The following is a 144,179-nucleotide window of genomic DNA, read 5'->3' on the forward strand; positions in this document are numbered from 1 at the left end:
TTCAAATCTATCATTCGTGAAAAATTTTCAATTGTCAAATTATCAAATGCATCTTTCGTGAGAAGGTTTTAACTTTCCAATTTTCAAATTCATCTTTTGTGAAAAAGTTTCAAAACTCAAATTTTCAAATCTATTTTTCGTTAGAAACTTTCAATTGTCAAATTTTCAAATCTATCTTTCGTGAAAAATTTTCAATTGTCAAATTCTCAAATGCATCTTTCGTGAGAAGGTTTTAACTTTCAAATTTTCACATTCATCTTTTGTGAAAAAGTTTCAATACTCAAATTTTCAAATCTATTTTTCGTGAGAAAGTTACAATTGTCAAATTTTCGAATCTATCTTTCGTGAAAATGTTTCAATTGTCAAGTTCTCAAATTCATCTTTTGTGAAAAAGTTCCAACTGTCAAATTTCCAAATTCATCTTTCGTGAGAAAGTTTCAATTGTCAAATTCTCAAATTTATCTTTCGTGAGAAAGTTTCAAATGTCAAATTCTCAAATTCATCTTTCGTGAGAAAGTTTTACCTGCTAAATTCTCAAATTCATATTTCGTGAAAAAGTTTTAACTGTTAAATTCTCAAATGCATCTTTCGTGAGAAAGTTTTTACTTTCAAATTTTCAAATTCATCTTTTGTGAAAAAGTTTCAACCGTCAAATTTTCAAATTCATGTTTCGTGAGAAAGTTTCAACTGTCAAATTTTTAAATTCATCTTTCGTGAGAAAGTTTCAATTGTCAAATTCTCAAATGCATCTTTCGTGAAAAAGTTTTAACTGTTAAATTCTCAAATTCATCTTTCGTGAAAACGTTTCAATTGTCAAATTTTCAAATCTATCTTTCGTGAAAGAGTTTGAATTGTCAAATTCTCAAATGCATCTTTCGTGACAAAGTTTTAACTTTCAAATTTTCAAATTCATCTTTTGTGAAAAAGTTTCACTACTCAAATTTTCAAATCTATTTTTCGTTAGAAACTTTCAATTGTCAAATTTTCAAATCTAGCTTTCGTGAAAAATTTTCAATTGTCAAATTCTCAAATGCATCTTTCGTGAGAAGGTTTTAACTTTCAAATTTTCACATTCATCTTCTGTGAAAAAGTTTCAATACTCAAATTTTCAAATCTATTTTTCGTGAGAAAGTTTCAACTGTCAAATTTTTAAATTCATCCTTCGTGAGAAAGTTTCAATTGTCAAATTCTCAAATTTATCTTTCGTGAAAAAGTTTTAACTGTTAAATTCTCAAATTCATCTTTCGTGAAAAAGTTTCAATTCTCAAATTTTCAAATTTATTTTTCGTGAGAAAGTTTCAATTGTCAAATTTTCAAATCTATCTTTCGTGAAAAAGTTTCAATTGTTAAATTCTCAAATGCATCTTTCGTGAAATTTTTAACTTTCAAATTTTCAAATTCATCTTTTGTGAAAAAGTTTCAATACTCAAATATTCAAATCTATTTTTCGTGAGAACGTTTCAACGGTCAAATTTTCAAATTCATCTTTCGTGAGAAAGTTTCAACTATTAAATTCTCAAATTTATCTTTCCTGAAAAAGTTTTAATTGTTAAATTCTCAAATTCATATTTCGTGAGAAAGTTTTAACTGTTAAATTCTCAAATTCATCTTTCGTGAAAAAGTTTCAATTCTCAAATTTTCAAATCTATTTTTCGTGAGAAAGTTTCAATTGTCAAATTTTCAAATCTAATTTTCGTTAGAAACTTTCAATTGTCAAATTTTCAAATCTATCTTTCGTGAACAAGTTTCAATTGTCAAATTCTCAAATGCATCTTTCGTGAGAAGGTTTTAACTTTCAAATTTTCACATTCATCTTTGGTGAAAAAGTTTCAATACTCAAATTTTCAAATCTATTTTTCGTGAGAAAGTTATAACTGTCAAATTTTCAAATTCATCTTTTGTGAAAAAGTTTCAATACTCAAATTTTCAAATCTATTTTTCGTGAGAAAGTTACAATGGTCAAATTTTCGAATCTATCTTTCGTGAAAAAGTTTCAATTGTCAAGTTTTCAAATTCATCTTTTGTGAAAAAGTTCCAACTGTCAAATTTCCAAATTCATGTTTCGTGAGAAAGTTTCAACTGTCAAATTTTTAAATTCATCTTTCGAGAGAAAGTTTCAATTGTCAAATTCTCAAATTTATCTTTCGTGAAAAAGTTTTAACTGTTAAATTCTCAAATTCATCTTTTTTGAAAAAGTTTCAATTCTTAAATTTACAAATCTATTTTTCGGGAGAAAGTTTCAATTGCCAAATTTTCAAATCTATCTTTCGTGAAAAAGTTTCAATTGTCAAATTCTCAAATGCATCTTTCGTGAGAAAGTTTTAACTTTCAAATTTTCAAATTCGTCTTTTGTGAAAAAGTTTAAACTGGCAAATTTTCAAATTCATGTTTCGTGAGAAAGTTTCAACTGTCAAATTTTTAAATTCATCTTTCGTGAGAAAGTTTCAATTGTCAAATTTTCAAATTCATCCTTCGTGAGAAAGTTTCAATTGGCAAATTCTCAAATTTATCTTTCGTGAAAAAGTTTTAACTGTTAAATTCACAAATTCATCTTTCGTGAAAAAGTTTCAATTCTCAAATTTTCAAATCTATTTTTCGTGAGAAAGTTTCAATTGTCAAATTCTCAAATGCATCTTTCGTGAGAAAGTTTTAACTTTCAAATTTCAAAATTCATCTTTTGTGTCAAAGTTTCAATACTCAAATATTCAAATCTATTTTTCGTGAGAACGTTTCAACTGTCAAATTTTCAAATTCATCTTTCGTGAGAAAGTTTCAACTATTAAATTCTCAAATTTATCTTTCGTGAAAAAGTTTTAATTGTTAATTTCTCAAATTCATCTTTCGTGCGAAAGTTTCAATTGTCAAATTCTCAAATGCATCTTTTGTGAGAAAGTTTTAACTGTCAAATTTTCAAATTCATCTTTTGTTAAAAAGTTTCAACCGTCAAATTTTCAAATTCATGTTTCGTGAGAAAGTTTCAACTGTCAAATTTTCAAATTCATCCTTCGTGAGATTTCGTGAAAAAGTTTTAACTGTTAAATTCTCAAATTCATCTTCAGTGAAAAAGTTTCAATTTTCAAATTTTCAAATCTATTTTTCGTGAGAAAGTTTCAATTGTCAAATTCTCAAATGCATCTTTCGTGAGAAAGTTTTAACTTTCCAATTTTCAAATTCATCTTTTGTGAAAAAGTTTCAATACTCAAATTTTCAAATCTATTTTTCGTTAGAAACTTTCAATAGTCAAATTTTCAAATCTATCTTTCGTGAAAAATTTTCAATTGTCAAATTCTCAAATGCATCTTTCATGAGAAGGTTTTAACTTTCAAATTTTCACATTCATCTTTTGTGAAAAAGTTTCAATACTCAAATTTTCAAATCTATTTTTCGTGAGAAAGTTACAATTGTCAAATTTTCGAATCTATCTTTCGTGAAAAAGTTTCAATTGTCAAGTTCTCAAATTCATCTTTTGTGAAAAAGTTTCAATACTCAAATTTTCAAATCTATTTTTGGTTAGAAAGTTACAATTGTCAAATTTTCGAATCTATCTTTCGTGAAAAAGTTTCAATTGTCAAGTTCTCAAATTCATCTTTTGTGAAAAAGTTCCAACTGGCAAATTTTCAAATTCATGTTTCGTGAGAAAGTTTCAACTGTCAAATTTTCAAATTCATCCTTCGTGAGATTTCGTGAAAAAGTTTTAACTGTTAAATTCTCAAATTCATCTTTAGTGAAAAAGTTTCAATTCTCAAATTTTCAAATCTATTTTTCGTGAGAAAGTTTCAATTGTCAAATTCTCAAATGCATCTTTCGTGAGAAAGTTTTAACTTTCCAATTTTCAAATTCATCTTTTGTGAAAAAGTTTCAATACTCAAATTTTCAAATCTATTTTTCGTTAGAAACTTTCAATTGTCAAATTTTCAAATCTATCTTTCGTGAACAAGTTTCAATTGTCAAATTCTCAAATGCATCTTTCGTGAGAAGGTTTTAACTTTCAAATTTTCACATTCATCTTTTGTGAAAAAGTTTCAATACTCAAATTTTCAAATCTATTTTTCGTGAGAAAGTTACAATTGTCAAATTTTCGGATCTATCTTTCGTGAAAAAGTTTCAATTGTCAAGTTCTCAAATTCATCTTTTGTGAAAAAGTTCCAACTGTCAAATTTTCCAATTCATGTTTCGTGAGAAAATTTCAAATGTCAAATTTTTAAATTCATCTTTCGAGAGAAAGTTTCAATTGTCAAATTCTCAAATTTATCTTTCGTGAAAAAGTTTTAACTGTTAAATTCTCAAATTCATCTTTTTTGAAAAAGCTTCATTTCTTAAATTTACAAATCTATTTTTCGGGAGAAAGTTTCAATTGCCAAATTTTCAAATCTATCTTTCGTGAAAAAGTTTCAATTGTCAAATTCTCAAATGCATCTTTCGTGAGAAAGTTTTAACCTTCAAATTTTCAAATTCGTCTTTTGTGAAAAAGTTTTAACTGTTAAATTCTCAAATTCATCTTTCGTGAGAAAGTTTCAACTATTAAATTCTCAAATTTATCTATCGTGAAAAAGTTTTAACTGTTAAATTCTCAAATTCATCTTTCGTGAAAAAGTTTTAATTCTCAAATTTTCAAATCTATTTTTCGTGAGAAAGTTACAATTGTCAAATTTTCGAATCTATCTTTCGTGAAAAAGTTTCAATTGTCAAATTCTCAAATGCATCTTTCGTGAGAAAGTTTTAACTTTCAAATTTTCAAATTCGTCTTTTGTGAAAAAGTTTCAACTGGCAAATTTTCAAATTCATGTTTCGTGAGAAAGTTTCAACTGTCAAATTTTCAAATTCATCCTTCGTGAGATTTCGTGAAAAAGTTTTAACTGTTAAATTCTCAAATTCATCTTCAGTGAAAAAGTTTCAATTCTCAAATTTTCAAATCTATTTTTCGTGAGAAAGTTTCAATTGTCAAATTCTCAAATGCATCTTTCGTGAGAAAGTTTTAACTTTTCAATTTTCAAATTCATCTTTTGTGAAAAAGTTTCAATACTCAAATTTTCAAATCTATTTTTCGTAAGAAACTTTCAATTGTCAAATTTTCAAATCTATCTTTCGTGAAAAATTTTCAATTGTCAAATTCTCAAATGCATCTTTCGTGAGAAGGTTTTAACTTTCCAATTTTCAAATTCATCTTTTGTGAAAAAGTTTCAATACTCAAATTTCCAAATCTATTTTTCGTTAGAAACTTTCAATTGTCAAATTTTCGAATCTATCTTTCGTGAAAAAGTTTCAATTGTCAAGTTCTCAAATTCATCTTTTGTGAAAAAGTTTCAATACTCAAATTTTCAAATCTATTTTTGGTGAGAAAGTTACAATTGTCAAATTTTCGAATCTATCTTTCGTGAAAAAGTTTCAATTGTCAAGTTCTCAAATTCATCTTTTGTGAAAAAGTTCCAACTGTCAAATTTCCAAATTCATCTTTCGTGAGAAAGTTTCAATTGTCAAATTCTCAAATTTATCTTTCGTGAGAAAGTTTCAAATGTCAAATTCTCAAATTCGTCTTTCGTGAGAAAGTTTTACCTGCTAAATTCTCAAATTCATATTTCGTGAAAAAGTTTAAACTGATAAATTCTCAAATGCATCTTTCGTGAGAAAGTTTTTACTTTCAAATTTTCAAATTCATCTTTTGTGAAAAAGTTTCAATACTCAAATATTCAAATCTATTTTTCTCGAGAACGTTTCAACTGTCAAATTTTCAAATTCATCTTTCGTGAAAAAGTTTCTATTCTCAAATTTTCAAATCTATTTTTCGTAAGAAAGTTACAATTGTCAAATTTTCGAATCTAACTTTCGTGAAAAAGTTTCAATTGTCAAATTCTCAAATGCATCTTTCGTGAGAAAGTTTTAACTTTCAAATTTTCAAATTCGTCTTTTGTGAAAAAGTTTCAACTGGCAAATTTTCAAATTCATGTTTCGTGAGAAAGTTTCAACTGTCAAATTTTCAAATTCATCGTTCGTGAGATTTCGTGAAAAAGTTTTGACTGTTAAATTCTCAAATTCATCTTTAGTGAAAAAGTTTCAATTCTCAAATTTTCAAATCTATTTTTCGTGAGAAAGTTTCAATTGTCAAATTCTCAAATGCATCTTTCGTGAGAAAGTTTTAACTTTCCAATTTTCAAATTCATCTTTTGTGAAAAAGTTTCAATACTCAAATTTTCAAATCTATTTTTCGTTAGAAACTTTCAATTGTCAAATTTTCAAATCTATCTTTCGTGAACAAGTTTCAATTGTCAAATTCTCAAATGCATCTTTCGTGAGAAGGTTTTAACTTTCAAATTTTCACATTCATCTTTTGTGAAAAAGTTTCAATACTCAAATTTTCAAATCTATTTTTCGTGAGAAAGTTACAATTGTCAAATTTTCGAATCTATCTTTCGTGAAAAAGTTTCAATTGTCAAGTTCTCAAATTCATCTTTTGTGAAAAAGTTCCAACTGTCAAATTTTCAAATTCATGTTTCGTGAGAAAATTTCAAATGTCAAATTTTTAAATTCATCTTTCGAGAGAAAGTTTCAATTGTCAAATTCTCAAATTTATCTTTCGTGAAAAAGTTTTAACTGTTAAATTCTCAAATTCATCTTTTTTGAAAAAGCTTCATTTCTTAAATTTACAAATCTATTTTTCGGGAGAAAGTTTCAATTGCCAAATTTTCAAATCTATCTTTCGTGAAAAAGTTTCAATTGTCAAATTCTCAAATGCATCTTTCGTGAGAAAGTTTTAACCTTCAAATTTTCAAATTCGGCTTTTGTGAAAAAGTTTCAACTGGCAAATTTTCAAATTCATGTTTCGTGAGAAAGTTTCAACTGTCAAATTTTCAAATTCATCCTTCGTGAGAAAGTTTCAATTGTCAAATTCTCAAATTTATCTTTCGTGAAAAAGTTTTAACTGTTAAATTCTCAAATTCATCTTTCGTGAGAAAGTTTCAACTATTAAATTCTCAAATTTATCTTTCGTGAAAAAGTTTTAACTGTTAAATTCTCAAATTCATCTTTCGTGAAAAAGTTTTAATTCTCAAATTTTCAAATCTATTTTTCGTGAGAAAGTTACAATTGTCAAATTTTCGAATCTATCTTTCGTGAAAAAGTTTCAATTGTCAAATTCTCAAATGCATCTTTCGTGAGAAAGTTTTAACTTTCAAATTTTCAAATTCGTCTTTTGTGAAAAAGTTTCAATACTCAAATATTCAAATCTATTTTTCTCGAGAACGTTTCAACTGTCAAATTTTCAAATTCATGTTTCGTGAGAAAGTTTCAACTGTCAAATTTTCAAATTCATCCTTCGTGAGATTTCGTGAAAAAGTTTTAACTGTTAAATTCTCAAATTCATCTTCAGTGAAAAAGTTTCAATTCTCAAATTTTCAAATCTATTTTTCGTGAGAAAGTTTCAATTGTCAAATTCTCAAATTTATCTTTCGTGAGAAAGTTTCAAATGTCAAATTCTCAAATTCATCTTTCGTGAGAAAGTTTTACCTGCTAAATTCTCAAATTCATATTTCGTGAAAAAGTTTTAACTGTTAAATTCTCAAATGCATCTTTCGTGAGAAAGTTTTTACTTTCAAATTTTCAAATTCATCTTTTGTGAAAAAGTTTCAATACTCAAATATTCAAATCTATTTTTCTCGAGAACGTTTCAACTGTCAAATTTTCAAATTCATCTTTCGTGAGAAAGTTTCAACTATTAAATTCTCAAATTTATCTTTCCTGAAAAAGTTTTAACTGTTAAATTCTCAAATTCATCTTTAGTGAAAAAGTTTCAATTCTCAAATTTTCAAATCTATTTTTCGTGAGAAAGTTTCAATTGTCAAATTCTCAAATGCATCTTTCGTGAGAAAGTTTTAACTTTCCAATTTTCAAATTCATCTTTTGTGAAAAAGTTTCAACTGTCAAATTTTCAAATTCATGTTTCGTGAGAAAATTTCAACTGTCAAATTTTTAAATTCATCGTTCGAGAGAAAGTTTCAATTGTCAAATTCTCAAATTTATCTTTCGTGAAAAAGTTTTAACTGTTAAATTCTCAAATTCATCTTTCGTGAAAAAGTTTCTATTCTCAAATTTTCAAATCTATTTTTCGTGAGAAAGTTACAATTGTCAAATTTTCGAATCTATCTTTCGTGAAAAAGTTTCAATTGTCAAATTCTCAAATGCATCTTTCGTGAGAAAGTTTTAACTTTCAAATTTTCAAATTCGTCTTTTGTGAAAAAGTTTCAACTGGCAAATTTTCAAATTCATGTTTCGTGAGAAAGTTTCAACTGTCAAATTTTCAAATTCATCGTTCGTGAGATTTCGTGAAAAAGTTTTAACTGTTAAATTCTCAAATTCATCTTTAGTGAAAAAGTTTCAATTCTCAAATTTTCAAATCTATTTTTCGTGAGAAAGTTTCAATTGTCAAATTCTCAAATGCATCTTTCGTGAGAAAGTTTTAACTTTCCAATTTTCAAATTCATCTTTTGTGAAAAAGTTTCAATACTCAAATTTTCAAATCTATTTTTCGTTAGAAACTTTCAATTGTCAAATTTTCAAATCTATCTTTCGTGCAAAAGTTTCACCTGTCAAATTTTCAAATTCATCTTTCGTGAGAAAGTTTCAATTGTCAAATTCTCAAATTTATCTTTCGTGAGAAAGTTTCAAATGTCAAATTCTCAAATTCATCTTTCGTGAGAAAGTTTTACCTGCTAAATTCTCAAATTCATATTTCGTGAAAAAGTTTTAACTGTTAAATTCTCAAATGCATCTTTCGTGAGAAAGTTTTAACTTTCAAATTTTCAAATTCATCTTTTGTGAAAAAGTTTCAATACTCAAATATTCAAATCTATTTTTCGTGAGAACGTTTCAACTGTCAAATTTTCAAATTCATCTTTCGTGAGAAAGTTTCAACTATTAAATTCTCAAATTTATCTTTCGTGAAAAAGTTTTAACTGTTAAATTCTCAAATTCATCTTTCGTGAAAAAGTTTTAATTCTCAAATTTTCAAATCTATTTTTCGTGAGAAAGTTACAATTGTCAAATTTTCGAATCTATCTTTCGTGAAAAAGTTTCAATTGTCAAATTCTCAAATGCATCTTTCGTGAGAAAGTTTTAACTTTCAAATTTTCAAATTCGTCTTTTGTGAAAAAGTTTTAACTGTTAAATTCTCAAATTCATCTTTCGTGAGAAAGTTTCAACTATTAAATTCTCAAATTTATCTTTCGTGAAAAAGTTTTAACTGTTAAATTCTCAAATTCATCTTTCGTGAAAAAGTTTTAATTCTCAAATTTTCAAATCTATTTTTCGTGAGAAAGTTACAATTGTCAAATTTTCGAATCTATCTTTCGTGAAAAAGTTTCAATTGTCAAATTCTCAAATGCATCTTTCGTGAGAAAGTTTTAACTTTCAAATTTTCAAATTCGTCTTTTGTGAAAAAGTTTCAACTGGCAAATTTTCAAATTCATGTTTCGTGAGAAAGTTTCAACTGTCAAATTTTCAAATTCATCCTTCGTGAGATTTCGTGAAAAAGTTTTAACTGTTAAATTCTCAAATTCATCTTCAGTGAAAAAGTTTCAATTCTCAAATTTTCAAATCTATTTTTCGTGAGAAAGTTTCAATTGTCAAATTCTCAAATGCATCTTTCGTGAGAAAGTTTTAACTTTTCAATTTTCAAATTCATCTTTTGTGAAAAAGTTTCAATACTCAAATTTTCAAATCTATTTTTCGTAAGAAACTTTCAATTGTCAAATTTTCAAATCTATCTTTCGTGAAAAATTTTCAATTGTCAAATTCTCAAATGCATCTTTCGTGAGAAGGTTTTAACTTTCCAATTTTCAAATTCATCTTTTGTGAAAAAGTTTCAATACTCAAATTTTCAAATCTATTTTTCGTTAGAAACTTTCAATTGTCAAATTTTCGAATCTATCTTTCGTGAAAAAGTTTCAATTGTCAAGTTCTCAAATTCATCTTTTGTGAAAAAGTTTCAATACTCAAATTTTCAAATCTATTTTTGGTGAGAAAGTTACAATTGTCAAATTTTCGAATCTATCTTTCGTGAAAAAGTTTCAATTGTCAAGTTCTCAAATTCATCTTTTGTGAAAAAGTTCCAACTGTCAAATTTCCAAATTCATCTTTCGTGAGAAAGTTTCAATTGTCAAATTCTCAAATTTATCTTTCGTGAGAAAGTTTCAAATGTCAAATTCTCAAATTCGTCTTTCGTGAGAAAGTTTTACCTGCTAAATTCTCAAATTCATATTTCGTGAAAAAGTTTTAACTGATAAATTCTCAAATGCATCTTTCGTGAGAAAGTTTTTACTTTCAAATTTTCAAATTCATCTTTTGTGAAAAAGTTTCAATACTCAAATATTCAAATCTATTTTTCTCGAGAACGTTTCAACTGTCAAATTTTCAAATTCATCTTTCGTGAAAAAGTTTCTATTCTCAAATTTTCAAATCTATTTTTCGTAAGAAAGTTACAATTGTCAAATTTTCGAATCTAACTTTCGTGAAAAAGTTTCAATTGTCAAATTCTCAAATGCATCTTTCGTGAGAAAGTTTTAACTTTCAAATTTTCAAATTCGTCTTTTGTGAAAAAGTTTCAACTGGCAAATTTTCAAATTCATGTTTCGTGAGAAAGTTTCAACTGTCAAATTTTCAAATTCATCGTTCGTGAGATTTCGTGAAAAAGTTTTAACTGTTAAATTCTCAAATTCATCTTTAGTGAAAAAGTTTCATTTCTCAAATTTTCAAATCTATTTTTCGTGAGAAAGTTTCAATTGTCAAATTCTCAAATGCATCTTTCGTGAGAAAGTTTTAACTTTCCAATTTTCAAATTCATCTTTTGTGAAAAAGTTTCAATACTCAAATTTTCAAATCTATTTTTCGTTAGAAACTTTCAATTGTCAAATTTTCAAATCTATCTTTCGTGAACAAGTTTCAATTGTCAAATTCTCAAATGCATCTTTCGTGAGAAGGTTTTAACTTTCAAATTTTCACATTCATCTTTTGTGAAAAAGTTTCAATACTCAAATTTTCAAATCTATTTTTCGTGAGAAAGTTACAATTGTCAAATTTTCGAATCTATCTTTCGTGAAAAAGTTTCAATTGTCAAGTTCTCAAATTCATCTTTTGTGAAAAAGTTCCAACTGTCAAATTTTCAAATTCATGTTTCGTGAGAAAATTTCAAATGTCAAATTTTTAAATTCATCTTTCGAGAGAAAGTTTCAATTGTCAAATTCTCAAATTTATCTTTCGTGAAAAAGTTTTAACTGTTAAATTCTCAAATTCATCTTTTTTGAAAAAGCTTCATTTCTTAAATTTACAAATCTATTTTTCGGGAGAAAGTTTCAATTGCCAAATTTTCAAATCTATCTTTCGTGAAAAAGTTTCAATTGTCAAATTCTCAAATGCATCTTTCGTGAGAAAGTTTTAACCTTCAAATTTTCAAATTCGGCTTTTGTGAAAAAGTTTCAACTGGCAAATTTTCAAATTCATGTTTCGTGAGAAAGTTTCAACTGTCAAATTTTCAAATTCATCCTTCGTGAGAAAGTTTCAATTGTCAAATTCTCAAATTTATCTTTCGTGAAAAAGTTTTAACTGTTAAATTCTCAAATTCATCTTTCGTGAGAAAGTTTCAACTATTAAATTCTCAAATTTATCTTTCGTGAAAAAGTTTTAACTGTTAAATTCTCAAATTCATCTTTCGTGAAAAAGTTTTAATTCTCAAATTTTCAAATCTATTTTTCGTGAGAAAGTTACAATTGTCAAATTTTCGAATCTATCTTTCGTGAAAAAGTTTCAATTGTCAAATTCTCAAATGCATCTTTCGTGAGAAAGTTTTAACTTTCAAATTTTCAAATTCGTCTTTTGTGAAAAAGTTTCAACTGGCAAATTTTCAAATTCATGTTTCGTGAGAAAGTTTCAACTGTCAAATTTTCAAATTCATCCTTCGTGAGATTTCGTGAAAAAGTTTTAACTGTTAAATTCTCAAATTCATCTTCAGTGAAAAAGTTTCAATTCTCAAATTTTCAAATCTATTTTTCGTGAGAAAGTTTCAATTGTCAAATTCTCAAATTTATCTTTCGTGAGAAAGTTTCAAATGTCAAATTCTCAAATTCATCTTTCGTGAGAAAGTTTTACCTGCTAAATTCTCAAATTCATATTTCGTGAAAAAGTTTTAACTGTTAAATTCTCAAATGCATCTTTCGTGAGAAAGTTTTTACTTTCAAATTTTCAAATTCATCTTTTGTGAAAAAGTTTCAATACTCAAATATTCAAATCTATTTTTCTCGAGAACGTTTCAACTGTCAAATTTTCAAATTCATCTTTCGTGAGAAAGTTTCAACTATTAAATTCTCAAATTTATCTTTCCTGAAAAAGTTTTAATTGTTAAATTCTCAAATTCATCTTTAGTGAAAAAGTTTCAATTCTCAAATTTTCAAATCTATTTTTCGTGAGAAAGTTTCAATTGTCAAATTCTCAAATGCATCTTTCGTGAGAAAGTTTTAACTTTCCAATTTTCAAATTCATCTTTTGTGAAAAAGTTTCAACTGTCAAATTTTCAAATTCATGTTTCGTGAGAAAATTTCAACTGTCAAATTTTTAAATTCATCGTTCGAGAGAAAGTTTCAATTGTCAAATTCTCAAATTTATCTTTCGTGAAAAAGTTTTAACTGTTAAATTCTCAAATTCATCTTTCGTGAAAAAGTTTCTATTCTCAAATTTTCAAATCTATTTTTCGTGAGAAAGTTACAATTGTCAAATTTTCGAATCTATCTTTCGTGAAAAAGTTTCAATTGTCAAATTCTCAAATGCATCTTTCGTGAGAAAGTTTTAACTTTCAAATTTTCAAATTCGTCTTTTGTGAAAAAGTTTCAACTGGCAAATTTTCAAATTCATGTTTCGTGAGAAAGTTTCAACTGTCAAATTTTCAAATTCATCGTTCGTGAGATTTCGTGAAAAAGTTTTAACTGTTAAATTCTCAAATTCATCTTTAGTGAAAAAGTTTCAATTCTCAAATTTTCAAATCTATTTTTCGTGAGAAAGTTTCAATTGTCAAATTCTCAAATGCATCTTTCGTGAGAAAGTTTTAACTTTCCAATTTTCAAATTCATCTTTTGTGAAAAAGTTTCAATACTCAAATTTTCAAATCTATTTTTCGTTAGAAACTTTCAATTGTCAAATTTTCAAATCTATCTTTCGTGCAAAAGTTTCACCTGTCAAATTTTCAAATTCATCTTTCGTGAGAAAGTTTCAATTGTCAAATTCTCAAATTTATCTTTCGTGAGAAAGTTTCAAATGTCAAATTCTCAAATTCATCTTTCGTGAGAAAGTTTTACCTGCTAAATTCTCAAATTCATATTTCGTGAAAAAGTTTTAACTGTTAAATTCTCAAATGCATCTTTCGTGAGAAAGTTTTAACTTTCAAATTTTCAAATTCATCTTTTGTGAAAAAGTTTCAATACTCAAATATTCAAATCTATTTTTCGTGAGAACGTTTCAACTGTCAAATTTTCAAATTCATCTTTCGTGAGAAAGTTTCAACTATTAAATTCTCAAATTTATCTTTCGTGAAAAAGTTTTAACTGTTAAATTCTCAAATTCATCTTTCGTGAAAAAGTTTTAATTCTCAAATTTTCAAATCTATTTTTCGTGAGAAAGTTACAATTGTCAAATTTTCGAATCTATCTTTCGTGAAAAAGTTTCAATTGTCAAATTCTCAAATGCATCTTTCGTGAGAAAGTTTTAACTTTCAAATTTTCAAATTCGTCTTTTGTGAAAAAGTTTTAACTGTTAAATTCTCAAATTCATCTTTCGTGAGAAAGTTTCAACTATTAAATTCTCAAATTTATCTTTCGTGAAAAAGTTTTAACTGTTAAATTCTCAAATTCATCTTTCGTGAAAAAGTTTTAATTCTCAAATTTTCAAATCTATTTTTCGTGAGAAAGTTACAATTGTCAAATTTTCGAATCTATCTTTCGTGAAAAAGTTTCAATTGTCAAATTCTCAAATGCATCTTTCGTGAGAAAGTTTTAACTTTCAAATTTTCAAATTCGTCTTTTGTGAAAAAGTTTCAACTGGCAAATTTTCAAATTCATGTTTCGTGAGAAAGTTTCAACTGTCAAATTTTCAAATTCATCCTTCGTGAGATTTCGTGAAAAAGTTTTAACTGTTAAATTCTCAAATTCATCTTCAGTGAAAAAGTTTCAATTCTCAAATTTTCAAATCTATTTTTCGTGAGAAAGTTTCAATTGTCAAATTCTCAAATGCATCTTTCGTGAGAAAGTTTTAACTTTTCAATTTTCAAATTCATCTTTTGTGAAAAAGTTTCAATACTCAAATTTTCAAATCTATTTTTCGTAAGAAACTTTCAATTGTCAAATTTTCAAATCTATCATTCGTGAAAAATTTTCAATTGTCAAATTCTCAAATGCATCTTTCGTGAGAAGGTTTTAACTTTCCAATTTTCAAATTCATCTTTTGTGAAAAAGTTTCAATACTCAAATTTTCAAATCTATTTTTCGTTAGAAACTTTCAATTGTCAAATTTTCGAATCTATCTTTCGTGAAAAAGTTTCAATTGTCAAGTTCTCAAATTCATCTTTTGTGAAAAAGTTTCAATACTCAAATTTTCAAATCTATTTTTGGTGAGAAAGTTACAATTGTCAAATTTTCGAATCTATCTTTCGTGAAAAAGTTTCAATTGTCAAGTTCTCAAATTCATCTTTTGTGAAAAAGTTCCAACTGTCAAATTTCCAAATTCATCTTTCGTGAGAAAGTTTCAATTGTCAAATTCTCAAATTTATCTTTCGTGAGAAAGTTTCAAATGTCAAATTCTCAAATTCGTCTTTCGTGAGAAAGTTTTACCTGCTAAATTCTCAAATTCATATTTCGTGAAAAAGTTTTAACTGATAAATTCTCAAATGCATCTTTCGTGAGAAAGTTTTTACTTTCAAATTTTCAAATTCATCTTTTGTGAAAAAGTTTCAATACTCAAATATTCAAATCTATTTTTCTCGAGAACGTTTCAACTGTCAAATTTTCAAATTCATCTTTCGTGAAAAAGTTTCTATTCTCAAATTTTCAAATCTATTTTTCGTAAGAAAGTTACAATTGTCAAATTTTCGAATCTAACTTTCGTGAAAAAGTTTCAATTGTCAAATTCTCAAATGCATCTTTCGTGAGAAAGTTTTAACTTTCAAATTTTCAAATTCGTCTTTTGTGAAAAAGTTTCAACTGGCAAATTTTCAAATTCATGTTTCGTGAGAAAGTTTCAACTGTCAAATTTTCAAATTCATCGTTCGTGAGATTTCGTGAAAAAGTTTTAACTGTTAAATTCTCAAATTCATCTTTAGTGAAAAAGTTTCAATTCTCAAATTTTCAAATCTATTTTTCGTGAGAAAGTTTCAATTGTCAAATTCTCAAATGCATCTTTCGTGAGAAAGTTTTAACTTTCCAATTTTCAAATTCATCTTTTGTGAAAAAGTTTCAATACTCAAATTTTCAAATCTATTTTTCGTTAGAAACTTTCAATTGTCAAATTTTCAAATCTATCTTTCGTGAACAAGTTTCAATTGTCAAATTCTCAAATGCATCTTTCGTGAGAAGGTTTTAACTTTCAAATTTTCACATTCATCTTTTGTGAAAAAGTTTCAATACTCAAATTTTCAAATCTATTTTTCGTGAGAAAGTTACAATTGTCAAATTTTCGAATCTATCTTTCGTGAAAAAGTTTCAATTGTCAAGTTCTCAAATTCATCTTTTGTGAAAAAGTTCCAACTGTCAAATTTTCAAATTCATGTTTCGTGAGAAAATTTCAAATGTCAAATTTTTAAATTCATCTTTCGAGAGAAAGTTTCAATTGTCAAATTCTCAAATTTATCTTTCGTGAAAAAGTTTTAACTGTTAAATTCTCAAATTCATCTTTTTTGAAAAAGCTTCATTTCTTAAATTTACAAATCTATTTTTCGGGAGAAAGTTTCAATTGCCAAATTTTCAAATCTATCTTTCGTGAAAAAGTTTCAATTGTCAAATTCTCAAATGCATCTTTCGTGAGAAAGTTTTAACCTTCAAATTTTCAAATTCGGCTTTTGTGAAAAAGTTTCAACTGGCAAATTTTCAAATTCATGTTTCGTGAGAAAGTTTCAACTGTCAAATTTTCAAATTCATCCTTCCTGAGAAAGTTTCAATTGTCAAATTCTCAAATTTATCTTTCGTGAAAAAGTTTTAACTGTTAAATTCTCAAATTCATCTTTCGTGAAAAAGTTTTAATTCTCAAATTTTCAAATCTATTTTTCGTGAGAAAGTTACAATTGTCAAATTTTCGAATCTATCTTTCGTGAAAAAGTTTCAATTGTCAAATTCTCAAATGCATCTTTCGTGAGAAAGTTTTAACTTTCAAATTTTCAAATTCGTCTTTTGTGAAAAAGTTTCAATACTCAAATATTCAAATCTATTTTTCTCGAGAACGTTTCAACTGTCAAATTTTCAAATTCATGTTTCGTGAGAAAGTTTCAACTGTCAAATTTTCAAATTCATCCTTCGTGAGATTTCGTGAAAAAGTTTTAACTGTTAAATTCTCAAATTCATCTTCAGTGAAAAAGTTTCAATTCTCAAATTTTCAAATCTATTTTTCGTGAGAAAGTTTCAATTGTCAAATTCTCAAATTTATCTTTCGTGAGAAAGTTTCAAATGTCAAATTCTCAAATTCATCTTTCGTGAGAAAGTTTTACCTGCTAAATTCTCAAATTCATATTTCGTGAAAAAGTTTTAACTGTTAAATTCTCAAATGCATCTTTCGTGAGAAAGTTTTTACTTTCAAATTTTCAAATTCATCTTTTGTGAAAAAGTTTCAATACTCAAATATTCAAATCTATTTTTCTCGAGAACGTTTCAACTGTCAAATTTTCAAATTCATCTTTCGTGAGAAAGTTTCAACTATTAAATTCTCAAATTTATCTTTCCTGAAAAAGTTTTAACTGTTAAATTCTCAAATTCATCTTTAGTGAAAAAGTTTCAATTCTCAAATTTTCAAATCTATTTTTCGTGAGAAAGTTTCAATTGTCAAATTCTCAAATGCATCTTTCGTGAGAAAGTTTTAACTTTCCAATTTTCAAATTCATCTTTTGTGAAAAAGTTTCAACTGTCAAATTTTCAAATTCATGTTTCGTGAGAAAATTTCAACTGTCAAATTTTTAAATTCATCGTTCGAGAGAAAGTTTCAATTGTCAAATTCTCAAATTTATCTTTCGTGAAAAAGTTTTAACTGTTAAATTCTCAAATTCATCTTTCGTGAAAAAGTTTCTATTCTCAAATTTTCAAATCTATTTTTCGTGAGAAAGTTACAATTGTCAAATTTTCGAATCTATCTTTCGTGAAAAAGTTTCAATTGTCAAATTCTCAAATGCATCTTTCGTGAGAAAGTTTTAACTTTCAAATTTTCAAATTCGTCTTTTGTGAAAAAGTTTCAACTGGCAAATTTTCAAATTCATGTTTCGTGAGAAAGTTTCAACTGTCAAATTTTCAAATTCATCGTTCGTGAGATTTCGTGAAAAAGTTTTAACTGTTAAATTCTCAAATTCATCTTTAGTGAAAAAGTTTCAATTCTCAAATTTTCAAATCTATTTTTCGTGAGAAAGTTTCAATTGTCAAATTCTCAAATGCATCTTTCGTGAGAAAGTTTTAACTTTCCAATTTTCAAATTCATCTTTTGTGAAAAAGTTTCAATACTCAAATTTTCAAATCTATTTTTCGTTAGAAACTTTCAATTGTCAAATTTTCAAATCTATCTTTCGTGCAAAAGTTTCACCTGTCAAATTTTCAAATTCATCTTTCGTGAGAAAGTTTCAATTGTCAAATTCTCAAATTTATCTTTCGTGAGAAAGTTTCAAATGTCAAATTCTCAAATTCATCTTTCGTGAGAAAGTTTTACCTGCTAAATTCTCAAATTCATATTTCGTGAAAAAGTTTTAACTGTTAAATTCTCAAATGCATCTTTCGTGAGAAAGTTTTAACTTTCAAATTTTCAAATTCATCTTTTGTGAAAAAGTTTCAATACTCAAATATTCAAATCTATTTTTCGTGAGAACGTTTCAACTGTCAAATTTTCAAATTCATCTTTCGTGAGAAAGTTTCAACTATTAAATTCTCAAATTTATCTTTCGTGAAAAAGTTTTAACTGTTAAATTCTCAAATTCATCTTTCGTGAAAAAGTTTTAATTCTCAAATTTTCAAATCTATTTTTCGTGAGAAAGTTACAATTGTCAAATTTTCGAATCTATCTTTCGTGAAAAAGTTTCAATTGTCAAATTCTCAAATGCATCTTTCGTGAGAAAGTTTTAACTTTCAAATTTTCAAATTCGTCTTTTGTGAAAAAGTTTTAACTGTTAAATTCTCAAATTCATCTTTCGTGAGAAAGTTTCAACTATTAAATTCTCAAATTTATCTTTCGTGAAAAAGTTTTAACTGTTAAATTCTCAAATTCATCTTTCGTGAAAAAGTTTTAATTCTCAAATTTTCAAATCTATTTTTCGTGAGAAAGTTACAATTGTCAAATTTTCGAATCTATCTTTCGTGAAAAAGTTTCAATTGTCAAATTCTCAAATGCATCTTTCGTGAGAAAGTTTTAACTTTCAAATTTTCAAATTCGTCTTTTGTGAAAAAGTTTCAACTGGCAAATTTTCAAATTCATGTTTCGTGAGAAAGTTTCAACTGTCAAATTTTCAAATTCATCCTTCGTGAGATTTCGTGAAAAAGTTTTAACTGTTAAATTCTCAAATTCATCTTCAGTGAAAAAGTTTCAATTCTCAAATTTTCAAATCTATTTTTCGTGAGAAAGTTTCAATTGTCAAATTCTCAAATGCATCTTTCGTGAGAAAGTTTTAACTTTTCAATTTTCAAATTCATCTTTTGTGAAAAAGTTTCAATACTCAAATTTTCAAATCTATTTTTCGTAAGAAACTTTCAATTGTCAAATTTTCAAATCTATCTTTCGTGAAAAATTTTCAATTGTCAAATTCTCAAATGCATCTTTCGTGAGAAGGTTTTAACTTTCCAATTTTCAAATTCATCTTTTGTGAAAAAGTTTCAATACTCAAATTTTCAAATCTATTTTTCGTTAGAAACTTTCAATTGTCAAATTTTCGAATCTATCTTTCGTGAAAAAGTTTCAATTGTCAAGTTCTCAAATTCATCTTTTGTGAAAAAGTTTCAATACTCAAATTTTCAAATCTATTTTTGGTGAGAAAGTTACAATTGTCAAATTTTCGAATCTATCTTTCGTGAAAAAGTTTCAATTGTCAAGTTCTCAAATTCATCTTTTGTGAAAAAGTTCCAACTGTCAAATTTCCAAATTCATCTTTCGTGAGAAAGTTTCAATTGTCAAATTCTCAAATTTATCTTTCGTGAGAAAGTTTCAAATGTCAAATTCTCAAATTCGTCTTTCGTGAGAAAGTTTTACCTGCTAAATTCTCAAATTCATATTTCGTGAAAAAGTTTTAACTGATAAATTCTCAAATGCATCTTTCGTGAGAAAGTTTTTACTTTCAAATTTTCAAATTCATCTTTTGTGAAAAAGTTTCAATACTCAAATATTCAAATCTATTTTTCTCGAGAACGTTTCAACTGTCAAATTTTCAAATTCATCTTTCGTGAAAAAGTTTCTATTCTCAAATTTTCAAATCTATTTTTCGTAAGAAAGTTACAATTGTCAAATTTTCGAATCTAACTTTCGTGAAAAAGTTTCAATTGTCAAATTCTCAAATGCATCTTTCGTGAGAAAGTTTTAACTTTCAAATTTTCAAATTCGTCTTTTGTGAAAAAGTTTCAACTGGCAAATTTTCAAATTCATGTTTCGTGAGAAAGTTTCAACTGTCAAATTTTCAAATTCATCGTTCGTGAGATTTCGTGAAAAAGTTTTAACTGTTAAATTCTCAAATTCATCTTTAGTGAAAAAGTTTCATTTCTCAAATTTTCAAATCTATTTTTCGTGAGAAAGTTTCAATTGTCAAATTCTCAAATGCATCTTTCGTGAGAAAGTTTTAACTTTCCAATTTTCAAATTCATCTTTTGTGAAAAAGTTTCAATACTCAAATTTTCAAATCTATTTTTCGTTAGAAACTTTCAATTGTCAAATTTTCAAATCTATCTTTCGTGAACAAGTTTCAATTGTCAAATTCTCAAATGCATCTTTCGTGAGAAGGTTTTAACTTTCAAATTTTCACATTCATCTTTTGTGAAAAAGTTTCAATACTCAAATTTTCAAATCTATTTTTCGTGAGAAAGTTACAATTGTCAAATTTTCGAATCTATCTTTCGTGAAAAAGTTTCAATTGTCAAGTTCTCAAATTCATCTTTTGTGAAAAAGTTCCAACTGTCAAATTTTCAAATTCATGTTTCGTGAGAAAATTTCAAATGTCAAATTTTTAAATTCATCTTTCGAGAGAAAGTTTCAATTGTCAAATTCTCAAATTTATCTTTCGTGAAAAAGTTTTAACTGTTAAATTCTCAAATTCATCTTTTTTGAAAAAGCTTCATTTCTTAAATTTACAAATCTATTTTTCGGGAGAAAGTTTCAATTGCCAAATTTTCAAATCTATCTTTCGTGAAAAAGTTTCAATTGTCAAATTCTCAAATGCATCTTTCGTGAGAAAGTTTTAACCTTCAAATTTTCAAATTCGGCTTTTGTGAAAAAGTTTCAACTGGCAAATTTTCAAATTCATGTTTCGTGAGAAAGTTTCAACTGTCAAATTTTCAAATTCATCCTTCGTGAGAAAGTTTCAATTGTCAAATTCTCAAATTTATCTTTCGTGAAAAAGTTTTAACTGTTAAATTCTCAAATTCATCTTTCGTGAGAAAGTTTCAACTATTAAATTCTCAAATTTATCTTTCGTGAAAAAGTTTTAACTGTTAAATTCTCAAATTCATCTTTCGTGAAAAAGTTTTAATTCTCAAATTTTCAAATCTATTTTTCGTGAGAAAGTTACAATTGTCAAATTTTCGAATCTATCTTTCGTGAAAAAGTTTCAATTGTCAAATTCTCAAATGCATCTTTCGTGAGAAAGTTTTAACTTTCAAATTTTCAAATTCGTCTTTTGTGAAAAAGTTTCAACTGGCAAATTTTCAAATTCATGTTTCGTGAGAAAGTTTCAACTGTCAAATTTTCAAATTCATCCTTCGTGAGATTTCGTGAAAAAGTTTTAACTGTTAAATTCTCAAATTCATCTTCAGTGAAAAAGTTTCAATTCTCAAATTTTCAAATCTATTTTTCGTGAGAAAGTTTCAATTGTCAAATTCTCAAATTTATCTTTCGTGAGAAAGTTTCAAATGTCAAATTCTCAAATTCATCTTTCGTGAGAAAGTTTTACCTGCTAAATTCTCAAATTCATATTTCGTGAAAAAGTTTTAACTGTTAAATTCTCAAATGCATCTTTCGTGAGAAAGTTTTTACTTTCAAATTTTCAAATTCATCTTTTGTGAAAAAGTTTCAATACTCAAATATTCAAATCTATTTTTCTCGAGAACGTTTCAACTGTCAAATTTTCAAATTCATCTTTCGTGAGAAAGTTTCAACTATTAAATTCTCAAATTTATCTTTCCTGAAAAAGTTTTAACTGTTAAATTCTCAAATTCATCTTTAGTGAAAAAGTTTCAATTCTCAAATTTTCAAATCTATTTTTCGTGAGAAAGTTTCAATTGTCAAATTCTCAAATGCATCTTTCGTGAGAAAGTTTTAACTTTCCAATTTTCAAATTCATCTTTTGTGAAAAAGTTTCAACTGTCAAATTTTCAAATTCATGTTTCGTGAGAAAATTTCAACTGTCAAATTTTTAAATTCATCGTTCGAGAGAAAGTTTCAATTGTCAAATTCTCAAATTTATCTTTCGTGAAAAAGTTTTAACTGTTAAATTCTCAAATTCATCTTTCGTGAAAAAGTTTCTATTCTCAAATTTTCAAATCTATTTTTCGTGAGAAAGTTACAATTGTCAAATTTTCGAATCTATCTTTCGTGAAAAAGTTTCAATTGTCAAATTCTCAAATGCATCTTTCGTGAGAAAGTTTTAACTTTCAAATTTTCAAATTCGTCTTTTGTGAAAAAGTTTCAACTGGCAAATTTTCAAATTCATGTTTCGTGAGAAAGTTTCAACTGTCAAATTTTCAAATTCATCGTTCGTGAGATTTCGTGAAAAAGTTTTAACTGTTAAATTCTCAAATTCATCTTTAGTGAAAAAGTTTCAATTCTCAAATTTTCAAATCTATCTTTCGTGAAAAATTTTCAATTGTCAAATTCTCAAATGCATCTTTCGTGAGAAAGTTTTAACTTTCCAATTTTCAAATTCATCTTTTGTGAAAAAGTTTCAATACTCAAATTTTCAAATCTATTTTTCGTTAGAAACTTTCAATTGTCAAATTTTCAAATCTATCTTTCGTGCAAAAGTTTCACCTGTCAAATTTTCAAATTCATCTTTCGTGAGAAAGTTTCAATTGTCAAATTCTCAAATTTATCTTTCGTGAGAAAGTTTCAAATGTCAAATTCTCAAATTCATCTTTCGTGAGAAAGTTTTACCTGCTAAATTCTCAAATTCATATTTCGTGAAAAAGTTTTAACTGTTAAATTCTCAAATGCATCTTTCGTGAGAAAGTTTTAACTTTCAAATTTTCAAATTCATCTTTTGTGAAAAAGTTTCAATACTCAAATATTCAAATCTATTTTTCGTGAGAACGTTTCAACTGTCAAATTTTCAAATTCATCTTTCGTGAGAAAGTTTCAACTATTAAATTCTCAAATTTATCTTTCGTGAAAAAGTTTTAACTGTTAAATTCTCAAATTCATCTTTCGTGAAAAAGTTTTAATTCTCAAATTTTCAAATCTATTTTTCGTGAGAAAGTTACAATTGTCAAATTTTCGAATCTATCTTTCGTGAAAAAGTTTCAATTGTCAAATTCTCAAATGCATCTTTCGTGAGAAAGTTTTAACTTTCAAATTTTCAAATTCGTCTTTTGTGAAAAAGTTTTAACTGTTAAATTCTCAAATTCATCTTTCGTGAGAAAGTTTCAACTATTAAATTCTCAAATTTATCTTTCGTGAAAAAGTTTTAACTGTTAAATTCTCAAATTCATCTTTCGTGAAAAAGTTTTAATTCTCAAATTTTCAAATCTATTTTTCGTGAGAAAGTTACAATTGTCAAATTTTCGAATCTATCTTTCGTGAAAAAGTTTCAATTGTCAAATTCTCAAATGCATCTTTCGTGAGAAAGTTTTAACTTTCAAATTTTCAAATTCGTCTTTTGTGAAAAAGTTTCAACTGGCAAATTTTCAAATTCATGTTTCGTGAGAAAGTTTCAACTGTCAAATTTTCAAATTCATCCTTCGTGAGATTTCGTGAAAAAGTTTTAACTGTTAAATTCTCAAATTCATCTTCAGTGAAAAAGTTTCAATTCTCAAATTTTCAAATCTATTTTTCGTGAGAAAGTTTCAATTGTCAAATTCTCAAATGCATCTTTCGTGAGAAAGTTTTAACTTTTCAATTTTCAAATTCATCTTTTGTGAAAAAGTTTCAATACTCAAATTTTCAAATCTATTTTTCGTAAGAAACTTTCAATTGTCAAATTTTCAAATCTATCTTTCGTGAAAAATTTTCAATTGTCAAATTCTCAAATGCATCTTTCGTGAGAAGGTTTTAACTTTCCAATTTTCAAATTCATCTTTTGTGAAAAAGTTTCAATACTCAAATTTTCAAATCTATTTTTCGTTAGAAACTTTCAATTGTCAAATTTTCGAATCTATCTTTCGTGAAAAAGTTTCAATTGTCAAGTTCTCAAATTCATCTTTTGTGAAAAAGTTTCAATACTCAAATTTTCAAATCTATTTTTGGTGAGAAAGTTACAATTGTCAAATTTTCGAATCTATCTTTCGTGAAAAAGTTTCAATTGTCAAGTTCTCAAATTCATCTTTTGTGAAAAAGTTCCAACTGTCAAATTTCCAAATTCATCTTTCGTGAGAAAGTTTCAATTGTCAAATTCTCAAATTTATCTTTCGTGAGAAAGTTTCAAATGTCAAATTCTCAAATTCGTCTTTCGTGAGAAAGTTTTACCTGCTAAATTCTCAAATTCATATTTCGTGAAAAAGTTTTAACTGATAAATTCTCAAATGCATCTTTCGTGAGAAAGTTTTTACTTTCAAATTTTCAAATTCATCTTTTGTGAAAAAGTTTCAATACTCAAATATTCAAATCTATTTTTCTCGAGAACGTTTCAACTGTCAAATTTTCAAATTCATCTTTCGTGAAAAAGTTTCTATTCTCAAATTTTCAAATCTATTTTTCGTAAGAAAGTTACAATTGTCAAATTTTCGAATCTAACTTTCGTGAAAAAGTTTCAATTGTCAAATTCTCAAATGCATCTTTCGTGAGAAAGTTTTAACTTTCAAATTTTCAAATTCGTCTTTTGTGAAAAAGTTTCAACTGGCAAATTTTCAAATTCATGTTTCGTGAGAAAGTTTCAACTGTCAAATTTTCAAATTCATCGTTCGTGAGATTTCGTGAAAAAGTTTTAACTGTTAAATTCTCAAATTCATCTTTAGTGAAAAAGTTTCAATTCTCAAATTTTCAAATCTATTTTTCGTGAGAAAGTTTCAATTGTCAAATTCTCAAATGCATCTTTCGTGAGAAAGTTTTAACTTTCCAATTTTCAAATTCATCTTTTGTGAAAAAGTTTCAATACTCAAATTTTCAAATCTATTTTTCGTTAGAAACTTTCAATTGTCAAATTTTCAAATCTATCTTTCGTGAACAAGTTTCAATTGTCAAATTCTCAAATGCATCTTTCGTGAGAAGGTTTTAACTTTCAAATTTTCACATTCATCTTTTGTGAAAAAGTTTCAATACTCAAATTTTCAAATCTATTTTTCGTGAGAAAGTTACAATTGTCAAATTTTCGAATCTATCTTTCGTGAAAAAGTTTCAATTGTCAAGTTCTCAAATTCATCTTTTGTGAAAAAGTTCCAACTGTCAAATTTTCAAATTCATGTTTCGTGAGAAAATTTCAAATGTCAAATTTTTAAATTCATCTTTCGAGAGAAAGTTTCAATTGTCAAATTCTCAAATTTATCTTTCGTGAAAAAGTTTTAACTGTTAAATTCTCAAATTCATCTTTTTTGAAAAAGCTTCATTTCTTAAATTTACAAATCTATTTTTCGGGAGAAAGTTTCAATTGCCAAATTTTCAAATCTATCTTTCGTGAAAAAGTTTCAATTGTCAAATTCTCAAATGCATCTTTCGTGAGAAAGTTTTAACCTTCAAATTTTCAAATTCGGCTTTTGTGAAAAAGTTTCAACTGGCAAATTTTCAAATTCATGTTTCGTGAGAAAGTTTCAACTGTCAAATTTTCAAATTCATCCTTCGTGAGAAAGTTTCAATTGTCAAATTCTCAAATTTATCTTTCGTGAAAAAGTTTTAACTGTTAAATTCTCAAATTCATCTTTCGTGAGAAAGTTTCAACTATTAAATTCTCAAATTTATCTTTCGTGAAAAAGTTTTAACTGTTAAATTCTCAAATTCATCTTTCGTGAAAAAGTTTTAATTCTCAAATTTTCAAATCTATTTTTCGTGAGAAAGTTACAATTGTCAAATTTTCGAATCTATCTTTCGTGAAAAAGTTTCAATTGTCAAATTCTCAAATGCATCTTTCGTGAGAAAGTTTTAACTTTCAAATTTTCAAATTCGTCTTTTGTGAAAAAGTTTCAACTGGCAAATTTTCAAATTCATGTTTCGTGAGAAAGTTTCAACTGTCAAATTTTCAAATTCATCCTTCGTGAGATTTCGTGAAAAAGTTTTAACTGTTAAATTCTCAAATTCATCTTCAGTGAAAAAGTTTCAATTCTCAAATTTTCAAATCTATTTTTCGTGAGAAAGTTTCAATTGTCAAATTCTCAAATGCATCTTTCGTGAGAAAGTTTTAACTTTCCAATTTTCAAATTCATCTTTTGTGAAAAAGTTTCAATACTCAAATTTTCAAATCTATTTTTCGTTAGAAACTTTCAATAGTCAAATTTTCAAATCTATCTTTCGTGAAAAATTTTCAATTGTCAAATTCTCAAATGCATCTTTCGTGAGAAGGTTTTAACTTTCAAATTTTCACATTCATCTTTTGTGAAAAAGTTTCAATACTCAAATTTTCAAATCTATTTTTCGTGAGAAAGTTACAATTGTCAAATTTTCGAATCTATCTTTCGTGAAAAAGTTTCAATTGTCAAGTTCTCAAATTCATCTTTTGTGAAAAAGTTTCAATACTCAAATTTTCAAATCTATTTTTGGTGAGAAAGTTACAATTGTCAAATTTTCGAATCTATCTTTCGTGAAAAAGTTTCAATTGTCAAGTTCTCAAATTCATCTTTTGTGAAAAAGTTCCAACTGTCAAATTTCCAAATTCATCTTTCGTGAGAAAGTTTCAATTGTCAAATTCTCAAATTTATCATTCGTGAGAAAGTTTCAAATGTCAAATTCTCAAATTCATCTTTCGTGAGAAAGTTTTACCTGCTAAATTCTCAAATTCATATTTCGTGAAAAAGTTTTAACTGTTAAATTCTCAAATGCATCTTTCGTGAGAAAGTTTTTACTTTCAAATTTTCAAATTCATCTTTTGTGAAAAAGTTTCAATACTCAAATATTCAAATCTATTTTTCTCGAGAACGTTTCAACTGTCAAATTTTCAAATTCATCTTTCGTGAGAAAGTTTCAACTATTAAATTCTCAAATTTATCTTTCCTGAAAAAGTTTTAACTGTTAAATTCTCAAATTCATCTTTAGTGAAAAAGTTTCAATTCTCAAATTTTCAAATCTATTTTTCGTGAGAAAGTTTCAATGGTCAAATTCTCAAATGCATCTTTCGTGAGAAAGTTTTAACTTTCCAATTTTCAAATTCATCTTTTGTGAAAAAGTTCCAACTGTCAAATTTTCAAATTCATGTTTCGTGAGAAAATTTCAACTGTCAAATTTTTAAATTCATCGTTCGAGAGAAAGTTTCAATTGTCAAATTCTCAAATTTATCTTTCGTGAAAAAGTTTTAACTGTTAAATTCTCAAATTCATCTTTCGTGAAAAAGTTTCTATTCTCAAATTTTCAAATCTATTTTTCGTGAGAAAGTTACAATTGTCAAATTTTCGAATCTATCTTTCGTGAAAAAGTTTCAATTGTCAAATTCTCAAATGCATCTTTCGTGAGAAAGTTTTAACTTTCAAATTTTCAAATTCGTCTTTTGTGAAAAAGTTTCAACTGGCAAATTTTCAAATTCATGTTTCGTGAGAAAGTTTCAACTGTCAAATTTTCAAATTCATCGTTCGTGAGATTTCGTGAAAAAGTTTTAACTGTTAAATTCTCAAATTCATCTTTAGTGAAAAAGTTTCAATTCTCAAATTTTCAAATCTATTTTTCGTGAGAAAGTTCCAACTGTCAAATTTTCAAATTCATCTTTCGTGAGAAAGTTTCAACTGTCTAATTCTCAAATTCATCTTTCGTGAGAAAGTTTCAACTGTCAAATTTTAAAATTCATCTTTCATGAGAAAGTTTTAATTGTGAAATTCTCAAATTTATCTTTCCAGGAAAAGTTTGAATTGTTAAATTCTTAAATTCATCTTTCGTGAGAAAGTTTTAACTGTTAAATTCTCAAATTCATCTTTCGTGAAAAACTTTTAACTGTTAAATTCTCAAATTAATCTATCGTGAAAAAGTTTCAATTGTAAAATTTCCAAATCTATCTTTCGTGAAATGGTTTCAACTGTCAAATTTTAAAATTCATTATTCGAGATAAAGTTTTAACTGTTAAATTCTCAAATTCATCTTTCGTGAAAAAGTTTCAATTGTCAAATATTCAAATTCATCTTTCGTGAGAAAGTTTCAATTGTGAAATTCTCAAATTTATGTTTCGTAAAAAAGTTTTAATTGTTAAATTCTCAAAGTCATCTTTCGTGAGAAAGTTTCAATTGTCAAATTCTCAAATTCATCTTTCGTGAAAAAGTTTCAATCGTAAAATTTTCAAATCTATCTTTAGTGAAATAGTTTCAACTGTCAAATTTTAAAATTCATTATTCGAGATAAAGTTTTAACTGTCAAATTTTCAAATTCGCCTTTTGTGAAAAAGTTTCAATTCTCAAATTTTTAAATTCATGTTTCGTAAGAAACTTTCAATTGTCAAATTTTCAAATCTATCTTTCGTGAAAAAGTTTCAATTTTCAAATTCTCAAATGAATCTTTCGTGAGAAAGTTTTAACTTTCAAATTTTCAAATTCATCTTTTGTGAAAAAGTTTCAATACTCAAATTTTCAAATCTATTTTTCGTGAGAAAGTTTCAACTGTCAAATTTTCAAAATCATCTTTCGTGAGAAAGTTTCAACTGTCTAATTCTCAAATTCATCTTTCGTGAGATAGTTTCAACCGTCAAATTTTGAAATTCATCTTTCATGAGAAAGTTTCAATTGTGAAATTCTCAAATTTATCTTTCCAGGAAAAGTTTGAATTGTTAAATTCTCAAATTCATCTTTCGTGAGAAAGTTTTAACTGTTAAATTCTCAAATTCATCTTTCGTGAAAAACTTTTAAACTGTTAAATTCTCAAATTCATCTATCGTGAAAAAGTTTCAATTGTAAAATTTTCGAATCTATCTTTCGTGAAATAGTTTCAACTGTCAAACTTTAAAATTCATTATTCGAGATAAAGTTTTAACTGTTAAATACTCAAATTCATCTTTCGTGAAAAAGTTTCAATTCTCAAATTTTCAAATCTATTTTTCGTGAGAAAGTTTCAATTGTCAAATTTCGAATCTATCTTTCGTGAAAAAGTTTCAATTGTCAAATTCTCAAATTCATATTTCGTGAGAAAGTTCCAACTGTCAAATTCTCAAATTCATGTTTCGTGAGAAAGTTTTAACTGTCAAATTTTCAAATTCATCTTTTGTGAAAAGTTTCAACTGTCAAACTTTCAAATTCATCTTTCGTGAGAAAGTAACAACTGTCAAATTTTAAAATTCATCTTTCGCGAGAAGGTTTCAATTGGGAAATTCTCAAATTTATCTTTCGTAAAAAAGTTTCAATTGTAAAATTTTCAAATCTATTTTTCGTCAGAAAATTTCTATTATCATATTTTCAAATCTATCTTTCGTGAAAAAGTTTCAATAGTCAATGTTTAAAATTCATCTTTCGTGAGAAAGTTTCAATTGTCAAATTTTCGAATCTATCTTTCGTGAAAAAGTTTCAATTGTCAAATTCTCAAATTCATATTTCGTGAGAAAGTTCCAACTGTCCAATTCTCATATTCATGTTTCGTGAGAAAGTTTTAACTGTCAAATTTTCAAATTCATCTTTTGTGAGAAAGTTTCAACTGTCAAATTTTCAAATTCATCTTTCGTGAGAAAGTTTCAATTGTCAAATTCTCAAATTCATCTTTCGTGAGAAAGTTTTACCTGCTAAATTCTCAAATTCATATTTCGTGAAAAAGTTTTAACTGTTAAATTCTCAAATGCATCTTTCGTGAGAAAGTTTTTACTTTCAAATTTTCAAATTCATCTTTTGTGAAAAAGTTTCAATACTCAAATATTCAAATCTATTTTTCTCGAGAACGTTTCAACTGTCAAATTTTCAAATTCATCTTTCGTGAGAAAGTTTCAACTATTAAATTCTCAAATTTATCTTTCCTGAAAAAGTTTTAACTGTTAAATTCTCAAATTCATCTTTAGTGAAAAAGTTTCAATTCTCAAATTTTCAAATCTATTTTTCGTGAGAAAGTTTCAATTGTCAAATTCTCAAATGCATCTTTCGTGAGAAAGTTTTAACTTTCCAATTTTCAAATTCATCTTTTGTGAAAAAGTTTCAACTGTCAAATTTTCAAATTCATGTTTCGTGAGAAAATTTCAACTGTCAAATTTTTAAATTCATCGTTCGAGAGAAAGTTTCAATTGTCAAATTCTCAAATTTATCTTTCGTGAAAAAGTTTTAACTGTTAAATTCTCAAATTCATCTTTCGTGAAAAAGTTTCTATTCTCAAATTTTCAAATCTATTTTTCGTGAGAAAGTTACAATTGTCAAATTTTCGAATCTATCTTTCGTGAAAAAGTTTCAATTGTCAAATTCTCAAATGCATCTTTCGTGAGAAAGTTTTAACTTTCAAATTTTCAAATTCGTCTTTTGTGAAAAAGTTTCAACTGGCAAATTTTCAAATTCATGTTTCGTGAGAAAGTTTCAACTGTCAAATTTTCAAATTCATCGTTCGTGAGATTTCGTGAAAAAGTTTTAACTGTTAAATTCTCAAATTCATCTTTAGTGAAAAAGTTTCAATTCTCAAATTTTCAAATCTATTTTTCGTGAGAAAGTTTCAATTGTCAAATTCTCAAATGCATCTTTCGTGAGAAAGTTTTAACTTTCCAATTTTCAAATTCATCTTTTGTGAAAAAGTTTCAATACTCAAATTTTCAAATCTATTTTTCGTTAGAAACTTTCAATTGTCAAATTTTCAAATCTATCTTTCGTGCAAAAGTTTCACCTGTCAAATTTTCAAATTCATCTTTCGTGAGAAAGTTTCAATTGTCAAATTCTCAAATTTATCTTTCGTGAGAAAGTTTCAAATGTCAAATTCTCAAATTCATCTTTCGTGAGAAAGTTTTACCTGCTAAATTCTCAAATTCATATTTCGTGAAAAAGTTTTAACTGTTAAATTCTCAAATGCATCTTTCGTGAGAAAGTTTTAACTTTCAAATTTTCAAATTCATCTTTTGTGAAAAAGTTTCAATACTCAAATATTCAAATCTATTTTTCGTGAGAACGTTTCAACTGTCAAATTTTCAAATTCATCTTTCGTGAGAAAGTTTCAACTATTAAATTCTCAAATTTATCTTTCGTGAAAAAGTTTTAACTGTTAAATTCTCAAATTCATCTTTCGTGAAAAAGTTTTAATTCTCAAATTTTCAAATCTATTTTTCGTGAGAAAGTTACAATTGTCAAATTTTCGAATCTATCTTTCGTGAAAAAGTTTCAATTGTCAAATTCTCAAATGCATCTTTCGTGAGAAAGTTTTAACTTTCAAATTTTCAAATTCGTCTTTTGTGAAAAAGTTTTAACTGTTAAATTCTCAAATTCATCTTTCGTGAGAAAGTTTCAACTATTAAATTCTCAAATTTATCTTTCGTGAAAAAGTTTTAACTGTTAAATTCTCAAATTCATCTTTCGTGAAAAAGTTTTAATTCTCAAATTTTCAAATCTATTTTTCGTGAGAAAGTTACAATTGTCAAATTTTCGAATCTATCTTTCGTGAAAAAGTTTCAATTGTCAAATTCTCAAATGCATCTTTCGTGAGAAAGTTTTAACTTTCAAATTTTCAAATTCGTCTTTTGTGAAAAAGTTTCAACTGGCAAATTTTCAAATTCATGTTTCGTGAGAAAGTTTCAACTGTCAAATTTTCAAATTCATCCTTCGTGAGATTTCGTGAAAAAGTTTTAACTGTTAAATTCTCAAATTCATCTTCAGTGAAAAAGTTTCAATTCTCAAATTTTCAAATCTATTTTTCGTGAGAAAGTTTCAATTGTCAAATTCTCAAATGCATCTTTCGTGAGAAAGTTTTAACTTTTCAATTTTCAAATTCATCTTTTGTGAAAAAGTTTCAATACTCAAATTTTCAAATCTATTTTTCGTAAGAAACTTTCAATTGTCAAATTTTCAAATCTATCTTTCGTGAAAAATTTTCAATTGTCAAATTCTCAAATGCATCTTTCGTGAGAAGGTTTTAACTTTCCAATTTTCAAATTCATCTTTTGTGAAAAAGTTTCAATACTCAAATTTTCAAATCTATTTTTCGTTAGAAACTTTCAATTGTCAAATTTTCGAATCTATCTTTCGTGAAAAAGTTTCAATTGTCAAGTTCTCAAATTCATCTTTTGTGAAAAAGTTTCAATACTCAAATTTTCAAATCTATTTTTGGTGAGAAAGTTACAATTGTCAAATTTTCGAATCTATCTTTCGTGAAAAAGTTTCAATTGTCAAGTTCTCAAATTCATCTTTTGTGAAAAAGTTCCAACTGTCAAATTTCCAAATTCATCTTTCGTGAGAAAGTTTCAATTGTCAAATTCTCAAATTTATCTTTCGTGAGAAAGTTTCAAATGTCAAATTCTCAAATTCGTCTTTCGTGAGAAAGTTTTACCTGCTAAATTCTCAAATTCATATTTCGTGAAAAAGTTTTAACTGATAAATTCTCAAATGCATCTTTCGTGAGAAAGTTTTTACTTTCAAATTTTCAAATTCATCTTTTGTGAAAAAGTTTCAATACTCAAATATTCAAATCTATTTTTCTCGAGAACGTTTCAACTGTCAAATTTTCAAATTCATCTTTCGTGAAAAAGTTTCTATTCTCAAATTTTCAAATCTATTTTTCGTAAGAAAGTTACAATTGTCAAATTTTCGAATCTAACTTTCGTGAAAAAGTTTCAATTGTCAAATTCTCAAATGCATCTTTCGTGAGAAAGTTTTAACTTTCAAATTTTCAAATTCGTCTTTTGTGAAAAAGTTTCAACTGGCAAATTTTCAAATTCATGTTTCGTGAGAAAGTTTCAACTGTCAAATTTTCAAATTCATCGTTCGTGAGATTTCGTGAAAAAGTTTTAACTGTTAAATTCTCAAATTCATCTTTAGTGAAAAAGTTTCATTTCTCAAATTTTCAAATCTATTTTTCGTGAGAAAGTTTCAATTGTCAAATTCTCAAATGCATCTTTCGTGAGAAAGTTTTAACTTTCCAATTTTCAAATTCATCTTTTGTGAAAAAGTTTCAATACTCAAATTTTCAAATCTATTTTTCGTTAGAAACTTTCAATTGTCAAATTTTCAAATCTATCTTTCGTGAACAAGTTTCAATTGTCAAATTCTCAAATGCATCTTTCGTGAGAAGGTTTTAACTTTCAAATTTTCACATTCATCTTTTGTGAAAAAGTTTCAATACTCAAATTTTCAAATCTATTTTTCGTGAGAAAGTTACAATTGTCAAATTTTCGAATCTATCTTTCGTGAAAAAGTTTCAATTGTCAAGTTCTCAAATTCATCTTTTGTGAAAAAGTTCCAACTGTCAAATTTTCAAATTCATGTTTCGTGAGAAAATTTCAAATGTCAAATTTTTAAATTCATCTTTCGAGAGAAAGTTTCAATTGTCAAATTCTCAAATTTATCTTTCGTGAAAAAGTTTTAACTGTTAAATTCTCAAATTCATCTTTTTTGAAAAAGCTTCATTTCTTAAATTTACAAATCTATTTTTCGGGAGAAAGTTTCAATTGCCAAATTTTCAAATCTATCTTTCGTGAAAAAGTTTCAATTGTCAAATTCTCAAATGCATCTTTCGTGAGAAAGTTTTAACCTTCAAATTTTCAAATTCGGCTTTTGTGAAAAAGTTTCAACTGGCAAATTTTCAAATTCATGTTTCGTGAGAAAGTTTCAACTGTCAAATTTTCAAATTCATCCTTCGTGAGAAAGTTTCAATTGTCAAATTCTCAAATTTATCTTTCGTGAAAAAGTTTTAACTGTTAAATTCTCAAATTCATCTTTCGTGAGAAAGTTTCAACTATTAAATTCTCAAATTTATCTTTCGTGAAAAAGTTTTAACTGTTAAATTCTCAAATTCATCTTTCGTGAAAAAGTTTTAATTCTCAAATTTTCAAATCTATTTTTCGTGAGAAAGTTACAATTGTCAAATTTTCGAATCTATCTTTCGTGAAAAAGTTTCAATTGTCAAATTCTCAAATGCATCTTTCGTGAGAAAGTTTTAACTTTCAAATTTTCAAATTCGTCTTTTGTGAAAAAGTTTCAACTGGCAAATTTTCAAATTCATGTTTCGTGAGAAAGTTTCAACTGTCAAATTTTCAAATTCATCCTTCGTGAGATTTCGTGAAAAAGTTTTAACTGTTAAATTCTCAAATTCATCTTCAGTGAAAAAGTTTCAATTCTCAAATTTTCAAATCTATTTTTCGTGAGAAAGTTTCAATTGTCAAATTCTCAAATTTATCTTTCGTGAGAAAGTTTCAAATGTCAAATTCTCAAATTCATCTTTCGTGAGAAAGTTTTACCTGCTAAATTCTCAAATTCATATTTCGTGAAAAAGTTTTAACTGTTAAATTCTCAAATGCATCTTTCGTGAGAAAGTTTTTACTTTCAAATTTTCAAATTCATCTTTTGTGAAAAAGTTTCAATACTCAAATATTCAAATCTATTTTTCTCGAGAACGTTTCAACTGTCAAATTTTCAAATTCATCTTTCGTGAGAAAGTTTCAACTATTAAATTCTCAAATTTATCTTTCCTGAAAAAGTTTTAACTGTTAAATTCTCAAATTCATCTTTAGTGAAAAAGTTTCAATTCTCAAATTTTCAAATCTATTTTTCGTGAGAAAGTTTCAATTGTCAAATTCTCAAATGCATCTTTCGTGAGAAAGTTTTAACTTTCCAATTTTCAAATTCATCTTTTGTGAAAAAGTTTCAACTGTCAAATTTTCAAATTCATGTTTCGTGAGAAAATTTCAACTGTCAAATTTTTAAATTCATCGTTCGAGAGAAAGTTTCAATTGTCAAATTCTCAAATTTATCTTTCGTGAAAAAGTTTTAACTGTTAAATTCTCAAATTCATCTTTCGTGAAAAAGTTTCTATTCTCAAATTTTCAAATCTATTTTTCGTGAGAAAGTTACAATTGTCAAATTTTCGAATCTATCTTTCGTGAAAAAGTTTCAATTGTCAAATTCTCAAATGCATCTTTCGTGAGAAAGTTTTAACTTTCAAATTTTCAAATTCGTCTTTTGTGAAAAAGTTTCAACTGGCAAATTTTCAAATTCATGTTTCGTGAGAAAGTTTCAACTGTCAAATTTTCAAATTCATCGTTCGTGAGATTTCGTGAAAAAGTTTTAACTGTTAAATTCTCAAATTCATCTTTAGTGAAAAAGTTTCAATTCTCAAATTTTCAAATCTATCTTTCGTGAAAAATTTTCAATTGTCAAATTCTCAAATGCATCTTTCGTGAGAAAGTTTTAACTTTCCAATTTTCAAATTCATCTTTTGTGAAAAAGTTTCAATACTCAAATTTTCAAATCTATTTTTCGTTAGAAACTTTCAATTGTCAAATTTTCAAATCTATCTTTCGTGCAAAAGTTTCACCTGTCAAATTTTCAAATTCATCTTTCGTGAGAAAGTTTCAATTGTCAAATTCTCAAATTTATCTTTCGTGAGAAAGTTTCAAATGTCAAATTCTCAAATTCATCTTTCGTGAGAAAGTTTTACCTGCTAAATTCTCAAATTCATATTTCGTGAAAAAGTTTTAACTGTTAAATTCTCAAATGCATCTTTCGTGAGAAAGTTTTAACTTTCAAATTTTCAAATTCATCTTTTGTGAAAAAGTTTCAATACTCAAATATTCAAATCTATTTTTCGTGAGAACGTTTCAACTGTCAAATTTTCAAATTCATCTTTCGTGAGAAAGTTTCAACTATTAAATTCTCAAATTTATCTTTCGTGAAAAAGTTTTAACTGTTAAATTCTCAAATTCATCTTTCGTGAAAAAGTTTTAATTCTCAAATTTTCAAATCTATTTTTCGTGAGAAAGTTACAATTGTCAAATTTTCGAATCTATCTTTCGTGAAAAAGTTTCAATTGTCAAATTCTCAAATGCATCTTTCGTGAGAAAGTTTTAACTTTCAAATTTTCAAATTCGTCTTTTGTGAAAAAGTTTTAACTGTTAAATTCTCAAATTCATCTTTCGTGAGAAAGTTTCAACTATTAAATTCTCAAATTTATCTTTCGTGAAAAAGTTTTAACTGTTAAATTCTCAAATTCATCTTTCGTGAAAAAGTTTTAATTCTCAAATTTTCAAATCTATTTTTCGTGAGAAAGTTACAATTGTCAAATTTTCGAATCTATCTTTCGTGAAAAAGTTTCAATTGTCAAATTCTCAAATGCATCTTTCGTGAGAAAGTTTTAACTTTCAAATTTTCAAATTCGTCTTTTGTGAAAAAGTTTCAACTGGCAAATTTTCAAATTCATGTTTCGTGAGAAAGTTTCAACTGTCAAATTTTCAAATTCATCCTTCGTGAGATTTCGTGAAAAAGTTTTAACTGTTAAATTCTCAAATTCATCTTCAGTGAAAAAGTTTCAATTCTCAAATTTTCAAATCTATTTTTCGTGAGAAAGTTTCAATTGTCAAATTCTCAAATGCATCTTTCGTGAGAAAGTTTTAACTTTTCAATTTTCAAATTCATCTTTTGTGAAAAAGTTTCAATACTCAAATTTTCAAATCTATTTTTCGTAAGAAACTTTCAATTGTCAAATTTTCAAATCTATCTTTCGTGAAAAATTTTCAATTGTCAAATTCTCAAATGCATCTTTCGTGAGAAGGTTTTAACTTTCCAATTTTCAAATTCATCTTTTGTGAAAAAGTTTCAATACTCAAATTTTCAAATCTATTTTTCGTTAGAAACTTTCAATTGTCAAATTTTCGAATCTATCTTTCGTGAAAAAGTTTCAATTGTCAAGTTCTCAAATTCATCTTTTGTGAAAAAGTTTCAATACTCAAATTTTCAAATCTATTTTTGGTGAGAAAGTTACAATTGTCAAATTTTCGAATCTATCTTTCGTGAAAAAGTTTCAATTGTCAAGTTCTCAAATTCATCTTTTGTGAAAAAGTTCCAACTGTCAAATTTCCAAATTCATCTTTCGTGAGAAAGTTTCAATTGTCAAATTCTCAAATTTATCTTTCGTGAGAAAGTTTCAAATGTCAAATTCTCAAATTCGTCTTTCGTGAGAAAGTTTTACCTGCTAAATTCTCAAATTCATATTTCGTGAAAAAGTTTTAACTGATAAATTCTCAAATGCATCTTTCGTGAGAAAGTTTTTACTTTCAAATTTTCAAATTCATCTTTTGTGAAAAAGTTTCAATACTCAAATATTCAAATCTATTTTTCTCGAGAACGTTTCAACTGTCAAATTTTCAAATTCATCTTTCGTGAAAAAGTTTCTATTCTCAAATTTTCAAATCTATTTTTCGTAAGAAAGTTACAATTGTCAAATTTTCGAATCTAACTTTCGTGAAAAAGTTTCAATTGTCAAATTCTCAAATGCATCTTTCGTGAGAAAGTTTTAACTTTCAAATTTTCAAATTCGTCTTTTGTGAAAAAGTTTCAACTGGCAAATTTTCAAATTCATGTTTCGTGAGAAAGTTTCAACTGTCAAATTTTCAAATTCATCGTTCGTGAGATTTCGTGAAAAAGTTTTAACTGTTAAATTCTCAAATTCATCTTTAGTGAAAAAGTTTCAATTCTCAAATTTTCAAATCTATTTTTCGTGAGAAAGTTTCAATTGTCAAATTCTCAAATGCATCTTTCGTGAGAAAGTTTTAACTTTCCAATTTTCAAATTCATCTTTTGTGAAAAAGTTTCAATACTCAAATTTTCAAATCTATTTTTCGTTAGAAACTTTCAATTGTCAAATTTTCAAATCTATCTTTCGTGAACAAGTTTCAATTGTCAAATTCTCAAATGCATCTTTCGTGAGAAGGTTTTAACTTTCAAATTTTCACATTCATCTTTTGTGAAAAAGTTTCAATACTCAAATTTTCAAATCTATTTTTCGTGAGAAAGTTACAATTGTCAAATTTTCGAATCTATCTTTCGTGAAAAAGTTTCAATTGTCAAGTTCTCAAATTCATCTTTTGTGAAAAAGTTCCAACTGTCAAATTTTCAAATTCATGTTTCGTGAGAAAATTTCAAATGTCAAATTTTTAAATTCATCTTTCGAGAGAAAGTTTCAATTGTCAAATTCTCAAATTTATCTTTCGTGAAAAAGTTTTAACTGTTAAATTCTCAAATTCATCTTTTTTGAAAAAGCTTCATTTCTTAAATTTACAAATCTATTTTTCGGGAGAAAGTTTCAATTGCCAAATTTTCAAATCTATCTTTCGTGAAAAAGTTTCAATTGTCAAATTCTCAAATGCATCTTTCGTGAGAAAGTTTTAACCTTCAAATTTTCAAATTCGGCTTTTGTGAAAAAGTTTCAACTGGCAAATTTTCAAATTCATGTTTCGTGAGAAAGTTTCAACTGTCAAATTTTCAAATTCATCCTTCGTGAGAAAGTTTCAATTGTCAAATTCTCAAATTTATCTTTCGTGAAAAAGTTTTAACTGTTAAATTCTCAAATTCATCTTTCGTGAGAAAGTTTCAACTATTAAATTCTCAAATTTATCTTTCGTGAAAAAGTTTTAACTGTTAAATTCTCAAATTCATCTTTCGTGAAAAAGTTTTAATTCTCAAATTTTCAAATCTATTTTTCGTGAGAAAGTTACAATTGTCAAATTTTCGAATCTATCTTTCGTGAAAAAGTTTCAATTGTCAAATTCTCAAATGCATCTTTCGTGAGAAAGTTTTAACTTTCAAATTTTCAAATTCGTCTTTTGTGAAAAAGTTTCAACTGGCAAATTTTCAAATTCATGTTTCGTGAGAAAGTTTCAACTGTCAAATTTTCAAATTCATCCTTCGTGAGATTTCGTGAAAAAGTTTTAACTGTTAAATTCTCAAATTCATCTTCAGTGAAAAAGTTTCAATTCTCAAATTTTCAAATCTATTTTTCGTGAGAAAGTTTCAATTGTCAAATTCTCAAATGCATCTTTCGTGAGAAAGTTTTAACTTTCCAATTTTCAAATTCATCTTTTGTGAAAAAGTTTCAATACTCAAATTTTCAAATCTATTTTTCGTTAGAAACTTTCAATAGTCAAATTTTCAAATCTATCTTTCGTGAAAAATTTTCAATTGTCAAATTCTCAAATGCATCTTTCGTGAGAAGGTTTTAACTTTCAAATTTTCACATTCATCTTTTGTGAAAAAGTTTCAATACTCAAATTTTCAAATCTATTTTTCGTGAGAAAGTTACAATTGTCAAATTTTCGAATCTATCTTTCGTGAAAAAGTTTCAATTGTCAAGTTCTCAAATTCATCTTTTGTGAAAAAGTTTCAATACTCAAATTTTCAAATCTATTTTTGGTGAGAAAGTTACAATTGTCAAATTTTCGAATCTATCTTTCGTGAAAAAGTTTCAATTGTCAAGTTCTCAAATTCATCTTTTGTGAAAAAGTTCCAACTGTCAAATTTCCAAATTCATCTTTCGTGAGAAAGTTTCAATTGTCAAATTCTCAAATTTATCATTCGTGAGAAAGTTTCAAATGTCAAATTCTCAAATTCATCTTTCGTGAGAAAGTTTTACCTGCTAAATTCTCAAATTCATATTTCGTGAAAAAGTTTTAACTGTTAAATTCTCAAATGCATCTTTCGTGAGAAAGTTTTTACTTTCAAATTTTCAAATTCATCTTTTGTGAAAAAGTTTCAATACTCAAATATTCAAATCTATTTTTCTCGAGAACGTTTCAACTGTCAAATTTTCAAATTCATCTTTCGTGAGAAAGTTTCAACTATTAAATTCTCAAATTTATCTTTCCTGAAAAAGTTTTAACTGTTAAATTCTCAAATTCATCTTTAGTGAAAAAGTTTCAATTCTCAAATTTTCAAATCTATTTTTCGTGAGAAAGTTTCAATGGTCAAATTCTCAAATGCATCTTTCGTGAGAAAGTTTTAACTTTCCAATTTTCAAATTCATCTTTTGTGAAAAAGTTCCAACTGTCAAATTTTCAAATTCATGTTTCGTGAGAAAATTTCAACTGTCAAATTTTTAAATTCATCGTTCGAGAGAAAGTTTCAATTGTCAAATTCTCAAATTTATCTTTCGTGAAAAAGTTTTAACTGTTAAATTCTCAAATTCATCTTTCGTGAAAAAGTTTCTATTCTCAAATTTTCAAATCTATTTTTCGTGAGAAAGTTACAATTGTCAAATTTTCGAATCTATCTTTCGTGAAAAAGTTTCAATTGTCAAATTCTCAAATGCATCTTTCGTGAGAAAGTTTTAACTTTCAAATTTTCAAATTCGTCTTTTGTGAAAAAGTTTCAACTGGCAAATTTTCAAATTCATGTTTCGTGAGAAAGTTTCAACTGTCAAATTTTCAAATTCATCGTTCGTGAGATTTCGTGAAAAAGTTTTAACTGTTAAATTCTCAAATTCATCTTTAGTGAAAAAGTTTCAATTCTCAAATTTTCAAATCTATTTTTCGTGAGAAAGTTCCAACTGTCAAATTTTCAAATTCATCTTTCGTGAGAAAGTTTCAACTGTCTAATTCTCAAATTCATCTTTCGTGAGAAAGTTTCAACTGTCAAATTTTAAAATTCATCTTTCATGAGAAAGTTTTAATTGTGAAATTCTCAAATTTATCTTTCCAGGAAAAGTTTGAATTGTTAAATTCTTAAATTCATCTTTCGTGAGAAAGTTTTAACTGTTAAATTCTCAAATTCATCTTTCGTGAAAAACTTTTAACTGTTAAATTCTCAAATTAATCTATCGTGAAAAAGTTTCAATTGTAAAATTTCCAAATCTATCTTTCGTGAAATGGTTTCAACTGTCAAATTTTAAAATTCATTATTCGAGATAAAGTTTTAACTGTTAAATTCTCAAATTCATCTTTCGTGAAAAAGTTTCAATTGTCAAATATTCAAATTCATCTTTCGTGAGAAAGTTTCAATTGTGAAATTCTCAAATTTATGTTTCGTAAAAAAGTTTTAATTGTTAAATTCTCAAAGTCATCTTTCGTGAGAAAGTTTCAATTGTCAAATTCTCAAATTCATCTTTCGTGAAAAAGTTTCAATCGTAAAATTTTCAAATCTATCTTTAGTGAAATAGTTTCAACTGTCAAATTTTAAAATTCATTATTCGAGATAAAGTTTTAACTGTCAAATTTTCAAATTCGCCTTTTGTGAAAAAGTTTCAATTCTCAAATTTTTAAATTCATGTTTCGTAAGAAACTTTCAATTGTCAAATTTTCAAATCTATCTTTCGTGAAAAAGTTTCAATTTTCAAATTCTCAAATGAATCTTTCGTGAGAAAGTTTTAACTTTCAAATTTTCAAATTCATCTTTTGTGAAAAAGTTTCAATACTCAAATTTTCAAATCTATTTTTCGTGAGAAAGTTTCAACTGTCAAATTTTCAAAATCATCTTTCGTGAGAAAGTTTCAACTGTCTAATTCTCAAATTCATCTTTCGTGAGATAGTTTCAACCGTCAAATTTTGAAATTCATCTTTCATGAGAAAGTTTCAATTGTGAAATTCTCAAATTTATCTTTCCAGGAAAAGTTTGAATTGTTAAATTCTCAAATTCATCTTTCGTGAGAAAGTTTTAACTGTTAAATTCTCAAATTCATCTTTCGTGAAAAACTTTTAAACTGTTAAATTCTCAAATTCATCTATCGTGAAAAAGTTTCAATTGTAAAATTTTCGAATCTATCTTTCGTGAAATAGTTTCAACTGTCAAACTTTAAAATTCATTATTCGAGATAAAGTTTTAACTGTTAAATACTCAAATTCATCTTTCGTGAAAAAGTTTCAATTCTCAAATTTTCAAATCTATTTTTCGTGAGAAAGTTTCAATTGTCAAATTTCGAATCTATCTTTCGTGAAAAAGTTTCAATTGTCAAATTCTCAAATTCATATTTCGTGAGAAAGTTCCAACTGTCAAATTCTCAAATTCATGTTTCGTGAGAAAGTTTTAACTGTCAAATTTTCAAATTCATCTTTTGTGAAAAGTTTCAACTGTCAAACTTTCAAATTCATCTTTCGTGAGAAAGTAACAACTGTCAAATTTTAAAATTCATCTTTCGCGAGAAGGTTTCAATTGGGAAATTCTCAAATTTATCTTTCGTAAAAAAGTTTCAATTGTAAAATTTTCAAATCTATTTTTCGTCAGAAAATTTCTATTATCATATTTTCAAATCTATCTTTCGTGAAAAAGTTTCAATAGTCAATGTTTAAAATTCATCTTTCGTGAGAAAGTTTCAATTGTCAAATTTTCGAATCTATCTTTCGTGAAAAAGTTTCAATTGTCAAATTCTCAAATTCATATTTCGTGAGAAAGTTCCAACTGTCCAATTCTCATATTCATGTTTCGTGAGAAAGTTTTAACTGTCAAATTTTCAAATTCATCTTTTGTGAGAAAGTTTCAACTGTCAAATTTTCAAATTCATCTTTCGTGAGAAAGTTTCAATTGTCAAATTCTCAAATTTATCTTTCGTGAAATAGATTTAACTGCTAAATTCTCAAATTCATCTTTCGTAAAAAAGTTTTAATTGTTAAATTCTCAAATTCTTCTTTCGTGAGAAAGTTTTAATTGTTGAATTCTCAAATTCATCTTTCGTGAAAAAGTTGCAATTGTAAATTTTTCAAATCTATTTTTCGTGAGAAAGTTTCTATTATCAAATTTTCAAATGTATTTTTCGTCAGAAAGTTTCTATTATCATATTTTCAAATCTATCTTTCGTGAAAAAGTTTCAACAGTCATTGTTTAAAATTCAACTTTCGTGAAAAAGTTTTAATTGTGAAATTCTCAAATTAATCGTTCGTATAAAAGTTTTAATTGTTAATTTCTCAAATCTATTTTTCGTGAAAAAGTTTCAACTGTCAAATTTTCAAATTCATCTTTCGTGAGAAAGTTTCAATTGTCAAATTCTCAAATTTATCTTTCGTGAAAAAATTTTAACTGCTAAATTCTCAAATTCGTCTTTCGTGAAAAAGTTTTAACTCTTAAATTCTCAAATTCATCTTACGTGAAAAAGTTTCAATTGTAAAATTTTCAAATCTATTTTTCGTGAGAAAGTTTCTATTATCAAATTTTCAAATCTATCTTTCGTGAAAAAGATTCAACTGTCAAATTTTCAAATTCATCTTTCGTGAGAAAGTTTCAATTGTCAAATTCTCAAATTTATCTTTCGTGGAAAAGTTTTAACTGCTAAATTCTCAAATTCATCTTTCTTAAAAAAGTTTTAATTGTTAAATTCTCAAGTTCATGTTTTGTGAAAAAGCTTCAATACTCAAATTTTCAAATCTATATTTCGTGAGAAAGTTTCAACTGTTAAATTCTCAAATTCATCTTTCGTGAAAAAGTTTTAATTCTGAAATTTTCAAATCTATCTTTCGTGAAACAGTTTCAATTGTCAAATTCTCAAATGCATCTTGCGTGAGAAAGTTTTAACTTTCAAATTTTCAAATTCATCTTTTGTGGAAAAGTTTCAATACTCAAATTTTCAAATCTATTTTTCGTGAGAAAGTTCCAACTGTCAAATTTTCAAATTCATCTTTCGTGAGAAAGTTTCAACTGTCTAATTCTCAAATTCATCTTTCGTGAGAAAGTTTCAACTGTCAAATTTTAAAATTCATCTTTCATGAGAAAGCTTTAATTGTGAAATTCTCAAATTTATCTTTCCAGGAAAAGTTTGAATTGTTAAATTCTTAAATTCATCTTTCGTGAGAAAGTTTTAACTGTTAAATTCTCAAATTCATCTTGCGTGAAAAACTTTTAACTGTTAAATTCTCAAATTCATCTATCGTGAAAAAGTTTCAATTGTAAAATTTCCAAATCTATCTTTCGTGAAATAGTTTCAACTGTCAAATTTTAAAATTCATTATTCGAGATAAAGTTTTAACTGTTAAATTCTCAAATTCATCTTTCGTGAAAAAGTTTCAATTGTCAAATATTCAAATTCATCTTTCGTGAGAAAGTTTCAATTGTGAAATTCTCAAATTTATCTTTCGTAAAAAAGTTTTAATTGTTAAATTCTCAAAGTCATCTTTCGTGAGAAAGTTTCAATTGTCAAATTGTCAAATTCATCTTTCGTGAAAAAGTTTCAATCGTAAAATTTTCAAATCTATCTTTCGTGAAATAGTTTCAACTGTCAAATTTTAAAATTCATTATTCGAGATAAAGTTTTAACTGTCAAATTTTCAAATTCGCCTTTTGTGAAAAAGTTTCAATTCTCAAATTTTTAAATTCATGTTTCGTAAGAAACTTTCAATTGTCAAATTTTCAAATCTATCTTTCGTGAAAAAGTTTCAATTTTCAAATTCTCAAATGAATCTTTCGTGAGAAAGTTTTAACTTTCAAATTTTCAAATTCATCTTTTGTGAAAAATTTTCAATACTCAAATTTTCAAATCTATTTTTCGTGAGAAAGTTTCAACTGTCAAATTTTCAAAATCATCTTTCGTGAGAAAGTTTCAACTGTCTAATTTTCAAATTCATCTTTCGTGAGATAGTTTCAACCGTCAAATTTTGAAATTCATCTTTCATGAGAAAGTTTCAATTGTGAAATTCTCAAATTTATCTTTCCAGGAAAAGTTTGAATTGTTAAATTCTAAAATTCATCTTTCGTGAGAAAGTTTTAACTGTTAAATTCTCAAATTCATCTTTCGTGAAAAACTTTTAAACTGTTAAATTCTCAAATTCATCTATCGTGAAAAAGTTTCAATTGTAAAATTTTCGAATCTATCTTTCGTGAAATAGTTTCAACTGTCAAATTTTAAAATTCATTATTCGAGATAAAGTTTTAACTGTTAAATTCTCAAATTCATCTTTCGTGAAAAAGTTTCAATTCTCAAATTTTCAAATCTATTTTTCGTGAGAAAGTTTCAATTGTCAAATTTTCGAATCTATCTTTCGTGAAAAAGTTTCAATTGTCAAATTCTCAAATTCATATTTCGTGAGCAAGTTCCAACTGTCAAATTCTCAAATTCATGTTTCGTGAGAAAGTTTTAACTGTCAAATTTTCAAATTCATCTTTTGTGAAAAGTTTCAACTGTCAAACTTTCAAATTCATCTTTCGTGAGAAAGTTTTAATTGTGAAATTCTCAAATTAATCGTTCGTAAAAAAGTTTTAATTGTTAAATTCTCAAATCTATTTTTCGTGAGAAAGTTTCTATTATCAAATTTTCAAATCTATCTTTCGTGAAAAAGTTTCAACTGTCAAATTTTCAAATTCATCTTTCGTGAGAAAGTTTCAATTGTCAAATTCTCAAACTTATCTTTCGTGAAAAAATTTTAACTGCTAAATTCTCAAATTCGTCTTTCGTGAAAAAGTTTTAACTCTTAAATTCTCAAATTCATCTTACGTGAAAAAGTTTCAATTGTAAAATTTTCAAATCTATTTTTCGTGAGAAAGTTTCTATTATCAAATTTTCAAATCTATCTTTCGTGAAAAAGTTTCAACTGTCAAATTTTCAAATTCATCCTTCGTGAGATTTCGTGAAAAAGTTTTAACTGTTAAATTCTCAAATTCATCTTTAGTGAAAAAGTTTCAATTCTCAAATTTTCAAATCTATTTTTCGTGAGAAAGTTTCAATTGTCAAATTCTCAAATGCATCTTTCGTGAGAAAGTTTTAACTTTCCAATTTTCAATTTCATCTTTTGTGAAAAAGTTTCAATACTCAAATTTTCAAATCTATTTTTCGTTAGAAACTTTCAATTGTCAAATTTTCAAATCTATCTTTCGTGAAAAATTTTCAATTGTCAAATTATCAAATGCATCTTTCGTGAGAAGGTTTTAACTTTCCAATTTTCAAATTCATCTTTTGTGAAAAAGTTTCAATACTCAAATTTTCAAATCTATTTTTCGTTAGAAACTTTCAATTGTCAAATTTTCAAATCTATCTTTCGTGAAAAATTTTCAATTGTCAAATTCTCAAATGCATCTTTCGTGAGAAGGTTTTAACTTTCAAATTTTCACATTCATCTTTTGTGAAAAAGTTTCAATACTCAAATTTTCAAATCTATTTTTCGTGAGAAAGTTACAATTGTCAAATTTTCGAATCTATCTTTCGTGAAAAAGTTTCAATTGTCAAGTTCTCAAATTCATCTTTTGTGAAAAAGTTCCAACTGTCAAATTTCCAAATTCATCTTTCGTGAGAAAGTTTCAATTGTCAAATTCTCAAATTTATCTTTCGTGAGAAAGTTTCAAATGTCAAATTCTCAAATTCATCTTTCGTGAGAAAGTTTTACCTGCTAAATTCTCAAATTCATATTTCGTGAAAAAGTTTTAACTGTTAAATTCTCAAATGCATCTTTCGTGAGAAAGTTTTTACTTTCAAATTTTCAAATTCATCTTTTGTGAAAAAGTTTCAATACTCAAATATTCAAATCTATTTTTCTCGAGAACGTTTCAACTGTCAAATTTTCAAATTCATCTTTCGTGAGAAAGTTTCAACTATTAAATTCTCAAATTTATATTTCGTTAAAAACGTTTTAACTGTTAAATTCTCAAATTCGTCTTTCGTGAAAAAGTTTCTATTCTCAAATTTTCAAATCTATTTTTCGTGAGAAAGTTACAATTGTCAAATTTTCGAATCTATCTTTCGTGAAAAAGTTTCAATTGTCAAATTCTCAAATGCATCTTTCGTGAGAAAGTTTTAACTTTCAAATTTTCAAATTCGTCTTTTGTGAAAAAGTTTCAACTGGCAAATTTTCAAATTCATGTTTCGTGAGAAAGTTTCAACTGTCAAATTTTCAAATTCATCCTTCGTGAGATTTCGTGAAAAAGTTTTAACTGTTAAATTCTCAAATTCATCTTTAGTGAAAAAGTTTCAATTCTCAAATTTTCAAATCTATTTTTCGTGAGAAAGTTTCAATTGTCAAATTGTCAAATGCATCTTTCGTGAGAAAGTTTTAACTTTCCAATTTTCAATTTCATCTTTTGTGAAAAAGTTTGAATACTCAAATTTTCAAATCTATTTTTCGTTAGAAACTTTCAATTGTCAAATTTTCAGATCTATCTTTCGTGAAAAATTTCAATTGTCAAATTCTCAAATGCATCTTTCGTGTGAAGGTTTTAACTTTCAAATTTTCACATTCATCTTTTGTGAAAAAGTTTCAATACTCAAATTTTCAAATCTATTTTTCGGGAGAAGGTTTCAATTGTCAAATTTCCAAATCTATCTTTCGTGAAAAAGTTTCAATAGTCAATGTTTAAAATTCATCTTTCGTGAGAAAGTTTCAATTGTCAAATTTTCGAATCTATCTTTCGTGAAAAAGTTTCAATTGTCAAATTCTCAAATTCATATTTCGTGAGAAAGTTCCAACTGTCCAATTCTCATATTCATCTTTCGTGAGAAAGTTTTAACTTTCAAATTTTCAAATTCGTCTTTTGTGAAAAAGTTTCAACTGGCAAATTTTCAAATTCATGTTTCGTGAGAAAGTTTCAACTGTCAAATTTTCAAATTCATCCTTCGTGAGATTTCGTGAAAAAGTTTTAACTGTTAAATTCTCAAATTCATCTTTAGTGAAAAAGTTTCAATTGTCAAATTTTCAAATCTATCTTTCGTGAAAGAGTTTGAATTGTCAAATTCTCAAATGCATCTTTCGTGACAAAGTTTTAACTTTCAAATTTTCAAATTCATCTTTTGTGAAAAAGTTTCACTACTCAAATTTTCAAATCTATTTTTCGTGAGAAAGTTTCAATTGTCAAATTTTCAAATCTATCTTTCGTGAAAAATTTTCAATTGTCAAATTCTCAAATGCATCTTTCGTGAGAAGGTTTTAACTTTCAAATTTTCACATTCATCTTTTGTGAAAAAGTTTCAATACTCAAATTTTCAAATCTATTTTTCGTGAGAAAGTTACAATTGTCAAATTTTCGAATCTATCTTTCGTGAAAAAGTTTCAATTGTCAAGTTCTCAAATTCATCTTTTGTGAAAAAGTTTCAATACTCAAATTTTCAAATCTATTTTTCGTGAGAATGTTACAATTGTCAAATTTTCGAATCTATCTTTCGTGAAAAAGTTTCAATTGTCAAGTTCTCAAATTCATCTTTTGTGAAAAAGTTCCAACTGTCAAATTTCCAAATTCATCTTTAGTGAGAAAGTTTCAATTGTCAAATTCTCAAATTTATCTTTCGTGAGAAAGTTTCAAATGTCAAATTCTCAAATTCATCTTTCGTGAGAAAGTTTCACCTGCTAAATTCTCAAATTCATATTTCGTGAAAAAGTTTTAACTGTTAAATTCTCAAATGCATCTTTCGTGAGAAAGTTTTTACTTTCAAATTTTCAAATTCATCTTTTGTGAAAAAGTTTCAATACTCAAATATTCAAATCTATTTTTCTCGAGAACGTTTCAACTGTCAAATTTTCAAATTCATCTTTCGTGAGAAAGTTTCAACTATTAAATTCTCAAATTTATCTTTCGTGAAAAAGTTTTAACTGTTAAATTCTCAAATTCGTCTTTCGTGAAAAAGTTTCTATTCTCAAATTTTCAAATCTATTTTTCGTGAGAAAGTTACAATTGTCAAATTTTCGAATCTATCTTTCGTGAAAAAGTTTCAATTGTCAAATTCTCAAATGCATCTTTCGTGAGAAAGTTTTAACTTTCAAATTTTCAAATTCGTCTTTTGTGAAAAAGTTTCAACTGGCAAATTTTCAAATTCATGTTTCGTGAGAAAGTTTCAACTGTCAAATTTTCAAATTCATCCTTCGTGAGATTTCGTGAAAAAGTTTTAACTGTTAAATTCTCAAATTCATCTTTAGTGAAAAAGTTTCAATTCTCAAATTTTCAAATCTATTTTTCGTGAGAAAGTTTCAATTGTCAAATTCTCAAATGCATCTTTCGTGAGAAAGTTTTAACTTTCCAATTTTCAATTTCATCTTTTGTGAAAAAGTTTCAATACTCAAATTTTCAAATCTATTTTTCGTTAGAAACTTTCAATTGTCAAATTTTCAAATCTATCTTTCGTGAAAAATTTTCAATTGTCAAATTATCAAATGCATCTTTCGTGAGAAGGTTTTAACTTTCCAATTTTCAAATTCATCTTTTGTGAAAAAGTTTCAATACTCAAATTTTCAAATCTATTTTTCGTTAGAAACTTTCAATTGTCAAATTTTCAAATCTATCTTTCGTGAAAAATTTTCAATTGTCAAATTCTCAAATGCATCTTTCGTGAGAAGGTTTTAACTTTCAAATTTTCACATTCATCTTTTGTGAAAAAGTTTCAATACTCAAATTTTCAAATCTATTTTTCGTGAGAAAGTTACAATTGTCAAATTTTCGAATCTATCTTTCGTGAAAAAGTTTCAATTGTCAAGTTCTCAAATTCATCTTTTGTGAAAAAGTTCCAACTGTCAAATTTCCAAATTCATCTTTCGTGAGAAAGTTTCAATTGTCAAATTCTCAAATTTATCTTTCGTGAGAAAGTTTCAAATGTCAAATTCTCAAATTCATCTTTCGTGAGAAAGTTTTACCTGCTAAATTCTCAAATTCATATTTCGTGAAAAAGTTTTAACTGTTAAATTCTCAAATGCATCTTTCGTGAGAAAGTTTTTACTTTCAAATTTTCAAATTCATCTTTTGTGAAAAAGTTTCAATACTCAAATATTCAAATCTATTTTTCTCGAGAACGTTTCAACTGTCAAATTTTCAAATTCATCTTTCGTGAGAAAGTTTCAACTATTAAATTCTCAAATTTATATTTCGTGAAAAAGTTTTAACTGTTAAATTCTCAAATTCGTCTTTCGTGAAAAAGTTTCTAATCTCAAATTTTCAAATCTATTTTTCGTGAGAAAGTTACAATTGTCAAATTTTCGAATCTATCTTTCGTGAAAAAGTTTCAATTGTCAAATTCTCAAATGCATCTTTCGTGAGAAAGTTTTAACTTTCAAATTTTCAAATTCGTCTTTTGTGAAAAAGTTTCAACTGGCAAATTTTCAAATTCATGTTTCGTGAGAAAGTTTCAACTGTCAAATTTTCAAATTCATCCTTCGTGAGATTTCGTGAAAAAGTTTTAACTGTTAAATTCTCAAATTCATCTTTAGTGAAAAAGTTTCAATTCTCAAATTTTCAAATCTGTTTTTCGTGAGAAAGTTTCAATTGTCAAATTGTCAAATGCATCTTTCGTGAGAAAGTTTTAACTTTCCAATTTTCAATTTCATCTTTTGTGAAAAAGTTTGAATACTCAAATTTTCAAATCTATTTTTCGTTAGAAACTTTCAATTGTCAAATTTTCAGATCTATCTTTCGTGAAAAATTTCAATTGTCAAATTCTCAAATGCATCTTTCGTGTGAAGGTTTTAACTTTCAAATTTTCACATTCATCTTTTGTGAAAAAGTTTCAATACTCAAATTTTCAAATCTATTTTTCGTGAGAAAGTTTCAATTGTCAAATTTTCAAATCTAATTTTCGTTAGAAACTTTCAATTGTCAAATTTTCAAATCTATCTTTCGTGAACAAGTTTCAATTGTCAAATTCTCAAATGCATCTTTCGTGAGAAGGTTTTAACTTTCAAATTTTCACATTCATCTTTGGTGAAAAAGTTTCAATACTCAAATTTTCAAATCTATTTTTCGTGAGAAAGTTATAACTGTCAAATTTTCAAATTCATCTTTTGTGAAAAAGTTTCAATACTCAAATTTTCAAATCTATTTTTCGTGAGAAAGTTACAATTGTCAAATTTTCGAATCTATCTTTCGTGAAAAAGTTTCAATTGTCAAGTTCTCAAATTCATCTTTTGTGAAAAAGTTCCAACTGTCAAATTTCCAAATTCATGTTTCGTGAGAAAGTTTCAACTGTCAAATTTTTAAATTCATCTTTCGAGAGAAAGTTTCAATTGTCAAATTCTCAAATTTATCTTTCGTGAAAAAGTTTTAACTGTTAAATTCTCAAATTCATCTTTTTTGAAAAAGTTTCAATTCTTAAATTTACAAATCTATTTTTCGGGAGAAAGTTTCAATTGCCAAATTTTCAAATCTATTTTTCGTGAGAAAGTTACAATTGTCAAATTTTCGAATCTATCTTTCGTGAAAAAGTTTCAATTGTCAAGTTCTCAAATTCATCTTTTGTGAAAAAGTTCCAACTGTCAAATTTCCAAATTCATCTTTCGTGAGAAAGTTTCAATGGTCAAATTCTCAAATTTATCTTTCGTGAGAAAGTTTCAAATGTCAAATTCTCAAATTCATCTTTCGTGAGAAAGTTTTACCTGCTAAATTCTCAAATTCATATTTCGTGAAAAAGTTTTAACTGTTAAATTCTCAAATGCATCTTTCGTGAGAAAGTTTTTACTTTCAAATTTTCAAATTCATCTTTTGTGAAAAAGTTTCTATACTCAAATATTCAAATCTATTTTTCTCGAGAACGTTTCAACTGTCAAATTTTCAAATTCATCTTTCGTGAGAAAGTTTCAACTATTAAATTCTCAAATTTATCTTTCGTGAAAAAGTTTTAACTGTTAAATTCTCAAATTCATCTTTCGTGAAAAAGTTTCTATTCTCAAATTTTCAAATCTATTTTTCGTGAGAAAGTTACAATTGTCAAATTTTCGAATCTATCTTTCGTGAAAAAGTTTCAATTGTCAAATTCTCAAATGCATCTTTCGTGAGAAAGTTTTAACTTTCAAATTTTCAAATTCGTCTTTTGTGAAAAAGTTTCAACTGGCAAATTTTCAAATTCATGTTTCGTGAGAAAGTTTCAACTGTCAAATTTTCAAATTCATCCTTCGTGAGATTTCGTGAAAAAGTTTTAACTGTTAAATTCTCAAATTCATCTTTAGTGAAAAAGTTTCAATTGTCAAATTTTCAAATCTATCTTTCGTGAAAGAGTTTGAATTGTCAAATTCTCAAATGCATCTTTCGTGACAAAGTTTTAACTTTCAAATTTTCAAATTCATCTTTTGTGAAAAAGTTTCACTACTCAAATTTTCAAATCTATTTTTCGTGAGAAAGTTTCAATTGTCAAATTTTCAAATCTATCTTTCGTGAAAAATTTTCAATTGTCAAATTCTCAAATGCATCTTTCGTGAGAAAGTTTTTACTTTCAAATTTTCAAATTCATCTTTTGTGAAAAAGTTTCAATACTCAAATATTCAAATCTATTTTTCTCGAGAACGTTTCAACTGTCAAATTTTCAAATTCATCTTTCGTGAGAAAGTTTCAACTATTAAATTCTCAAATTTATATTTCGTGAAAAAGTTTTAACTGTTAAATTCTCAAATTCGTCTTTCGTGAAAAAGTTTCTATTCTCAAATTTTCAAATCTATTTTTCGTGAGAAAGTTACAATTGTCAAATTTTCGAATCTATCTTTCGTGAAAAAGTTTCAATTGTCAAATTCTCAAATGCATCTTTCGTGAGAAAGTTTTAACTTTCAAATTTTCAAATTCGTCTTTTGTGAAAAAGTTTCAACTGGCAAATTTTCAAATTCATGTTTCGTGAGAAAGTTTCAACTGTCAAATTTTCAAATTCATCCTTCGTGAGATTTCGTGAAAAAGTTTTAACTGTTAAATTCTCAAATTCATCTTTAGTGAAAAAGTTTCAATTCTCAAATTTTCAAATCTATTTTTCGTGAGAAAGTTTCAATTGTCAAATTGTCAAATGCATCTTTCGTGAGAAAGTTTTAACTTTCCAATTTTCAATTTCATCTTTTGTGAAAAAGTTTCAATACTCAAATTTTCAAATCTATTTTTCGTTAGAAACTTTCAATTGTCAAATTTTCAAATCTATCTTTCGTGAAAAATTTCAATTGTCAAATTCTCAAATGCATCTTTCGTGTGAAGGTTTTAACTTTCAAATTTTCACATTCATCTTTTGTGAAAAAGTTTCAATACTCAAATTTTCAAATCTATTTTTCGGGAGAAAGTTTCAATTGTCAAATTTCCAAATCTATCTTTCGTGAAAAAGTTTCAATTGTCAAATTCTCAAATGCATCTTTCGTGAGAAAGTTTTAACTTTCAAATTTTAAAATTCATCTTTTGTGAAAAAGTTTCAATACTCAAATATTCAAATCTATTTTTCGTGAGAACGTTTCAACTGTCAAATTTTCAAATTCATCTTTCGTGAGAAAGTTTCAACTATTAAATTCTCAAATTTATCTTTCGTGAAAAAGTTTTAATTGTTAATTTCTCAAATTCATCTTTCGTGCGAAAGTTTCAATTGTCAAATTCTCAAATGCATCTTTCGTGAGAAAGTTTTAACTGTCAAATTTTCAAATTCATCTTTTGTTATAAAGTTTCAACCGTCAAATTTTCAAATTCATGTTTCGTGAGAAAGTTTCAACTGTCAAATTTTTAAATTCATCTTTCGTGAGAAAGTTTCAATTGTCAAATTCTCAAATGCATCTTTCGTGAAAAAGTTTTAACTGTTAAATTCTCAAATTCATCTTTCGTGAAAACGTTTCAATTGTCAAATTTTCAAATCTATCTTTCGTGAAAGAGTTTGAATTGTCAAATTCTCAAATGCATCTTTCGTGACAAAGTTTTAACTTTCAAATTTTCAAATTCATCTTTTGTGAAAAAGTTTCACTACTCAAATTTTCAAATCTATTTTTCGTTAGAAACTTTCAATTGTCAAATTTTCAAATCTAGCTTTCGTGAAAAATTTTCAATTGTCAAATTCTCAAATGCATCTTTCGTGAGAAGGTTTTAACTTTCAAATTTTCACATTCATCTTTTGTGAAAAAGTTTCAATACTCAAATTTTCAAATCTATTTTTCGTGAGAAAGTTTCAACTGTCAAATTTTTAAATTCATCCTTCGTGAGAAAGTTTCAATTGTCAAATTCTCAAATTTATCTTTCGTGAAAAAGTTTTAACTGTTAAATTCTCAAATTCATCTTTCGTGAAAAAGTTTCAATTCTCAAATTTTCAAATTTATTTTTCGTGAGAAAGTTTCAATTGTCAAATTTTCAAATCTATCTTTCGTGAAAAAGTTTCAATTGTTAAATTCTCAAATGCATCTTTCGTGAAATTTTTAACTTTCAAATTTTCAAATTCATCTTTTGTGAAAAAGTTTCAATACTCAAATATTCAAATCTATTTTTCGTGAGAACGTTTCAACGGTCAAATTTTCAAATTCATCTTTCGTGAGAAAGTTTCAACTATTAAATTCTCAAATTTATCTTTCCTGAAAAAGTTTTAATTGTTAAATTCTCAAATTCATATTTCGTGAGAAAGTTTTAACTGTTAAATTCTCAAATTCATCTTTCGTGAAAAAGTTTCAATTCTCAAATTTTCAAATCTATTTTTCGTGAGAAAGTTTCAATTGTCAAATTTTCAAATCTAATTTTCGTTAGAAACTTTCAATTGTCAAATTTTCAAATCTATCTTTCGTGAACAAGTTTCAATTGTCAAATTCTCAAATGCATCTTTCGTGAGAAGGTTTTAACTTTCAAATTTTCACATTCATCTTTGGTGAAAAAGTTTCAATACTCAAATTTTCAAATCTATTTTTCGTGAGAAAGTTATAACTGTCAAATTTTCAAATTCATCTTTTGTGAAAAAGTTTCAATACTCAAATTTTCAAATCTATTTTTCGTGAGAAAGTTACAATGGTCAAATTTTCGAATCTATCTTTCGTGAAAAAGTTTCAATTGTCAAGTTTTCAAATTCATCTTTTGTGAAAAAGTTCCAACTGTCAAATTTCCAAATTCATGTTTCGTGAGAAAGTTTCAACTGTCAAATTTTTAAATTCATCTTTCGAGAGAAAGTTTCAATTGTCAAATTCTCAAATTTATCTTTCGTGAAAAAGTTTTAACTGTTAAATTCTCAAATTCATCTTTTTTGAAAAAGTTTCAATTCTTAAATTTACAAATCTATTTTTCGGGAGAAAGTTTCAATTGCCAAATTTTCAAATCTATCTTTCGTGAAAAAGTTTCAATTGTCAAATTCTCAAATGCATCTTTCGTGAGAAAGTTTTAACTTTCAAATTTTCAAATTCGTCTTTTGTGAAAAAGTTTAAACTGGCAAATTTTCAAATTCATGTTTCGTGAGAAAGTTTCAACTGTCAAATTTTTAAATTCATCTTTCGTGAGAAAGTTTCAATTGTCAAATTCTCAAATTCATCCTTCGTGAGAAAGTTTCAATTGGCAAATTCTCAAATTTATCTTTCGTGAAAAAGTTTTAACTGTTAAATTAACAAATTCATCTTTCGTGAAAAAGTTTCAATTCTCAAATTTTCAAATCTATTTTTCGTGAGAAAGTTTCAATTGTCAAATTCTCAAATGCATCTTTCGTGAGAAAGTTTTAACTTTCAAATTTCAAAATTCATCTTTTGTGTCAAAGTTTCAATACTCAAATATTCAAATCTATTTTTCGTGAGAACGTTTCAACTGTCAAATTTTCAAATTCATCTTTCGTGAGAAAGTTTCAACTATTAAATTCTCAAATTTATCTTTCGTGAAAAAGTTTTAATTGTTAATTTCTCAAATTCATCTTTCGTGCGAAAGTTTCAATTGTCAAATTCTCAAATGCATCTTTTGTGAGAAAGTTTTAACTGTCAAATTTTCAAATTCATCTTTTGTTAAAAAGTTTCAACCGTCAAATTTTCAAATTCATGTTTCGTGAGAAAGTTTCAACTGTCAAATTTTCAAATTCATCCTTCGTGAGATTTCGTGAAAAAGTTTTAACTGTTAAATTCTCAAATTCATCTTCAGTGAAAAAGTTTCAATTTTCAAATTTTCAAATCTATTTTTCGTGAGAAAGTTTCAATTGTCAAATTCTCAAATGCATCTTTCGTGAGAAAGTTTTAACTTTCCAATTTTCAAATTCATCTTTTGTGAAAAAGTTTCAATACTCAAATTTTCAAATCTATTTTTCGTTAGAAACTTTCAATAGTCAAATTTTCAAATCTATCTTTCGTGAAAAATTTTCAATTGTCAAATTCTCAAATGCATCTTTCATGAGAAGGTTTTAACTTTCAAATTTTCACATTCATCTTTTGTGAAAAAGTTTCAATACTCAAATTTTCAAATCTATTTTTCGTGAGAAAGTTACAATTGTCAAATTTTCGAATCTATCTTTCGTGAAAAAGTTTCAATTGTCAAGTTCTCAAATTCATCTTTTGTGAAAAAGTTTCAATACTCAAATTTTCAAATCTATTTTTGGTGAGAAAGTTACAATTGTCAAATTTTCGAATCTATCTTTCGTGAAAAAGTTTCAATTGTCAAGTTCTCAAATTCATCTTTTGTGAAAAAGTTCCAACTGTCAAATTTCCAAATTCATCTTTCGTGAGAAAGTTTCAATTGTCAAATTCTCAAATTTATCATTCGTGAGAAAGTTTCAAATGTCAAATTCTCAAATTCATCTTTCGTGAGAAAGTTTTACCTGCTAAATTCTCAAATTCATATTTCGTGAAAAAGTTTTAACTGTTAAATTCTCAAATGCATCTTTCGTGAGAAAGTTTTTACTTTCAAATTTTCAAATTCATCTTTTGTGAAAAAGTTTCAATACTCAAATATTCAAATCTATTTTTCTCGAGAACGTTTCAACTGTCAAATTTTCAAATTCATCTTTCGTGAGAAAGTTTCAACTATTAAATTCTCAAATTTATCTTTCCTGAAAAAGTTTTAACTGTTAAATTCTCAAATTCATCTTTAGTGAAAAAGTTTCAATTCTCAAATTTTCAAATCTATTTTTCGTGAGAAAGTTTCAATGGTCAAATTCTCAAATGCATCTTTCGTGAGAAAGTTTTAACTTTCCAATTTTCAAATTCATCTTTTGTGAAAAAGTTCCAACTGTCAAATTTTCAAATTCATGTTTCGTGAGAAAATTTCAACTGTCAAATTTTTAAATTCATCGTTCGAGAGAAAGTTTCAATTGTCAAATTCTCAAATTTATCTTTCGTGAAAAAGTTTTAACTGTTAAATTCTCAAATTCATCTTTCGTGAAAAAGTTTCTATTCTCAAATTTTCAAATCTATTTTTCGTGAGAAAGTTACAATTGTCAAATTTTCGAATCTATCTTTCGTGAAAAAGTTTCAATTGTCAAATTCTCAAATGCATCTTTCGTGAGAAAGTTTTAACTTTCAAATTTTCAAATTCGTCTTTTGTGAAAAAGTTTCAACTGGCAAATTTTCAAATTCATGTTTCGTGAGAAAGTTTCAACTGTCAAATTTTCAAATTCATCGTTCGTGAGATTTCGTGAAAAAGTTTTAACTGTTAAATTCTCAAATTCATCTTTAGTGAAAAAGTTTCAATTCTCAAATTTTCAAATCTATTTTTCGTGAGAAAGTTCCAACTGTCAAATTTTCAAATTCATCTTTCGTGAGAAAGTTTCAACTGTCTAATTCTCAAATTCATCTTTCGTGAGAAAGTTTCAACTGTCAAATTTTAAAATTCATCTTTCATGAGAAAGTTTTAATTGTGAAATTCTCAAATTTATCTTTCCAGGAAAAGTTTGAATTGTTAAATTCTTAAATTCATCTTTCGTGAGAAAGTTTTAACTGTTAAATTCTCAAATTCATCTTTCGTGAAAAACTTTTAACTGTTAAATTCTCAAATTAATCTATCGTGAAAAAGTTTCAATTGTAAAATTTCCAAATCTATCTTTCGTGAAATGGTTTCAACTGTCAAATTTTAAAATTCATTATTCGAGATAAAGTTTTAACTGTTAAATTCTCAAATTCATCTTTCGTGAAAAAGTTTCAATTGTCAAATATTCAAATTCATCTTTCGTGAGAAAGTTTCAATTGTGAAATTCTCAAATTTATGTTTCGTAAAAAAGTTTTAATTGTTAAATTCTCAAAGTCATCTTTCGTGAGAAAGTTTCAATTGTCAAATTCTCAAATTCATCTTTCGTGAAAAAGTTTCAATCGTAAAATTTTCAAATCTATCTTTAGTGAAATAGTTTCAACTGTCAAATTTTAAAATTCATTATTCGAGATAAAGTTTTAACTGTCAAATTTTCAAATTCGCCTTTTGTGAAAAAGTTTCAATTCTCAAATTTTTAAATTCATGTTTCGTAAGAAACTTTCAATTGTCAAATTTTCAAATCTATCTTTCGTGAAAAAGTTTCAATTTTCAAATTCTCAAATGAATCTTTCGTGAGAAAGTTTTAACTTTCAAATTTTCAAATTCATCTTTTGTGAAAAAGTTTCAATACTCAAATTTTCAAATCTATTTTTCGTGAGAAAGTTTCAACTGTCAAATTTTCAAAATCATCTTTCGTGAGAAAGTTTCAACTGTCTAATTCTCAAATTCATCTTTCGTGAGATAGTTTCAACCGTCAAATTTTGAAATTCATCTTTCATGAGAAAGTTTCAATTGTGAAATTCTCAAATTTATCTTTCCAGGAAAAGTTTGAATTGTTAAATTCTCAAATTCATCTTTCGTGAGAAAGTTTTAACTGTTAAATTCTCAAATTCATCTTTCGTGAAAAACTTTTAAACTGTTAAATTCTCAAATTCATCTATCGTGAAAAAGTTTCAATTGTAAAATTTTCGAATCTATCTTTCGTGAAATAGTTTCAACTGTCAAACTTTAAAATTCATTATTCGAGATAAAGTTTTAACTGTTAAATTCTCAAATTCATCTTTCGTGAAAAAGTTTCAATTCTCAAATTTTCAAATCTATTTTTCGTGAGAAAGTTTCAATTGTCAAATTTCGAATCTATCTTTCGTGAAAAAGTTTCAATTGTCAAATTCTCAAATTCATATTTCGTGAGAAAGTTCCAACTGTCAAATTCTCAAATTCATGTTTCGTGAGAAAGTTTTAACTGTCAAATTTTCAAATTCATCTTTTGTGAAAAGTTTCAACTGTCAAACTTTCAAATTCATCTTTCGTGAGAAAGTAACAACTGTCAAATTTTAAAATTCATCTTTCGCGAGAAGGTTTCAATTGGGAAATTCTCAAATTTATCTTTCGTAAAAAAGTTTCAATTGTAAAATTTTCAAATCTATTTTTCGTCAGAAAATTTCTATTATCATATTTTCAAATCTATCTTTCGTGAAAAAGTTTCAATAGTCAATGTTTAAAATTCATCTTTCGTGAGAAAGTTTCAATTGTCAAATTTTCGAATCTATCTTTCGTGAAAAAGTTTCAATTGTCAAATTCTCAAATTCATATTTCGTGAGAAAGTTCCAACTGTCCAATTCTCATATTCATGTTTCGTGAGAAAGTTTTAACTGTCAAATTTTCAAATTCATCTTTTGTGAGAAAGTTTCAACTGTCAAATTTTCAAATTCATCTTTCGTGAGAAAGTTTCAATTGTCAAATTCTCAAATTTATCTTTCGTGAAATAGATTTAACTGCTAAATTCTCAAATTCATCTTTCGTAAAAAAGTTTTAATTGTTAAATTCTCAAATTCTTCTTTCGTGAGAAAGTTTTAATTGTTGAATTCTCAAATTCATCTTTCGTGAAAAAGTTGCAATTGTAAATTTTTCAAATCTATTTTTCGTGAGAAAGTTTCTATTATCAAATTTTCAAATGTATTTTTCGTCAGAAAGTTTCTATTATCATATTTTCAAATCTATCTTTCGTGAAAAAGTTTCAACAGTCATTGTTTAAAATTCAACTTTCGTGAAAAAGTTTTAATTGTGAAATTCTCAAATTAATCGTTCGTATAAAAGTTTTAATTGTTAATTTCTCAAATCTATTTTTCGTGAAAAAGTTTCAACTGTCAAATTTTCAAATTCATCTTTCGTGAGAAAGTTTCAATTGTCAAATTCTCAAATTTATCTTTCGTGAAAAAATTTTAACTGCTAAATTCTCAAATTCGTCTTTCGTGAAAAAGTTTTAACTCTTAAATTCTCAAATTCATCTTACGTGAAAAAGTTTCAATTGTAAAATTTTCAAATCTATTTTTCGTGAGAAAGTTTCTATTATCAAATTTTCAAATCTATCTTTCGTGAAAAAGTTTCAACTGTCAAATTTTCAAATTCATCTTTCGTGAGAAAGTTTCAATTGTCAAATTCTCAAATTTATCTTTCGTGGAAAAGTTTTAACTGCTAAATTCTCAAATTCATCTTTCTTAAAAAAGTTTTAATTGTTAAATTCTCAAGTTCATGTTTTGTGAAAAAGCTTCAATACTCAAATTTTCAAATCTATATTTCGTGAGAAAGTTTCAACTGTTAAATTCTCAAATTCATCTTTCGTGAAAAAGTTTTAATTCTGAAATTTTCAAATCTATCTTTCGTGAAACAGTTTCAATTGTCAAATTCTCAAATGCATCTTGCGTGAGAAAGTTTTAACTTTCAAATTTTCAAATTCATCTTTTGTGGAAAAGTTTCAATACTCAAATTTTCAAATCTATTTTTCGTGAGAAAGTTCCAACTGTCAAATTTTCAAATTCATCTTTCGTGAGAAAGTTTCAACTGTCTAATTCTCAAATTCATCTTTCGTGAGAAAGTTTCAACTGTCAAATTTTAAAATTCATCTTTCATGAGAAAGCTTTAATTGTGAAATTCTCAAATTTATCTTTCCAGGAAAAGTTTGAATTGTTAAATTCTTAAATTCATCTTTCGTGAGAAAGTTTTAACTGTTAAATTCTCAAATTCATCTTGCGTGAAAAACTTTTAACTGTTAAATTCTCAAATTCATCTATCGTGAAAAAGTTTCAATTGTAAAATTTCCAAATCTATCTTTCGTGAAATAGTTTCAACTGTCAAATTTTAAAATTCATTATTCGAGATAAAGTTTTAACTGTTAAATTCTCAAATTCATCTTTCGTGAAAAAGTTTCAATTGTCAAATATTCAAATTCATCTTTCGTGAGAAAGTTTCAATTGTGAAATTCTCAAATTTATCTTTCGTAAAAAAGTTTTAATTGTTAAATTCTCAAAGTCATCTTTCGTGAGAAAGTTTCAATTGTCAAATTGTCAAATTCATCTTTCGTGAAAAAGTTTCAATCGTAAAATTTTCAAATCTATCTTTCGTGAAATAGTTTCAACTGTCAAATTTTAAAATTCATTATTCGAGATAAAGTTTTAACTGTCAAATTTTCAAATTCGCCTTTTGTGAAAAAGTTTCAATTCTCAAATTTTTAAATTCATGTTTCGTAAGAAACTTTCAATTGTCAAATTTTCAAATCTATCTTTCGTGAAAAAGTTTCAATTTTCAAATTCTCAAATGAATCTTTCGTGAGAAAGTTTTAACTTTCAAATTTTCAAATTCATCTTTTGTGAAAAATTTTCAATACTCAAATTTTCAAATCTATTTTTCGTGAGAAAGTTTCAACTGTCAAATTTTCAAAATCATCTTTCGTGAGAAAGTTTCAACTGTCTAATTTTCAAATTCATCTTTCGTGAGATAGTTTCAACCGTCAAATTTTGAAATTCATCTTTCATGAGAAAGTTTCAATTGTGAAATTCTCAAATTTATCTTTCCAGGAAAAGTTTGAATTGTTAAATTCTAAAATTCATCTTTCGTGAGAAAGTTTTAACTGTTAAATTCTCAAATTCATCTTTCGTGAAAAACTTTTAAACTGTTAAATTCTCAAATTCATCTATCGTGAAAAAGTTTCAATTGTAAAATTTTCGAATCTATCTTTCGTGAAATAGTTTCAACTGTCAAATTTTAAAATTCATTATTCGAGATAAAGTTTTAACTGTTAAATTCTCAAATTCATCTTTCGTGAAAAAGTTTCAATTCTCAAATTTTCAAATCTATTTTTCGTGAGAAAGTTTCAATTGTCAAATTTTCGAATCTATCTTTCGTGAAAAAGTTTCAATTGTCAAATTCTCAAATTCATATTTCGTGAGCAAGTTCCAACTGTCAAATTCTCAAATTCATGTTTCGTGAGAAAGTTTTAACTGTCAAATTTTCAAATTCATCTTTTGTGAAAAGTTTCAACTGTCAAACTTTCAAATTCATCTTTCGTGAGAAAGTTTTAATTGTGAAATTCTCAAATTAATCGTTCGTAAAAAAGTTTTAATTGTTAAATTCTCAAATCTATTTTTCGTGAGAAAGTTTCTATTATCAAATTTTCAAATCTATCTTTCGTGAAAAAGTTTCAACTGTCAAATTTTCAAATTCATCTTTCGTGAGAAAGTTTCAATTGTCAAATTCTCAAATTTATCTTTCGTGAAAAAATTTTAACTGCTAAATTCTCAAATTCGTCTTTCGTGAAAAAGTTTTAACTCTTAAATTCTCAAATTCATCTTACGTGAAAAAGTTTCAATTGTAAAATTTTCAAATCTATTTTTCGTGAGAAAGTTTCTATTATCAAATTTTCAAATCTATCTTTCGTGAAAAAGTTTCAACTGTCAAATTTTCAAATTCATCCTTCGTGAGATTTCGTGAAAAAGTTTTAACTGTTAAATTCTCAAATTCATCTTTAGTGAAAAAGTTTCAATTCTCAAATTTTCAAATCTATTTTTCGTGAGAAAGTTTCAATTGTCAAATTCTCAAATGCATCTTTCGTGAGAAAGTTTTAACTTTCCAATTTTCAATTTCATCTTTTGTGAAAAAGTTTCAATACTCAAATTTTCAAATCTATTTTTCGTTAGAAACTTTCAATTGTCAAATTTTCAAATCTATCTTTCGTGAAAAATTTTCAATTGTCAAATTATCAAATGCATCTTTCGTGAGAAGGTTTTAACTTTCCAATTTTCAAATTCATCTTTTGTGAAAAAGTTTCAATACTCAAATTTTCAAATCTATTTTTCGTTAGAAACTTTCAATTGTCAAATTTTCAAATCTATCTTTCGTGAAAAATTTTCAATTGTCAAATTCTCAAATGCATCTTTCGTGAGAAGGTTTTAACTTTCAAATTTTCACATTCATCTTTTGTGAAAAAGTTTCAATACTCAAATTTTCAAATCTATTTTTCGTGAGAAAGTTACAATTGTCAAATTTTCGAATCTATCTTTCGTGAAAAAGTTTCAATTGTCAAGTTCTCAAATTCATCTTTTGTGAAAAAGTTCCAACTGTCAAATTTCCAAATTCATCTTTCGTGAGAAAGTTTCAATTGTCAAATTCTCAAATTTATCTTTCGTGAGAAAGTTTCAAATGTCAAATTCTCAAATTCATCTTTCGTGAGAAAGTTTTACCTGCTAAATTCTCAAATTCATATTTCGTGAAAAAGTTTTAACTGTTAAATTCTCAAATGCATCTTTCGTGAGAAAGTTTTTACTTTCAAATTTTCAAATTCATCTTTTGTGAAAAAGTTTCAATACTCAAATATTCAAATCTATTTTTCTCGAGAACGTTTCAACTGTCAAATTTTCAAATTCATCTTTCGTGAGAAAGTTTCAACTATTAAATTCTCAAATTTATATTTCGTTAAAAACGTTTTAACTGTTAAATTCTCAAATTCGTCTTTCGTGAAAAAGTTTCTATTCTCAAATTTTCAAATCTATTTTTCGTGAGAAAGTTACAATTGTCAAATTTTCGAATCTATCTTTCGTGAAAAAGTTTCAATTGTCAAATTCTCAAATGCATCTTTCGTGAGAAAGTTTTAACTTTCAAATTTTCAAATTCGTCTTTTGTGAAAAAGTTTCAACTGGCAAATTTTCAAATTCATGTTTCGTGAGAAAGTTTCAACTGTCAAATTTTCAAATTCATCCTTCGTGAGATTTCGTGAAAAAGTTTTAACTGTTAAATTCTCAAATTCATCTTTAGTGAAAAAGTTTCAATTCTCAAATTTTCAAATCTATTTTTCGTGAGAAAGTTTCAATTGTCAAATTGTCAAATGCATCTTTCGTGAGAAAGTTTTAACTTTCCAATTTTCAATTTCATCTTTTGTGAAAAAGTTTGAATACTCAAATTTTCAAATCTATTTTTCGTTAGAAACTTTCAATTGTCAAATTTTCAGATCTATCTTTCGTGAAAAATTTCAATTGTCAAATTCTCAAATGCATCTTTCGTGTGAAGGTTTTAACTTTCAAATTTTCACATTCATCTTTTGTGAAAAAGTTTCAATACTCAAATTTTCAAATCTATTTTTCGGGAGAAGGTTTCAATTGTCAAATTTCCAAATCTATCTTTCGTGAAAAAGTTTCAATAGTCAATGTTTAAAATTCATCTTTCGTGAGAAAGTTTCAATTGTCAAATTTTCGAATCTATCTTTCGTGAAAAAGTTTCAATTGTCAAATTCTCAAATTCATATTTCGTGAGAAAGTTCCAACTGTCCAATTCTCATATTCATCTTTCGTGAGAAAGTTTTAACTTTCAAATTTTCAAATTCGTCTTTTGTGAAAAAGTTTCAACTGGCAAATTTTCAAATTCATGTTTCGTGAGAAAGTTTCAACTGTCAAATTTTCAAATTCATCCTTCGTGAGATTTCGTGAAAAAGTTTTAACTGTTAAATTCTCAAATTCATCTTTAGTGAAAAAGTTTCAATTGTCAAATTTTCAAATCTATCTTTCGTGAAAGAGTTTGAATTGTCAAATTCTCAAATGCATCTTTCGTGACAAAGTTTTAACTTTCAAATTTTCAAATTCATCTTTTGTGAAAAAGTTTCACTACTCAAATTTTCAAATCTATTTTTCGTGAGAAAGTTTCAATTGTCAAATTTTCAAATCTATCTTTCGTGAAAAATTTTCAATTGTCAAATTCTCAAATGCATCTTTCGTGAGAAGGTTTTAACTTTCAAATTTTCACATTCATCTTTTGTGAAAAAGTTTCAATACTCAAATTTTCAAATCTATTTTTCGTGAGAAAGTTACAATTGTCAAATTTTCGAATCTATCTTTCGTGAAAAAGTTTCAATTGTCAAGTTCTCAAATTCATCTTTTGTGAAAAAGTTTCAATACTCAAATTTTCAAATCTATTTTTCGTGAGAATGTTACAATTGTCAAATTTTCGAATCTATCTTTCGTGAAAAAGTTTCAATTGTCAAGTTCTCAAATTCATCTTTTGTGAAAAAGTTCCAACTGTCAAATTTCCAAATTCATCTTTAGTGAGAAAGTTTCAATTGTCAAATTCTCAAATTTATCTTTCGTGAGAAAGTTTCAAATGTCAAATTCTCAAATTCATCTTTCGTGAGAAAGTTTCACCTGCTAAATTCTCAAATTCATATTTCGTGAAAAAGTTTTAACTGTTAAATTCTCAAATGCATCTTTCGTGAGAAAGTTTTTACTTTCAAATTTTCAAATTCATCTTTTGTGAAAAAGTTTCAATACTCAAATATTCAAATCTATTTTTCTCGAGAACGTTTCAACTGTCAAATTTTCAAATTCATCTTTCGTGAGAAAGTTTCAACTATTAAATTCTCAAATTTATCTTTCGTGAAAAAGTTTTAACTGTTAAATTCTCAAATTCGTCTTTCGTGAAAAAGTTTCTATTCTCAAATTTTCAAATCTATTTTTCGTGAGAAAGTTACAATTGTCAAATTTTCGAATCTATCTTTCGTGAAAAAGTTTCAATTGTCAAATTCTCAAATGCATCTTTCGTGAGAAAGTTTTAACTTTCAAATTTTCAAATTCGTCTTTTGTGAAAAAGTTTCAACTGGCAAATTTTCAAATTCATGTTTCGTGAGAAAGTTTCAACTGTCAAATTTTCAAATTCATCCTTCGTGAGATTTCGTGAAAAAGTTTTAACTGTTAAATTCTCAAATTCATCTTTAGTGAAAAAGTTTCAATTCTCAAATTTTCAAATCTATTTTTCGTGAGAAAGTTTCAATTGTCAAATTCTCAAATGCATCTTTCGTGAGAAAGTTTTAACTTTCCAATTTTCAATTTCATCTTTTGTGAAAAAGTTTCAATACTCAAATTTTCAAATCTATTTTTCGTTAGAAACTTTCAATTGTCAAATTTTCAAATCTATCTTTCGTGAAAAATTTTCAATTGTCAAATTATCAAATGCATCTTTCGTGAGAAGGTTTTAACTTTCCAATTTTCAAATTCATCTTTTGTGAAAAAGTTTCAATACTCAAATTTTCAAATCTATTTTTCGTTAGAAACTTTCAATTGTCAAATTTTCAAATCTATCTTTCGTGAAAAATTTTCAATTGTCAAATTCTCAAATGCATCTTTCGTGAGAAGGTTTTAACTTTCAAATTTTCACATTCATCTTTTGTGAAAAAGTTTCAATACTCAAATTTTCAAATCTATTTTTCGTGAGAAAGTTACAATTGTCAAATTTTCGAATCTATCTTTCGTGAAAAAGTTTCAATTGTCAAGTTCTCAAATTCATCTTTTGTGAAAAAGTTCCAACTGTCAAATTTCCAAATTCATCTTTCGTGAGAAAGTTTCAATTGTCAAATTCTCAAATTTATCTTTCGTGAGAAAGTTTCAAATGTCAAATTCTCAAATTCATCTTTCGTGAGAAAGTTTTACCTGCTAAATTCTCAAATTCATATTTCGTGAAAAAGTTTTAACTGTTAAATTCTCAAATGCATCTTTCGTGAGAAAGTTTTTACTTTCAAATTTTCAAATTCATCTTTTGTGAAAAAGTTTCAATACTCAAATATTCAAATCTATTTTTCTCGAGAACGTTTCAACTGTCAAATTTTCAAATTCATCTTTCGTGAGAAAGTTTCAACTATTAAATTCTCAAATTTATATTTCGTGAAAAAGTTTTAACTGTTAAATTCTCAAATTCGTCTTTCGTGAAAAAGTTTCTAATCTCAAATTTTCAAATCTATTTTTCGTGAGAAAGTTACAATTGTCAAATTTTCGAATCTATCTTTCGTGAAAAAGTTTCAATTGTCAAATTCTCAAATGCATCTTTCGTGAGAAAGTTTTAACTTTCAAATTTTCAAATTCGTCTTTTGTGAAAAAGTTTCAACTGGCAAATTTTCAAATTCATGTTTCGTGAGAAAGTTTCAACTGTCAAATTTTCAAATTCATCCTTCGTGAGATTTCGTGAAAAAGTTTTAACTGTTAAATTCTCAAATTCATCTTTAGTGAAAAAGTTTCAATTCTCAAATTTTCAAATCTGTTTTTCGTGAGAAAGTTTCAATTGTCAAATTGTCAAATGCATCTTTCGTGAGAAAGTTTTAACTTTCCAATTTTCAATTTCATCTTTTGTGAAAAAGTTTGAATACTCAAATTTTCAAATCTATTTTTCGTTAGAAACTTTCAATTGTCAAATTTTCAGATCTATCTTTCGTGAAAAATTTCAATTGTCAAATTCTCAAATGCATCTTTCGTGTGAAGGTTTTAACTTTCAAATTTTCACATTCATCTTTTGTGAAAAAGTTTCAATACTCAAATTTTCAAATCTATTTTTCGTGAGAAAGTTTCAATTGTCAAATTTTCAAATCTAATTTTCGTTAGAAACTTTCAATTGTCAAATTTTCAAATCTATCTTTCGTGAACAAGTTTCAATTGTCAAATTCTCAAATGCATCTTTCGTGAGAAGGTTTTAACTTTCAAATTTTCACATTCATCTTTGGTGAAAAAGTTTCAATACTCAAATTTTCAAATCTATTTTTCGTGAGAAAGTTATAACTGTCAAATTTTCAAATTCATCTTTTGTGAAAAAGTTTCAATACTCAAATTTTCAAATCTATTTTTCGTGAGAAAGTTACAATTGTCAAATTTTCGAATCTATCTTTCGTGAAAAAGTTTCAATTGTCAAGTTCTCAAATTCATCTTTTGTGAAAAAGTTCCAACTGTCAAATTTCCAAATTCATGTTTCGTGAGAAAGTTTCAACTGTCAAATTTTTAAATTCATCTTTCGAGAGAAAGTTTCAATTGTCAAATTCTCAAATTTATCTTTCGTGAAAAAGTTTTAACTGTTAAATTCTCAAATTCATCTTTTTTGAAAAAGTTTCAATTCTTAAATTTACAAATCTATTTTTCGGGAGAAAGTTTCAATTGCCAAATTTTCAAATCTATTTTTCGTGAGAAAGTTACAATTGTCAAATTTTCGAATCTATCTTTCGTGAAAAAGTTTCAATTGTCAAGTTCTCAAATTCATCTTTTGTGAAAAAGTTCCAACTGTCAAATTTCCAAATTCATCTTTCGTGAGAAAGTTTCAATGGTCAAATTCTCAAATTTATCTTTCGTGAGAAAGTTTCAAATGTCAAATTCTCAAATTCATCTTTCGTGAGAAAGTTTTACCTGCTAAATTCTCAAATTCATATTTCGTGAAAAAGTTTTAACTGTTAAATTCTCAAATGCATCTTTCGTGAGAAAGTTTTTACTTTCAAATTTTCAAATTCATCTTTTGTGAAAAAGTTTCTATACTCAAATATTCAAATCTATTTTTCTCGAGAACGTTTCAACTGTCAAATTTTCAAATTCATCTTTCGTGAGAAAGTTTCAACTATTAAATTCTCAAATTTATCTTTCGTGAAAAAGTTTTAACTGTTAAATTCTCAAATTCATCTTTCGTGAAAAAGTTTCTATTCTCAAATTTTCAAATCTATTTTTCGTGAGAAAGTTACAATTGTCAAATTTTCGAATCTATCTTTCGTGAAAAAGTTTCAATTGTCAAATTCTCAAATGCATCTTTCGTGAGAAAGTTTTAACTTTCAAATTTTCAAATTCGTCTTTTGTGAAAAAGTTTCAACTGGCAAATTTTCAAATTCATGTTTCGTGAGAAAGTTTCAACTGTCAAATTTTCAAATTCATCCTTCGTGAGATTTCGTGAAAAAGTTTTAACTGTTAAATTCTCAAATTCATCTTTAGTGAAAAAGTTTCAATTGTCAAATTTTCAAATCTATCTTTCGTGAAAGAGTTTGAATTGTCAAATTCTCAAATGCATCTTTCGTGACAAAGTTTTAACTTTCAAATTTTCAAATTCATCTTTTGTGAAAAAGTTTCACTACTCAAATTTTCAAATCTATTTTTCGTGAGAAAGTTTCAATTGTCAAATTTTCAAATCTATCTTTCGTGAAAAATTTTCAATTGTCAAATTCTCAAATGCATCTTTCGTGAGAAAGTTTTTACTTTCAAATTTTCAAATTCATCTTTTGTGAAAAAGTTTCAATACTCAAATATTCAAATCTATTTTTCTCGAGAACGTTTCAACTGTCAAATTTTCAAATTCATCTTTCGTGAGAAAGTTTCAACTATTAAATTCTCAAATTTATATTTCGTGAAAAAGTTTTAACTGTTAAATTCTCAAATTCGTCTTTCGTGAAAAAGTTTCTATTCTCAAATTTTCAAATCTATTTTTCGTGAGAAAGTTACAATTGTCAAATTTTCGAATCTATCTTTCGTGAAAAAGTTTCAATTGTCAAATTCTCAAATGCATCTTTCGTGAGAAAGTTTTAACTTTCAAATTTTCAAATTCGTCTTTTGTGAAAAAGTTTCAACTGGCAAATTTTCAAATTCATGTTTCGTGAGAAAGTTTCAACTGTCAAATTTTCAAATTCATCCTTCGTGAGATTTCGTGAAAAAGTTTTAACTGTTAAATTCTCAAATTCATCTTTAGTGAAAAAGTTTCAATTCTCAAATTTTCAAATCTATTTTTCGTGAGAAAGTTTCAATTGTCAAATTCTCAAATGCATCTTTCGTGAGAAAGTTTTAACTTTCCAATTTTCAATTTCATCTTTTGTGAAAAAGTTTCAATACTCAAATTTTCAAATCTATTTTTCGTTAGAAACTTTCAATTGTCAAATTTTCAAATCTATCTTTCGTGAAAAATTTTCAATTGTCAAATTATCAAATGCATCTTTCGTGAGAAGGTTTTAACTTTCCAATTTTCAAATTCATCTTTTGTGAAAAAGTTTCAATACTCAAATTTTCAAATCTATTTTTCGTTAGAAACTTTCAATTGTCAAATTTTCAAATCTATCTTTCGTGAAAAATTTTCAATTGTCAAATTCTCAAATGCATCTTTCGTGAGAAGGTTTTAACTTTCAAATTTTCACATTCATCTTTTGTGAAAAAGTTTCAATACTCAAATTTTCAAATCTATTTTTCGTGAGAAAGTTACAATTGTCAAATTTTCGAATCTATCTTTCGTGAAAAAGTTTCAATTGTCAAGTTCTCAAATTCATCTTTTGTGAAAAAGTTCCAACTGTCAAATTTCCAAATTCATCTTTCGTGAGAAAGTTTCAATTGTCAAATTCTCAAATTTATCTTTCGTGAGAAAGTTTCAAATGTCAAATTCTCAAATTCATCTTTCGTGAGAAAGTTTTACCTGCTAAATTCTCAAATTCATATTTCGTGAAAAAGTTTTAACTGTTAAATTCTCAAATGCATCTTTCGTGAGAAAGTTTTTACTTTCAAATTTTCAAATTCATCTTTTGTGAAAAAGTTTCAATACTCAAATATTCAAATCTATTTTTCTCGAGAACGTTTCAACTGTCAAATTTTCAAATTCATCTTTCGTGAGAAAGTTTCAACTATTAAATTCTCAAATTTATATTTCGTGAAAAAGTTTTAACTGTTAAATTCTCAAATTCGTCTTTCGTGAAAAAGTTTCTAATCTCAAATTTTCAAATCTATTTTTCGTGAGAAAGTTACAATTGTCAAATTTTCGAATCTATCTTTCGTGAAAAAGTTTCAATTGTCAAATTCTCAAATGCATCTTTCGTGAGAAAGTTTTAACTTTCAAATTTTCAAATTCGTCTTTTGTGAAAAAGTTTCAACTGGCAAATTTTCAAATTCATGTTTCGTGAGAAAGTTTCAACTGTCAAATTTTCAAATTCATCCTTCGTGAGATTTCGTGAAAAAGTTTTAACTGTTAAATTCTCAAATTCATCTTTAGTGAAAAAGTTTCAATTCTCAAATTTTCAAATCTGTTTTTCGTGAGAAAGTTTCAATTGTCAAATTGTCAAATGCATCTTTCGTGAGAAAGTTTTAACTTTCCAATTTTCAATTTCATCTTTTGTGAAAAAGTTTGAATACTCAAATTTTCAAATCTATTTTTCGTTAGAAACTTTCAATTGTCAAATTTTCAGATCTATCTTTCGTGAAAAATTTCAATTGTCAAATTCTCAAATGCATCTTTCGTGTGAAGGTTTTAACTTTCAAATTTTCACATTCATCTTTTGTGAAAAAGTTTCAATACTCAAATTTTCAAATCTATTTTTCGTGAGAAAGTTTCAATTGTCAAATTTTCAAATCTAATTTTCGTTAGAAACTTTCAATTGTCAAATTTTCAAATCTATCTTTCGTGAACAAGTTTCAATTGTCAAATTCTCAAATGCATCTTTCGTGAGAAGGTTTTAACTTTCAAATTTTCACATTCATCTTTGGTGAAAAAGTTTCAATACTCAAATTTTCAAATCTATTTTTCGTGAGAAAGTTATAACTGTCAAATTTTCAAATTCATCTTTTGTGAAAAAGTTTCAATACTCAAATTTTCAAATCTATTTTTCGTGAGAAAGTTACAATTGTCAAATTTTCGAATCTATCTTTCGTGAAAAAGTTTCAATTGTCAAGTTCTCAAATTCATCTTTTGTGAAAAAGTTCCAACTGTCAAATTTCCAAATTCATGTTTCGTGAGAAAGTTTCAACTGTCAAATTTTTAAATTCATCTTTCGAGAGAAAGTTTCAATTGTCAAATTCTCAAATTTATCTTTCGTGAAAAAGTTTTAACTGTTAAATTCTCAAATTCATCTTTTTTGAAAAAGTTTCAATTCTTAAATTTACAAATCTATTTTTCGGGAGAAAGTTTCAATTGCCAAATTTTCAAATCTATTTTTCGTGAGAAAGTTACAATTGTCAAATTTTCGAATCTATCTTTCGTGAAAAAGTTTCAATTGTCAAGTTCTCAAATTCATCTTTTGTGAAAAAGTTCCAACTGTCAAATTTCCAAATTCATCTTTCGTGAGAAAGTTTCAATGGTCAAATTCTCAAATTTATCTTTCGTGAGAAAGTTTCAAATGTCAAATTCTCAAATTCATCTTTCGTGAGAAAGTTTTACCTGCTAAATTCTCAAATTCATATTTCGTGAAAAAGTTTTAACTGTTAAATTCTCAAATGCATCTTTCGTGAGAAAGTTTTTACTTTCAAATTTTCAAATTCATCTTTTGTGAAAAAGTTTCTATACTCAAATATTCAAATCTATTTTTCTCGAGAACGTTTCAACTGTCAAATTTTCAAATTCATCTTTCGTGAGAAAGTTTCAACTATTAAATTCTCAAATTTATCTTTCGTGAAAAAGTTTTAACTGTTAAATTCTCAAATTCATCTTTCGTGAAAAAGTTTCTATTCTCAAATTTTCAAATCTATTTTTCGTGAGAAAGTTACAATTGTCAAATTTTCGAATCTATCTTTCGTGAAAAAGTTTCAATTGTCAAATTCTCAAATGCATCTTTCGTGAGAAAGTTTTAACTTTCAAATTTTCAAATTCGTCTTTTGTGAAAAAGTTTCAACTGGCAAATTTTCAAATTCATGTTTCGTGAGAAAGTTTCAACTGTCAAATTTTCAAATTCATCCTTCGTGAGATTTCGTGAAAAAGTTTTAACTGTTAAATTCTCAAATTCATCTTTAGTGAAAAAGTTTCAATTGTCAAATTTTCAAATCTATCTTTCGTGAAAGAGTTTGAATTGTCAAATTCTCAAATGCATCTTTCGTGACAAAGTTTTAACTTTCAAATTTTCAAATTCATCTTTTGTGAAAAAGTTTCACTACTCAAATTTTCAAATCTATTTTTCGTGAGAAAGTTTCAATTGTCAAATTTTCAAATCTATCTTTCGTGAAAAATTTTCAATTGTCAAATTCTCAAATGCATCTTTCGTGAGAAAGTTTTTACTTTCAAATTTTCAAATTCATCTTTTGTGAAAAAGTTTCAATACTCAAATATTCAAATCTATTTTTCTCGAGAACGTTTCAACTGTCAAATTTTCAAATTCATCTTTCGTGAGAAAGTTTCAACTATTAAATTCTCAAATTTATATTTCGTGAAAAAGTTTTAACTGTTAAATTCTCAAATTCGTCTTTCGTGAAAAAGTTTCTATTCTCAAATTTTCAAATCTATTTTTCGTGAGAAAGTTACAATTGTCAAATTTTCGAATCTATCTTTCGTGAAAAAGTTTCAATTGTCAAATTCTCAAATGCATCTTTCGTGAGAAAGTTTTAACTTTCAAATTTTCAAATTCGTCTTTTGTGAAAAAGTTTCAACTGGCAAATTTTCAAATTCATGTTTCGTGAGAAAGTTTCAACTGTCAAATTTTCAAATTCATCCTTCGTGAGATTTCGTGAAAAAGTTTTAACTGTTAAATTCTCAAATTCATCTTTAGTGAAAAAGTTTCAATTCTCAAATTTTCAAATCTATTTTTCGTGAGAAAGTTTCAATTGTCAAATTGTCAAATGCATCTTTCGTGAGAAAGTTTTAACTTTCCAATTTTCAATTTCATCTTTTGTGAAAAAGTTTCAATACTCAAATTTTCAAATCTATTTTTCGTTAGAAACTTTCAATTGTCAAATTTTCAAATCTATCTTTCGTGAAAAATTTCAATTGTCAAATTCTCAAATGCATCTTTCGTGTGAAGGTTTTAACTTTCAAATTTTCACATTCATCTTTTGTGAAAAAGTTTCAATACTCAAATTTTCAAATCTATTTTTCGGGAGAAAGTTTCAATTGTCAAATTTCCAAATCTATCTTTCGTGAAAAAGTTTCAATTGTCAAATTCTCAAATGCATCTTTCGTGAGAAAGTTTTAACTTTCAAATTTTAAAATTCATCTTTTGTGAAAAAGTTTCAATACTCAAATATTCAAATCTATTTTTCGTGAGAACGTTTCAACTGTCAAATTTTCAAATTCATCTTTCGTGAGAAAGTTTCAACTATTAAATTCTCAAATTTATCTTTCGTGAAAAAGTTTTAATTGTTAATTTCTCAAATTCATCTTTCGTGCGAAAGTTTCAATTGTCAAATTCTCAAATGCATCTTTCGTGAGAAAGTTTTAACTGTCAAATTTTCAAATTCATCTTTTGTTATAAAGTTTCAACCGTCAAATTTTCAAATTCATGTTTCGTGAGAAAGTTTCAACTGTCAAATTTTTAAATTCATCTTTCGTGAGAAAGTTTCAATTGTCAAATTCTCAAATGCATCTTTCGTGAAAAAGTTTTAACTGTTAAATTCTCAAATTCATCTTTCGTGAAAACGTTTCAATTGTCAAATTTTCAAATCTATCTTTCGTGAAAGAGTTTGAATTGTCAAATTCTCAAATGCATCTTTCGTGACAAAGTTTTAACTTTCAAATTTTCAAATTCATCTTTTGTGAAAAAGTTTCACTACTCAAATTTTCAAATCTATTTTTCGTTAGAAACTTTCAATTGTCAAATTTTCAAATCTAGCTTTCGTGAAAAATTTTCAATTGTCAAATTCTCAAATGCATCTTTCGTGAGAAGGTTTTAACTTTCAAATTTTCACATTCATCTTTTGTGAAAAAGTTTCAATACTCAAATTTTCAAATCTATTTTTCGTGAGAAAGTTTCAACTGTCAAATTTTTAAATTCATCCTTCGTGAGAAAGTTTCAATTGTCAAATTCTCAAATTTATCTTTCGTGAAAAAGTTTTAACTGTTAAATTCTCAAATTCATCTTTCGTGAAAAAGTTTCAATTCTCAAATTTTCAAATTTATTTTTCGTGAGAAAGTTTCAATTGTCAAATTTTCAAATCTATCTTTCGTGAAAAAGTTTCAATTGTTAAATTCTCAAATGCATCTTTCGTGAAATTTTTAACTTTCAAATTTTCAAATTCATCTTTTGTGAAAAAGTTTCAATACTCAAATATTCAAATCTATTTTTCGTGAGAACGTTTCAACGGTCAAATTTTCAAATTCATCTTTCGTGAGAAAGTTTCAACTATTAAATTCTCAAATTTATCTTTCCTGAAAAAGTTTTAATTGTTAAATTCTCAAATTCATATTTCGTGAGAAAGTTTTAACTGTTAAATTCTCAAATTCATCTTTCGTGAAAAAGTTTCAATTCTCAAATTTTCAAATCTATTTTTCGTGAGAAAGTTTCAATTGTCAAATTTTCAAATCTAATTTTCGTTAGAAACTTTCAATTGTCAAATTTTCAAATCTATCTTTCGTGAACAAGTTTCAATTGTCAAATTCTCAAATGCATCTTTCGTGAGAAGGTTTTAACTTTCAAATTTTCACATTCATCTTTGGTGAAAAAGTTTCAATACTCAAATTTTCAAATCTATTTTTCGTGAGAAAGTTATAACTGTCAAATTTTCAAATTCATCTTTTGTGAAAAAGTTTCAATACTCAAATTTTCAAATCTATTTTTCGTGAGAAAGTTACAATGGTCAAATTTTCGAATCTATCTTTCGTGAAAAAGTTTCAATTGTCAAGTTTTCAAATTCATCTTTTGTGAAAAAGTTCCAACTGTCAAATTTCCAAATTCATGTTTCGTGAGAAAGTTTCAACTGTCAAATTTTTAAATTCATCTTTCGAGAGAAAGTTTCAATTGTCAAATTCTCAAATTTATCTTTCGTGAAAAAGTTTTAACTGTTAAATTCTCAAATTCATCTTTTTTGAAAAAGTTTCAATTCTTAAATTTACAAATCTATTTTTCGGGAGAAAGTTTCAATTGCCAAATTTTCAAATCTATCTTTCGTGAAAAAGTTTCAATTGTCAAATTCTCAAATGCATCTTTCGTGAGAAAGTTTTAACTTTCAAATTTTCAAATTCGTCTTTTGTGAAAAAGTTTAAACTGGCAAATTTTCAAATTCATGTTTCGTGAGAAAGTTTCAACTGTCAAATTTTTAAATTCATCTTTCGTGAGAAAGTTTCAATTGTCAAATTCTCAAATTCATCCTTCGTGAGAAAGTTTCAATTGGCAAATTCTCAAATTTATCTTTCGTGAAAAAGTTTTAACTGTTAAATTAACAAATTCATCTTTCGTGAAAAAGTTTCAATTCTCAAATTTTCAAATCTATTTTTCGTGAGAAAGTTTCAATTGTCAAATTCTCAAATGCATCTTTCGTGAGAAAGTTTTAACTTTCAAATTTCAAAATTCATCTTTTGTGTCAAAGTTTCAATACTCAAATATTCAAATCTATTTTTCGTGAGAACGTTTCAACTGTCAAATTTTCAAATTCATCTTTCGTGAGAAAGTTTCAACTATTAAATTCTCAAATTTATCTTTCGTGAAAAAGTTTTAATTGTTAATTTCTCAAATTCATCTTTCGTGCGAAAGTTTCAATTGTCAAATTCTCAAATGCATCTTTTGTGAGAAAGTTTTAACTGTCAAATTTTCAAATTCATCTTTTGTTAAAAAGTTTCAACCGTCAAATTTTCAAATTCATGTTTCGTGAGAAAGTTTCAACTGTCAAATTTTCAAATTCATCCTTCGTGAGATTTCGTGAAAAAGTTTTAACTGTTAAATTCTCAAATTCATCTTCAGTGAAAAAGTTTCAATTTTCAAATTTTCAAATCTATTTTTCGTGAGAAAGTTTCAATTGTCAAATTCTCAAATGCATCTTTCGTGAGAAAGTTTTAACTTTCCAATTTTCAAATTCATCTTTTGTGAAAAAGTTTCAATACTCAAATTTTCAAATCTATTTTTCGTTAGAAACTTTCAATAGTCAAATTTTCAAATCTATCTTTCGTGAAAAATTTTCAATTGTCAAATTCTCAAATGCATCTTTCATGAGAAGGTTTTAACTTTCAAATTTTCACATTCATCTTTTGTGAAAAAGTTTCAATACTCAAATTTTCAAATCTATTTTTCGTGAGAAAGTTACAATTGTCAAATTTTCGAATCTATCTTTCGTGAAAAAGTTTCAATTGTCAAGTTCTCAAATTCATCTTTTGTGAAAAAGTTTCAATACTCAAATTTTCAAATCTATTTTTGGTGAGAAAGTTACAATTGTCAAATTTTCGAATCTATCTTTCGTGAAAAAGTTTCAATTGTCAAGTTCTCAAATTCATCTTTTGTGAAAAAGTTCCAACTGTCAAATTTCCAAATTCATCTTTCGTGAGAAAGTTTCAATTGTCAAATTCTCAAATTTATCTTTCGTGAGAAAGTTTCAAATGTCAAATTCTCAAATTCATCTTTCGTGAGAAAGTTTTACCTGCTAAATTCTCAAATTCATATTTCGTGAAAAAGTTTTAACTGTTAAATTCTCAAATGCATCTTTCGTGAGAAAGTTTTTACTTTCAAATTTTCAAATTCATCTTTTGTGAAAAAGTTTCAATACTCAAATATTCAAATCTATTTTTCTCGAGAACGTTTCAACTGTCAAATTTTCAAATTCATCTTTCGTGAGAAAGTTTCATCTATTAAATTCTCAAATTTATCTTTCCTGAAAAAGTTTTAACTGTTAAATTCTCAAATTCATCTGTAGTGAAAAAGTTTCAATTCTCAAATTTTCAAATCTATTTTTCGTGAGAAAGTTTCAATTGTCAAATTCTCAAATGCATCTTTCGTGAGAAAGTTTTAACTTTCCAATTTTCAAATTCATCTTTTGTGAAAAAGTTCCAACTGTCAAATTTTCAAATTCATGTTTCGTGAGAAAATTTCAACCGTCAAATTTTTAAATTCATCGTTCGAGAGAAAGTTTCAATTGTCAAATTCTCAAATTTATCTTTCGTGAAAAAGTTTTAACTGTTAAATTCTCAAATTCATCTTTTTTGAAAAAGTTTCAATTCTTAAATTTACAAATCTATTTTTCGTGAGAAAGTTTTAACTGTCAAATTTTCAAATTCATCTTTTGTGAGAAAGTTTCAACTGTCAAATTTTCAAATTCATCTTTCGTGAGAAAGTTTCAATTGTCAAATTCTCAAATTTATCTTTCGTGAAATAGATTTAACTGCTAAATTCTCAAATTCATCTTTCGTAAAAAAGTTTTAATTGTTAAATTCTCAAATTCTTCTTTCGTGAGAAAGTTTTAATTGTTGAATTCTCAAATTCATCTTTCGTGAAAAAGTTGCAATTGTAAATTTTTCAAATCTATTTTTCGTGAGAAAGTTTCTATTATCAAATTTTCAAATGTATTTTTCGTCAGAAAGTTTCTATTATCATATTTTCAAATCTATCTTTCGTGAAAAAGTTTCAACAGTCATTGTTTAAAATTCAACTTTCGTGAAAAAGTTTTAATTGTGAAATTCTCAAATTAATCGTTCGTATAAAAGTTTTAATTGTTAATTTCTCAAATCTATTTTTCGTGAAAAAGTTTCAACTGTCAAATTTTCAAATTCATCTTTCGTGAGAAAGTTTCAATTGTCAAATTCTCAAATTTATCTTTCGTGAAAAAATTTTAACTGCTAAATTCTCAAATTCGTCTTTCGTGAAAAAGTTTTAACTCTTAAATTCTCAAATTCATCTTACGTGAAAAAGTTTCAATTGTAAAATTTTCAAATCTATTTTTCGTGAGAAAGTTTCTATTATCAAATTTTCAAATCTATCTTTCGTGAAAAAGTTTCAACTGTCAAATTTTCAAATTCATCTTTCGTGAGAAAGTTTCAATTGTCAAATTCTCAAATTTATCTTTCGTGGAAAAGTTTTAACTGCTAAATTCTCAAATTCATCTTTCTTAAAAAAGTTTTAATTGTTAAATTCTCAAGTTCATGTTTTGTGAAAAAGCTTCAATACTCAAATTTTCAAATCTATATTTCGTGAGAAAGTTTCAACTGTTAAATTCTCAAATTCATCTTTCGTGAAAAAGTTTTAATTCTGAAATTTTCAAATCTATCTTTCGTGAAACAGTTTCAATTGTCAAATTCTCAAATGCATCTTGCGTGAGAAAGTTTTAACTTTCAAATTTTCAAATTCATCTTTTGTGGAAAAGTTTCAATACTCAAATTTTCAAATCTATTTTTCGTGAGAAAGTTCCAACTGTCAAATTTTCAAATTCATCTTTCGTGAGAAAGTTTCAACTGTCTAATTCTCAAATTCATCTTTCGTGAGAAAGTTTCAACTGTCAAATTTTAAAATTCATCTTTCATGAGAAAGCTTTAATTGTGAAATTCTCAAATTTATCTTTCCAGGAAAAGTTTGAATTGTTAAATTCTTAAATTCATCTTTCGTGAGAAAGTTTTAACTGTTAAATTCTCAAATTCATCTTGCGTGAAAAACTTTTAACTGTTAAATTCTCAAATTCATCTATCGTGAAAAAGTTTCAATTGTAAAATTTCCAAATCTATCTTTCGTGAAATAGTTTCAACTGTCAAATTTTAAAATTCATTATTCGAGATAAAGTTTTAACTGTTAAATTCTCAAATTCATCTTTCGTGAAAAAGTTTCAATTGTCAAATATTCAAATTCATCTTTCGTGAGAAAGTTTCAATTGTGAAATTCTCAAATTTATCTTTCGTAAAAAAGTTTTAATTGTTAAATTCTCAAAGTCATCTTTCGTGAGAAAGTTTCAATTGTCAAATTGTCAAATTCATCTTTCGTGAAAAAGTTTCAATCGTAAAATTTTCAAATCTATCTTTCGTGAAATAGTTTCAACTGTCAAATTTTAAAATTCATTATTCGAGATAAAGTTTTAACTGTCAAATTTTCAAATTCGCCTTTTGTGAAAAAGTTTCAATTCTCAAATTTTTAAATTCATGTTTCGTAAGAAACTTTCAATTGTCAAATTTTCAAATCTATCTTTCGTGAAAAAGTTTCAATTTTCAAATTCTCAAATGAATCTTTCGTGAGAAAGTTTTAACTTTCAAATTTTCAAATTCATCTTTTGTGAAAAATTTTCAATACTCAAATTTTCAAATCTATTTTTCGTGAGAAAGTTTCAACTGTCAAATTTTCAAAATCATCTTTCGTGAGAAAGTTTCAACTGTCTAATTTTCAAATTCATCTTTCGTGAGATAGTTTCAACCGTCAAATTTTGAAATTCATCTTTCATGAGAAAGTTTCAATTGTGGAATTCTCAAATTTATCTTTCCAGGAAAAGTTTGAATTGTTAAATTCTAAAATTCATCTTTCGTGAGAAAGTTTTAACTGTTAAATTCTCAAATTCATCTTTCGTGAAAAACTTTTAAACTGTTAAATTCTCAAATTCATCTATCGTGAAAAAGTTTCAATTGTAAAATTTTCGAATCTATCTTTCGTGAAATAGTTTCAACTGTCAAATTTTAAAATTCATTATTCGAGATAAAGTTTTAACTGTTAAATTCTCAAATTCATCTTTCGTGAAAAAGTTTCAATTCTCAAATTTTCAAATCTATTTTTCGTGAGAAAGTTTCAATTGTCAAATTTTCGAATCTATCTTTCGTGAAAAAGTTTCAATTGTCAAATTCTCAAATTCATATTTCGTGAGCAAGTTCCAACTGTCAAATTCTCAAATTCATGTTTCGTGAGAAAGTTTTAACTGTCAAATTTTCAAATTCATCTTTTGTGAAAAGTTTCAACTGTCAAACTTTCAAATTCATCTTTCGTGAGAAAGTTTTAATTGTGAAATTCTCAAATTAATCGTTCGTAAAAAAGTTTTAATTGTTAAATTCTCAAATCTATTTTTCGTGAGAAAGTTTCTATTATCAAATTTTCAAATCTATCTTTCGTGAAAAAGTTTCAACTGTCAAATTTTCAAATTCATCTTTCGTGAGAAAGTTTCAATTGTCAAATTCTCAAATTTATCTTTCGTGAAAAAATTTTAACTGCTAAATTCTCAAATTCGTCTTTCGTGAAAAAGTTTTAACTCTTAAATTCTCAAATTCATCTTACGTGAAAAAGTTTCAATTGTAAAATTTTCAAATCTATTTTTCGTGAGAAAGTTTCTATTATCAAATTTTCAAATCTATCTTTCGTGAAAAAGTTTCAACTGTCAAATTTTCAAATTCATCCTTCGTGAGATTTCGTGAAAAAGTTTTAACTGTTAAATTCTCAAATTCATCTTTAGTGAAAAAGTTTCAATTCTCAAATTTTCAAATCTATTTTTCGTGAGAAAGTTTCAATTGTCAAATTCTCAAATGCATCTTTCGTGAGAAAGTTTTAACTTTCCAATTTTCAATTTCATCTTTTGTGAAAAAGTTTCAATACTCAAATTTTCAAATCTATTTTTCGTTAGAAACTTTCAATTGTCAAATTTTCAAATCTATCTTTCGTGAAAAATTTTCAATTGTCAAATTATCAAATGCATCTTTCGTGAGAAGGTTTTAACTTTCCAATTTTCAAATTCATCTTTTGTGAAAAAGTTTCAATACTCAAATTTTCAAATCTATTTTTCGTTAGAAACTTTCAATTGTCAAATTTTCAAATCTATCTTTCGTGAAAAATTTTCAATTGTCAAATTCTCAAATGCATCTTTCGTGAGAAGGTTTTAACTTTCAAATTTTCACATTCATCTTTTGTGAAAAAGTTTCAATACTCAAATTTTCAAATCTATTTTTCGTGAGAAAGTTACAATTGTCAAATTTTCGAATCTATCTTTCGTGAAAAAGTTTCAATTGTCAAGTTCTCAAATTCATCTTTTGTGAAAAAGTTCCAACTGTCAAATTTCCAAATTCATCTTTCGTGAGAAAGTTTCAATTGTCAAATTCTCAAATTTATCTTTCGTGAGAAAGTTTCAAATGTCAAATTCTCAAATTCATCTTTCGTGAGAAAGTTTTACCTGCTAAATTCTCAAATTCATATTTCGTGAAAAAGTTTTAACTGTTAAATTCTCAAATGCATCTTTCGTGAGAAAGTTTTTACTTTCAAATTTTCAAATTCATCTTTTGTGAAAAAGTTTCTATACTCAAATATTCAAATCTATTTTTCTCGAGAACGTTTCAACTGTCAAATTTTCAAATTCATCTTTCGTGAGAAAGTTTCAACTATTAAATTCTCAAATTTATCTTTCGTGAAAAAGTTTTAACTGTTAAATTCTCAAATTCATCTTTCGTGAAAAAGTTTCTATTCTCAAATTTTCAAATCTATTTTTCGTGAGAAAGTTACAATTGTCAAATTTTCGAATCTATCTTTCGTGAAAAAGTTTCAATTGTCAAATTCTCAAATGCATCTTTCGTGAGAAAGTTTTAACTTTCAAATTTTCAAATTCGTCTTTTGTGAAAAAGTTTCAACTGGCAAATTTTCAAATTCATGTTTCGTGAGAAAGTTTCAACTGTCAAATTTTCAAATTCATCCTTCGTGAGATTTCGTGAAAAAGTTTTAACTGTTAAATTCTCAAATTCATCTTTAGTGAAAAAGTTTCAATTGTCAAATTTTCAAATCTATCTTTCGTGAAAGAGTTTGAATTGTCAAATTCTCAAATGCATCTTTCGTGACAAAGTTTTAACTTTCAAATTTTCAAATTCATCTTTTGTGAAAAAGTTTCACTACTCAAATTTTCAAATCTATTTTTCGTGAGAAAGTTTCAATTGTCAAATTTTCAAATCTATCTTTCGTGAAAAATTTTCAATTGTCAAATTCTCAAATGCATCTTTCGTGAGAAAGTTTTTACTTTCAAATTTTCAAATTCATCTTTTGTGAAAAAGTTTCAATACTCAAATATTCAAATCTATTTTTCTCGAGAACGTTTCAACTGTCAAATTTTCAAATTCATCTTTCGTGAGAAAGTTTCAACTATTAAATTCTCAAATTTATATTTCGTGAAAAAGTTTTAACTGTTAAATTCTCAAATTCGTCTTTCGTGAAAAAGTTTCTATTCTCAAATTTTCAAATCTATTTTTCGTGAGAAAGTTACAATTGTCAAATTTTCGAATCTATCTTTCGTGAAAAAGTTTCAATTGTCAAATTCTCAAATGCATCTTTCGTGAGAAAGTTTTAACTTTCAAATTTTCAAATTCGTCTTTTGTGAAAAAGTTTCAACTGTCAAATTTTCAAATTCATCCTTCGTGAGATTTCGTGAAAAAGTTTTAACTGTTAAATTCTCAAATTCATCTTTAGTGAAAAAGTTTCAATTCTCAAATTTTCAAATCTATTTTTCGTGAGAAAGTTTCAATTGTCAAATTGTCAAATGCATCTTTCGTGAGAAAGTTTTAACTTTCCAATTTTCAATTTCATCTTTTGTGAAAAAGTTTCAATACTCAAATTTTCAAATCTATTTTTCGTTAGAAACTTTCAATTGTCAAATTTTCAAATCTATCTTTCGTGAAAAATTTCAATTGTCAAATTCTCAAATGCATCTTTCGTGTGAAGGTTTTAACTTTCAAATTTTCACATTCATCTTTTGTGAAAAAGTTTCAATACTCAAATTTTCAAATCTATTTTTCGGGAGAAAGTTTCAATTGTCAAATTTCCAAATCTATCTTTCGTGAAAAAGTTTCAATTGTCAAATTCTCAAATGCATCTTTCGTGAGAAAGTTTTAACTTTCAAATTTTAAAATTCATCTTTTGTGAAAAAGTTTCAATACTCAAATATTCAAATCTATTTTTCGTGAGAACGTTTCAACTGTCAAATTTTCAAATTCATCTTTCGTGAGAAAGTTTCAACTATTAAATTCTCAAATTTATCTTTCGTGAAAAAGTTTTAATTGTTAATTTCTCAAATTCATCTTTCGTGCGAAAGTTTCAATTGTCAAATTCTCAAATGCATCTTTCGTGAGAAAGTTTTAACTGTCAAATTTTCAAATTCATCTTTTGTTATAAAGTTTCAACCGTCAAATTTTCAAATTCATGTTTCGTGAGAAAGTTTCAACTGTCAAATTTTTAAATTCATCTTTCGTGAGAAAGTTTCAATTGTCAAATTCTCAAATGCATCTTTCGTGAAAAAGTTTTAACTGTTAAATTCTCAAATTCATCTTTCGTGAAAACGTTTCAATTGTCAAATTTTCAAATCTATCTTTCGTGAAAGAGTTTGAATTGTCAAATTCTCAAATGCATCTTTCGTGACAAAGTTTTAACTTTCAAATTTTCAAATTCATCTTTTGTGAAAAAGTTTCACTACTCAAATTTTCAAATCTATTTTTCGTTAGAAACTTTCAATTGTCAAATTTTCAAATCTAGCTTTCGTGAAAAATTTTCAATTGTCAAATTCTCAAATGCATCTTTCGTGAGAAGGTTTTAACTTTCAAATTTTCACATTCATCTTTTGTGAAAAAGTTTCAATACTCAAATTTTCAAATCTATTTTTCGTGAGAAAGTTTCAACTGTCAAATTTTTAAATTCATCCTTCGTGAGAAAGTTTCAATTGTCAAATTCTCAAATTTATCTTTCGTGAAAAAGTTTTAACTGTTAAATTCTCAAATTCATCTTTCGTGAAAAAGTTTCAATTCTCAAATTTTCAAATTTATTTTTCGTGAGAAAGTTTCAATTGTCAAATTTTCAAATCTATCTTTCGTGAAAAAGTTTCAATTGTTAAATTCTCAAATGCATCTTTCGTGAAATTTTTAACTTTCAAATTTTCAAATTCATCTTTTGTGAAAAAGTTTCAATACTCAAATATTCAAATCTATTTTTCGTGAGAACGTTTCAACGGTCAAATTTTCAAATTCATCTTTCGTGAGAAAGTTTCAACTATTAAATTCTCAAATTTATCTTTCCTGAAAAAGTTTTAATTGTTAAATTCTCAAATTCATATTTCGTGAGAAAGTTTTAACTGTTAAATTCTCAAATTCATCTTTCGTGAAAAAGTTTCAATTCTCAAATTTTCAAATCTATTTTTCGTGAGAAAGTTTCAATTGTCAAATTTTCAAATCTAATTTTCGTTAGAAACTTTCAATTGTCAAATTTTCAAATCTATCTTTCGTGAACAAGTTTCAATTGTCAAATTCTCAAATGCATCTTTCGTGAGAAGGTTTTAACTTTCAAATTTTCACATTCATCTTTGGTGAAAAAGTTTCAATACTCAAATTTTCAAATCTATTTTTCGTGAGAAAGTTATAACTGTCAAATTTTCAAATTCATCTTTTGTGAAAAAGTTTCAATACTCAAATTTTCAAATCTATTTTTCGTGAGAAAGTTACAATGGTCAAATTTTCGAATCTATCTTTCGTGAAAAAGTTTCAATTGTCAAGTTTTCAAATTCATCTTTTGTGAAAAAGTTCCAACTGTCAAATTTCCAAATTCATGTTTCGTGAGAAAGTTTCAACTGTCAAATTTTTAAATTCATCTTTCGAGAGAAAGTTTCAATTGTCAAATTCTCAAATTTATCTTTCGTGAAAAAGTTTTAACTGTTAAATTCTCAAATTCATCTTTTTTGAAAAAGTTTCAATTCTTAAATTTACAAATCTATTTTTCGGGAGAAAGTTTCAATTGCCAAATTTTCAAATCTATCTTTCGTGAAAAAGTTTCAATTGTCAAATTCTCAAATGCATCTTTCGTGAGAAAGTTTTAACTTTCAAATTTTCAAATTCGTCTTTTGTGAAAAAGTTTAAACTGGCAAATTTTCAAATTCATGTTTCGTGAGAAAGTTTCAACTGTCAAATTTTTAAATTCATCTTTCGTGAGAAAGTTTCAATTGTCAAATTCTCAAATTCATCCTTCGTGAGAAAGTTTCAATTGGCAAATTCTCAAATTTATCTTTCGTGAAAAAGTTTTAACTGTTAAATTCACAAATTCATCTTTCGTGAAAAAGTTTCAATTCTCAAATTTTCAAATCTATTTTTCGTGAGAAAGTTTCAATTGTCAAATTCTCAAATGCATCTTTCGTGAGAAAGTTTTAACTTTCAAATTTCAAAATTCATCTTTTGTGTCAAAGTTTCAATACTCAAATATTCAAATCTATTTTTCGTGAGAACGTTTCAACTGTCAAATTTTCAAATTCATCTTTCGTGAGAAAGTTTCAACTATTAAATTCTCAAATTTATCTTTCGTGAAAAAGTTTTAATTGTTAATTTCTCAAATTCATCTTTCGTGCGAAAGTTTCAATTGTCAAATTCTCAAATGCATCTTTTGTGAGAAAGTTTTAACTGTCAAATTTTCAAATTCATCTTTTGTTAAAAAGTTTCAACCGTCAAATTTTCAAATTCATGTTTCGTGAGAAAGTTTCAACTGTCAAATTTTCAAATTCATCCTTCGTGAGATTTCGTGAAAAAGTTTTAACTGTTAAATTCTCAAATTCATCTTCAGTGAAAAAGTTTCAATTTTCAAATTTTCAAATCTATTTTTCGTGAGAAAGTTTCAATTGTCAAATTCTCAAATGCATCTTTCGTGAGAAAGTTTTAACTTTCCAATTTTCAAATTCATCTTTTGTGAAAAAGTTTCAATACTCAAATTTTCAAATCTATTTTTCGTTAGAAACTTTCAATAGTCAAATTTTCAAATCTATCTTTCGTGAAAAATTTTCAATTGTCAAATTCTCAAATGCATCTTTCATGAGAAGGTTTTAACTTTCAAATTTTCACATTCATCTTTTGTGAAAAAGTTTCAATACTCAAATTTTCAAATCTATTTTTCGTGAGAAAGTTACAATTGTCAAATTTTCGAATCTATCTTTCGTGAAAAAGTTTCAATTGTCAAGTTCTCAAATTCATCTTTTGTGAAAAAGTTTCAATACTCAAATTTTCAAATCTATTTTTGGTGAGAAAGTTACAATTGTCAAATTTTCGAATCTATCTTTCGTGAAAAAGTTTCAATTGTCAAGTTCTCAAATTCATCTTTTGTGAAAAAGTTCCAACTGTCAAATTTCCAAATTCATCTTTCGTGAGAAAGTTTCAATTGTCAAATTCTCAAATTTATCTTTCGTGAGAAAGTTTCAAATGTCAAATTCTCAAATTCATCTTTCGTGAGAAAGTTTTACCTGCTAAATTCTCAAATTCATATTTCGTGAAAAAGTTTTAACTGTTAAATTCTCAAATGCATCTTTCGTGAGAAAGTTTTTACTTTCAAATTTTCAAATTCATCTTTTGTGAAAAAGTTTCAATACTCAAATATTCAAATCTATTTTTCTCGAGAACGTTTCAACTGTCAAATTTTCAAATTCATCTTTCGTGAGAAAGTTTCATCTATTAAATTCTCAAATTTATCTTTCCTGAAAAAGTTTTAACTGTTAAATTCTCAAATTCATCTTTAGTGAAAAAGTTTCAATTCTCAAATTTTCAAATCTATTTTTCGTGAGAAAGTTTCAATTGTCAAATTCTCAAATGCATCTTTCGTGAGAAAGTTTTAACTTTCCAATTTTCAAATTCATCTTTTGTGAAAAAGTTCCAACTGTCAAATTTTCAAATTCATGTTTCGTGAGAAAATTTCAACCGTCAAATTTTTAAATTCATCGTTCGAGAGAAAGTTTCAATTGTCAAATTCTCAAATTTATCTTTCGTGAAAAAGTTTTAACTGTTAAATTCTCAAATTCATCTTTTTTGAAAAAGTTTCAATTCTTAAATTTACAAATCTATTTTTCGGGAGAAAGTTTCAATTGCCAAATTTTCAAATCTATCTTTCGTGAAAAAGTTTCAATTGTCAAATTCTCAAATGCATCTTTCGTGAGAAAGTTTTAACTTTCAAATTTTCAAATTCGTCTTTTGTGAAAAAGTTTCTCCTGGCAAATTTTCAAATTCATGTTTCGTGAGAAAGTTTCAACTGTCAAATTTTCAAATTCATCCTTCGTGAGATTTCGTGAAAAAGTTTTAACTGTTAAATTCTCAAATTCATCTTCAGTGAAAAAGTTTCAATTCTCAAATTTTCAAATCTATTTTTCGTGAGAAAGTTTCAATTGTCAAATTCTCAAATGCATCTTTCGTGAGAAAGTTTTAACTTTTCAATTTTCAAATTCATCTTTTGTGAAAAAGTTTCAATACTCAAATTTTCAAATCTATTTTTCGTAAGAAACTTTCAATTGTCAAATTTTCAAATCTATCTTTCGTGAAAAATTTTCAATTGTCAAATTCTCAAATGCATCTTTCGTGAGAAGGTTTTAACTTTCCAATTTTCAAATTCATCTTTTGTGAAAAAGTTTCAATACTCAAATTTTCAAATCTATTTTTCGTTAGAAACTTTCAATTGTCAAATTTTCGAATCTATCTTTCGTGAAAAAGTTTCAATTGTCAAGTTCTCAAATTCATCTTTTGTGAAAAAGTTTCAATACTCAAATTTTCAAATCTATTTTTGGTGAGAAAGTTACAATTGTCAAATTTTCGAATCTATCTTTCGTGAAAAAGTTTCAATTGTCAAGTTCTCAAATTCATCTTTTGTGAAAAAGTTCCAACTGTCAAATTTCCAAATTCATCTTTCGTGAGAAAGTTTCAATTGTCAAATTCTCAAATTTATCTTTCGTGAGAAAGTTTCAAATGTCAAATTCTCAAATTCGTCTTTCGTGAGAAAGTTTTACCTGCTAAATTCTCAAATTCATATTTCGTGAAAAAGTTTTAACTGATAAATTCTCAAATGCATCTTTCGTGAGAAAGTTTTTACTTTCAAATTTTCAAATTCATCTTTTGTGAAAAAGTTTCAATACTCAAATATTCAAATCTATTTTTCTCGAGAACGTTTCAACTGTCAAATTTTCAAATTCATCTTTCGTGAAAAAGTTTCTATTCTCAAATTTTCAAATCTATTTTTCGTAAGAAAGTTACAATTGTCAAATTTTCGAATCTAACTTTCGTGAAAAAGTTTCAATTGTCAAATTCTCAAATGCATCTTTCGTGAGAAAGTTTTAACTTTCAAATTTTCAAATTCGTCTTTTGTGAAAAAGTTTCAACTGGCAAATTTTCAAATTCATGTTTCGTGAGAAAGTTTCAACTGTCAAATTTTCAAATTCATCGTTCGTGAGATTTCGTGAAAAAGTTTTAACTGTTAAATTCTCAAATTCATCTTTAGTGAAAAAGTTTCAATTCTCAAATTTTCAAATCTATTTTTCGTGAGAAAGTTTCAATTGTCAAATTCTCAAATGCATCTTTCGTGAGAAAGTTTTAACTTTCCAATTTTCAAATTCATCTTTTGTGAAAAAGTTTCAATACTCAAATTTTCAAATCTATTTTTCGTTAGAAACTTTCAATTGTCAAATTTTCAAATCTATCTTTCGTGAACAAGTTTCAATTGTCAAATTCTCAAATGCATCTTTCGTGAGAAGGTTTTAACTTTCAAATTTTCACATTCATCTTTTGTGAAAAAGTTTCAATACTCAAATTTTCAAATCTATTTTTCGTGAGAAAGTTACAATTGTCAAATTTTCGAATCTATCTTTCGTGAAAAAGTTTCAATTGTCAAGTTCTCAAATTCATCTTTTGTGAAAAAGTTCCAACTGTCAAATTTTCAAATTCATGTTTCGTGAGAAAATTTCAAATGTCAAATTTTTAAATTCATCTTTCGAGAGAAAGTTTCAATTGTCAAATTCTCAAATTTATCTTTCGTGAAAAAGTTTTAACTGTTAAATTCTCAAATTCATCTTTTTTGAAAAAGCTTCATTTCTTAAATTTACAAATCTATTTTTCGGGAGAAAGTTTCAATTGCCAAATTTTCAAATCTATCTTTCGTGAAAAAGTTTCAATTGTCAAATTCTCAAATGCATCTTTCGTGAGAAAGTTTTAACCTTCAAATTTTCAAATTCGGCTTTTGTGAAAAAGTTTCAACTGGCAAATTTTCAAATTCATGTTTCGTGAGAAAGTTTCAACTGTCAAATTTTCAAATTCATCCTTCGTGAGAAAGTTTCAATTGTCAAATTCTCAAATTTATCTTTCGTGAAAAAGTTTTAACTGTTAAATTCTCAAATTCATCTTTCGTGAGAAAGTTTCAACTATTAAATTCTCAAATTTATCTTTCGTGAAAAAGTTTTAACTGTTAAATTCTCAAATTCATCTTTCGTGAAAAAGTTTCAATCGTAAAATTTTCAAATCTATCTTTCGTGAAATAGTTTCAACTGTCAAATTTTAAAATTCATTATTCGAGATAAAGTTTTAACTGTCAAATTTTCAAATTCGCCTTTTGTGAAAAAGTTTCAATTCTCAAATTTTTAAATTCATGTTTCGTAAGAAACTTTCAATTGTCAAATTTTCAAATCTATCTTTCGTGAAAAAGTTTCAATTTTCAAATTCTCAAATGAATCTTTCGTGAGAAAGTTTTAACTTTCAAATTTTCAAATTCATCTTTTGTGAAAAAGTTTCAATACTCAAATTTTCAAATCTATTTTTCGTGAGAAAGTTTCAACTGTCAAATTTTCAAATTCATCCTTCGTGAGATTTCGTGAAAAAGTTTTAACTGTTAAATTCTCAAATTCATCTTTAGTGAAAAAGTTTCAATTCTCAAATTTTCAAATCTATTTTTCGTGAGAAAGTTTCAATTGTCAAATTGTCAAATGCATCTTTCGTGAGAAAGTTTTAACTTTCCAATTTTCAATTTCATCTTTTGTGAAAAAGTTTCAATACTCAAATTTTCAAATCTATTTTTCGTTAGAAACTTTCAATTGTCAAATTTTCAAATCTATCTTTCGTGAAAAATTTCAATTGTCAAATTCTCAAATGCATCTTTCGTGTGAAGGTTTTAACTTTCAAATTTTCACATTCATCTTTTGTGAAAAAGTTTCAATACTCAAATTTTCAAATCTATTTTTCGGGAGAAAGTTTCAATTGTCAAATTTCCAAATCTATCTTTCGTGAAAAAGTTTCAATTGTCAAATTCTCAAATGCATCTTTCGTGAGAAAGTTTTAACTTTCAAATTTTAAAATTCATCTTTTGTGAAAAAGTTTCAATACTCAAATATTCAAATCTATTTTTCGTGAGAACGTTTCAACTGTCAAATTTTCAAATTCATCTTTCGTGAGAAAGTTTCAACTATTAAATTCTCAAATTTATCTTTCGTGAAAAAGTTTTAATTGTTAATTTCTCAAATTCATCTTTCGTGCGAAAGTTTCAATTGTCAAATTCTCAAATGCATCTTTCGTGAGAAAGTTTTAACTGTCAAATTTTCAAATTCATCTTTTGTTATAAAGTTTCAACCGTCAAATTTTCAAATTCATGTTTCGTGAGAAAGTTTCAACTGTCAAATTTTTAAATTCATCTTTCGTGAGAAAGTTTCAATTGTCAAATTCTCAAATGCATCTTTCGTGAAAAAGTTTTAACTGTTAAATTCTCAAATTCATCTTTCGTGAAAACGTTTCAATTGTCAAATTTTCAAATCTATCTTTCGTGAAAGAGTTTGAATTGTCAAATTCTCAAATGCATCTTTCGTGACAAAGTTTTAACTTTCAAATTTTCAAATTCATCTTTTGTGAAAAAGTTTCACTACTCAAATTTTCAAATCTATTTTTCGTTAGAAACTTTCAATTGTCAAATTTTCAAATCTAGCTTTCGTGAAAAATTTTCAATTGTCAAATTCTCAAATGCATCTTTCGTGAGAAGGTTTTAACTTTCAAATTTTCACATTCATCTTTTGTGAAAAAGTTTCAATACTCAAATTTTCAAATCTATTTTTCGTGAGAAAGTTTCAACTGTCAAATTTTTAAATTCATCCTTCGTGAGAAAGTTTCAATTGTCAAATTCTCAAATTTATCTTTCGTGAAAAAGTTTTAACTGTTAAATTCTCAAATTCATCTTTCGTGAAAAAGTTTCAATTCTCAAATTTTCAAATTTATTTTTCGTGAGAAAGTTTCAATTGTCAAATTTTCAAATCTATCTTTCGTGAAAAAGTTTCAATTGTTAAATTCTCAAATGCATCTTTCGTGAAATTTTTAACTTTCAAATTTTCAAATTCATCTTTTGTGAAAAAGTTTCAATACTCAAATATTCAAATCTATTTTTCGTGAGAACGTTTCAACGGTCAAATTTTCAAATTCATCTTTCGTGAGAAAGTTTCAACTATTAAATTCTCAAATTTATCTTTCCTGAAAAAGTTTTAATTGTTAAATTCTCAAATTCATATTTCGTGAGAAAGTTTTAACTGTTAAATTCTCAAATTCATCTTTCGTGAAAAAGTTTCAATTCTCAAATTTTCAAATCTATTTTTCGTGAGAAAGTTTCAATTGTCAAATTTTCAAATCTAATTTTCGTTAGAAACTTTCAATTGTCAAATTTTCAAATCTATCTTTCGTGAACAAGTTTCAATTGTCAAATTCTCAAATGCATCTTTCGTGAGAAGGTTTTAACTTTCAAATTTTCACATTCATCTTTGGTGAAAAAGTTTCAATTGTCAAGTTTTCAAATTCATCTTTTGTGAAAAAGTTCCAACTGTCAAATTTCCAAATTCATGTTTCGTGAGAAAGTTTCAACTGTCAAATTTTTAAATTCATCTTTCGAGAGAAAGTTTCAATTGTCAAATTCTCAAATTTATCTTTCGTGAAAAAGTTTTAACTGTTAAATTCTCAAATTCATCTTTTTTGAAAAAGTTTCAATTCTTAAATTTACAAATCTATTTTTCGGGAGAAAGTTTCAATTGCCAAATTTTCAAATCTATCTTTCGTGAAAAAGTTTCAATTGTCAAATTCTCAAATGCATCTTTCGTGAGAAAGTTTTAACTTTCAAATTTTCAAATTCGTCTTTTGTGAAAAAGTTTAAACTGGCAAATTTTCAAATTCATGTTTCGTGAGAAAGTTTCAACTGTCAAATTTTTAAATTCATCTTTCGTGAGAAAGTTTCAATTGTCAAATTCTCAAATTCATCCTTCGTGAGAAAGTTTCAATTGGCAAATTCTCAAATTTATCTTTCGTGAAAAAGTTTTAACTGTTAAATTCACAAATTCATCTTTCGTGAAAAAGTTTCAATTCTCAAATTTTCAAATCTATTTTTCGTGAGAAAGTTTCAATTGTCAAATTCTCAAATGCATCTTTCGTGAGAAAGTTTTAACTTTCAAATTTCAAAATTCATCTTTTGTGTCAAAGTTTCAATACTCAAATATTCAAATCTATTTTTCGTGAGAACGTTTCAACTGTCAAATTTTCAAATTCATCTTTCGTGAGAAAGTTTCAACTATTAAATTCTCAAATTTATCTTTCGTGAAAAAGTTTTAATTGTTAATTTCTCAAATTCATCTTTCGTGCGAAAGTTTCAATTGTCAAATTCTCAAATGCATCTTTTGTGAGAAAGTTTTAACTGTCAAATTTTCAAATTCATCTTTTGTTAAAAAGTTTCAACCGTCAAATTTTCAAATTCATGTTTCGTGAGAAAGTTTCAACTGTCAAATTTTCAAATTCATCCTTCGTGAGATTTCGTGAAAAAGTTTTAACTGTTAAATTCTCAAATTCATCTTCAGTGAAAAAGTTTCAATTTTCAAATTTTCAAATCTATTTTTCGTGAGAAAGTTTCAATTGTCAAATTCTCAAATGCATCTTTCGTGAGAAAGTTTTAACTTTCCAATTTTCAAATTCATCTTTTGTGAAAAAGTTTCAATACTCAAATTTTCAAATCTATTTTTCGTTAGAAACTTTCAATAGTCAAATTTTCAAATCTATCTTTCGTGAAAAATTTTCAATTGTCAAATTCTCAAATGCATCTTTCATGAGAAGGTTTTAACTTTCAAATTTTCACATTCATCTTTTGTGAAAAAGTTTCAATACTCAAATTTTCAAATCTATTTTTCGTGAGAAAGTTACAATTGTCAAATTTTCGAATCTATCTTTCGTGAAAAAGTTTCAATTGTCAAGTTCTCAAATTCATCTTTTGTGAAAAAGTTTCAATACTCAAATTTTCAAATCTATTTTTGGTGAGAAAGTTACAATTGTCAAATTTTCGAATCTATCTTTCGTGAAAAAGTTTCAATTGTCAAGTTCTCAAATTCATCTTTTGTGAAAAAGTTCCAACTGTCAAATTTCCAAATTCATCTTTCGTGAGAAAGTTTCAATTGTCAAATTCTCAAATTTATCTTTCGTGAGAAAGTTTCAAATGTCAAATTCTCAAATTCATCTTTCGTGAGAAAGTTTTACCTGCTAAATTCTCAAATTCATATTTCGTGAAAAAGTTTTAACTGTTAAATTCTCAAATGCATCTTTCGTGAGAAAGTTTTTACTTTCAAATTTTCAAATTCATCTTTTGTGAAAAAGTTTCAATACTCAAATATTCAAATCTATTTTTCTCGAGAACGTTTCAACTGTCAAATTTTCAAATTCATCTTTCGTGAGAAAGTTTCATCTATTAAATTCTCAAATTTATCTTTCCTGAAAAAGTTTTAACTGTTAAATTCTCAAATTCATCTTTAGTGAAAAAGTTTCAATTCTCAAATTTTCAAATCTATTTTTCGTGAGAAAGTTTCAATTGTCAAATTCTCAAATGCATCTTTCGTGAGAAAGTTTTAACTTTCCAATTTTCAAATTCATCTTTTGTGAAAAAGTTCCAACTGTCAAATTTTCAAATTCATGTTTCGTGAGAAAATTTCAACCGTCAAATTTTTAAATTCATCGTTCGAGAGAAAGTTTCAATTGTCAAATTCTCAAATTTATCTTTCGTGAAAAAGTTTTAACTGTTAAATTCTCAAATTCATCTTTTTTGAAAAAGTTTCAATTCTTAAATTTACAAATCTATTTTTCGGGAGAAAGTTTCAATTGCCAAATTTTCAAATCTATCTTTCGTGAAAAAGTTTCAATTGTCAAATTCTCAAATGCATCTTTCGTGAGAAAGTTTTAACTTTCAAATTTTCAAATTCGTCTTTTGTGAAAAAGTTTCTCCTGGCAAATTTTCAAATTCATGTTTCGTGAGAAAGTTTCAACTGTCAAATTTTCAAATTCATCCTTCGTGAGATTTCGTGAAAAAGTTTTAACTGTTAAATTCTCAAATTCATCTTCAGTGAAAAAGTTTCAATTCTCAAATTTTCAAATCTATTTTTCGTGAGAAAGTTTCAATTGTCAAATTCTCAAATGCATCTTTCGTGAGAAAGTTTTAACTTTTCAATTTTCAAATTCATCTTTTGTGAAAAAGTTTCAATACTCAAATTTTCAAATCTATTTTTCGTAAGAAACTTTCAATTGTCAAATTTTCAAATCTATCTTTCGTGAAAAATTTTCAATTGTCAAATTCTCAAATGCATCTTTCGTGAGAAGGTTTTAACTTTCCAATTTTCAAATTCATCTTTTGTGAAAAAGTTTCAATACTCAAATTTTCAAATCTATTTTTCGTTAGAAACTTTCAATTGTCAAATTTTCGAATCTATCTTTCGTGAAAAAGTTTCAATTGTCAAGTTCTCAAATTCATCTTTTGTGAAAAAGTTTCAATACTCAAATTTTCAAATCTATTTTTGGTGAGAAAGTTACAATTGTCAAATTTTCGAATCTATCTTTCGTGAAAAAGTTTCAATTGTCAAGTTCTCAAATTCATCTTTTGTGAAAAAGTTCCAACTGTCAAATTTCCAAATTCATCTTTCGTGAGAAAGTTTCAATTGTCAAATTCTCAAATTTATCTTTCGTGAGAAAGTTTCAAATGTCAAATTCTCAAATTCGTCTTTCGTGAGAAAGTTTTACCTGCTAAATTCTCAAATTCATATTTCGTGAAAAAGTTTTAACTGATAAATTCTCAAATGCATCTTTCGTGAGAAAGTTTTTACTTTCAAATTTTCAAATTCATCTTTTGTGAAAAAGTTTCAATACTCAAATATTCAAATCTATTTTTCTCGAGAACGTTTCAACTGTCAAATTTTCAAATTCATCTTTCGTGAAAAAGTTTCTATTCTCAAATTTTCAAATCTATTTTTCGTAAGAAAGTTACAATTGTCAAATTTTCGAATCTAACTTTCGTGAAAAAGTTTCAATTGTCAAATTCTCAAATGCATCTTTCGTGAGAAAGTTTTAACTTTCAAATTTTCAAATTCGTCTTTTGTGAAAAAGTTTCAACTGGCAAATTTTCAAATTCATGTTTCGTGAGAAAGTTTCAACTGTCAAATTTTCAAATTCATCGTTCGTGAGATTTCGTGAAAAAGTTTTAACTGTTAAATTCTCAAATTCATCTTTAGTGAAAAAGTTTCAATTCTCAAATTTTCAAATCTATTTTTCGTGAGAAAGTTTCAATTGTCAAATTCTCAAATGCATCTTTCGTGAGAAAGTTTTAACTTTCCAATTTTCAAATTCATCTTTTGTGAAAAAGTTTCAATACTCAAATTTTCAAATCTATTTTTCGTTAGAAACTTTCAATTGTCAAATTTTCAAATCTATCTTTCGTGAACAAGTTTCAATTGTCAAATTCTCAAATGCATCTTTCGTGAGAAGGTTTTAACTTTCAAATTTTCACATTCATCTTTTGTGAAAAAGTTTCAATACTCAAATTTTCAAATCTATTTTTCGTGAGAAAGTTACAATTGTCAAATTTTCGAATCTATCTTTCGTGAAAAAGTTTCAATTGTCAAGTTCTCAAATTCATCTTTTGTGAAAAAGTTCCAACTGTCAAATTTTCAAATTCATGTTTCGTGAGAAAATTTCAAATGTCAAATTTTTAAATTCATCTTTCGAGAGAAAGTTTCAATTGTCAAATTCTCAAATTTATCTTTCGTGAAAAAGTTTTAACTGTTAAATTCTCAAATTCATCTTTTTTGAAAAAGCTTCATTTCTTAAATTTACAAATCTATTTTTCGGGAGAAAGTTTCAATTGCCAAATTTTCAAATCTATCTTTCGTGAAAAAGTTTCAATTGTCAAATTCTCAAATGCATCTTTCGTGAGAAAGTTTTAACCTTCAAATTTTCAAATTCGGCTTTTGTGAAAAAGTTTCAACTGGCAAATTTTCAAATTCATGTTTCGTGAGAAAGTTTCAACTGTCAAATTTTCAAATTCATCCTTCGTGAGAAAGTTTCAATTGTCAAATTCTCAAATTTATCTTTCGTGAAAAAGTTTTAACTGTTAAATTCTCAAATTCATCTTTCGTGAGAAAGTTTCAACTATTAAATTCTCAAATTTATCTTTCGTGAAAAAGTTTTAACTGTTAAATTCTCAAATTCATCTTTCGTGAAAAAGTTTCAATCGTAAAATTTTCAAATCTATCTTTCGTGAAATAGTTTCAACTGTCAAATTTTAAAATTCATTATTCGAGATAAAGTTTTAACTGTCAAATTTTCAAATTCGCCTTTTGTGAAAAAGTTTCAATTCTCAAATTTTTAAATTCATGTTTCGTAAGAAACTTTCAATTGTCAAATTTTCAAATCTATCTTTCGTGAAAAAGTTTCAATTTTCAAATTCTCAAATGAATCTTTCGTGAGAAAGTTTTAACTTTCAAATTTTCAAATTCATCTTTTGTGAAAAAGTTTCAATACTCAAATTTTCAAATCTATTTTTCGTGAGAAAGTTTCAACTGTCAAATTTTCAAATTCATCCTTCGTGAGATTTCGTGAAAAAGTTTTAACTGTTAAATTCTCAAATTCATCTTTAGTGAAAAAGTTTCAATTCTCAAATTTTCAAATCTATTTTTCGTGAGAAAGTTTCAATTGTCAAATTGTCAAATGCATCTTTCGTGAGAAAGTTTTAACTTTCCAATTTTCAATTTCATCTTTTGTGAAAAAGTTTCAATACTCAAATTTTCAAATCTATTTTTCGTTAGAAACTTTCAATTGTCAAATTTTCAAATCTATCTTTCGTGAAAAATTTCAATTGTCAAATTCTCAAATGCATCTTTCGTGTGAAGGTTTTAACTTTCAAATTTTCACATTCATCTTTTGTGAAAAAGTTTCAATACTCAAATTTTCAAATCTATTTTTCGGGAGAAAGTTTCAATTGTCAAATTTCCAAATCTATCTTTCGTGAAAAAGTTTCAATTGTCAAATTCTCAAATGCATCTTTCGTGAGAAAGTTTTAACTTTCAAATTTTAAAATTCATCTTTTGTGAAAAAGTTTCAATACTCAAATATTCAAATCTATTTTTCGTGAGAACGTTTCAACTGTCAAATTTTCAAATTCATCTTTCGTGAGAAAGTTTCAACTATTAAATTCTCAAATTTATCTTTCGTGAAAAAGTTTTAATTGTTAATTTCTCAAATTCATCTTTCGTGCGAAAGTTTCAATTGTCAAATTCTCAAATGCATCTTTCGTGAGAAAGTTTTAACTGTCAAATTTTCAAATTCATCTTTTGTTATAAAGTTTCAACCGTCAAATTTTCAAATTCATGTTTCGTGAGAAAGTTTCAACTGTCAAATTTTTAAATTCATCTTTCGTGAGAAAGTTTCAATTGTCAAATTCTCAAATGCATCTTTCGTGAAAAAGTTTTAACTGTTAAATTCTCAAATTCATCTTTCGTGAAAACGTTTCAATTGTCAAATTTTCAAATCTATCTTTCGTGAAAGAGTTTGAATTGTCAAATTCTCAAATGCATCTTTCGTGACAAAGTTTTAACTTTCAAATTTTCAAATTCATCTTTTGTGAAAAAGTTTCACTACTCAAATTTTCAAATCTATTTTTCGTTAGAAACTTTCAATTGTCAAATTTTCAAATCTAGCTTTCGTGAAAAATTTTCAATTGTCAAATTCTCAAATGCATCTTTCGTGAGAAGGTTTTAACTTTCAAATTTTCACATTCATCTTTTGTGAAAAAGTTTCAATACTCAAATTTTCAAATCTATTTTTCGTGAGAAAGTTTCAACTGTCAAATTTTTAAATTCATCCTTCGTGAGAAAGTTTCAATTGTCAAATTCTCAAATTTATCTTTCGTGAAAAAGTTTTAACTGTTAAATTCTCAAATTCATCTTTCGTGAAAAAGTTTCAATTCTCAAATTTTCAAATTTATTTTTCGTGAGAAAGTTTCAATTGTCAAATTTTCAAATCTATCTTTCGTGAAAAAGTTTCAATTGTTAAATTCTCAAATGCATCTTTCGTGAAATTTTTAACTTTCAAATTTTCAAATTCATCTTTTGTGAAAAAGTTTCAATACTCAAATATTCAAATCTATTTTTCGTGAGAACGTTTCAACGGTCAAATTTTCAAATTCATCTTTCGTGAGAAAGTTTCAACTATTAAATTCTCAAATTTATCTTTCCTGAAAAAGTTTTAATTGTTAAATTCTCAAATTCATATTTCGTGAGAAAGTTTTAACTGTTAAATTCTCAAATTCATCTTTCGTGAAAAAGTTTCAATTCTCAAATTTTCAAATCTATTTTTCGTGAGAAAGTTTCAATTGTCAAATTTTCAAATCTAATTTTCGTTAGAAACTTTCAATTGTCAAATTTTCAAATCTATCTTTCGTGAACAAGTTTCAATTGTCAAATTCTCAAATGCATCTTTCGTGAGAAGGTTTTAACTTTCAAATTTTCACATTCATCTTTGGTGAAAAAGTTTCAATACTCAAATTTTCAAATCTATTTTTCGTGAGAAAGTTATAACTGTCAAATTTTCAAATTCATCTTTTGTGAAAAAGTTTCAATACTCAAATTTTCAAATCTATTTTTCGTGAGAAAGTTACAATGGTCAAATTTTCGAATCTATCTTTCGTGAAAAAGTTTCAATTGTCAAGTTTTCAAATTCATCTTTTGTGAAAAAGTTCCAACTGTCAAATTTCCAAATTCATGTTTCGTGAGAAAGTTTCAACTGTCAAATTTTTAAATTCATCTTTCGAGAGAAAGTTTCAATTGTCAAATTCTCAAATTTATCTTTCGTGAAAAAGTTTTAACTGTTAAATTCTCAAATTCATCTTTTTTGAAAAAGTTTCAATTCTTAAATTTACAAATCTATTTTTCGGGAGAAAGTTTCAATTGCCAAATTTTCAAATCTATCTTTCGTGAAAAAGTTTCAATTGTCAAATTCTCAAATGCATCTTTCGTGAGAAAGTTTTAACTTTCAAATTTTCAAATTCGTCTTTTGTGAAAAAGTTTAAACTGGCAAATTTTCAAATTCATGTTTCGTGAGAAAGTTTCAACTGTCAAATTTTTAAATTCATCTTTCGTGAGAAAGTTTCAATTGTCAAATTCTCAAATTCATCCTTCGTGAGAAAGTTTCAATTGGCAAATTCTCAAATTTATCTTTCGTGAAAAAGTTTTAACTGTTAAATTCACAAATTCATCTTTCGTGAAAAAGTTTCAATTCTCAAATTTTCAAATCTATTTTTCGTGAGAAAGTTTCAATTGTCAAATTCTCAAATGCATCTTTCGTGAGAAAGTTTTAACTTTCAAATTTCAAAATTCATCTTTTGTGTCAAAGTTTCAATACTCAAATATTCAAATCTATTTTTCGTGAGAACGTTTCAACTGTCAAATTTTCAAATTCATCTTTCGTGAGAAAGTTTCAACTATTAAATTCTCAAATTTATCTTTCGTGAAAAAGTTTTAATTGTTAATTTCTCAAATTCATCTTTCGTGCGAAAGTTTCAATTGTCAAATTCTCAAATGCATCTTTTGTGAGAAAGTTTTAACTGTCAAATTTTCAAATTCATCTTTTGTTAAAAAGTTTCAACCGTCAAATTTTCAAATTCATGTTTCGTGAGAAAGTTTCAACTGTCAAATTTTCAAATTCATCCTTCGTGAGATTTCGTGAAAAAGTTTTAACTGTTAAATTCTCAAATTCATCTTCAGTGAAAAAGTTTCAATTTTCAAATTTTCAAATCTATTTTTCGTGAGAAAGTTTCAATTGTCAAATTCTCAAATGCATCTTTCGTGAGAAAGTTTTAACTTTCCAATTTTCAAATTCATCTTTTGTGAAAAAGTTTCAATACTCAAATTTTCAAATCTATTTTTCGTTAGAAACTTTCAATAGTCAAATTTTCAAATCTATCTTTCGTGAAAAATTTTCAATTGTCAAATTCTCAAATGCATCTTTCATGAGAAGGTTTTAACTTTCAAATTTTCACATTCATCTTTTGTGAAAAAGTTTCAATACTCAAATTTTCAAATCTATTTTTCGTGAGAAAGTTACAATTGTCAAATTTTCGAATCTATCTTTCGTGAAAAAGTTTCAATTGTCAAGTTCTCAAATTCATCTTTTGTGAAAAAGTTTCAATACTCAAATTTTCAAATCTATTTTTGGTGAGAAAGTTACAATTGTCAAATTTTCGAATCTATCTTTCGTGAAAAAGTTTCAATTGTCAAGTTCTCAAATTCATCTTTTGTGAAAAAGTTCCAACTGTCAAATTTCCAAATTCATCTTTCGTGAGAAAGTTTCAATTGTCAAATTCTCAAATTTATCTTTCGTGAGAAAGTTTCAAATGTCAAATTCTCAAATTCATCTTTCGTGAGAAAGTTTTACCTGCTAAATTCTCAAATTCATATTTCGTGAAAAAGTTTTAACTGTTAAATTCTCAAATGCATCTTTCGTGAGAAAGTTTTTACTTTCAAATTTTCAAATTCATCTTTTGTGAAAAAGTTTCAATACTCAAATATTCAAATCTATTTTTCTCGAGAACGTTTCAACTGTCAAATTTTCAAATTCATCTTTCGTGAGAAAGTTTCATCTATTAAATTCTCAAATTTATCTTTCCTGAAAAAGTTTTAACTGTTAAATTCTCAAATTCATCTTTAGTGAAAAAGTTTCAATTCTCAAATTTTCAAATCTATTTTTCGTGAGAAAGTTTCAATTGTCAAATTCTCAAATGCATCTTTCGTGAGAAAGTTTTAACTTTCCAATTTTCAAATTCATCTTTTGTGAAAAAGTTCCAACTGTCAAATTTTCAAATTCATGTTTCGTGAGAAAATTTCAACCGTCAAATTTTTAAATTCATCGTTCGAGAGAAAGTTTCAATTGTCAAATTCTCAAATTTATCTTTCGTGAAAAAGTTTTAACTGTTAAATTCTCAAATTCATCTTTTTTGAAAAAGTTTCAATTCTTAAATTTACAAATCTATTTTTCGGGAGAAAGTTTCAATTGCCAAATTTTCAAATCTATCTTTCGTGAAAAAGTTTCAATTGTCAAATTCTCAAATGCATCTTTCGTGAGAAAGTTTTAACTTTCAAATTTTCAAATTCGTCTTTTGTGAAAAAGTTTCTCCTGGCAAATTTTCAAATTCATGTTTCGTGAGAAAGTTTCAACTGTCAAATTTTCAAATTCATCCTTCGTGAGATTTCGTGAAAAAGTTTTAACTGTTAAATTCTCAAATTCATCTTCAGTGAAAAAGTTTCAATTCTCAAATTTTCAAATCTATTTTTCGTGAGAAAGTTTCAATTGTCAAATTCTCAAATGCATCTTTCGTGAGAAAGTTTTAACTTTTCAATTTTCAAATTCATCTTTTGTGAAAAAGTTTCAATACTCAAATTTTCAAATCTATTTTTCGTAAGAAACTTTCAATTGTCAAATTTTCAAATCTATCTTTCGTGAAAAATTTTCAATTGTCAAATTCTCAAATGCATCTTTCGTGAGAAGGTTTTAACTTTCCAATTTTCAAATTCATCTTTTGTGAAAAAGTTTCAATACTCAAATTTTCAAATCTATTTTTCGTTAGAAACTTTCAATTGTCAAATTTTCGAATCTATCTTTCGTGAAAAAGTTTCAATTGTCAAGTTCTCAAATTCATCTTTTGTGAAAAAGTTTCAATACTCAAATTTTCAAATCTATTTTTGGTGAGAAAGTTACAATTGTCAAATTTTCGAATCTATCTTTCGTGAAAAAGTTTCAATTGTCAAGTTCTCAAATTCATCTTTTGTGAAAAAGTTCCAACTGTCAAATTTCCAAATTCATCTTTCGTGAGAAAGTTTCAATTGTCAAATTCTCAAATTTATCTTTCGTGAGAAAGTTTCAAATGTCAAATTCTCAAATTCGTCTTTCGTGAGAAAGTTTTACCTGCTAAATTCTCAAATTCATATTTCGTGAAAAAGTTTTAACTGATAAATTCTCAAATGCATCTTTCGTGAGAAAGTTTTTACTTTCAAATTTTCAAATTCATCTTTTGTGAAAAAGTTTCAATACTCAAATATTCAAATCTATTTTTCTCGAGAACGTTTCAACTGTCAAATTTTCAAATTCATCTTTCGTGAAAAAGTTTCTATTCTCAAATTTTCAAATCTATTTTTCGTAAGAAAGTTACAATTGTCAAATTTTCGAATCTAACTTTCGTGAAAAAGTTTCAATTGTCAAATTCTCAAATGCATCTTTCGTGAGAAAGTTTTAACTTTCAAATTTTCAAATTCGTCTTTTGTGAAAAAGTTTCAACTGGCAAATTTTCAAATTCATGTTTCGTGAGAAAGTTTCAACTGTCAAATTTTCAAATTCATCGTTCGTGAGATTTCGTGAAAAAGTTTTAACTGTTAAATTCTCAAATTCATCTTTAGTGAAAAAGTTTCAATTCTCAAATTTTCAAATCTATTTTTCGTGAGAAAGTTTCAATTGTCAAATTCTCAAATGCATCTTTCGTGAGAAAGTTTTAACTTTCCAATTTTCAAATTCATCTTTTGTGAAAAAGTTTCAATACTCAAATTTTCAAATCTATTTTTCGTTAGAAACTTTCAATTGTCAAATTTTCAAATCTATCTTTCGTGAACAAGTTTCAATTGTCAAATTCTCAAATGCATCTTTCGTGAGAAGGTTTTAACTTTCAAATTTTCACATTCATCTTTTGTGAAAAAGTTTCAATACTCAAATTTTCAAATCTATTTTTCGTGAGAAAGTTACAATTGTCAAATTTTCGAATCTATCTTTCGTGAAAAAGTTTCAATTGTCAAGTTCTCAAATTCATCTTTTGTGAAAAAGTTCCAACTGTCAAATTTTCAAATTCATGTTTCGTGAGAAAATTTCAAATGTCAAATTTTTAAATTCATCTTTCGAGAGAAAGTTTCAATTGTCAAATTCTCAAATTTATCTTTCGTGAAAAAGTTTTAACTGTTAAATTCTCAAATTCATCTTTTTTGAAAAAGCTTCATTTCTTAAATTTACAAATCTATTTTTCGGGAGAAAGTTTCAATTGCCAAATTTTCAAATCTATCTTTCGTGAAAAAGTTTCAATTGTCAAATTCTCAAATGCATCTTTCGTGAGAAAGTTTTAACCTTCAAATTTTCAAATTCGGCTTTTGTGAAAAAGTTTCAACTGGCAAATTTTCAAATTCATGTTTCGTGAGAAAGTTTCAACTGTCAAATTTTCAAATTCATCCTTCGTGAGAAAGTTTCAATTGTCAAATTCTCAAATTTATCTTTCGTGAAAAAGTTTTAACTGTTAAATTCTCAAATTCATCTTTCGTGAGAAAGTTTCAACTATTAAATTCTCAAATTTATCTTTCGTGAAAAAGTTTTAACTGTTAAATTCTCAAATTCATCTTTCGTGAAAAAGTTTCAATCGTAAAATTTTCAAATCTATCTTTCGTGAAATAGTTTCAACTGTCAAATTTTAAAATTCATTATTCGAGATAAAGTTTTAACTGTCAAATTTTCAAATTCGCCTTTTGTGAAAAAGTTTCAATTCTCAAATTTTTAAATTCATGTTTCGTAAGAAACTTTCAATTGTCAAATTTTCAAATCTATCTTTCGTGAAAAAGTTTCAATTTTCAAATTCTCAAATGAATCTTTCGTGAGAAAGTTTTAACTTTCAAATTTTCAAATTCATCTTTTGTGAAAAAGTTTCAATACTCAAATTTTCAAATCTATTTTTCGTGAGAAAGTTTCAACTGTCAAATTTTCAAATTCATCTTTCGTGAGAAAGTTTCAACTGTCAAATTTTAAAATTCATCTTTCGCGAGAAGGTTTCAATTGGGAAATTCTCAAATTTATTTTTCGTAAAAAAGTTTCAATTGTAAAATTTTCAAATCTATTTTTCGTCAGAAAAATTCTATTATCATTTTTTCAAATCTATCTTTCGTGAAAAAGTTTCAATAGTCAATGTTTAAAATTCATCTTTCGTGAGAAAGTTTCAATTGTCAAATTTTCGAATCTATCTTTCGTGAAAAAGTTTCAATTGTCAAATTCTCAAATTCATATTTCGTGAGAAAGTTCCAACTGTCCAATTCTCATATTCATGTTTCGTGAGAAAGTTTTAACTGTCAAATTTTCAAATTCATCTTTTGTGAAAAGTTTCAACTGTCAAATTTTCAAATTCATCTTTCGTGAGAAAGTTTCAACTGTCAAATTTTCAAATTCATCTTTCGTGAGAAAGTTTCAATTGTCAAATTCTCAAATTTATCTTTCGTGAAATAGTTTTAACTGCTAAATTCTCAAATTCATCTTTCGTAAAAAAGTTTTAATTGTTAAATTCTCAAATTCTTCTTTCGTGAGAAAGTTTTAATTGTTGAATTCTCAAATTCATCTTTCGTGAAAAAGTTTCAATTGTAAAATTTTCAAATCTATTTTTCGTGAGAAAGTTTCAATTGTCAAATTTTCGAATCTATCTTTCGTGAAAAAGTTTCAATTGTCAAATTCTCAAATTCATATTTCGTGAGCAAGTTCCAACTGTCAAATTCTCAAATTCATGTTTCGTGAGAAAGTTTTAACTGTCAAATTTTCAAATTCATCTTTTGTGAAAAGTTTCAACTGTCAAACTTTCAAATTCATCTTTCGTGAGAAAGTTTCAACTGTCAAATTTTAAAATTCATCTTTCGCGAGAAGGTTTCAATTGGGAAATTCTCAAATTTATCTTTCGTAAAAAAGTTTCAATTGTAAAATTTTCAAATCTATTTTTCGTCAGAAAAATTCTATTATCATTTTTTCAAATCTATCTTTCGTGAAAAAGTTTCAATAGTCAATGTTTAAAATTCATCTTTCGTGAGAAAGTTTCAATTGTCAAATTTTCGAATCTATCTTTCGTGAAAAAGTTTCAATTGTCAAATTCTCAAATTCATATTTCGTGAGAAAGTTCCAACTGTCCAATTCTCATATTCATGTTTCGTGAGAAAGTTTTAACTGTCAAATTTTCAAATTCATCTTTTGTGAAAAGTTTCAACTGTCAAATTTTCAAATTCATCTTTCGTGAGAAAGTTTCAACTGTCAAATTTTCAAATTCATCTTTCGTGAGAAAGTTTCAATTGTCAAATTCTCAAATTTATCTTTCGTGAAATAGTTTTAACTGCTAAATTCTCAAATTCATCTTTCGTAAAAAAGTTTTAATTGTTAAATTCTCAAATTCTTCTTTCGTGAGAAAGTTTTAACTGTTGAATTCTCAAATTCATCTTTCGTGAAAAAGTTTCAATTGTAAAATTTTCAAATCTATTTTTCGTGAGAAAGTTTCTATTATCAAATTTTCAAATCTATTTTTCGTCAGAAAGTTTCTATTATCATATTTTCAAATCTATCTTTCGTGAAAAATTTTCAACAGTCATTGTTTAAAATTCATCTTTCGTGAGAAAGTTTTAATTGTGAAATTCTCAAATTAATCGTTCGTAAAAAAGTTTTAATTGTTAAATTCTCAAATCTATTTTTCGTGAGAAAGTTTCTATTATCAAATTTTCAAATCTATCTTTCGTGAAAAAGTTTCAACTGTCAAATTTTCAAATTCATCTTTCGTGAGAAAGTTTCAATTGTCAAATTCTCAAATTTATCTTTCGTGAAAAAATTTTAACTGCTAAATTCTCAAATTCGTCTTTCGTGAAAAAGTTTTAACTCTTAAATTCTCAAATTCATCTTACGTGAAAAAGTTTCAATTGTAAAATTTTCAAATCTATTTTTCGTGAGAAAGTTTCTATTATCAAATTTTCAAATCTATCTTTCGTGAAAAAGTTTCAACTGTCAAATTTTCAAATTCATCTTTCGTGAGAAAGTTTCAATTGTCAAATTCTCAAATTTATCTTTCGTGAAAAAGTTTTAACTGCTAAATTCTCAAATTCATCTTTCTTAAAAAAGTTTTAATTGTTAAATTCTCAAGTTCATGTTTTGTGAAAAAGCTTCAATACTCAAATTTTCAAATTTATATTTCGTGAGAAAGTTTCAACTGTTAAATTCTCAAATTCATCTTTCGTGAAAAAGTTTTAATTCTGAAATTTTCAAATCTATCTTTCGTGAAAAAGTTTCAATTGTCAAATTCTCAAATGCATCTTGCGTGAGAAAGTTTTAACTTTCAAATTTTCAAATTCATCTTTTGTGAAAAAGTTTCAATACTCAAATTTTCAAATCTATTTTTCGTGAGAAAGTTCCAACTGTCAAATTTTCAAATTCATCTTTCGTGAGAAAGTTTCAACTGTCTAATTCTCAAATTCATCTTTCGTGAGAAAGTTTCAACTGTCAAATTTTAAAATTCATCTTTCATGAGAAAGTTTTAATTGTGAAATTCTCAAATTTATCTTTCCAGGAAAAGTTTGAATTGTTAAATTCTTAAATTCATCTTTCGTGAGAAAGTTTTAACTGTTAAATTCTCAAATTCATCTTTCGTGAAAAACTTTTAACTGTTAAATTCTCAAATTAATCTATCGTGAAAAAGTTTCAATTGTAAAATTTCCAAATCTATCTTTCGTGAAATGGTTTCAACTGTCAAATTTTAAAATTCATTATTCGAGATAAAGTTTTAACTGTTAAATTCTCAAATTCATCTTTCGTGAAAAAGTTTCAATTGTCAAATATTCAAATTCATCTTTCGTGAGAAAGTTTCAATTGTGAAATTCTCAAATTTATGTTTCGTAAAAAAGTTTTAATTGTTAAATTCTCAAAGTCATCTTTCGTGAGAAAGTTTCAATTGTCAAATTCTCAAATTCATCTTTCGTTGAAAAGTTTCAATCGTAAAATTTTCAAATCTATCTTTAGTGAAATAGTTTCAACTGTCAAATTTTAAAATTCATTATTCGAGATAAAGTTTTAACTGTCAAATTTTCAAATTCGCCTTTTGTGAAAAAGTTTCAATTCTCAAATTTTTAAATTCATGTTTCGTAAGAAACTTTCAATTGTCAAATTTTCAAATCTATCTTTCGTGAAAAAGTTTCAATTTTCAAATTCTCAAATGAATCTTTCGTGAGAAAGTTTTAACTTTCAAATTTTCAAATTCATCTTTTGTGAAAAAGTTTCAATACTCAAATTTTCAAATCTATTTTTCGTGAGAAAGTTTCAACTGTCAAATTTTCAAAATCATCTTTCGTGAGAAAGTTTCAACTGTCTAATTCTCAAATTCATCTTTCGTGAGATAGTTTCAACCGTCAAATTTTGAAATTCATCTTTCATGAGAAAGTTTCAATTGTGAAATTCTCAAATTTATCTTTCCAGGAAAAGTTTGAATTGTTAAATTCTCAAATTCATCTTTCGTGAGAAAGTTTTAACTGTTAAATTCTCAAATTCATCTTTCGTGAAAAACTTTTAAACTGTTAAATTCTCAAATTCATCTATCGTGAAAAAGTTTCAATTGTAAAATTTTCGAATCTATCTTTCGTGAAATAGTTTCAACTGTCAAACTTTAAAATTCATTATTCGAGATAAAGTTTTAACTGTTAAATTCTCAAATTCATCTTTCGTGAAAAAGTTTCAATTCTCAAATTTTCAAATCTATTTTTCGTGAGAAAGTTTCAATTGTCAAATTTCGAATCTATCTTTCGTGAAAAAGTTTCAATTGTCAAATTCTCAAATTCATATTTCGTGAGAAAGTTCCAACTGTCAAATTCTCAAATTCATGTTTCGTGAGAAAGTTTTAACTGTCAAATTTTCAAATTCATCTTTTGTGAAAAGTTTCAACTGTCAAACTTTCAAATTCATCTTTCGTGAGAAAGTAACAACTGTCAAATTTTAAAATTCATCTTTCGCGAGAAGGTTTCAATTGGGAAATTCTCAAATTTATCTTTCGTAAAAAAGTTTCAATTGTAAAATTTTCAAATCTATTTTTCGTCAGAAAATTTCTATTATCATATTTTCAAATCTATCTTTCGTGAAAAAGTTTCAATAGTCAATGTTTAAAATTCATCTTTCGTGAGAAAGTTTCAATTGTCAAATTTTCGAATCTATCTTTCGTGAAAAAGTTTCAATTGTCAAATTCTCAAATTCATATTTCGTGAGAAAGTTCCAACTGTCCAATTCTCATATTCATGTTTCGTGAGAAAGTTTTAACTGTCAAATTTTCAAATTCATCTTTTGTGAGAAAGTTTCAACTGTCAAATTTTCAAATTCATCTTTCGTGAGAAAGTTTCAATTGTCAAATTCTCAAATTTATCTTTCGTGAAATAGTTTTAACTGCTAAATTCTCAAATTCATCTTTCGTAAAAAAGTTTTAATTGTTAAATTCTCAAATTCTTCTTTCGTGAGAAAGTTTTAATTGTTGAATTCTCAAATTCATCTTTCGTGAAAAAGTTGCAATTGTAAATTTTTCAAATCTATTTTTCGTGAGAAAGTTTCTATTATCAAATTTTCAAATGTATTTTTCGTCAGAAAGTTTCTATTATCATATTTTCAAATCTATCTTTCGTGAAAAAGTTTCAACAGTCATTGTTTAAAATTCATCTTTCGTGAAAAAGTTTTAATTGTGAAATTCTCAAATTAATCGTTCGTATAAAAGTTTTAATTGTTAATTTCTCAAATCTATTTTTCGTGAGAAAGTTTCTATTATCAAATTTTCAAATCTATCTTTCGTGAAAAAGTTTCAACTGTCAAATTTTCAAATTCATCTTTCGTGAGAAAGTTTCAATTGTCAAATTCTCAAATTTATCTTTCGTGAAAAAATTTTAACTGCTAAATTCTCAAATTCGTCTTTCGTGAAAAAGTTTTAACTCTTAAATTCTCAAATTCATCTTACGTGAAAAAGTTTCAATTGTAAAATTTTCAAATCTATTTTTCGTGAGAAAGTTTCTATTATCAAATTTTCAAATCTATCTTTCGTGAAAAAGTTTCAACTGTCAAATTTTCAAATTCATCTTTCGTGAGAAAGTTTCAATTGTCAAATTCTCAAATTTATCTTTCGTGGAAAAGTTTTAACTGCTAAATTCTCAAATTCATCTTTCTTAAAAAAGTTTTAATTGTTAAATTCTCAAGTTCATGTTTTGTGAAAAAGCTTCAATACTCAAATTTTCAAATCTATATTTCGTGAGAAAGTTTCAACTGTTAAATTCTCAAATTCATCTTTCGTGAAAAAGTTTTAATTCTGAAATTTTCAAATCTATCTTTCGTGAAACAGTTTCAATTGTCAAATTCTCAAATGCATCTTGCGTGAGAAAGTTTTAACTTTCAAATTTTCAAATTCATCTTTTGTGGAAAAGTTTCAATACTCAAATTTTCAAATCTATTTTTCGTGAGAAAGTTCCAACTGTCAAATTTTCAAATTCATCTTTCGTGAGAAAGTTTCAACTGTCTAATTCTCAAATTCATCTTTCGTGAGAAAGTTTCAACTGTCAAATTTTAAAATTCATCTTTCATGAGAAAGCTTTAATTGTGAAATTCTCAAATTTATCTTTCCAGGAAAAGTTTGAATTGTTAAATTCTTAAATTCATCTTTCGTGAGAAAGTTTTAACTGTTAAATTCTCAAATTCATCTTGCGTGAAAAACTTTTAACTGTTAAATTCTCAAATTCATCTATCGTGAAAAAGTTTCAATTGTAAAATTTCCAAATCTATCTTTCGTGAAATAGTTTCAACTGTCAAATTTTAAAATTCATTATTCGAGATAAAGTTTTAACTGTTAAATTCTCAAATTCATCTTTCGTGAAAAAGTTTCAATTGTCAAATATTCAAATTCATCTTTCGTGAGAAAGTTTCAATTGTGAAATTCTCAAATTTATCTTTCGTAAAAAAGTTTTAATTGTTAAATTCTCAAAGTCATCTTTCGTGAGAAAGTTTCAATTGTCAAATTGTCAAATTCATCTTTCGTGAAAAAGTTTCAATCGTAAAATTTTCAAATCTATCTTTCGTGAAATAGTTTCAACTGTCAAATTTTAAAATTCATTATTCGAGATAAAGTTTTAACTGTCAAATTTTCAAATTCGCCTTTTGTGAAAAAGTTTCAATTCTCAAATTTTTAAATTCATGTTTCGTAAGAAACTTTCAATTGTCAAATTTTCAAATCTATCTTTCGTGAAAAAGTTTCAATTTTCAAATTCTCAAATGAATCTTTCGTGAGAAAGTTTTAACTTTCAAATTTTCAAATTCATCTTTTGTGAAAAATTTTCAATACTCAAATTTTCAAATCTATTTTTCGTGAGAAAGTTTCAACTGTCAAATTTTCAAAATCATCTTTCGTGAGAAAGTTTCAACTGTCTAATTTTCAAATTCATCTTTCGTGAGATAGTTTCAACCGTCAAATTTTGAAATTCATCTTTCATGAGAAAGTTTCAATTGTGAAATTCTCAAATTTATCTTTCCAGGAAAAGTTTGAATTGTTAAATTCTAAAATTCATCTTTCGTGAGAAAGTTTTAACTGTTAAATTCTCAAATTCATCTTTCGTGAAAAACTTTTAAACTGTTAAATTCTCAAATTCATCTATCGTGAAAAAGTTTCAATTGTAAAATTTTCGAATCTATCTTTCGTGAAATAGTTTCAACTGTCAAATTTTAAAATTCATTATTCGAGATAAAGTTTTAACTGTTAAATTCTCAAATTCATCTTTCGTGAAAAAGTTTCAATTCTCAAATTTTCAAATCTATTTTTCGTGAGAAAGTTTCAATTGTCAAATTTTCGAATCTATCTTTCGTGAAAAAGTTTCAATTGTCAAATTCTCAAATTCATATTTCGTGAGCAAGTTCCAACTGTCAAATTCTCAAATTCATGTTTCGTGAGAAAGTTTTAACTGTCAAATTTTCAAATTCATCTTTTGTGAAAAGTTTCAACTGTCAAACTTTCAAATTCATCTTTCGTGAGAAAGTTTCAACTGTCAAATTTTAAAATTCATCTTTCGCGAGAAGGTTTCAATTGGGAAATTCTCAAATTTATCTTTCGTAAAAAAGTTTCAATTGTAAAATTTTCAAATCTATTTTTCGTCAGAAAAATTCTATTATCATTTTTTCAAATCTATCTTTCGTGAAAAAGTTTCAATAGTCAATGTTTAAAATTCATCTTTCGTGAGAAAGTTTCAATTGTCAAATTTTCGAATCTATCTTTCGTGAAAAAGTTTCAATTGTCAAATTCTCAAATTCATATTTCGTGAGAAAGTTCCAACTGTCCAATTCTCATATTCATGTTTCGTGAGAAAGTTTTAACTGTCAAATTTTCAAATTCATCTTTTGTGAAAAGTTTCAACTGTCAAATTTTCAAATTCATCTTTCGTGAGAAAGTTTCAACTGTCAAATTTTCAAATTCATCTTTCGTGAGAAAGTTTCAATTGTCAAATTCTCAAATTTATCTTTCGTGAAATAGTTTTAACTGCTAAATTCTCAAATTCATCTTTCGTAAAAAAGTTTTAATTGTTAAATTCTCAAATTCTTCTTTCGTGAGAAAGTTTTAACTGTTGAATTCTCAAATTCATCTTTCGTGAAAAAGTTTCAATTGTAAAATTTTCAAATCTATTTTTCGTGAGAAAGTTTCTATTATCAAATTTTCAAATCTATTTTTCGTCAGAAAGTTTCTATTATCATATTTTCAAATCTATCTTTCGTGAAAAAGTTTCAACAGTCATTGTTTAAAATTCATCTTTCGTGAGAAAGTTTTAATTGTGAAATTCTCAAATTAATCGTTCGTAAAAAAGTTTTAATTGTTAAATTCTCAAATCTATTTTTCGTGAGAAAGTTTCTATTATCAAATTTTCAAATCCATCTTTCGTGAAAAAGTTTCAACTGTCAAATTTTCAAATTCATCTTTCGTGAGAAAGTTTCAATTGTCAAATTCTCAAATTTATCTTTCGTGAAAAAATTTTAACTGCTAAATTCTCAAATTCGTCTTTCGTGAAAAAGTTTTAACTCTTAAATTCTCAAATTCATCTTACGTGAAAAAGTTTCAATTGTAAAATTTTCAAATCTATTTTTCGTGAGAAAGTTTCTATTATCAAATTTTCAAATCTATCTTTCGTGAAAAAGTTTCAACTGTCAAATTTTCAAATTCATCCTTCGTGAGATTTCGTGAAAAAGTTTTAACTGTTAAATTCTCAAATTCATCTTCAGTGAAAAAGTTTCAATTTTCAAATTTTCAAATCTATTTTTCGTGAGAAAGTTTCAATTGTCAAATTCTCAAATGCATCTTTCGTGAGAAAGTTTTAACTTTCCAATTTTCAAATTCATCTTTTGTGAAAAAGTTTCAATACTCAAATTTTCAAATCTATTTTTCGTTAGAAACTTTCAATAGTCAAATTTTCAAATCTATCTTTCGTGAAAAATTTTCAATTGTCAAATTCTCAAATGCATCTTTCGTGAGAAGGTTTTAACTTTCAAATTTTCACATTCATCTTTTGTGAAAAAGTTTCAATACTCAAATTTTCAAATCTATTTTTCGTGAGAAAGTTACAATTGTCAAATTTTCGAATCTATCTTTCGTGAAAAAGTTTCAATTGTCAAGTTCTCAAATTCATCTTTTGTGAAAAAGTTTCAATACTCAAATTTTCAAATCTATTTTTGGTGAGAAAGTTACAATTGTCAAATTTTCGAATCTATCTTTCGTGAAAAAGTTTCAATTGTCAAGTTCTCAAATTCATCTTTTGTGAAAAAGTTCCAACTGTCAAATTTCCAAATTCATCTTTCGTGAGAAAGTTTCAATTGTCAAATTCTCAAATTTATCTTTCGTGAGAAAGTTTCAAATGTCAAATTCTCAAATTCATCTTTCGTGAGAAAGTTTTACCTGCTAAATTCTCAAATTCATATTTCGTGAAAAAGTTTTAACTGTTAAATTCTCAAATGCATCTTTCGTGAGAAAGTTTTTACTTTCAAATTTTCAAATTCATCTTTTGTGAAAAAGTTTCAATACTCAAATATTCAAATCTATTTTTCTCGAGAACGTTTCAACTGTCAAATTTTCAAATTCATCTTTCGTGAGAAAGTTTCAACTATTAAATTCTCAAATTTATATTTCGTGAAAAAGTTTTAACTGTTAAATTCTCAAATTCGTCTTTCGTGAAAAAGTTTCTATTCTCAAATTTTCAAATCTATTTTTCGTGAGAAAGTTACAATTGTCAAATTTTCGAATCTATCTTTCGTGAAAAAGTTTCAATTGTCAAATTCTCAAATGCATCTTTCGTGAGAAAGTTTTAACTTTCAAATTTTCAAATTCGTCTTTTGTGAAAAAGTTTCAACTGGCAAATTTTCAAATTCATGTTTCGTGAGAAAGTTTCAACTGTCAAATTTTCAAATTCATCCTTCGTGAGATTTCGTGAAAAAGTTTTAACTGTTAAATTCTCAAATTCATCTTTAGTGAAAAAGTTTCAATTCTCAAATTTTCAAATCTATTTTTCGTGAGAAAGTTTCAATTGTCAAATTGTCAAATGCATCTTTCGTGAGAAAGTTTTAACTTTCCAATTTTCAATTTCATCTTTTGTGAAAAAGTTTGAATACTCAAATTTTCAAATCTATTTTTCGTTAGAAACTTTCAATTGTCAAATTTTCAGATCTATCTTTCGTGAAAAATTTCAATTGTCAAATTCTCAAATGCATCTTTCGTGTGAAGGTTTTAACTTTCAAATTTTCACATTCATCTTTTGTGAAAAAGTTTCAATACTCAAATTTTCAAATCTATTTTTCGTGAGAAAGTTTCAATTGTCAAATTTTCAAATCTAATTTTCGTTAGAAACTTTCAATTGTCAAATTTTCAAATCTATCTTTCGTGAACAAGTTTCAATTGTCAAATTCTCAAATGCATCTTTCGTGAGAAGGTTTTAACTTTCAAATTTTCACATTCATCTTTTGTGAAAAAGTTTCAATACTCAAATTTTCAAATCTATTTTTCGTGAGAAAGTTACAATTGTCAAATTTTCGAATCTATCTTTCGTGAAAAAGTTTCAATACTCAAATTTTCAAATCTATTTTTCGTGAGAAAGTTACAATGGTCAAATTTTCGAATCTATCTTTCGTGAAAAAGTTTCAATTGTCAAGTTTTCAAATTCATCTTTTGTGAAAAAGTTCCAACTGTCAAATTTCCAAATTCATGTTTCGTGAGAAAGTTTCAACTGTCAAATTTTTAAATTCATCTTTCGAGAGAAAGTTTCAATTGTCAAATTCTCAAATTTATCTTTCGTGAAAAAGTTTTAACTGTTAAATTCTCAAATTCATCTTTTTTGAAAAAGTTTCAATTCTTAAATTTACAAATCTATTTTTCGGGAGAAAGTTTCAATTGCCAAATTTTCAAATCTATCTTTCGTGAAAAAGTTTCAATTGTCAAATTCTCAAATGCATCTTTCGTGAGAAAGTTTTAACTTTCAAATTTTCAAATTCGTCTTTTGTGAAAAAGTTTAAACTGGCAAATTTTCAAATTCATGTTTCGTGAGAAAGTTTCAACTGTCAAATTTTTAAATTCATCTTTCGTGAGAAAGTTTCAATTGTCAAATTTTCAAATTCATCCTTCGTGAGAAAGTTTCAATTGGCAAATTCTCAAATTTATCTTTCGTGAAAAAGTTTTAACTGTTAAATTCACAAATTCATCTTTCGTGAAAAAGTTTCAATTCTCAAATTTTCAAATCTATTTTTCGTGAGAAAGTTTCAATTGTCAAATTCTCAAATGCATCTTTCGTGAGAAAGTTTTAACTTTCAAATTTCAAAATTCATCTTTTGTGTCAAAGTTTCAATACTCAAATATTCAAATCTATTTTTCGTGAGAACGTTTCAACTGTCAAATTTTCAAATTCATCTTTCGTGAGAAAGTTTCAACTATTAAATTCTCAAATTTATCTTTCGTGAAAAAGTTTTAATTGTTAATTTCTCAAATTCATCTTTCGTGCGAAAGTTTCAATTGTCAAATTCTCAAATGCATCTTTTGTGAGAAAGTTTTAACTGTCAAATTTTCAAATTCATCTTTTGTTAAAAAGTTTCAACCGTCAAATTTTCAAATTCATGTTTCGTGAGAAAGTTTCAACTGTCAAATTTTCAAATTCATCCTTCGTGAGATTTCGTGAAAAAGTTTTAACTGTTAAATTCTCAAATTCATCTTCAGTGAAAAAGTTTCAATTTTCAAATTTTCAAATCTATTTTTCGTGAGAAAGTTTCAATTGTCAAATTCTCAAATGCATCTTTCGTGAGAAAGTTTTAACTTTCCAATTTTCAAATTCATCTTTTGTGAAAAAGTTTCAATACTCAAATTTTCAAATCTATTTTTCGTTAGAAACTTTCAATAGTCAAATTTTCAAATCTATCTTTCGTGAAAAATTTTCAATTGTCAAATTCTCAAATGCATCTTTCATGAGAAGGTTTTAACTTTCAAATTTTCACATTCATCTTTTGTGAAAAAGTTTCAATACTCAAATTTTCAAATCTATTTTTCGTGAGAAAGTTACAATTGTCAAATTTTCGAATCTATCTTTCGTGAAAAAGTTTCAATTGTCAAGTTCTCAAATTCATCTTTTGTGAAAAAGTTTCAATACTCAAATTTTCAAATCTATTTTTGGTGAGAAAGTTACAATTGTCAAATTTTCGAATCTATCTTTCGTGAAAAAGTTTCAATTGTCAAGTTCTCAAATTCATCTTTTGTGAAAAAGTTCCAACTGTCAAATTTCCAAATTCATCTTTCGTGAGAAAGTTTCAATTGTCAAATTCTCAAATTTATCTTTCGTGAGAAAGTTTCAAATGTCAAATTCTCAAATTCATCTTTCGTGAGAAAGTTTTACCTGCTAAATTCTCAAATTCATATTTCGTGAAAAAGTTTTAACTGTTAAATTCTCAAATGCATCTTTCGTGAGAAAGTTTTTACTTTCAAATTTTCAAATTCATCTTTTGTGAAAAAGTTTCAATACTCAAATATTCAAATCTATTTTTCTCGAGAACGTTTCAACTGTCAAATTTTCAAATTCATCTTTCGTGAGAAAGTTTCATCTATTAAATTCTCAAATTTATCTTTCCTGAAAAAGTTTTAACTGTTAAATTCTCAAATTCATCTTTAGTGAAAAAGTTTCAATTCTCAAATTTTCAAATCTATTTTTCGTGAGAAAGTTTCAATTGTCAAATTCTCAAATGCATCTTTCGTGAGAAAGTTTTAACTTTCCAATTTTCAAATTCATCTTTTGTGAAAAAGTTCCAACTGTCAAATTTTCAAATTCATGTTTCGTGAGAAAATTTCAACCGTCAAATTTTTAAATTCATCGTTCGAGAGAAAGTTTCAATTGTCAAATTCTCAAATTTATCTTTCGTGAAAAAGTTTTAACTGTTAAATTCTCAAATTCATCTTTTTTGAAAAAGTTTCAATTCTTAAATTTACAAATCTATTTTTCGGGAGAAAGTTTCAATTGCCAAATTTTCAAATCTATCTTTCGTGAAAAAGTTTCAATTGTCAAATTCTCAAATGCATCTTTCGTGAGAAAGTTTTAACTTTCAAATTTTCAAATTCGTCTTTTGTGAAAAAGTTTCTCCTGGCAAATTTTCAAATTCATGTTTCGTGAGAAAGTTTCAACTGTCAAATTTTCAAATTCATCCTTCGTGAGATTTCGTGAAAAAGTTTTAACTGTTAAATTCTCAAATTCATCTTTAGTGAAAAAGTTTCAATTCTCAAATTTTCAAATCTATTTTTCGTGAGAAAGTTTCAATTGTCAAATTCTCAAATGCATCTTTCGTGAGAAAGTTTTAACTTTCCAATTTTCAAATTCATCTTTTGTGAAAAAGTTTCAATACTCAAATTTTCAAATCTATTTTTCGTTAGAAACTTTCAATTGTCAAATTTTCAAATCTATCTTTCGTGAACAAGTTTCAATTGTCAAATTCTCAAATGCATCTTTCGTGAGAAGGTTTTAACTTTCAAATTTTCACATTCATCTTTTGTGAAAAAGTTTCAATACTCAAATTTTCAAATCTATTTTTCGTGAGAAAGTTACAATTGTCAAATTTTCGGATCTATCTTTCGTGAAAAAGTTTCAATTGTCAAGTTCTCAAATTCATCTTTTGTGAAAAAGTTCCAACTGTCAAATTTTCCAATTCATGTTTCGTGAGAAAATTTCAAATGTCAAATTTTTAAATTCATCTTTCGAGAGAAAGTTTCAATTGTCAAATTCTCAAATTTATCTTTCGTGAAAAAGTTTTAACTGTTAAATTCTCAAATTCATCTTTTTTGAAAAAGCTTCATTTCTTAAATTTACAAATCTATTTTTCGGGAGAAAGTTTCAATTGCCAAATTTTCAAATCTATCTTTCGTGAAAAAGTTTCAATTGTCAAATTCTCAAATGCATCTTTCGTGAGAAAGTTTTAACCTTCAAATTTTCAAATTCGTCTTTTGTGAAAAAGTTTTAACTGTTAAATTCTCAAATTCATCTTTCGTGAGAAAGTTTCAACTATTAAATTCTCAAATTTATCTTTCGTGAAAAAGTTTTAACTGTTAAATTCTCAAATTCATCTTTCGTGAAAAAGTTTTAATTCTCAAATTTTCAAATCTATTTTTCGTGAGAAAGTTACAATTGTCAAATTTTCGAATCTATCTTTCGTGAAAAAGTTTCAATTGTCAAATTCTCAAATGCATCTTTCGTGAGAAAGTTTTAACTTTCAAATTTTCAAATTCGGCTTTTGTGAAAAAGTTTCAACTGGCAAATTTTCAAATTCATGTTTCGTGAGAAAGTTTCAACTGTCAAATTTTCAAATTCATCCTTCGTGAGATTTCGTGAAAAAGTTTTAACTGTTAAATTCTCAAATTCATATTTCGTGAAAAAGTTTTAACTGATAAATTCTCAAATGCATCTTTCGTGAGAAAGTTTTTACTTTCAAATTTTCAAATTCATCTTTTGTGAAAAAGTTTCAATACTCAAATATTCAAATCTATTTTTCTCGAGAACGTTTCAACTGTCAAATTTTCAAATTCATCTTTCGTGAAAAAGTTTCTATTCTCAAATTTTCAAATCTATTTTTCGTAGGAAAGTTACAATTGTCAAATTTTCGAATCTATCTTTCGTGAAAAAGTTTCAATTGTCAAGTTCTCAAATTCATCTTTTGTGAAAAAGTTCCAACTGTCAAATTTTCAAATTCATGTTTCGTGAGAAAATTTCAAATGTCAAATTTTTAAATTCATCTTTCGAGAGAAAGTTTCAATTGTCAAATTCTCAAATTTATCTTTCGTGAAAAAGTTTTAACTGTTAAATTCTCAAATTCATCTTTTTTGAAAAAGCTTCATTTCTTAAATTTACAAATCTATTTTTCGGGAGAAAGTTTCAATTGCCAAATTTTCAAATCTATCTTTCGTGAAAAAGTTTCAATTGTCAAATTCTCAAATGCATCTTTCGTGAGAAAGTTTTAACCTTCAAATTTTCAAATTCGGCTTTTGTGAAAAAGTTTCAACTGGCAAATTTTCAAATTCATGTTTCGTGAGAAAGTTTCAACTGTCAAATTTTCAAATTCATCCTTCGTGAGAAAGTTTCAATTGTCAAATTCTCAAATTTATCTTTCGTGAAAAAGTTTTAACTGTTAAATTCTCAAATTCATCTTTCGTGAGAAAGTTTCAACTATTAAATTCTCAAATTTATCTTTCGTGAAAAAGTTTTAACTGTTAAATTCTCAAATTCATCTTTCGTGAAAAAGTTTCAATCGTAAAATTTTCAAATCTATCTTTCGTGAAATAGTTTCAACTGTCAAATTTTAAAATTCATTATTCGAGATAAAGTTTTAACTGTCAAATTTTCAAATTCGCCTTTTGTGAAAAAGTTTCAATTCTCAAATTTTTAAATTCATGTTTCGTAAGAAACTTTCAATTGTCAAATTTTCAAATCTATCTTTCGTGAAAAAGTTTCAATTTTCAAATTCTCAAATGAATCTTTCGTGAGAAAGTTTTAACTTTCAAATTTTCAAATTCATCTTTTGTGAAAAAGTTTCAATACTCAAATTTTCAAATCTATTTTTCGTGAGAAAGTTTCAACTGTCAAATTTTCAAATTCATCTTTCGTGAGAAAGTTTCAACTGTCAAATTTTAAAATTCATCTTTCGCGAGAAGGTTTCAATTGGGAAATTCTCAAATTTATCTTTCCAGGAAAAGTTTGAATTGTTAAATTCTCAAATTCATCTTTCGTGAGAAAGTTTTAACTGTTAAATTCTCAAATTCATCTTTCGTGAAAAACTTTTAAACTGTTAAATTCTCAAATTCATCTATCGTGAAAAAGTTTCAATTGTAAAATTTTCGAATCTATCTTTCGTGAAATAGTTTCAACTGTCAAATTTTAAAATTCATTATTCGAGATAAAGTTTTAACTGTTAAATTCTCAAATTCATCTTTCGTGAAAAAGTTTCAATTCTCAAATTTTCAAATCTATTTTTCGTGAGAAAGTTTCAATTGTCAAATTTTCGAATCTATCTTTCGTGAAAAAGTTTCAATTGTCAAATTCTCAAATTCATATTTCGTGAGCAAGTTCCAACTGTCAAATTCTCAAATTCATGTTTCGTGAGAAAGTTTTAACTGTCAAATTTTCAAATTCATCTTTTGTGAAAAGTTTCAACTGTCAAACTTTCAAATTCATCTTTCGTGAGAAAGTTTCAACTGTCAAATTTTAAAATTCATCTTTCGCGAGAAGGTTTCAATTGGGAAATTCTCAAATTTATCTTTCGTAAAAAAGTTTCAATTGTAAAATTTTCAAATCTATTTATCGTCAGAAAAATTCTATTATCATTTTTTCAAATCTATCTTTCGTGAAAAAGTTTCAATAGTCAATGTTTAAAATTCATCTTTCGTGAGAAAGTTTCAATTGTCAAATTTTCGAATCTATCTTTCGTGAAAAAGTTTCAATTGTCAAATTCTCAAATTCATATTTCGTGAGAAAGTTCCAACTGTCCAATTCTCATATTCATGTTTCGTGAGAAAGTTTTAACTGTCAAATTTTCAAATTCATCTTTTGTGAAAAGTTTCAACTGTCAAATTTTCAAATTCATCTTTCGTGAGAAAGTTTCAACTGTCAAATTTTCAAATTCATCTTTCGTGAGAAAGTTTCAATTGTCAAATTCTCAAATTTATCTTTCGTGAAATAGTTTTAACTGCTAAATTCTCAAATTCATCTTTCGTAAAAAAGTTTTAATTGTTAAATTCTCAAATTCTTCTTTCGTGAGAAAGTTTTAACTGTTGAATTCTCAAATTCATCTTTCGTGAAAAAGTTTCAATTGTAAAATTTTCAAATCTATTTTTCGTGAGAAAGTTTCTATTATCAAATTTTCAAATCTATTTTTCGTCAGAAAGTTTCTATTATCATATTTTCAAATCTATCTTTCGTGAAAAATTTTCAACAGTCATTGTTTAAAATTCATCTTTCGTGAGAAAGTTTTAATTGTGAAATTCTCAAATTAATCGTTCGTAAAAAAGTTTTAATTGTTAAATTCTCAAATCTATTTTTCGTGAGAAAGTTTCTATTATCAAATTTTCAAATCTATCTTTCGTGAAAAAGTTTCAACTGTCAAATTTTCAAATTCATCTTTCGTGAGAAAGTTTCAATTGTCAAATTCTCAAATTTATCTTTCGTGAAAAAATTTTAACTGCTAAATTCTCAAATTCGTCTTTCGTGAAAAAGTTTTAACTCTTAAATTCTCAAATTCATCTTACGTGAAAAAGTTTCAATTGTAAAATTTTCAAATCTATTTTTCGTGAGAAAGTTTCTATTATCAAATTTTCAAATCTATCTTTCGTGAAAAAGTTTCAACTGTCAAATTTTCAAATTCATCTTTCGTGAGAAAGTTTCAATTGTCAAATTCTCAAATTTATCTTTCGTGAAAAAGTTTTAACTGCTAAATTCTCAAATTCATCTTTCTTAAAAAAGTTTTAATTGTTAAATTCTCAAGTTCATGTTTTGTGAAAAAGCTTCAATACTCAAATTTTCAAATTTATATTTCGTGAGAAAGTTTCAACTGTTAAATTCTCAAATTCATCTTTCGTGAAAAAGTTTTAATTCTGAAATTTTCAAATCTATCTTTCGTGAAAAAGTTTCAATTGTCAAATTCTCAAATGCATCTTGCGTGAGAAAGTTTTAACTTTCAAATTTTCAAATTCATCTTTTGTGAAAAAGTTTCAATACTCAAATTTTCAAATCTATTTTTCGTGAGAAAGTTCCAACTGTCAAATTTTCAAATTCATCTTTCGTGAGAAAGTTTCAACTGTCTAATTCTCAAATTCATCTTTCGTGAGAAAGTTTCAACTGTCAAATTTTAAAATTCATCTTTCATGAGAAAGTTTTAATTGTGAAATTCTCAAATTTATCTTTCCAGGAAAAGTTTGAATTGTTAAATTCTTAAATTCATCTTTCGTGAGAAAGTTTTAACTGTTAAATTCTCAAATTCATCTTTCGTGAAAAACTTTTAACTGTTAAATTCTCAAATTAATCTATCGTGAAAAAGTTTCAATTGTAAAATTTCCAAATCTATCTTTCGTGAAATGGTTTCAACTGTCAAATTTTAAAATTCATTATTCGAGATAAAGTTTTAACTGTTAAATTCTCAAATTCATCTTTCGTGAAAAAGTTTCAATTGTCAAATATTCAAATTCATCTTTCGTGAGAAAGTTTCAATTGTGAAATTCTCAAATTTATGTTTCGTAAAAAAGTTTTAATTGTTAAATTCTCAAAGTCATCTTTCGTGAGAAAGTTTCAATTGTCAAATTCTCAAATTCATCTTTCGTGAAAAAGTTTCAATCGTAAAATTTTCAAATCTATCTTTAGTGAAATAGTTTCAACTGTCAAATTTTAAAATTCATTATTCGAGATAAAGTTTTAACTGTCAAATTTTCAAATTCGCCTTTTGTGAAAAAGTTTCAATTCTCAAATTTTTAAATTCATGTTTCGTAAGAAACTTTCAATTGTCAAATTTTCAAATCTATCTTTCGTGAAAAAGTTTCAATTTTCAAATTCTCAAATGAATCTTTCGTGAGAAAGTTTTAACTTTCAAATTTTCAAATTCATCTTTTGTGAAAAAGTTTCAATACTCAAATTTTCAAATCTATTTTTCGTGAGAAAGTTTCAACTGTCAAATTTTCAAAATCATCTTTCGTGAGAAAGTTTCAACTGTCTAATTCTCAAATTCATCTTTCGTGAGATAGTTTCAACCGTCAAATTTTGAAATTCATCTTTCATGAGAAAGTTTCAATTGTGAAATTCTCAAATTTATCTTTCCAGGAAAAGTTTGAATTGTTAAATTCTCAAATTCATCTTTCGTGAGAAAGTTTTAACTGTTAAATTCTCAAATTCATATTTCGTGAAAAACTTTTAAACTGTTAAATTCTCAAATTCATCTATCGTGAAAAAGTTTCAATTGTAAAATTTTCGAATCTATCTTTCGTGAAATAGTTTCAACTGTCAAACTTTAAAATTCATTATTCGAGATAAAGTTTTAACTGTTAAATTCTCAAATTCATCTTTCGTGAAAAAGTTTCAATTCTCAAATTTTCAAATCTATTTTTCGTGAGAAAGTTTCAATTGTCAAATTTCGAATCTATCTTTCGTGAAAAAGTTTCAATTGTCAAATTCTCAAATTCATATTTCGTGAGAAAGTTCCAACTGTCAAATTCTCAAATTCATGTTTCGTGAGAAAGTTTTAACTGTCAAATTTTCAAATTCATCTTTTGTGAAAAGTTTCAACTGTCAAACTTTCAAATTCATCTTTCGTGAGAAAGTAACAACTGTCAAATTTTAAAATTCATCTTTCGCGAGAAGGTTTCAATTGGGAAATTCTCAAATTTATCTTTCGTAAAAAAGTTTCAATTGTAAAATTTTCAAATCTATTTTTCGTCAGAAAATTTCTATTATCATATTTTCAAATCTATCTTTCGTGAAAAAGTTTCAATAGTCAATGTTTAAAATTCATCTTTCGTGAGAAAGTTTCAATTGTCAAATTTTCGAATCTATCTTTCGTGAAAAAGTTTCAATTGTCAAATTCTCAAATTCATATTTCGTGAGAAAGTTCCAACTGTCCAATTCTCATATTCATGTTTCGTGAGAAAGTTTTAACTGTCAAATTTTCAAATTCATCTTTTGTGAGAAAGTTTCAACTGTCAAATTTTCAAATTCATCTTTCGTGAGAAAGTTTCAATTGTCAAATTCTCAAATTTATCTTTCGTGAAATAGTTTTAACTGCTAAATTCTCAAATTCATCTTTCGTAAAAAATTTTTAATTGTTAAATTCTCAAATTCTTCTTTCGTGAGAAAGTTTTAATTGTTGAATTCTCAAATTCATCTTTCGTGAAAAAGTTGCAATTGTAAATTTTTCAAATCTATTTTTCGTGAGAAAGTTTCTATTATCAAATTTTCAAATGTATTTTTCGTCAGAAAGTTTCTATTATCATATTTTCAAATCTATCTTTCGTGAAAAAGTTTCAACAGTCATTGTTTAAAATTCATCTTTCGTGAAAAAGTTTTAATTGTGAAATTCTCAAATTAATCGTTCGTATAAAAGTTTTAATTGTTAATTTCTCAAATCTATTTTTCGTGAGAAAGTTTCTATTATCAAATTTTCAAATCTATCTTTCGTGAAAAAGTTTCAACTGTCAAATTTTCAAATTCATCTTTCGTGAGAAAGTTTCAATTGTCAAATTCTCAAATTTATCTTTCGTGAAAAAATTTTAACTGCTAAATTCTCAAATTCGTCTTTCGTGAAAAAGTTTTAACTCTTAAATTCTCAAATTCATCTTACGTGAAAAAGTTTCAATTGTAAAATTTTCAAATCTATTTTTCGTGAGAAAGTTTCTATTATCAAATTTTCAAATCTATCTTTCGTGAAAAAGTTTCAACTGTCAAATTTTCAAATTCATCTTTCGTGAGAAAGTTTCAATTGTCAAATTCTCAAATTTATCTTTCGTGGAAAAGTTTTAACTGCTAAATTCTCAAATTCATCTTTCTTAAAAAAGTTTTAATTGTTAAATTCTCAAGTTCATGTTTTGTGAAAAAGCTTCAATACTCAAATTTTCAAATCTATATTTCGTGAGAAAGTTTCAACTGTTAAATTCTCAAATTCATCTTTCGTGAAAAAGTTTTAATTCTGAAATTTTCAAATCTATCTTTCGTGAAACAGTTTCAATTGTCAAATTCTCAAATGCATCTTGCGTGAGAAAGTTTTAACTTTCAAATTTTCAAATTCATCTTTTGTGGAAAAGTTTCAATACTCAAATTTTCAAATCTATTTTTCGTGAGAAAGTTCCAACTGTCAAATTTTCAAATTCATCTTTCGTGAGAAAGTTTCAACTGTCTAATTCTCAAATTCATCTTTCGTGAGAAAGTTTCAACTGTCAAATTTTAAAATTCATCTTTCATGAGAAAGCTTTAATTGTGAAATTCTCAAATTTATCTTTCCAGGAAAAGTTTGAATTGTTAAATTCTTAAATTCATCTTTCGTGAGAAAGTTTCAACTGTTAAATTCTCAAATTCATCTTGCGTGAAAAACTTTTAACTGTTAAATTCTCAAATTCATCTATCGTGAAAAAGTTTCAATTGTAAAATTTCCAAATCTATCTTTCGTGAAATAGTTTCAACTGTCAAATTTTAAAATTCATTATTCGAGATAAAGTTTTAACTGTTAAATTCTCAAATTCATCTTTCGTGAAAAAGTTTCAATTGTCAAATATTCAAATTCATCTTTCGTGAGAAAGTTTCAATTGTGAAATTCTCAAATTTATCTTTCGTAAAAAAGTTTTAATTGTTAAATTCTCAAAGTCATCTTTCGTGAGAAAGTTTCAATTGTCAAATTGTCAAATTCATCTTTCGTGAAAAAGTTTCAATCGTAAAATTTTCAAATCTATCTTTCGTGAAATAGTTTCAACTGTCAAATTTTAAAATTCATTATTCGAGATAAAGTTTTATCTGTCAAATTTTCAAATTCGCCTTTTGTGAAAAAGTTTCAATTCTCAAATTTTTAAATTCATGTTTCGTAAGAAACTTTCAATTGTCAAATTTTCAAATCTATCTTTCGTGAAAAAGTTTCAATTTTCAAATTCTCAAATGAATCTTTCGTGAGAAAGTTTTAACTTTCAAATTTTCAAATTCATCTTTTGTGAAAAATTTTCAATACTCAAATTTTCAAATCTATTTTTCGTGAGAAAGTTTCAACTGTCAAATTTTCAAAATCATCTTTCGTGAGAAAGTTTCAACTGTCTAATTTTCAAATTCATCTTTCGTGAGATAGTTTCAACCGTCAAATTTTGAAATTCATCTTTCATGAGAAAGTTTCAATTGTGAAATTCTCAAATTTATCTTTCCAGGAAAAGTTTGAATTGTTAAATTCTAAAATTCATCTTTCGTGAGAAAGTTTTAACTGTTAAATTCTCAAATTCATCTTTCGTGAAAAACTTTTAAACTGTTAAATTCTCAAATTCATCTATCGTGAAAAAGTTTCAATTGTAAAATTTTCGAATCTATCTTTCGTGAAATAGTTTCAACTGTCAAACTTTAAAATTCATTATTCGAGATAAAGTTTTAACTGTTAAATTCTCAAATTCATCTTTCGTGAAAAAGTTTCAATTCTCAAATTTTCAAATCTATTTTTCGTGAGAAAGTTTCAATTGTCAAATTTCGAATCTATCTTTCGTGAAAAAGTTTCAATTGTCAAATTCTCAAATTCATATTTCGTGAGAAAGTTCCAACTGTCAAATTCTCAAATTCATGTTTCGTGAGAAAGTTTTAACTGTCAAATTTTCAAATTCATCTTTTGTGAAAAGTTTCAACTGTCAAACTTTCAAATTCATCTTTCGTGAGAAAGTAACAACTGTCAAATTTTAAAATTCATCTTTCGCGAGAAGGTTTCAATTGGGAAATTCTCAAATTTATCTTTCGTAAAAAAGTTTCAATTGTAAAATTTTCAAATCTATTTTTCGTCAGAAAATTTCTATTATCATATTTTCAAATCTATCTTTCGTGAAAAAGTTTCAATAGTCAATGTTTAAAATTCATCTTTCGTGAGAAAGTTTCAATTGTCAAATTTTCGAATCTATCTTTCGTGAAAAAGTTTCAATTGTCAAATTCTCAAATTCATATTTCGTGAGAAAGTTCCAACTGTCCAATTCTCATATTCATGTTTCGTGAGAAAGTTTTAACTGTCAAATTTTCAAATTCATCTTTTGTGAGAAAGTTTCAACTGTCAAATTTTAAAATTCATTATTCGAGATAAAGTTTTAACTGTCAAATTTTCAAATTCGCCTTTTGTGAAAAAGTTTCAATTCTCAAATTTTTAAATTCATGTTTCGTAAGAAACTTTCAATTGTCAAATTTTCAAATCTATCTTTCGTGAAAAAGTTTCAATTTTCAAATTCTCAAATGAATCTTTCGTGAGAAAGTTTTAACTTTCAAATTTTCAAATTCATCTTTTGTGAAAAAGTTTCAATACTCAAATTTTCAAATCTATTTTTCGTGAGAAAGTTTCAACTGTCAAATTTTCAAATTCATCTTTCGTGAGAAAGTTTCAACTGTCAAATTTTAAAATTCATCTTTCGCGAGAAGGTTTCAATTGGGAAATTCTCAAATTTATTTTTCGTAAAAAAGTTTCAATTGTAAAATTTTCAAATCTATTTTTCGTCAGAAAAATTCTATTATCATTTTTTCAAATCTATCTTTCGTGAAAAAGTTTCAATAGTCAATGTTTAAAATTCATCTTTCGTGAGAAAGTTTCAATTGTCAAATTTTCGAATCTATCTTTCGTGAAAAAGTTTCAATTGTCAAATTCTCAAATTCATATTTCGTGAGAAAGTTCCAACTGTCCAATTCTCATATTCATGTTTCGTGAGAAAGTTTTAACTGTCAAATTTTCAAATTCATCTTTTGTGAAAAGTTTCAACTGTCAAATTTTCAAATTCATCTTTCGTGAGAAAGTTTCAACTGTCAAATTTTCAAATTCATCTTTCGTGAGAAAGTTTCAATTGTCAAATTCTCAAATTTATCTTTCGTGAAATAGTTTTAACTGCTAAATTCTCAAATTCATCTTTCGTAAAAAAGTTTTAATTGTTAAATTCTCAAATTCTTCTTTCGTGAGAAAGTTTTAACTGTTGAATTCTCAAATTCATCTTTCGTGAAAAAGTTTCAATTGTAAAATTTTCAAATCTATTTTTCGTGAGAAAGTTTCTATTATCAAATTTTCAAATCTATTTTTCGTCAGAAAGTTTCTATTATCATATTTTCAAATCTATCTTTCGTGAAAAAGTTTCAACAGTCATTGTTTAAAATTCATCTTTCGTGAGAAAGTTTCTATTATCAAATTTTCAAATCTATCTTTCGTGAAAAAGTTTCAACTGTCAAATTTTCAAATTCATCTTTCGTGAGAAAGTTTCAATTGTCAAATTCTCAAATTTATCTTTCGTGAAAAAATTTTAACTGCTAAATTCTCAAATTCGTCTTTCGTGAAAAAGTTTTAACTCTTAAATTCTCAAATTCATCTTACGTGAAAAAGTTTCAATTGTAAAATTTTCAAATCTATTTTTCGTGAGAAAGTTTCTATTATCAAATTTTCAAATCTATCTTTCGTGAAAAAGTTTCAACTGTCAAATTTTCAAATTCATCTTTCGTGAGAAAGTTTCAATTGTCAAATTCTCAAATTTATCTTTCGTGAAAAAGTTTTAACTGCTAAATTCTCAAATTCATCTTTCTTAAAAAAGTTTTAATTGTTAAATTCTCAAGTTCATGTTTTGTGAAAAAGCTTCAATACTCAAATTTTCAAATTTATATTTCGTGAGAAAGTTTCAACTGTTAAATTCTCAAATTCATCTTTCGTGAAAAAGTTTTAATTCTGAAATTTTCAAATCTATCTTTCGTGAAAAAGTTTCAATTGTCAAATTCTCAAATGCATCTTGCGTGAGAAAGTTTTAACTTTCAAATTTTCAAATTCATCTTTTGTGAAAAAGTTTCAATACTCAAATTTTCAAATCTATTTTTCGTGAGAAAGTTTCAACTGTCAAATTTTCAAAATCATCTTTCGTGAGAAAGTTTCAACTGTCTAATTCTCAAATTCATCTTTCGTGAGATAGTTTCAACCGTCAAATTTTGAAATTCATCTTTCATGAGAAAGTTTCAATTGTGAAATTCTCAAATTTATCTTTCCAGGAAAAGTTTGAATTGTTAAATTCTCAAATTCATCTTTCGTGAGAAAGTTTTAACTGTTAAATTCTCAAATTCATCTTTCGTGAAAAACTTTTAAACTGTTAAATTCTCAAATTCATCTATCGTGAAAAAGTTTCAATTGTAAAATTTTCGAATCTATCTTTCGTGAAATAGTTTCAACTGTCAAACTTTAAAATTCATTATTCGAGATAAAGTTTTAACTGTTAAATTCTCAAATTCATCTTTCGTGAAAAAGTTTCAATTCTCAAATTTTCAAATCTATTTTTCGTGAGAAAGTTTCAATTGTCAAATTTCGAATCTATCTTTCGTGAAAAAGTTTCAATTGTCAAATTCTCAAATTCATATTTCGTGAGAAAGTTCCAACTGTCAAATTCTCAAATTCATGTTTCGTGAGAAAGTTTTAACTGTCAAATTTTCAAATTCATCTTTTGTGAAAAGTTTCAACTGTCAAACTTTCAAATTCATCTTTCGTGAGAAAGTAACAACTGTCAAATTTTAAAATTCATCTTTCGCGAGAAGGTTTCAATTGGGAAATTCTCAAATTTATCTTTCGTAAAAAAGTTTCAATTGTAAAATTTTCAAATCTATTTTTCGTCAGAAAATTTCTATTATCATATTTTCAAATCTATCTTTCGTGAAAAAGTTTCAATAGTCAATGTTTAAAATTCATCTTTCGTGAGAAAGTTTCAATTGTCAAATTTTCGAATCTATCTTTCGTGAAAAAGTTTCAATTGTCAAATTCTCAAATTCATATTTCGTGAGAAAGTTCCAACTGTCCAATTCTCATATTCATGTTTCGTGAGAAAGTTTTAACTGTCAAATTTTCAAATTCATCTTTTGTGAGAAAGTTTCAACTGTCAAATTTTAAAATTCATTATTCGAGATAAAGTTTTAACTGTCAAATTTTCAAATTCGCCTTTTGTGAAAAAGTTTCAATTCTCAAATTTTTAAATTCATGTTTCGTAAGAAACTTTCAATTGTCAAATTTTCAAATCTATCTTTCGTGAAAAAGTTTCAATTTTCAAATTCTCAAATGAATCTTTCGTGAGAAAGTTTTAACTTTCAAATTTTCAAATTCATCTTTTGTGAAAAAGTTTCAATACTCAAATTTTCAAATCTATTTTTCGTGAGAAAGTTTCAACTGTCAAATTTTCAAATTCATCTTTCGTGAGAAAGTTTCAACTGTCAAATTTTAAAATTCATCTTTCGCGAGAAGGTTTCAATTGGGAAATTCTCAAATTTATTTTTCGTAAAAAAGTTTCAATTGTAAAATTTTCAAATCTATTTTTCGTCAGAAAAATTCTATTATCATTTTTTCAAATCTATCTTTCGTGAAAAAGTTTCAATAGTCAATGTTTAAAATTCATCTTTCGTGAGAAAGTTTCAATTGTCAAATTTTCGAATCTATCTTTCGTGAAAAAGTTTCAATTGTCAAATTCTCAAATTCATATTTCGTGAGAAAGTTCCAACTGTCCAATTCTCATATTCATGTTTCGTGAGAAAGTTTTAACTGTCAAATTTTCAAATTCATCTTTTGTGAAAAGTTTCAACTGTCAAATTTTCAAATTCATCTTTCGTGAGAAAGTTTCAACTGTCAAATTTTCAAATTCATCTTTCGTGAGAAAGTTTCAATTGTCAAATTCTCAAATTTATCTTTCGTGAAATAGTTTTAACTGCTAAATTCTCAAATTCATCTTTCGTAAAAAAGTTTTAATTGTTAAATTCTCAAATTCTTCTTTCGTGAGAAAGTTTTAACTGTTGAATTCTCAAATTCATCTTTCGTGAAAAAGTTTCAATTGTAAAATTTTCAAATCTATTTTTCGTGAGAAAGTTTCTATTATCAAATTTTCAAATCTATTTTTCGTCAGAAAGTTTCTATTATCATATTTTCAAATCTATCTTTCGTGAAAAAGTTTCAACAGTCATTGTTTAAAATTCATCTTTCGTGAGAAAGTTTCTATTATCAAATTTTCAAATCTATCTTTCGTGAAAAAGTTTCAACTGTCAAATTTTCAAATTCATCTTTCGTGAGAAAGTTTCAATTGTCAAATTCTCAAATTTATCTTTCGTGAAAAAATTTTAACTGCTAAATTCTCAAATTCGTCTTTCGTGAAAAAGTTTTAACTCTTAAATTCTCAAATTCATCTTACGTGAAAAAGTTTCAATTGTAAAATTTTCAAATCTATTTTTCGTGAGAAAGTTTCTATTATCAAATTTTCAAATCTATCTTTCGTGAAAAAGTTTCAACTGTCAAATTTTCAAATTCATCTTTCGTGAGAAAGTTTCAATTGTCAAATTCTCAAATTTATCTTTCGTGAAAAAGTTTTAACTGCTAAATTCTCAAATTCATCTTTCTTAAAAAAGTTTTAATTGTTAAATTCTCAAGTTCATGTTTTGTGAAAAAGCTTCAATACTCAAATTTTCAAATTTATATTTCGTGAGAAAGTTTCAACTGTTAAATTCTCAAATTCATCTTTCGTGAAAAAGTTTTAATTCTGAAATTTTCAAATCTATCTTTCGTGAAAAAGTTTCAATTGTCAAATTCTCAAATGCATCTTGCGTGAGAAAGTTTTAACTTTCAAATTTTCAAATTCATCTTTTGTGAAAAAGTTTCAATACTCAAATTTTCAAATCTATTTTTCGTGAGAAAGTTTCAACTGTCAAATTTTCAAAATCATCTTTCGTGAGAAAGTTTCAACTGTCTAATTCTCAAATTCATCTTTCGTGAGATAGTTTCAACCGTCAAATTTTGAAATTCATCTTTCATGAGAAAGTTTCAATTGTGAAATTCTCAAATTTATCTTTCCAGGAAAAGTTTGAATTGTTAAATTCTCAAATTCATCTTTCGTGAGAAAGTTTTAACTGTTAAATTCTCAAATTCATCTTTCGTGAAAAACTTTTAAACTGTTAAATTCTCAAATTCATCTATCGTGAAAAAGTTTCAATTGTAAAATTTTCGAATCTATCTTTCGTGAAATAGTTTCAACTGTCAAATTTTAAAATTCATTATTCGAGATAAAGTTTTAACTGTTAAATTCTCAAATTCATCTTTCGTGAAAAAGTTTCAATTCTCAAATTTTCAAATCTATTTTTCGTGAGAAAGTTTCAATTGTCAAATTTTCGAATCTATCTTTCGTGAAAAAGTTTCAATTGTCAAATTCTCAAATTCATATTTCGTGAGCAAGTTCCAACTGTCAAATTCTCAAATTCATGTTTCGTGAGAAAGTTTTAACTGTCAAATTTTCAAATTCATCTTTTGTGAAAAGTTTCAACTGTCAAACTTTCAAATTCATCTTTCGTGAGAAAGTTTCAACTGTCAAATTTTAAAATTCATCTTTCGCGAGAAGGTTTCAATTGGGAAATTCTCAAATTTATCTTTCGTAAAAAAGTTTCAATTGTAAAATTTTCAAATCTATTTTTCGTCAGAAAAATTCTATTATCATTTTTTCAAATCTATCTTTCGTGAAAAAGTTTCAATAGTCAATGTTTAAAATTCATCTTTCGTGAGAAAGTTTCAATTGTCAAATTTTCGAATCTATCTTTCGTGAAAAAGTTTCAATTGTCAAATTCTCAAATTCATATTTCGTGAGAAAGTTCCAACTGTCCAATTCTCATATTCATGTTTCGTGAGAAAGTTTTAACTGTCAAATTTTCAAATTCATCTTTTGTGAAAAGTTTCAACTGTCAAATTTTCAAATTCATCTTTCGTGAGAAAGTTTCAACTGTCAAATTTTCAAATTCATCTTTCGTGAGAAAGTTTCAATTGTCAAATTCTCAAATTTATCTTTCGTGAAATAGTTTTAACTGCTAAATTCTCAAATTCATCTTTCGTAAAAAAGTTTTAATTGTTAAATTCTCAAATTCTTCTTTCGTGAGAAAGTTTTAACTGTTGAATTCTCAAATTCATCTTTCGTGAAAAAGTTTCAATTGTAAAATTTTCAAATCTATTTGTCGTGAGAAAGTTTCTATTATCAAATTTTCAAATCTATTTTTCGTCAGAAAGTTTCTATTATCATATTTTCAAATCTATCTTTCGTGAAAAATTTTCAACAGTCATTGTTTAAAATTCATCTTTCGTGAGAAAGTTTTAATTGTGAAATTCTCAAATTAATCGTTCGTAAAAAAGTTTTAATTGTTAAATTCTCAAATCTATTTTTCGTGAGAAAGTTTCTATTATCAAATTTTCAAATCTATCTTTCGTGAAAAAGTTTCAACTGTCAAATTTTCAAATTCATCTTTCGTGAGAAAGTTTCAATTGTCAAATTCTCAAATTTATCTTTCGTGAAAAAATTTTAACTGCTAAATTCTCAAATTCGTCTTTCGTGAAAAAGTTTTAACTCTTAAATTCTCAAATTCATCTTACGTGAAAAAGTTTCAATTGTAAAATTTTCAAATCTATTTTTCGTGAGAAAGTTTCTATTATCAAATTTTCAAATCTATCTTTCGTGAAAAAGTTTCAACTGTCAAATTTTCAAATTCATCTTTCGTGAGAAAGTTTCAATTGTCAAATTCTCAAATTTATCTTTCGTGAAAAAGTTTTAACTGCTAAATTCTCAAATTCATCTTTCTTAAAAAAGTTTTAATTGTTAAATTCTCAAGTTCATGTTTTGTGAAAAAGCTTCAATACTCAAATTTTCAAATTTATATTTCGTGAGAAAGTTTCAACTGTTAAATTCTCAAATTCATCTTTCGTGAAAAAGTTTTAATTCTGAAATTTTCAAATCTATCTTTCGTGAAAAAGTTTCAATTGTCAAATTCTCAAATGCATCTTGCGTGAGAAAGTTTTAACTTTCAAATTTTCAAATTCATCTTTTGTGAAAAAGTTTCAATACTCAAATTTTCAAATCTATTTTTCGTGAGAAAGTTCCAACTGTCAAATTTTCAAATTCATCTTTCGTGAGAAAGTTTCAACTGTCTAATTCTCAAATTCATCTTTCGTGAGAAAGTTTCAACTGTCAAATTTTAAAATTCATCTTTCATGAGAAAGTTTTAATTGTGAAATTCTCAAATTTATCTTTCCAGGAAAAGTTTGAATTGTTAAATTCTTAAATTCATCTTTCGTGAGAAAGTTTTAACTGTTAAATTCTCAAATTCATCTTTCGTGAAAAACTTTTAACTGTTAAATTCTCAAATTAATCTATCGTGAAAAAGTTTCAATTGTAAAATTTCCAAATCTATCTTTCGTGAAATGGTTTCAACTGTCAAATTTTAAAATTCATTATTCGAGATAAAGTTTTAACTGTTAAATTCTCAAATTCATCTTTCGTGAAAAAGTTTCAATTGTCAAATATTCAAATTCATCTTTCGTGAGAAAGTTTCAATTGTGAAATTCTCAAATTTATGTTTCGTAAAAAAGTTTTAATTGTTAAATTCTCAAAGTCATCTTTCGTGAGAAAGTTTCAATTGTCAAATTCTCAAATTCATCTTTCGTGAAAAAGTTTCAATCGTAAAATTTTCAAATCTATCTTTAGTGAAATAGTTTCAACTGTCAAATTTTAAAATTCATTATTCGAGATAAAGTTTTAACTGTCAAATTTTCAAATTCGCCTTTTGTGAAAAAGTTTCAATTCTCAAATTTTTAAATTCATGTTTCGTAAGAAACTTTCAATTGTCAAATTTTCAAATCTATCTTTCGTGAAAAAGTTTCAATTTTCAAATTCTCAAATGAATCTTTCGTGAGAAAGTTTTAACTTTCAAATTTTCAAATTCATCTTTTGTGAAAAAGTTTCAATACTCAAATTTTCAAATCTATTTTTCGTGAGAAAGTTTCAACTGTCAAATTTTCAAAATCATCTTTCGTGAGAAAGTTTCAACTGTCTAATTCTCAAATTCATCTTTCGTGAGATAGTTTCAACCGTCAAATTTTGAAATTCATCTTTCATGAGAAAGTTTCAATTGTGAAATTCTCAAATTTATCTTTCCAGGAAAAGTTTGAATTGTTAAATTCTCAAATTCATCTTTCGTGAGAAAGTTTTAACTGTTAAATTCTCAAATTCATCTTTCGTGAAAAACTTTTAAACTGTTAAATTCTCAAATTCATCTATCGTGAAAAAGTTTCAATTGTAAAATTTTCGAATCTATCTTTCGTGAAATAGTTTCAACTGTCAAACTTTAAAATTCATTATTCGAGATAAAGTTTTAACTGTTAAATTCTCAAATTCATCTTTCGTGAAAAAGTTTCAATTCTCAAATTTTCAAATCTATTTTTCGTGAGAAAGTTTCAATTGTCAAATTTCGAATCTATCTTTCGTGAAAAAGTTTCAATTGTCAAATTCTCAAATTCATATTTCGTGAGAAAGTTCCAACTGTCAAATTCTCAAATTCATGTTTCGTGAGAAAGTTTTAACTGTCAAATTTTCAAATTCATCTTTTGTGAAAAGTTTCAACAGTCAAACTTTCAAATTCATCTTTCGTGAGAAAGTAACAACTGTCAAATTTTAAAATTCATCTTTCGCGAGAAGGTTTCAATTGGGAAATTCTCAAATTTATCTTTCGTAAAAAAGTTTCAATTGTAAAATTTTCAAATCTATTTTTCGTCAGAAAATTTCTATTATCATATTTTCAAATCTATCTTTCGTGAAAAAGTTTCAATAGTCAATGTTTAAAATTCATCTTTCGTGAGAAAGTTTCAATTGTCAAATTTTCGAATCTATCTTTCGTGAAAAAGTTTCAATTGTCAAATTCTCAAATTCATATTTCGTGAGAAAGTTCCAACTGTCCAATTCTCATATTCATGTTTCGTGAGAAAGTTTTAACTGTCAAATTTTCAAATTCATCTTTTGTGAGAAAGTTTCAACTGTCAAATTTTCAAATTCATCTTTCGTGAGAAAGTTTCAATTGTCAAATTCTCAAATTTATCTTTCGTGAAATAGTTTTAACTGCTAAATTCTCAAATTCATCTTTCGTAAAAAAGTTTTAATTGTTAAATTCTCAAATTCTTCTTTCGTGAGAAAGTTTTAATTGTTGAATTCTCAAATTCATCTTTCGTGAAAAAGTTGCAATTGTAAATTTTTCAAATCTATTTTTCGTGAGAAAGTTTCTATTATCAAATTTTCAAATGTATTTTTCGTCAGAAAGTTTCTATTATCATATTTTCAAATCTATCTTTCGTGAAAAAGTTTCAACAGTCATTGTTTAAAATTCATCTTTCGTGAAAAAGTTTTAATTGTGAAATTCTCAAATTAATCGTTCGTATAAAAGTTTTAATTGTTAATTTCTCAAATCTATTTTTCGTGAGAAAGTTTCTATTATCAAATTTTCAAATCTATCTTTCGTGAAAAAGTTTCAACTGTCAAATTTTCAAATTCATCTTTCGTGAGAAAGTTTCAATTGTCAAATTCTCAAATTTATCTTTCGTGAAAAAATTTTAACTGCTAAATTCTCAAATTCGTCTTTCGTGAAAAAGTTTTAACTCTTAAATTCTCAAATTCATCTTACGTGAAAAAGTTTCAATTGTAAAATTTTCAAATCTATTTTTCGTGAGAAAGTTTCTATTATCAAATTTTCAAATCTATCTTTCGTGAAAAAGTTTCAACTGTCAAATTTTCAAATTCATCTTTCGTGAGAAAGTTTCAATTGTCAAATTCTCAAATTTATCTTTCGTGGAAAAGTTTTAACTGCTAAATTCTCAAATTCATCTTTCTTAAAAAAGTTTTAATTGTTAAATTCTCAAGTTCATGTTTTGTGAAAAAGCTTCAATACTCAAATTTTCAAATCTATATTTCGTGAGAAAGTTTCAACTGTTAAATTCTCAAATTCATCTTTCGTGAAAAAGTTTTAATTCTGAAATTTTCAAATCTATCTTTCGTGAAACAGTTTCAATTGTCAAATTCTCAAATGCATCTTGCGTGAGAAAGTTTTAACTTTCAAATTTTCAAATTCATCTTTTGTGGAAAAGTTTCAATACTCAAATTTTCAAATCTATTTTTCGTGAGAAAGTTCCAACTGTCAAATTTTCAAATTCATCTTTCGTGAGAAAGTTTCAACTGTCTAATTCTCAAATTCATCTTTCGTGAGAAAGTTTCAACTGTCAAATTTTAAAATTCATCTTTCATGAGAAAGCTTTAATTGTGAAATTCTCAAATTTATCTTTCCAGGAAAAGTTTGAATTGTTAAATTCTTAAATTCATCTTTCGTGAGAAAGTTTTAACTGTTAAATTCTCAAATTCATCTTGCGTGAAAAACTTTTAACTGTTAAATTCTCAAATTCATCTATCGTGAAAAAGTTTCAATTGTAAAATTTCCAAATCTATCTTTCGTGAAATAGTTTCAACTGTCAAATTTTAAAATTCATTATTCGAGATAAAGTTTTAACTGTTAAATTCTCAAATTCATCTTTCGTGAAAAAGTTTCAATTGTCAAATATTCAAATTCATCTTTCGTGAGAAAGTTTCAATTGTGAAATTCTCAAATTTATCTTTCGTAAAAAAGTTTTAATTGTTAAATTCTCAAAGTCATCTTTCGTGAGAAAGTTTCAATTGTCAAATTGTCAAATTCATCTTTCGTGAAAAAGTTTCAATCGTAAAATTTTCAAATCTATCTTTCGTGAAATAGTTTCAACTGTCAAATTTTAAAATTCATTATTCGAGATAAAGTTTTAACTGTCAAATTTTCAAATTCGCCTTTTGTGAAAAAGTTTCAATTCTCAAATTTTTAAATTCATGTTTCGTAAGAAACTTTCAATTGTCAAATTTTCAAATCTATCTTTCGTGAAAAAGTTTCAATTTTCAAATTCTCAAATGAATCTTTCGTGAGAAAGTTTTAACTTTCAAATTTTCAAATTCATCTTTTGTGAAAAATTTTCAATACTCAAATTTTCAAATCTATTTTTCGTGAGAAAGTTTCAACTGTCAAATTTTCAAAATCATCTTTCGTGAGAAAGTTTCAACTGTCTAATTTTCAAATTCATCTTTCGTGAGATAGTTTCAACCGTCAAATTTTGAAATTCATCTTTCATGAGAAAGTTTCAATTGTGAAATTCTCAAATTTATCTTTCCAGGAAAAGTTTGAATTGTTAAATTCTAAAATTCATCTTTCGTGAGAAAGTTTTAACTGTTAAATTCTCAAATTAATCTTTCGTGAAAAACTTTTAAACTGTTAAATTCTCAAATTCATCTATCGTGAAAAAGTTTCAATTGTAAAATTTTCGAATCTATCTTTCGTGAAATAGTTTCAACTGTCAAACTTTAAAATTCATTATTCGAGATAAAGTTTTAACTGTTAAATTCTCAAATTCATCTTTCGTGAAAAAGTTTCAATTCTCAAATTTTCAAATCTATTTTTCGTGAGAAAGTTTCAATTGTCAAATTTCGAATCTATCTTTCGTGAAAAAGTTTCAATTGTCAAATTCTCAAATTCATATTTCGTGAGAAAGTTCCAACTGTCAAATTCTCAAATTCATGTTTCGTGAGAAAGTTTTAACTGTCAAATTTTCAAATTCATCTTTTGTGAAAAGTTTCAACTGTCAAACTTTCAAATTCATCTTTCGTGAGAAAGTAACAACTGTCAAATTTTAAAATTCATCTTTCGCGAGAAGGTTTCAATTGGGAAATTCTCAAATTTATCTTTCGTAAAAAAGTTTCAATTGTAAAATTTTCAAATCTATTTTTCGTCAGAAAATTTCTATTATCATATTTTCAAATCTATCTTTCGTGAAAAAGTTTCAATAGTCAATGTTTAAAATTCATCTTTCGTGAGAAAGTTTCAATTGTCAAATTTTCGAATCTATCTTTCGTGAAAAAGTTTCAATTGTCAAATTCTCAAATTCATATTTCGTGAGAAAGTTCCAACTGTCCAATTCTCATATTCATGTTTCGTGAGAAAGTTTTAACTGTCAAATTTTCAAATTCATCTTTTGTGAGAAAGTTTCAACTGTCAAATTTTCAAATTCATCTTTCGTGAGAAAGTTTCAATTGTCAAATTCTCAAATTTATCTTTCGTGAAATAGTTTTAACTGCTAAATTCTCAAATTCATCTTTCGTAAAAAAGTTTTAATTGTTAAATTCTCAAATTCTTCTTTCGTGAGAAAGTTTTAATTGTTGAATTCTCAAATTCATCTTTCGTGAAAAAGTTGCAATTGTAAATTTTTCAAATCTATTTTTCGTGAGAAAGTTTCTATTATCAAATTTTCAAATGTATTTTTCGTCAGAAAGTTTCTATTATCATATTTTCAAATCTATCTTTCGTGAAAAAGTTTCAACAGTCATTGTTTAAAATTCATCTTTCGTGAAAAAGTTTTAATTGTGAAATTCTCAAATTAATCGTTCGTATAAAAGTTTTAATTGTTAATTTCTCAAATCTATTTTTCGTGAGAAAGTTTCTATTATCAAATTTTCAAATCTATCTTTCGTGAAAAAGTTTCAACTGTCAAATTTTCAAATTCATCTTTCGTGAGAAAGTTTCAATTGTCAAATTCTCAAATTTATCTTTCGTGAAAAAATTTTAACTGCTAAATTCTCAAATTCGTCTTTCGTGAAAAAGTTTTAACTCTTAAATTCTCAAATTCATCTTACGTGAAAAAGTTTCAATTGTAAAATTTTCAAATCTATTTTTCGTGAGAAAGTTTCTATTATCAAATTTTCAAATCTATCTTTCGTGAAAAAGTTTCAACTGTCAAATTTTCAAATTCATCTTTCGTGAGAAAGTTTCAATTGTCAAATTCTCAAATTTATCTTTCGTGGAAAAGTTTTAACTGCTAAATTCTCAAATTCATCTTTCTTAAAAAAGTTTTAATTGTTAAATTCTCAAGTTCATGTTTTGTGAAAAAGCTTCAATACTCAAATTTTCAAATCTATATTTCGTGAGAAAGTTTCAACTGTTAAATTCTCAAATTCATCTTTCGTGAAAAAGTTTTAATTCTGAAATTTTCAAATCTATCTTTCGTGAAACAGTTTCAATTGTCAAATTCTCAAATGCATCTTGCGTGAGAAAGTTTTAACTTTCAAATTTTCAAATTCATCTTTTGTGGAAAAGTTTCAACTGTCTAATTCTCAAATTCATCTTTCGTGAGAAAGTTTCAACTGTCAAATTTTAAAATTCATCTTTCATGAGAAAGCTTTAATTGTGAAATTCTCAAATTTATCTTTCCAGGAAAAGTTTGAATTGTTAAATTCTTAAATTCATCTTTCGTGAGAAAGTTTTAACTGTTAAATTCTCAAATTCATCTTGCGTGAAAAACTTTTAACTGTTAAATTCTCAAATTCATCTATCGTGAAAAAGTTTCAATTGTAAAATTTCCAAATCTATCTTTCGTGAAATAGTTTCAACTGTCAAATTTTAAAATTCATTATTCGAGATAAAGTTTTAACTGTTAAATTCTCAAATTCATCTTTCGTGAAAAAGTTTCAATTGTCAAATATTCAAATTCATCTTTCGTGAGAAAGTTTCAATTGTGAAATTCTCAAATTTATCTTTCGTAAAAAAGTTTTAATTGTTAAATTCTCAAAGTCATCTTTCGTGAGAAAGTTTCAATTGTCAAATTGTCAAATTCATCTTTCGTAAAAAAGTTTCAATCGTAAAATTTTCAAATCTATCTTTCGTGAAATAGTTTCAACTGTCAAATTTTAAAATTCATTATTCGAGATAAAGTTTTAACTGTCAAATTTTCAAATTCGCCTTTTGTGAAAAAGTTTCAATTCTCAAATTTTTAAATTCATGTTTCGTAAGAAACTTTCAATTGTCAAATTTTCAAATCTATCTTTCGTGAAAAAGTTTCAATTTTCAAATTCTCAAATGAATCTTTCGTGAGAAAGTTTTAACTTTCAAATTTTCAAATTCATCTTTTGTGAAAAAGTTTCAATACTCAAATTTTCAAATCTATTTTTCGTGAGAAAGTTTCAACTGTCAAATTTTCAAAATCATCTTTCGTGAGAAAGTTTCAACTGTCTAATTCTCAAATTCATCTTTCGTGAGATAGTTTCAACCGTCAAATTTTGAAATTCATCTTTCATGAGAAAGTTTCAATTGTGAAATTCTCAAATTTATCTTTCCAGGAAAAGTTTGAATTGTTAAATTCTCAAATTCATCTTTCGTGAGAAAGTTTTAACTGTTAAATTCTCAAATTCATCTTTCGTGAAAAACTTTTAAACTGTTAAATTCTCAAATTCATCTATCGTGAAAAAGTTTCAATTGTAAAATTTTCGAATCTATCTTTCGTGAAATAGTTTCAACTGTCAAACTTTAAAATTCATTATTCGAGATAAAGTTTTAACTGTTAAATTCTCAAATTCATCTTTCGTGAAAAAGTTTCAATTCTCAAATTTTCAAATCTATTTTTCGTGAGAAAGTTTCAATTGTCAAATTTCGAATCTATCTTTCGTGAAAAAGTTTCAATTGTCAAATTCTCAAATTCATATTTCGTGAGAAAGTTCCAACTGTCAAATTCTCAAATTCATGTTTCGTGAGAAAGTTTTAACTGTCAAATTTTCAAATTCATCTTTTGTGAAAAGTTTCAACAGTCAAACTTTCAAATTCATCTTTCGTGAGAAAGTAACAACTGTCAAATTTTAAAATTCATCTTTCGCGAGAAGGTTTCAATTGGGAAATTCTCAAATTTATCTTTCGTAAAAAAGTTTCAATTGTAAAATTTTCAAATCTATTTTTCGTCAGAAAATTTCTATTATCATATTTTCAAATCTATCTTTCGTGAAAAAGTTTCAATAGTCAATGTTTAAAATTCATCTTTCGTGAGAAAGTTTCAATTGTCAAATTTTCGAATCTATCTTTCGTGAAAAAGTTTCAATTGTCAAATTCTCAAATTCATATTTCGTGAGAAAGTTCCAACTGTCCAATTCTCATATTCATGTTTCGTGAGAAAGTTTTAACTGTCAAATTTTCAAATTCATCTTTTGTGAGAAAGTTTCAACTGTCAAATTTTCAAATTCATCTTTCGTGAGAAAGTTTCAATTGTCAAATTCTCAAATTTATCTTTCGTGAAATAGTTTTAACTGCTAAATTCTCAAATTCATCTTTCGTAAAAAAGTTTTAATTGTTAAATTCTCAAATTCTTCTTTCGTGAGAAAGTTTTAATTGTTGAATTCTCAAATTCATCTTTCGTGAAAAAGTTGCAATTGTAAATTTTTCAAATCTATTTTTCGTGAGAAAGTTTCTATTATCAAATTTTCAAATGTATTTTTCGTCAGAAAGTTTCTATTATCATATTTTCAAATCTATCTTTCGTGAAAAAGTTTCAACAGTCATTGTTTAAAATTCATCTTTCGTGAAAAAGTTTTAATTGTGAAATTCTCAAATTAATCGTTCGTATAAAAGTTTTAATTGTTAATTTCTCAAATCTATTTTTCGTGAGAAAGTTTCTATTATCAAATTTTCAAATCTATCTTTCGTGAAAAAGTTTCAACTGTCAAATTTTCAAATTCATCTTTCGTGAGAAAGTTTCAATTGTCAAATTCTCAAATTTATCTTTCGTGAAAAAATTTTAACTGCTAAATTCTCAAATTCGTCTTTCGTGAAAAAGTTTTAACTCTTAAATTCTCAAATTCATCTTACGTGAAAAAGTTTCAATTGTAAAATTTTCAAATCTATTTTTCGTGAGAAAGTTTCTATTATCAAATTTTCAAATCTATCTTTCGTGAAAAAGTTTCAACTGTCAAATTTTCAAATTCATCTTTCGTGAGAAAGTTTCAATTGTCAAATTCTCAAATTTATCTTTCGTGGAAAAGTTTTAACTGCTAAATTCTCAAATTCATCTTTCTTAAAAAAGTTTTAATTGTTAAATTCTCAAGTTCATGTTTTGTGAAAAAGCTTCAATACTCAAATTTTCAAATCTATATTTCGTGAGAAAGTTTCAACTGTTAAATTCTCAAATTCATCTTTCGTGAAAAAGTTTTAATTCTGAAATTTTCAAATCTATCTTTCGTGAAACAGTTTCAATTGTCAAATTCTCAAATGCATCTTGCGTGAGAAAGTTTTAACTTTCAAATTTTCAAATTCATCTTTTGTGGAAAAGTTTCAATACTCAAATTTTCAAATCTATTTTTCGTGAGAAAGTTCCAACTGTCAAATTTTCAAATTCATCTTTCGTGAGAAAGTTTCAACTGTCTAATTCTCAAATTCATCTTTCGTGAGAAAGTTTCAACTGTCAAATTTTAAAATTCATCTTTCATGAGAAAGCTTTAATTGTGAAATTCTCAAATTTATCTTTCCAGGAAAAGTTTGAATTGTTAAATTCTTAAATTCATCTTTCGTGAGAAAGTTTTAACTGTTAAATTCTCAAATTCATCTTGCGTGAAAAACTTTTAACTGTTAAATTCTCAAATTCATCTATCGTGAAAAAGTTTCAATTGTAAAATTTCCAAATCTATCTTTCGTGAAATAGTTTCAACTGTCAAATTTTAAAATTCATTATTCGAGATAAAGTTTTAACTGTTAAATTCTCAAATTCATCTTTCGTGAAAAAGTTTCAATTGTCAAATATTCAAATTCATCTTTCGTGAGAAAGTTTCAATTGTGAAATTCTCAAATTTATCTTTCGTAAAAAAGTTTTAATTGTTAAATTCTCAAAGTCATCTTTCGTGAGAAAGTTTCAATTGTCAAATTGTCAAATTCATCTTTCGTGAAAAAGTTTCAATCGTAAAATTTTCATATCTATCTTTCGTGAAATAGTTTCAACTGTCAAATTTTAAAATTCATTATTCGAGATAAAGTTTTAACTGTCAAATTTTCAAATTCGCCTTTTGTGAAAAAGTTTCAATTCTCAAATTTTTAAATTCATGTTTCGTAAGAAACTTTCAATTGTCAAATTTTCAAATCTATCTTTCGTGAAAAAGTTTCAATTTTCAAATTCTCAAATGAATCTTTCGTGAGAAAGTTTTAACTTTCAAATTTTCAAATTCATCTTTTGTGAAAAATTTTCAATACTCAAATTTTCAAATCTATTTTTCGTGAGAAAGTTTCAACTGTCAAATTTTCAAAATCATCTTTCGTGAGAAAGTTTCAACTGTCTAATTTTCAAATTCATCTTTCGTGAGATAGTTTCAACCGTCAAATTTTGAAATTCATCTTTCATGAGAAAGTTTCAATTGTGAAATTCTCAAATTTATCTTTCCAGGAAAAGTTTGAATTGTTAAATTCTAAAATTCATCTTTCGTGAGAAAGTTTTAACTGTTAAATTCTCAAATTAATCTTTCGTGAAAAACTTTTAAACTGTTAAATTCTCAAATTCATCTATCGTGAAAAAGTTTCAATTGTAAAATTTTCGAATCTATCTTTCGTGAAATAGTTTCAACTGTCAAACTTTAAAATTCATTATTCGAGATAAAGTTTTAACTGTTAAATTCTCAAATTCATCTTTCGTGAAAAAGTTTCAATTCTCAAATTTTCAAATCTATTTTTCGTGAGAAAGTTTCAATTGTCAAATTTCGAATCTATCTTTCGTGAAAAAGTTTCAATTGTCAAATTCTCAAATTCATATTTCGTGAGAAAGTTCCAACTGTCAAATTCTCAAATTCATGTTTCGTGAGAAAGTTTTAACTGTCAAATTTTCAAATTCATCTTTTGTGAAAAGTTTCAACTGTCAAACTTTCAAATTCATCTTTCGTGAGAAAGTAACAACTGTCAAATTTTAAAATTCATCTTTCGCGAGAAGGTTTCAATTGGGAAATTCTCAAATTTATCTTTCGTAAAAAAGTTTCAATTGTAAAATTTTCAAATCTATTTTTCGTCAGAAAATTTCTATTATCATATTTTCAAATCTATCTTTCGTGAAAAAGTTTCAATAGTCAATGTTTAAAATTCATCTTTCGTGAGAAAGTTTCAATTGTCAAATTTTCGAATCTATCTTTCGTGAAAAAGTTTCAATTGTCAAATTCTCAAATTCATATTTCGTGAGAAAGTTCCAACTGTCCAATTCTCATATTCATGTTTCGTGAGAAAGTTTTAACTGTCAAATTTTCAAATTCATCTTTTGTGAGAAAGTTTCAACTGTCAAATTTTCAAATTCATCTTTCGTGAGAAAGTTTCAATTGTCAAATTCTCAAATTTATCTTTCGTGAAATAGTTTTAACTGCTAAATTCTCAAATTCATCTTTCGTAAAAAAGTTTTAATTGTTAAATTCTCAAATTCTTCTTTCGTGAGAAAGTTTTAATTGTTGAATTCTCAAATTCATCTTTCGTGAAAAAGTTGCAATTGTAAATTTTTCAAATCTATTTTTCGTGAGAAAGTTTCTATTATCAAATTTTCAAATGTATTTTTCGTCAGAAAGTTTCTATTATCATATTTTCAAATCTATCTTTCGTG

This window comes from Venturia canescens, unplaced genomic scaffold, assembly GCF_019457755.1.
Source record: "Venturia canescens isolate UGA unplaced genomic scaffold, ASM1945775v1 PGA_scaffold_9__1_contigs__length_808678, whole genome shotgun sequence".
NCBI lineage: Eukaryota > Metazoa > Arthropoda > Insecta > Hymenoptera > Ichneumonidae > Venturia > Venturia canescens.